We start from the raw sequence: 144179 nt of genomic DNA on the forward strand, positions 1-144179 counted from the left end.
CTAGGTTTTCTCTCAACCTACACAATGAATTTATGCCTGATGTGTTAGAAATCAGACACAAGTCATGAAGTTCTGGGTGGGTGGTGACTGGTGACAACTACACATTCAATTTCCAATCCATTCAAAATTAAGCCCAAAGCCTGCCTATAGCTAGGTTTGGGATATTAAAGTGGGCTACCATAACCAGCATGACCAGCTACTATCAATTTCATGAAACTAAAGCACCATATTCCCAGTGTAAACAAATTAAAGAGCAGACAAAGTATTACCTGTCACGAAATGATCAGAACTAATAGTTCTACTACTTGGAGGCTCCATGCACCGTCCTGTACTTTCAAATGGGGGTGGCTGCCAACTACTGATCTCGTCTGTCAGGATCTATGTGTCGCTTTGGAAGCTTGTAGAAGCTTCTCTTAGTGCCGTCACCACTATAATTGTGCTTCTTGCACCCCGGTCTTGCACACAGAGGCGATACAGCTTTTCACCATTATGTATTATTAGTGCGGAAGAAGCAGAAAATCCGCTGAATTACAATAGTAATTTACAGTTTGAGTTTGCACGGATATGGACTGCCGCGGTCGGTGTTCTGTTTATTTATGTTTTGTTTGTTGTCAACGGCATATAACCCGGATGTTAAAAAGTACCCGAATGACCGTGGTGACCTATAAAACTCGCCTCGTTTCCAAAACTGGAGAGAAGCCGCTTTCTTATGAATATGATAATTTAATATGAAACAAACTATTACGAAATCGCACTGCTTTTAGGGAAACCTAAAATGTGAAGAAAATGGTGTCGTTTACAAAAATAAATATTTAAATTCTGCATGGTATTTTAGAACAATAGTTGCACCTCCAAAAACGGGCACCATATCAGCAGAAACCTGGATTGCTGAAGAATAAAAATTCTAAGAATTCAAATTAGGTAAGCTTAGAATTTAAATTCTAGGCCTATGTACAGCTCCTCCCATTTCATTTACACATATACACCTGAAACATAATTGCATTTTTATCCTTGATGTTATTTTTTTCTTCTTCTATTCTAATCATGGTTTCAATTCCTTTTCTCATTTCTTCTGCATACTACTTTAAGGCGTCACCTCTTTCTTCCACAAATGTGGGCCCAGTAATATTAAATAATTCTACAAACTTTCTATCCTTCTTCTTCATTGTTATTGATTGGTCCACTATATTGTCTAATGAATAAATATCTCTGGAATTGGTGGAATCTTTGAAAGCCTTTGACTGTTGGAGGATAATGGAGGGAGTAGCTGCAGTTCTTCTTGCTTGGACCGAAGGAGGAGTATAATAATAACAACAACAACAACTTTATTTCAAGATGGTAAAAACATGTTCAATACAACATTAATCTTCCCCATATCTGTGTGGATATTAAAATATTACTCAAAATGTTAAAAAATATTTACAATGCAAAAATGTATAGACTTAAATTAACACAATATTTCACTAAAAGACAAAATGTAAAATATGACAAAAAACAAAAGTAACCTTGCATTCATCCTCATACAATCACACTCATACGCTTACATGCAAGCCACTACCGACTCCCCCTCTGACTATGGCACCCCTATCAGGCTGCAGTGTTGTGTGCACACAAGTGCTTGATTCAGTTATGCTATGTCCATTTTCATGTACCCAGATCCTAACAGACTATTTCACTCAAAGCGGAAATCTCTCTATGACTGATATGAGATGGGATGGGAAGCTCTAGCACAGGCCCGCATGTGTGAACTACCGGAGCCCAGGAGAATTGGGGGAAATAATTGGTCAACACTTGGAAAAATTGTTGAACAGGTTGTGTGGTTTCTTGATAATATATCTGAAATATTTCAAATAAATTTACCAAAGTTACAATGAAGCATTATTTTTGTCATTATGCAGAATCTATGAGGTTATGATTTAGTGTGTATTCTTTCCATAAGATGCCAAAGAAATCTTACACTTGCCACTCCACATTGCAACTACAGTATTCAACCTAAGGCTAATTACTGCCCCTATACATCAAGTCAAGGGGGCACACTCTTTTGAAAGTCAAAGTGAATATTTTCCTTGTATCTTCCTGATGCATTCGTTTGTCTGACCGAGTCTTTTTTTTTGTTTCTGTTCATTTTATAAGGCAAAAAAAGCAGTGTGTCCAAAAATTATTAAATGATTAAAAATCGCATACAGTTGGCCAATGTTGTTTATTTCTATGCATAAAAAGCCACATGTCACCTGTGTATTTATAGTTGTCTTTCAGTACATCATGATATGTTTCAACAGTTACTGTATTTTATTAATTTTGAAGAAAATGAATAACCTACTGAACTTCTAGTAAAGTTGATGTAATCAAAATTACTTTTCTTCAAGTTGGCCCAGGAAAAGAGGTTCCAGGTTCAACTGCTGGTCAACAATATTTCTTAACTTGGCCAACTGGAGGGAAAGATTAGGCATAGCTATAGAATAGTCATCTCACCTCCCAACACACAGGGTTAAGGTTAGGGTTAGGCACCCTGAGCGGGGTATTCTATAGTTATTCCAAAGATTAATTTGCTTTCATACCATTGCTATCATACCATTTAACTTTGTATAATATAGTACCAAGATATCTTATTGTTAATGAACTATATGGTCAATGTTGGATGCAAATGTATAAGGATGCAAATATGTTGCTATAAAATACTTCATAATTTGTATTGGCATTATCAAAATATCTGCCTTACACATAGAGTTAAGTATTATTTTTGTTGAAAAATTATTATGGCGTATTAAGTTTGTGATTATGACACAAATAAATAAACTCAGTATCTCACATGCTTAGTGTTGTCTCTTTATTATAAAGTTGTTTGCATATGCTACAATACTAACATACTTGTCAGAAAATAGGAATGCCCTGAAAGTTATGAGCTTAAAAAAGCTACTTGTTAAGAACAGAAATGAAGAGAATGCACAGATAAATTGTTGCTTCATTTTTTTGTTAATGAAAAGTGTCTGGTTTTGTGAAATGTAGGGTGTTCAGTACCCAGACTGGGAATTTCTTTTCTTGTTCATTAATATCTTGTTAAAATCAATATTTTGATTGGATATACAAACTTGAAACAATCCACAAACAAATATGGGTGTACAAAATTGAATTCTGTAAAATTGAAGTCTATTTGGCTTCCTTGAGGATTGATGACAGTACATGCTCCAATGTGCAGAGTATTAATGCATATGGCAGTGCATCTGCACAAGCAAAGTAACTGTGACAGAGTACTGATGTCACTGCTTTGAGGAAGCCAAATGGACTAGAGCCAGCACAATATATAAGGTAGCAGTTCATGAATCATGACTTTCTAGCCAAAGTGAGGGCTGATTTTGAAAATCAAGGTATGCATAATGATCGCAAGTATGTTTTCTTTAATTTGAGATATCAGTGATGGCAAATGATGCAGAAGTAATAAAGTTATGAAACCAATGGACGGTACAAATGCAAAACATGTTCACTTTCCGTCAACGTTTACATACAGTAGCAAGCAAGTAGTAGCAAGTCTGCGGCACTCATCATGATTTAATCAAGTAAATTGTCATGTGCACTAATGACATGCAGTGTACAAATTAAGTGGTAATCCGCTAGTCCTGACACTCCAGATTTCATGACCTGGTCATCCGCCAGATAACGTGATTTTTTTTCTTAATTTGTACACTGATGACATGCATGATGTATATAAACCAATAGGGTTGCAATTTTTGAATATGAAGAGCTTTGTTGCAAAACCCCTTACATCCACTTGAGTAATGATAAAAAAAAGTACTGATATAAGGGGGTTTGCATCAAAAGGAGTTTTTGGCAGGATACATCATCATCATCATCAGTCGGCTGCGGAGCAGGCGACTACAAGCTTTCTCCAACTAATGCGATCTTGGGCAAGCGAAACAATTTTGTTTGGCTGCAGCATCCCTCCAGTATCTCCCAGGAGGTGCTGGACATACTGTAAGTACAGTGTGCGCGGCCGTCCCGGTTTCCTCTTCCCATGTGGTGGAATATAAAGCGCATATTCTTTCACAGGCTCGCCATCTTCAAGACGCAGTATATGGCCGAGAAATTTGAGTTGATGAATCTTGACTCTGGCAACCAGTGGAGTGGTGTTGGTCAGGTTGTAGATGGTTCCGTTTGGAATCAGATCCACACGTTTGATGTTTAACATGACTCTGTAGCAAGATGTTGCAAATGCATTGATCTTGTTTTCCATGTCCTTGGTAATTACCCATGACTCGCACCCGTACAGAAAGACAGTAACACACATTGTCTGAAACAGCTTGATTTTTGTTTCAATTGGCAGGGACGGGCTTCTCCAAAGGCGTTCCAGTTTCCAGAAAGCTGCCCAGGCTAGTGCTTTTCTTCTTTTTAGGTCTCCAACACTAGAGCCCATCTTGGAACCCAAATACCTGAAGTCTGTGACATGGTTGATGGTACTACCATAGACTTCAAGTGCTGGTTGGGCGTTACAGTTTGCAGTCATATATTCTGTCTTAGGTGCGCTGATTACAAGGCCTAGATCTGCTGCTGCAGTTGCAGTCCTAGTAAGCTGTGACTGGGCCCGGTCTATGGAAGATTCCAGCAGGGCAATATCATCAGCAAAATCCAGGCAGGATACTCATCCTACCAAAGAGCTCCAAAGCATCCTGGTTTTGTTGCAAACCCCTTTTTTGATGATTTTTTGATGTTTTCTCAAAATTGCTCAAGTGGATGTTATTAGTTTTGCAACAAAGCTCTTCATATGTAACTTCTATCAGTATCTGTTTCATCGTTATTATTTCTACATCATTTGCCAACACTGATATCTCAAATGAAAACATCCTTGCAGGCCTTATGGTCACATTGATTTTTGAAACTGAGCCTCACTTTGGCTGTAACTTAGGTCATGACCTTGCTACCTTGTGCCGACTGTATATATACTAAAATACAGCAAGTATCACGTTCACTCTATTTTGTTCATTTTGAAAGTTAAATAAGCTACCAAAACATGACTTGCACTTAAAAAAAAAAAAGACATACAGTGGAACCTCGTTAACACAAAATTGTCAGGGCCTTAGATTTTAGTTTGTATTAACAGGATTTTGTTGCGTTATCAGATCTTTATAATGTATATGCTTGGGACTTGAAAAGCATATTGTATTATCAGGAATTTTGTTTTAACAGATTTCTTGTTAACCTGTTTCCACTGTATTATTTAAATAAGTTACTTTCACAACAATAACAATGCATCACTTGAGGGTATGGAGTTTGTGATCGGTAATTCAGTATTCATGCCAAGGAATTTATAAACAAGGAATTGAGTGTTTTTTCAAAACTCAGCCAGTTCACTTTGACCCATTATGAGAAAATAAACTTTTTCATTGAGTAAATTTTGCAATTACCGATGTAACTCGATACCAGAATGTAATCAGTGAGTAAAGTAAGCCGATTCACTTGGCTGTTGATTAGGGTGGGCCGAAAAACACCTTTTTTCTCGGATCGACTTGGAACTCTCGGAGAATTTTACTAGGGTACATACTACTATTGTGCTACAATAAGTAAGATCGGAGCATGTTTCGCCCAGGCAGTAGATTTTCACAAAATCCCCACTTATTCACCATTTCTTACTGTATAACTCTATATATAGAGAAATCAGTAGAAACATCATGGGAAAAGTAGGCATTGAGATGCCATCATAGCCAATATTAAACAATTTTGGTAGTTTGTTTAGACCCTCCAGAACATCACCAAATAGCAAGCAGTCTCCAATTGGTTACCATTATTTTTTGCTAGAGACCTGTATTTAGTTAAATATTGATGATATTTGAGTTGCTAAATTAAGGGGTAGGGGTAGCATTATGGAGCATTTAACCAGTTCTACTGAGTCAAATTTCACAATCTTGGTCTTGTTGGGTAGATATGAACTGCAAAAGTACAAACAATACATGAGATATGAATTTAAAGCAGCTCTGACATGACCAGGGGTTAAAGGGTCATGTGACACCTGATTTGTAGTAATTTTCAAGGCTGTGTGACCTTTTGACCTCTGGTCAAAACATGGACAACCGAAAATCATATAGCATTTATTTTTGGCAATGCTGCAGTTCATATCTATGCAATAATACCACATTTGGTAAATTTGACTGAGTAGAACTGGTTAAATTCTCCATAATGCTACCCCTACCCCTTAATATAGCAACTCAAATATCATTAATATTTGACTTACATGCATGTCTTTAGCAAAAATAATGCTAACCAATTGGAGACGGCTTGCTATTTGGTGATGTTCTAGAGGGTCCAAACAAACTACCCAAAGTGTTTAATATTGGTTAGGATGGCATCTGAATAACTACTTTTCCCAGATTGTTTCTACTGATTTCTATATAGAGTTATACAGTAAGAAATAGCAAAAAAGTAGGGATTTTGTGAAAATCTACTGCCTGGGCTTAAACATGTCTGATATTACTGATATTTCAGCACAATACTAGTATGTACCCCAGTAAAATTCTCCGAGAGTTCCAAGTCGATCCGAGAAAAAAAGTGTTTTTTGGCCCACCCTACTGTTGATAGGGGATTGAGTGAGGTTTGGAAAAGGTTCTGTGTCATATTCACTATAATCACAAGTCAATATGTGCTTCGGTTGATTTTGAATAAGTGAGTTTTGGAAAATTTAACTCGACCCCCCCCCCAAAAAAAAACCCTGCTGCTTTCTAGATCTTATATATTTCATGTTATCCTCTACTAAAAAAAGTAAAAAGTGTACCCCTCAGTTTTAAAATATTGCCCCCCACACACATCTCAATTCCCCCTACCCTGGCACTAATATTGATCATCCTCTCGAGTTTATAGTGAACTTACACAAGTTTCAAGACATACAACAGCATTTATTTGTGATATTTAGTTTTACTTTATTTGTTCTACAACTTGTTTAAGGGGGAACTACACCCCTGGCCAATTGTGTACCTATTTTTGCATTTTTCTCAAAAATTATAGCGCATTGGTGACAAGTAAGATATGTATATTATAGGGGCAAGGACTACAACTACTGCACTGAAAATTCAGCAACTCAAGGCAAGTAGTTCTTGATTTATTGATCAAATATTGGTTTTCCCTCATTTTTTACTGTAACTCCACAACTGTTGTCTGTACTGAAATAAAATTTCCAGTGCAGTAGTTGTAGTCCTTGCCCCTATAATATATATATCTTGCTTAATCACCAATGCGCTATAATTTTTGAGAAAAAAGCAAAAATAGGCACAAAATTAGGCAGGGGTGTAGTACCCGCTTAATCATATTAAATCAATCAATTCATATCAGTCAATAGTGGTGTAAGCAATTGTATTCTGACAAGTTAGTAATTTATAGTATTATTTGATGACTGGGTCATTTCAAAATTTCTGTAATTCTGTAATTTCTATAATTTTTGAGAAAAAAGCAAAAATAGGCACAAAATTGGGCAGGGGTATAGTACTCCCTTAATCATATTAAATCAATCAATTCATATCAGTCAATAGTGGTGTAAGCAATTGTATTCTGGACAAGTTAGTAATCTATAGTATTATTTGATGACTGGGTCATTTCAAAATTTCTGTATAGCATAATGCATGTGGTTTCTGCTTTCATTCTCTGCTGATTGTACGGCTTACAATTGACTGACAGACACTACTAATGAGCCTGAGAAGGTGTGAAACCTTTTGTGAAAGTAAGAAACAGAAATACTTTGGCATTACATGATGCTGACTTAAACATTAAATTTGAAATTACCCAATGCATTCTTATATTTATTTACATTACAGCTTTAATATTAAATTATATGTTTTCTTTTATCAAAATTAAATCACTTTTAGATTATGCTAAAGTTTGTTCGGTTTATATAAGGGGGAAATTATTAGGCTTTTGTTACTGCGTGTCCCAACTCATACTCGCGTAAATTCACATAAGCGTGCGATAGTCACACATTACACAACCCACACCTAGCATAAGCATTGGCCCAACAGCATGCACGCCACTCTATATCAATACACAGTGTGATAAGTCTTATTTTTTCTGCCATATATAAGCCGAACAAACTTTAGGTCTTACATTCTAGTAAAGCCACCCAAGAGCTGTGCTTTACTCTGTGGACAATCACTTTACTTGATTCTTTATATTATGAAAATAATTCAAAATACACAATATATTCTATGCTGCATTGCATGAATTTCATTTACACTTTATGAACAGATAATATACATTATATTTATTAATATATATTTTGTGTAAGAAAATATGCCATATTTATTTACTGTTTTGAGAATGCATAAAGTGGTGTAACGGTGGGATCTATCATAATACATGTAGTAGCATACAAAGAGTAACCATGGTAATATTACGGATACATTGATTGATGGTTCCGGATATACAACCCGTCTTTCATTAGACAAGTAAACTAATTGGGTCACTCCACAGTCCGGGGCAAAGGTTAGCATCCAACACCATCTCTCTCTTGCAGTGGCGGCGCCAGGAATTTTTTTCGAGGGGTTGGGGCAAAGTGAATTTGGGGGGGGCAAAATTGGCAAATTTTGTGCAAAATTGCATAAAAAGTGGAAATTTACGTGATTTTGGGGTTTTGCCTCAAAAGTGGAAATGACAAACTGGGGGGCAAGACAAATATTTGCCCCCCCCCCCCCCCCGTCAGAAGCGCCGCCACTGCTCTCTTGTACATGAAGCAAGTTACATATATAGTATTTAATATCCTATCAAGGTTAATACTTTGGGTCTTGTACTCTGCATGATATATTAGAATTCTTATGACTCGCTTCATCTACGAGAGAGGAAAAAGCGTTGATTACTCATGTTATGTACCTTCATCCCAAAACTGTAGAATGGTCCAAATATAAAAGTGTCAAATTGCTCTAAACATGGTCAGTGAATACCATATTGTTATAGCACGACAGAGTGCAGGGTAACAGTTATGGCGATTCGCAGAGTGCGAGTAGTGATAAAGCAGTGAAAGGTTTATACTTGGGTTCTATTCGGCAATATGATCCTTCAGGGTTAATAGCTTAACACACTGAATTTGAATAAAGTTATGATGGCGAATAGAATGCCGTATTTGTCACAACAGAAAGCGCCCACAAAATGTCAGAGTATAAACTTGATGCCCTATAATCAGTCTTTCTTAACACTGAGCACAGTGCAGTTATATAACTGCAGTAGCAGGTAATTGCCAAAATTTCAACAAATAAGTGAATTCATTGGAAAAAGCAGACAACCCAATTTTGGGCTCTTTTCAGCATTTCACTTCCCAATGTTATTAATTTAGTTGGACAAAATAAAATGCATCACTACCTCCTTGATGGTCGAGATGTAAACAAAACATTAAATACATGTATACATATCTACATTCATTGGAATACACTTAAAAGCAAAATATATCTTTCTTCAAACATACGGAATGTAAAGGTTGGTATGAGAAGCACACAAGCGCAAACATTAGTAAAAATATACAGAAGACTGAAATAATATAACACATAATGTACAATAACAAAATATTTCTACACAGCCGCTTTCGTCAACAGGGGTGTGAAATCTCCGCTTTAACGCGGAAATCCGTGTTTTTAATACTCCCAAACCAGCGAAATCCATGCATTTCGTGTTTTTTCAATTTCTCAAATCCAGCGTGTTTGGCAATTGTACTCATGGGGCTAATATGGAAGGTATGAAACTTAAACAGAATAATGCATAGCAAAAATGACAAAATAGTACAACACAGCACTGCCACTGTACTTCGTTGAATCTGGTGTGACACACTCGAAAAATAACAGAACACAAAATGACATAAATCATAAGTCCCATTGTGTGATGTGCTATTCAAATGATATGTACTGGAAATAATGTCAACCTCTCGAGAGAGGCATTTGCCATTTTTGTTTTCTATTTAACACATCACTAAATACCCTCAAAGGATGTTTGCAAGATACATTTAGATGCTACGGGCCCAATTACACAAGGAATCCAAAATATTAATCTCCAAATTCAATGAAGTAAGTATGTTTAAAACATCTTTGTGAATTCAAGCCCAATCTGCATTAAATTCCAAACTAAATTTTGTTTTTTAAGATATGTAATACATACACACCTTCCTTCCCAAGAACAAATGATGCAGTATCAACAATTTCAACTCCAGTACCGGTATCTAATTTGTTTCACACAGACATGGAATAACCTGTATTTTTTGTACAGGTGTTATCAGCACTGGAGGGGGTCCATAGTGTTATGGTACAACAATACTTGCCAAAATATGTTGCCAAAATCATTAAATCTACTGGTAAGGTTTACAAATTTGATCAGATATCAAAAGCATTAATGTAAAAGGCAGCATTGATTATTGAGGTCATTCCATTTGAACTGACCTTAGAAATAAAAAGGCAACCATAAGCAAATGAATTGAAAATGTATGAAAATTTTGATCCTCTTAATATAAAAGTCACCATCAACTTTGACTGGTATGAGAATATTTCAATATCCCTGTGTATAGTGCATATCACTGCACAAGGATATGATAGCTTATACATGTACATCAGGGGAGTAGCTAGGACTTGTGGTACCCGGGGCAATGATAGGGGATGGCACCCCTTCTCAAAGGGGGAGACAGCTAACCAGAATAAGTTATGGGCGTCTCTTCTAGAATGAATTACAAGCAAAGTGTGCAAAACTTAGCACAAATATTAACTAATTTGGTAATAATCAAGGTAACAATCTGATAATCTCTCATAATGACCATTTTTGTTGAAATGCCCACGAAGTACACACAACTTTTAATCGATTTATGTATGGTCATAAATAAATTGGTCAATTCAGCACCCCTCCAACACAACACCCAGGGCACTTTTCCCTCCTGCTACACCCCTGTCGTAATTCAATAACTCCTAGTGCAGCAGATATGCTATTCTTCAACTTTGGTTGTTTCTTGCCCCACTTCCCCATTTGCTGCCACCTTTGGTGTTTCTGTTTTCTGATCTTCTGATGTTTCTTCTTTCTGATCTTCTGGTGTTACTTCTTTCTGATCTTCTGGTGTTTCTTCTTTCTGATTGTCTGGTGTTTCTTTCTGATCTTCTGGCATTTCTTCTTTCTGATCTTCTGGCAGTTCTTCATTCTGATCTTCTGACGTTTCTTCTTTCTGATCTTCTGGTTTTACCTCTTTCTGATCTTCTGGTGTTTCTTCTTTCTGATCTACATTTTCTCCTGCAACTTCTTCTGATGATCCCTCATTAACTTTTGCTTCCTCCTTCTCCACCAGCATCTCACCTTCATCTGATATTTTCGCATCTTTATCCTCCTTAGTGTCCTCCTTTTCATCATCCTTTTTATCATCACTATCATCACCTATCCTCGCTCCATCAGCCTCATCCTTATTATCATTGTTATTATCATCCTTTTTACCATCATTTGTCTCCTCCTTAGCTTCTTCTTCAATATTGTCCTTACCATCACTGATCTGATCTTCAGAGGAAATGGATGGTTCATCATTGTCCTTACCAGTAGGAGCTTGTTCTGATGAAACAACTTCATCATCTGTTTTGCTCTTTGATTTGGCAGATGACGGTGTTGTGGATGCTTCAAGCTCAGATGATACATCCTGTTTCTTTGTTTCATCATCAACATCTTTATTCTCTAAACTTTCATCTTTGACATTATCATCTTGTTTAGTTCTTTCAAGATTAGCAACTGTTTTAGAAGATTTAGTCCTACTACTTTCAGAGCTTTTTGGCTTTTGTGCATTTGTAACCACAGTTTGCTTCCGTTTTACAGATTGAGTTGAGGACTTTGGAGGAGATTTTGTGGGTGATTTGGATTGTGTCTGTGATGTTGTCGGTAGTTTCTTGGTTGGTATTGGTTTGATTGGTTGCCGTGATGTTGCACCACTTGATTTTGGAGTTGCTACTTTAGTTTTAGTTAATGGTTTCCTGTTGTTCGACTTGCTACTACCTGATGTTCTTGATGATGGCTGTAATACAGAATAGAAAGGAAAAATTTAGATAACAATTCAGGATATTCTCTTTAGTAATTTCAGGTTATCTTGCTTTCTGTTGAAACATTTAATTGAAATATTTATTGACATTATTAAATCTCTAAAAATGTGTACAGAATAGATGTTAAACCTTAGTAGCATTAGGAATAGGATTACAAATTTCCTATCTCTTGAAACCAAAGCTGAGAGTAAAATTCTTCACTTCATTTGTTGGTAGTGGCCTTCTTTCATTTGTCTCTATCATATCTTGCTGATGTCTCTTGAAACAAAGCATGTTATAAATGCTTATAAAGCTTGGTTTTGCAATATGCTTTAGTCTAAGATCCTAAGCCTGTTTCAGCACTGAATAACCAGTTAAACACAAACAAACAAATCAGCATTAGGCATGGACTGATTGATTACCCAATGAACCTATAAAATTGTGTGTACAATTTGAAATAAATGGGTTGAATAATAAAAACATGTTTCCAGGCTCTCATCATGATTATGGTACGTCACTTGATAAAACTGAACTGAACTGATAGAGTGCTTCCATGCCTGGCTATATGCAGCACAACAGGTGAGGAACTATAAGCTATTCCAGTTGAAATCCATACACCCCCTACAGAAGACATGACCTTAATCTCCACACAGGGAGTGTGAATTAAAAAAAAAAAAGAGGTTACCTGAATGGGTGACTCCATTTGAAATGTACACCCCCTGTGTAGGAGATTCAGGTCATGTCTTCTATAGATGTATGGATTTCAACTGAAACCTGAAATAGCCCTATTGAAGGTAGAAAAGTTTTTTCCAGACAGCATTTTGTGCCGCCTAAAAGAGCAAGTTACAAATAAATAAAATAAAAAATTTGGAGGTTTAAACTATTGCCATGATATACTCATACAAGTGACCAATTAAAATACAGCTTCCAGATATTTAAGCTCAATCCTACCACCATTCTTACCATGTTGCTGATTGGCTTAATAATAATAGCCTTCTTGCAACCCATCAGCAGGTAGTACACATGGGATTAAATCTAGAATAGACTACTTACTGCCTTATTCATTCCTCTTGGAGTCACCACCCTTCTGACAGGTGATTTAGGATGCCATTTGGTACTACTGAACTAATGGATTGACTAATTCACTACTTACTGCTTTATTCATTCCTCTTGGAGTAACCACCCTTCTGACAGGTGATTTAGGATGCCATCTGGTACTATGAACTAATGGATTGACTAATTGACTACTTACTGCCTTATTCATTCCTCTTGGAGTAACCACTCTTCTGACAGGTGATTTAGGATGCCATTTGGTACTACGAACTAATGGATTGACTAATTGACTACTTACTGCCTTATTCATTCCTCTTGGAGTAACCACTCTTCTGACAGGTGATTTAGGATGCCATTTGGTACTACGAACTAATGGATTGACTAATTGACTACTTACTGCCTTATTCATTCCTCTTGGAGTAACCACCCTTCTGACAGGTGATTTAGGATGCCATTTGGTACTACGAACTAATGGATTGACTAATTGACTACTTACTGCCTTATTCATTCCTCTTGGAGTAACCACTCTTCTGACAGGTGATTTAGGATGCCATCTGGTACTACGAACTAATGGATTGACTAATTGACTACTTACTGCCTTATTCATTCCTCTTGGAGTAACCACTCTTCTGACAGGTGATGTAGGATGCCATCTGGTACTATGAACTAATGGATTGACTAATTGACTACTTACTGCCTTATTCATTCCTCTTGGAGTAACCACCCTTCTGACAGGTGATTTAGGATGCCATTTGGTACTACGAACTAATGGATTGACTAATTGACTACTTACTGCCTTATTCATTCCTCTTGGAGTAACCACCCTTCTGACAGGTGATTTAGGATGCCATCTGGTACTATGAACTAATGGATTGACTAATTGACTACTTACTGCCTTATTCATTCCTCTTGGAGTAACCACTCTTCTGACAGGTGATTTAGGATGCCATTTGGTACTACTGAACTAATGGATTGACTAATTGACTACTTACTGCCTTATTCATTCCTCTTGGAGTAACCACTCTTCTGACAGGTGATTTAGGATGCCATCTGGTACTACGAACTAATGGATTGACTAATTGACTACTTACTGCCTTATTCATTCCTCTTGGAGTAACCACTCTTCTGACAGGTGATTTAGGATGCCATCTGGTACTATGAACTAATGGATTGACTAATTGACTACTTACTGCCTTATTCATTCCTCTTGGAGTAACCACTCTTCTGACAGGTGATTTAGGATGCCATCTGGTACTACTGAACTAATGGATTGACTAATTGACTACTTACTGCCTTATTCATTCCTCTTGGAGTAACCACTCTTCTGACAGGTGATTTAGGATGCCATCTGGTACTATGAACTAATGGATTGACTAATTGACTACTTACTGCCTTATTCATTCCTCTTGGAGTAACCACTCTTCTGACAGGTGATTTAGGATGCCATCTGGTACTACGAACTAATGGATTGACTAATTGACTACTTACTGCCTTATTCATTCCTCTTGGAGTAACCACTCTTCTGACAGGTGATTTAGGATGCCATCTGGTACTATGAACTAATGGATTGACTAATTGACTACTTACTGCCTTATTCATTCCTCTTGGAGTAACCACTCTTCTGACAGGTGATTTAGGATGCCATTTGGTACTACTGAACTAATGGATTGACTAATTGACTACTTACTGCCTTATTCATTCCTCTTGGAGTAACCACTCTTCTGACAGGTGATTTAGGATGCCATTTGGTACTACGAACTAATGGATTGACTAATTCACTACTTACTGCCTTATTCATTCCTCTTGGAGTAACCACTCTTCTGACAGGTGATTTAGGATGCCATCTGGTACTATGAACTAATGGATTGACTAATTGACTACTTACTGCCTTATTCATTCCTCTTGGAGTAACCACCCTTCTGACAGGTGATTTAGGATGCCATTTGGTACTACGAACTAATGGATTGACTAATTCACTACTTACTGCTTTATTCATTCCTCTTGGAGTAACCACCCTTCTGACAGGTGATTTAGGATGCCATCTGGTACTATGAACTAATGGATTGACTAATTGACTACTTACTGCCTTATTCATTCCTCTTGGAGTAACCACCCTTCTGACAGGTGATTTAGGATGCCATTTGGTACTACGAACTAATGGATTATCTGCTGGTAATGTAGCATCTTTGTTTGGCTGAGGGCCACGTAATGGTTTGCCCTTGGCTTCTGGTGCTGGGGTTACCCTGGGTAGAACAGTCTGCTTATCACTGTCATTCTATCAAAGATTCAAGTTTCAAAAAAGAATACAATCAAATAAGTGTTGATGAAGCACAGCAAAGCTACACCTGAATGGTTTCAGTATACTTAAAATATTAAAACAACCTGGTGAAAATGAGTCCTGGATGGCAATCCCAGTGGGCACAACTGATGTTGAAATCACGTTGAAATTTCGACGTTGAAATCAATTTTGACGTTGAAATCAGGTTGTATTTGCAAATGGACTTGAACCTGATGGAGTTCAACCTGATTTCAACCTGTTGAGAATCAGGTTGAAATTTCAACATTGATACAATGTTGATATTTCAACCTGATTTCAACTAGCCTCTAGGTTGAAATCAGGTTGAAATCATGTTCTGTTGAAACTTCGTTGTATCAATGTTGATTCAATGTCGAAATCCTAACCTGTTCCCACTGGGAATGGAAGTGTCTAAACCGCCTTAGAACTGCTGGGGCTATGTCACAGCTAGGCTATTCCAATTTAATATTGTAAGACCACACCACTAATGCATCTACCTTTAAGGTATATTAATAAAATGAATACAATCAAATCAGATCCAAAATGTTTGATAGTCACTTGTCCAATTTATGTCAAAAATATTTGTTGTTCTCAATTATTTTTGATGTTTATTCTTATTCTCTATGGACTGTTATATTGTGATTATCTGGGTTGCTATTAAGTTAAAAAAATCCTGCCAGCCAAATATAAATGATGAGTATAGTCTTACATAATCTATACTGGTCCATCAAGTTACTTTCTACATCATTTATACAAACCTTTTCAGTCTCATATTCTTCTCTAGGTGCTCCATGAACCAGGACCATCTGTATAAGTGCTTTCTTGATAGGAGACCTGCATTTAGTTTCTAGTGCATCTATGAGTGGCTCATTATACTTCTTTCTGTAAGCTCTCCTTATTTGTAGTAAATCAACCTGTCAAAAACACAATTAAATTGGTTATTATGGGACGTGCTCATATTATTATATACACCGTATTTCGTCAAATAAACGCCCCCTGGGGCGTTACATTTTCCCAAGGGAGGGGGCGTTTATTCAAGGTCAATTTTAGAACGATAATTCCCGTTAAAATCATTAGGTAAACTTAATACTCACGCTAAAATGACGAACTATGAACTAGAAACACTGACTTCTGGTTCACTTCCGGGTTTCCAATCCAGATTTTTGCCAAAAAAGTGACGCTATTATCGACCATGTGGGCAACTTGGTAAGCTTAATACTACACAAGATAGCATGGAAGTATCGGCATTTTTGAAACATCTTGGTTGAAAAAAGTGGGGGGGCGTTTATTTGAGGGGGCGACTATTTGACGAAATATGGTAATACAAAATTGATAGCACATACTTGTATAATTTATTATTATTTGTAGTTCTTTGTTTCCAGTTGTAACTTTAGGTCGAGGGCACTGCACCTCACGCTCTGCGTTTAGCAGTGTCCTCATCCATCATCTTGCCCATGTAAGTTTTTCATTGATATTTACCTTTTTCAATGTACACTGTGTATATATTTATATTTATAATTTTCATAATTGTATAATAAAGTTTAACGATGTGCAACAAGTTAAACTCAATTTGCCCTTGCCGTGAAAGTGGCGATTCCATAAACCGGGTCAGAGGTCATGTTGTCATGCCAGCGTTGTGGTGATTGACCCGGGAACCAATGAGAGTCGTCGCATGTCGCGGGTTTGGGACATGATCCTGGTGATCAAATCATTGTTGGTTTGAAATCATACAAGACAACATCTAAAAAATTTTAAGTGAATAAGCGGTTAAGCTTACAGCACACAAAGGTTGTGCTTTGAATACATCTAAAAATGATGCGCTGGTTAGACAATAATCATCTCAAAACGTGAAATTCCGTGCTGGAATATCAGATTTAATGTGCAGAAATCACATACTACGCTACGAGAAATTTGTGCGGTAGATCGGCTTGAATAGTAGATCGATTTCTCGATCAACGCTTGTCGTGCAACAAAATACACATATTACATCAAACTTGTAACTGATATTAAAACATCGATTAGAAATATCAACAATCTAGGAACGTCTCGTGAGTTTTTATCCGTAGCTGTAATAATCATCGTGATAATTGGATTGACTCGATGAAGCCGGTGAAAGGATGAAAAATTAACCAAAACATCTCGCTTATCTAACCAGTGTCACTGTTGTGTTTGTCGGCCATCGTGGGCCGTGGCTTGGACCTGAGCTACAGAACCGGGTGAGATAAATTTTATGTTATAGTGGGGACCCGATTTTGTAATTAAAAATGTTTAAATAAATATAATAATTATTGGGATGTCTTTCAAAAGTTTGAGTCGAAAGGAACATTCCGTGTCTTTTGGTCATTTAAAATGGTTTGTTTACTGAAGTCAGCAGGTAGGGAGAATTGACTGAGGCAAATATGCAAATAAAGTCAGCAGGTAGGGAGAATTGACTGAGGCAAATATGCAAATAAAGTTATGACAGCTATGGCTGAAGATGGGGGACGGTTCGTTTGCCCGTATTTTAATAAATTAATTCATTTAATAAATCGTGTTTTAATAAGTAATGAAATCAGTAATGATAAGATTCAAGATTTATTTATTTGATATTCATCTTTCAATTTTAAGATATAATCAAATAAAGGATACAAATAAGTGATAGTACAAACGACATTACAAGATGACAAAATAATGATCATGTAGTACGTATCATGTTTATCAAAAGATGAGGAAACTATCGGAAATCGCGGGCGCCAATGTTGAAAAGTCGCCCAAATTCTTTCTTAACTAGTGGTTTTTGTGGGGCAGGAAATTGTAATAAGTCTCTGGAAAAATCTTCAAAAGTCGCCTAATTGGGCTACCAAATCGCGGGTTTGGCAACCCTGATGAGTTAACAAACTGAATAACCCGATGAATGGTATCATTGTCATGTTAGACCAGATCGATAGACTGTCAAGGTCACAGATGCTAAAAATATGGGCATCCAAGCATCACGGTTGCAAATGCGTTGGAAAAAAAAAAAATAATAATAATAATAATAATAAATAATTAAAATTAAAAAGCTTATGAGATGATGTGCAGATACAATATTGAAAGCTACTTTTAGCAAAATAGGTAGCAAAAGCAAGTATTTTTGGCAAAAATTCAAGTTAAGCCATAGAAAATCTGAAAATTCCAAACATCTCTGAGCATTTTCGTTCGTATTATTTCGCTATTGATAGCCCGTCTCCCTCAAGAAATTTGGTCGTATTTGGCGTATTTTGTTCAATTTTGGACATTTTCTTAAAGGGCCTAAAACATTTTGAGGTTATGGCAAGTAAAATTTGATAGTTAATGTAACATAAGCACGTCAGGTTCTGTGATTTAATGAAGTGAAAGGCTATTATGAGTATTTTTTTTACCTTTACATTTTGGAAACTTAGGTGTAAAGCTTACTGACTCTGCATAAAAGCGTATATTTAATATGCATACGATCATGTCAGAAATTAATATTTTGTTCTGGGTCTGATTATTCGGACTAACATGTCACAAGGTTGTTTGGTGTTACAATCTTGCTGGTGGGTTAAATGTTAACTGTTGCATAATGCCTTATTCATGAGGTAACCATGTTCAATTTCATCTTAACTTGGTCATGCAGAGCTTGAAAAAATGTAACTAGGCAATGCTCTTTGGAATCCGTGGATCCTTTGTCTATAATGGTCACGTAAGACTCAAAAGAAGGCAACTTGAACATGCAATGCCCGTTAGCAATCCTGGAGTTACTGATTTGTACAATTAATATTTGGATAAATAAATAAATAAGAATAATAATAAAAATATAAAAAAATACCAAAGCGATCAGGATATGAATATCTGGAAAAATAAGCGAATAAGCTTTTTAGCTATCTTATCTAGTATAACTGGTTCATGCAAAAAAAAAAATAAATAAATAAATAAAAACATCCAATGCTCTTTGGAATTTCTGGAACCTTTTATTAGAATTGTTATGTGAAAGACTCAAGCGAAAGCATGGAGGACTTTTTAGCAATTTGGGTAATATTAAAATATTTGGAAAATAAAATAAAAGCGAAGAAAAAAAACAAAAAAACTTGGAATGGGATATTTATATTTAATATCTGGATAAACAAATAAGTTCCTTACCAATCCTTGGATTCGAATTTTGATAATTATATTTGGACAAATAAAAAAAAAATAAATAAATAAATTAATAAAAAATAAAAAAATAAAATAAAAAAATAAAAAATAAAAAAAAAAAAAAAAAAAATGAATAAATTAAAAATAATAATAATAAAAAAAAAAAAAAAAAAAAAAAATAAAATAAATAAAATAAAGTTGGAAAAAAAAATATGTATATATTAATATATATTAAACTAATAATAAAATTATTAAAAGTAAAAGTTAATGTGCATGCCTTAGCATGCTTGGTTCTTAGTTGGATATCCGCTTTTTATCAGGTGCAATACATGAATAATGTGTAGAAATGATTTAATTCATAAATTTAAATTAAGTAACAAGATCAACGGATGATGGTGAGTTTAATAATTCAAAATTTTGGTAATCTAAGGTCATCAATTGACACCTGTATAGAAAAGAAAAATTGTAATTTCCTGATGGCCACTAAATGGAGATCAAGTCAAAGTCATGATATAAGTAAATCTGTCCCCTATTCTTGACATGCATAGGACCCATGTATAATCAGTGGCAGTGTGTCATTCTGGACTCCCTCATCTGCATATTAGTCATAACTGGCTAGCTCATGAGTTAGGTAGGAAGTTGCTCAAACAGCAGACTACCAATGCAGGGCACAGTATGCCTTGGGGTACACATACAAGTTGATATGAGATTCTAAAGTCTGGCTCAGCAAATCAAGTGTCAACTAGAATTAAAAATGTCAAGGTAACACTGTATGATGGTAAATAGTTCTTTAAAGTATATAATTTGAAATGTTCAAATTTCATGAGGAAAGATGATGGCAAATGTTTATGTCTCATAGCTTCAGAACACGACAACATGAAAAAGCTCCGAGTCGTGGGCAAGAAATTAATAAGAACCAAAAAATTGTTTGACACTACCGACATGTGATCTTTTTGGATCACAAATTAAATTAAGATATTAATAAATTAATTTACATATGGTAATTATTAAGGCTATGCTGTCAGGTGTTTCTCCTCTTTTCTGTTTTTATTATATTTTGCAGGTGAGGTCAATGACTCTTAAAATTTGGCACCAAGAAGGAAGCCTGCTTGCATACATGTACATTTGGATACCCATAATTGCTAGTGTCAACTAGACCGGTGTGAGCCTACATCAACTAGACTGGGTGTGAGCCTACATCAACTAGACTGGGTGCGAGTCATCATTGACTGTAAAGATACATAGCAAAGATATTGGATATTCTCAATTGTTGACACCTCTATAGATTGCAGTGATAGATATTCTACATTACATAATTATGGGATTAAAGAGAACTGAAGAAAGCGGACCTTAGAGATTGGGAAATTCTTTCAACGCCACATTAGCAGTGGACTTTAAAGTGGAGTGAAGGGACAACATGCATAAAAATTTGATAATATTTTACAGAGTTGTTAGAAAAATAGCGGTCAACATTAGAAAGTTGCATTGGACAATTGAATCTGATGCTGTGTTCTCTGTTTATCAAATATTTGAATGGCATAGTGTTTTATGAGGTCATTGCCACTTCGATGCTGGAACGCTGAATTACAGGTGCATCTGGATACCCACAATTGCTAGTGACTACTAGGCGTTGGTGTGAGCCTACTGTAGGCTGAAGAGGCAGCGAAGATATGGAATTCTAATTGTTAACAAGAAAGTACTTATCAAGGTGGTTATCATAGCTTTAAAAAGTACAAGTTTATTTCTACAACAAGTAACGATTAAAACAATCAACTGCAATCACCAGGTTATTTCTAGAGTATTAGATAATCTACAGTAATAGAGGACTAAAAATTACTGAAGATAGAAGGAAAGACTATACAATCAGCCAACATCTAGCGATACATGAAACAAAATGTAAATTAAAGGTGAACAAAATTATGCGCCACTGAATAATTATGTCATTACATTGGTAGTGGACTTTCGCATTGGAGTGAATGGACATCATGTATAGAAATTTGATAATTACAGAGTTGGACAAAAAAGCGGCCGACATTGGAAAGTTTCATTGGCCGATTGAATCTGATGGGTCGGAATATCATCAATATGTCATCTTTTCACCATGAACTGTATCTGTGTTGTAAATAAAAACTTATAGAAAATGAAAACATAGTTTGGTGGCAAGCCCTGGAAGAGAATATATTGATGTTCTTCAGATTAAGCTATAGTATGTCTACCATATAGTGAGATCAGAGTGCATGAGTAGATCACTTCAGAGTCGTGTTTTATTTCAGCAACACGTCATATTGTGTTGCCCATTATGTAAAATCCTATTCTCGGGTGAAGAAGCATGAATGTTTCAAAAGTTTTAATGAAATTAATTTCAATGTGTGCGGTTTGATCGATTAACCTTGTTATAGCTTCCTCAGCAAATGGAGCAGCGTGCATGGGTCATTGGGGACAGCATTGTGTGCGGGCTGGCCAAAGCAACACTCAGCTATATGGTGGTGGTGAAGTCCAATGGTTCGGAAAGCCTGGTGGAAAGTGTAGAGGCCTTGTGAAATGGGTGCTATTTCTCTTGAGAACAAATCCATACCCCACTACATTAATATTGCATGTCGGCACCAATGATATCTTATCAAGTCCTACGTGGGATATCAGACAGAGGGTATTAGAGAACCTGACCGAGTTGAGAGAGGTGTTGCCAAACACCAGAATTATTTGGTCAGATATTATGCTTCGCTTAGGTTATGCAGAAGAGATAAACAGGGGGCAGGAAAAAAATGCATGAGAAATGTCAACAAGTACGCACATGGGGTCATTAAAAAAGAGATGGTGGGCAATGCTCACATTGTAGTTCATTCTGGAAATTTTACTTCCAATAGGCAATGAGAATGGAAGACCCATTTACCTATATGATTGTGTTCACCCATCACCATTTGGCTTGCTAGTGTTCAAACAAACACTGTCAAACGCATTAGTCCACTTTGATAACAGACCTCAGTCCATAGTCTATCCGCCAGATGCTATTATAGACGAGGTGTAGGGATTTTATGCAAAATAATTAGTGAGCAAACAAATTTAAGGGGGAGGGGGTGATTGGTCAAGTTCCATATATAAATAAGTCACTTGTGTGGGATTTGAATTCTCTTTTCTTGAATTATAATAATACTCATGTGGGTGTAATAACATATTTTATCCTTTGTAACTTCAGGTGACCACCTGTTGAGTCTTAGGACACACGCCTGGGAGCATTTGACTTGTATACACCAGTACCCTATCGCTTGTTGAAATTCCAGCCATTATATTTTGCTTTAAGGATCCCAGGGTTCAGGGTCAAAACACTCGAATTCAGTCTTAGGGTGGGGGCACGCCCTAGGGCAAGTGTGGATCACGTGTTGGTTAGCCATGATTTTTTCTAGGTCCAACACCGAGAATTTATGCCAGGGTGGGGGCACACCCTCGCGCAATTATGATCACGTGGGGTTTTATGGAAAAAATTATTGCGGTAGCGGCCACTGCTATAAACAGGAGTCAGTCGCTGGTCACTGACATCTCAATTTTCCTGACCTTCATATACATGGCTTTTACGGCTGAGATCATAGGGACTTGGTGTTGGTCTGAAAACAAAAGTCAATAAATGGTTGTCTTGTTTGATTGCCAGCGAGATTGCAATTTTGCGTCTTTGTGCTTCTTCAGTTTCTCGGTCTTAGGGTAATAAAGTTTAACGATGTGCAACAAGTTAAACTCAATTTGCCCTTGCCGTGAAAGTGGCGATTCCATAAACCGGGTCAGAGGTCATGTTGTCATGCCAGCGTTGTGGTGATTGACCCGGGAACCAATGAGAGTCGTCGCATGTCGCGGGTTTGGGACATGATCCTGGTGATCAAATCATTGTTGGTTTGAAATCATACAAGACAACATCTAAAAAATTTTCCCACCCACCGCTCCCATTGGGGGCAATTGGGCAGAATTGCATGATAAATCGTAAGCATGTATAGTATAAAAATTATGTCAATTAACAATAGCTAAATTTATTTATTTTAGGTACAGTAAGTTCTGCAAGATAGTGCCTGAAAAGGCAAAGCACTCAACTGGCAGCAAGAAGGGTTAAAGGAAAATTATAAATAATAAAAGTATGTTAATTGTATATACGTGAAAATAGAATGTAGGAAAAGGAGAGCTTTTGTTGATCATCAAAATTATTTATTTAAAACTTCCGTTCTAGCAAGAGTATAAGAGAGTGCCTACATCGTCAAAAGATGCATATATATATTGTTTGATTAAGCAATAGTTCCAATTAGTAGATTGATGCTACAATTGTTCCCTTTCTTGTATAGCATGGGAAGAGCAAGATCACATATCAGCAAATATATTCTGCATATTTAAATTATGTATTTATTAATTGCAGTTGTTCATCATCGTCGGAGCTGTTGTACAGGTGTCATTTAACACCAGCGTATTGTGCAGGTTTTCTTTTAGAAAAGGCAAAAAGTCGCACAAGCAAAAAAGAATGGGATTTGAATTCTCTTTTCTTGAATTATAATAATACTCATGTCGTGTAATAACATATTTTATCCTTTGTAACTTCAGGTGACCACCTGTTGAGTCTTAGGACACACGCCTGGGAGCATTTGACTTGTATACACCAGTACCCTATTGATTGTTGAAATTCCAGCCATTATATTTTGCTTTAAGGATCCCAGGGTTCAGGGTCAAAACACTCGAATTCAGTCTTAGGGTGGGGGCACGCCCTAGGGCAAGTGTGGATCACGTGTTGGTTAGCCATTTTTTTCTAGGTCCAACACCGAGAATTTATGCCAGGGTGGGGGCACACCCTCGCGCAATTATGATCACGTGGGGTTTTATGGAAAAAATTATTGCGGTAGCGGCCACTGCTATAAACAGGAGTCAGTCGCTGGTCACTGACATCTCAATTTTCCTGACCTTCATATACATGGCTTTTACGGCTGAGATCATAGGGACTTGGTGTTGGTCTGAAAACAAAAGTCAATAAATGGTTGTCTTGTTTGATTGCCAACGAGATTGCAATTTTTGCGTCTTTGTGCTTCTTCAGTTTCTCGGTCTTAGGGTAATTCATTGTTTATTGTAGCTTGATGAATATTGTTGCTTGTTGCTTGATGAATGGATAAAATAAAATTGATTGATTGATTGATTGATTGAACACTACCTCAAAGTGCTACTGTACATTAAATGTCACATCCTCCCATGCATTCAACCATAGCACACATCAATGTTACTTCAACTGTTAATATCCAAACCCGGCCCCCAACTCAACACAAAAGTTGACAACCATGAGAGTTACCAAATTGCGCGGAAAAGGGGTACTTTTCTTACCAGTAGCAAGGACCGCAAAATTGACAAAATAGGGGGTATTTAATTTGCACTGTCCGTGAAATTTAACAGTGAAATCAACAAAAAATAGGTATTTAATTTGCACTGTTCGTGAAATTTGAATAAAAGGGGTACTTGAGAAAATCCAGAAATTTTATGTCAATATTTATAGTGTTATTGTTAAGGGGTGTTTGAAATTCTAATCATTGAAAATGGGTGTTTGAAATTCTAGTCATTGAAAACCACAAAAAAGGGGTTGTTTTGGCCAAATTTTGAGTTGGGAGTAAATTGGGAGTAAATTTGATGAAAAATCATTGCAAAGGGGGCCTTTGAAAGATTTGGTAACTCTCATGGTTGTCAACTTTTGTGTTGAGTTGGGGGACCAGGTATCCAAACAGCACCAAGATGGATTAGGCCAGTCAGGGGTTAGCACCCTATATGATGGGTGAGATGATGAATGAGGACACTGCTAAATGTGCCCACAGCCTGAAATTGTAATAATGAATTAACCAGATGAAAGCATGCCTGCCTACCTCTGATCTTGTAATCATGATCCTAATAAGCGCTGATTCGTCAGCTTCACCAGTGAGGACCTGATGGATCTGGTCAGCCAGGAATGAGGCACAGTTGTTTAGACATTTAACTAGAAAAAAAAGACACACAAAATCATTTGTTATATTTACCTATGGTAGGGGTTAAAGACTTTGCCATTTGGTGTTACAATTACAATTATTTGGTTCTTTCTTCATATAAGTACAGATCCTAGAAAGAACATTTTCCAGGGTCTGTGATGTACGCATGTACACACAATTAGTCTATTGCCAAGACTTTTTGAGGGATTAGACAGCTTTATTCTGAAAGTTATAAAATAATCCTTGTCTTGATACTAAGCCCATCCGCTTTTGGGAGTGAAATTGCACATCTGGGGGTGGGCTTATACCCAAGAGTTCGAGGTACTACCAAACATTTTTAGTTGGATTTATTTAATACGATTTCCTATTAATAGAATATTGCACAAAATACTTAATATTTACCATGTGCTTTTAATGTCATGTTAGCTATTACAAAATATAAAAGAATGTGTTGTCACTTTTAAAGTATAAACTTTTTGTCATTGTTGGCAATGGTTTTTAAATAAGCGAAGTCGAATTAAAACCAGATTGTCAATGGGGAGAAAATATTTGGCCAGGCGTATAAATGGGTTTTTTACCCTTGTGTATAATATGGGTTAGGCCGTTCACCCACTTGGAGTTATGCACATCAGTGATTTCAGATATGCGTTCACCCATGTTAAAACAGGTGCATGGATAATGCAAGCATAATGGTTTTGTTAAAGGTCTTTGTTGTTGCTATGATACAACCAATCACTTGGCATAATGTAGCTGGTCAAATGCAAATGGGTTTTTGACTCACATCATGTTTTATCATCGAGAGATCAACGTCTACTGAAAAAAGGTTAAAGCATCTATGGTTAAATAGCTGCATGTCAATATAAAACAGTGACATGTTAATGCTTGCATTCGCTCTATGGCAATGTATAGCAATCTACCAACAGGATAAACAAAATGGCAACAGTAAAACAATCAGGGTGTGATTGTAACATAGATCGTGATTGTGTAGATCTGGTGGTCATCATGGTGGAATCTTTGTCTTTCGGCGGTATGGAAGGGACAATGTACTTGAATAGGCAAGTTATGATTAATCTGTTAATTATACGATGAATAATAATGATAATAATAAATAACAGAAATAGCACTAACGAGGATCAATATGAAGGACAGCGATTAATTAATTTAATACATGTAGCGAAAAGATTACGCAACTATACATATCCCTTATCTCTTGGAAATTTTATTAAATGTAAGCCTACATGCATAGGCCTACACATATAACATCTATAAGCCCCGCTATAAGCAGTGCCAAGAAATGAGTGCGTAAGGCATAAGATAAGGTGTGGTTTAAAACATTAAATAGTGCCAGCGTGGGCATTTCAGTGATCGAATAATTATGAACAATGCAGTTAAATAGATTAAGTTCAAACATGCTTAATACACATGAGCACATTCATGGTAAGGTAAGGCGCATGGTACCTTTCAAGTACTGTGGGATCCAAATTATTATACAAATGCACGGTCAGATTCAGTTTCGAGTTAATGCGAGTTGATAGAGTCACGTAAAACCAATATCCCACAAGTTGAATTAATAGCTATTAATGGCGCTTCAGTTTGACATGGTTTCTTCAAAAATCATAGGCCTAAACATGAATATTACAGGATCTAATAGTAGTAGGCTAGTAATTATGGTAGGCAATAAGTACAAGGATAACTAGTGGGGAACAATATTAATTAAGCAACAAATGGTAGGGTCAAGGAGGTTACACTAAATTCATGGTTCTATTACTAATGAAAAACAGAATAAGGAGAAAGAAAAACTATTGTTTATCAAGAGAGATAGACCAGCTCTATATAATGGCAGAGTCTGGATCTTATCAAGTAAATGAAGGGAAAACAATCTGACAAATAGGGACGGTCACTTAAGTCACAAATAAGTAATAGGCCTAATATAAATATAAAAAATAATAAGCAGATACAGTAATAGCAAAATGAAACCCCAATTGTAAGGGTAATGATAGATATAATATAGATATGCAGTAAAATATAAAAACGGGAAGTAAAGAAGGCCAACAAGAAAAAACAAAAAATCTTATTTTCTGGAGGTAAACAAATAGGGATGGTCACTTAGGTCACAAATAAGGAAATGAAGTATAATTATTAGTATACAGTAGTATTACTGTATAAATATAAAATTAATATGCAAACCAGATACAGTAATAGCATCTAGTAGATTAAAATGAAACACATTTTGTAAGGGTAATGATAGATATAATATAGATATGCAGTAAAATATATCAATAGTCCTTCAAAAAACATAAATTAGTAACAAGGTAGAAATGACCGATTAGTGGATCTGCATTATACAATTTAATATAACTATATCAAAGAATACATACAGGTAATATAGTGCAAGAAGAAAAATAAATACAAAATAAATGGAATTGAGTATATTAGGCCTTAGGCCTAATATCAAAAAATTATAAATTACATGCGTTTAAGGGTAGACGAGGTATTGTTGGTCGAAGCAACCTAAAAATCGATTCTCATTATCTAGATCAATATATTATTGAGAATTAACACCTTGATGTTTTGCAAAAGTTCATTCTACAAATCGTATACTTTGCAAACTTGCTTAATTTATTGTTGTTTAATGAGTTATGTACGTTTTACAAAAGTGTAGTTGTTTCAGCCCTCTTTACAACATAACTCAAGAGCCGCAGCACCTATAAAAGTATATCTGTGATATTTTTGTTCTTCTACACGCTCGCTATGATTTGAGCAACGCAATTTTTGCTAAAGCTCACTACCATTCATAAGATGCTGTGAACTACCAAATCACAACAGTTTAAAATAATTAATAACCTTAAAGAGATTCTTTTGGGTGGTTGTCAATTAATACGAGTTATATTATTGAATTCGGGCATTCGCACAACTCCACCGATGGTTTAGGACGTTTGTAGTGCAAGTATCGGGTAAAGCGAGAGGCTTGGTTAAAAGAATGATAAAAACAAATTGTCTGGTACAATTGTAAAATTTGAGAACCCTTAAATGCTCATTACAGTGTGTAGCAAATACCCTGGCTGATAATATGGAACATAAGCATATCAAAATATTGTAGTTGGCATGTATTTAAAGAAATTCTTCGGTGGTTGTCAATTTAATACCAGTTATACGCCATCGATGGTTAGGACGTTTGGAGTGCAAGAACGAGAGGCCTAGTTAAAAAGAATGGAAAAAAACAAACAGACTTGTGCAAATGTAAAATCTTAGAACCCTTATGCTTATTACAGGGTTAGCAAAAGCTAGCAAATACCTTAAGTACTGGCTAATAGTGCGGAACATAGGCAGACCACATGGCATATTCAGTACAGGCAAGAAATATATTTTTGAGTATAGGCCTACACTAAAAAGCCGAACTATTATGTATATAGGCATTCATGTTGATAGGTGGTATTATAAAGTATGCGGACACATCAAATATGGTTAAGAGGTATATGTATGTAGGCAACGGGCAAGGAATACATGATTATACAAAGTAGATGAGAAAGTAGGGGAGCAGTTATATGAGGAAGCCACTAATTGCATAGTGCGTTGTGATGTTAGCCACCACTTTCATTATAGTTAAACAACTAATGTAGTAAGAGAACAAAACAAGCCTAAGTTGAAAGGGCAAAGGTCACGTTTTCGAATTCACATGCATACAATGAGCTACAATGTCAAACAATTTTATAACAAATAGGCGTTTTAAAAATAAAAACAAAGGAGTAGGCCTATAGTTACAATTTACAGACGTCTATAAAAGAAACATGGCAGAACAGACACCAACAGACAAATCATATCTGCATATCATAAAACAGTAGTATAAGACATACAGTGTATAGCATCAGTTGTCTCTTGCTGTGTATTTTGTTTCATTTCAGAAATTCATAGTGTTGAAGTTGTGGAATTAGCATAGGCCACTTGCGAACATTACGAACATGAACAATATCGTGTGGGACATGGCAAAATGTGTAGCGGACATCATGCATGGTATAAAGTTCAGTCTACAACAAGCGACAATTGGCGGTACTTCACAAGGGGAAATTCCTGAGCTCATGGATATTAAAACAAATTCACGCAGAAACGTGTGGACATGTATGAACACCTGGATATATATAGATTCGTTATTTAAATCAATATATCATGGAAAAATAAAAGCGTTGATGTTTTGCAAAGTTACAAATCATATACCGTGAAAGCGTCAGCTTAAAAAGCGTGTTGGATTATTGTATTGTTGTTAAGGACTTGGTACCGGCGTCTACACGTCTTACAAAAGTGTTGTTGTTTCAGCGTTAGTTACAACATAATTCAAGAACCACATGACCTATGTGTATCTGTGATATTTAAATTCTTCTACACACTTGCTATGAAAGGATGAAGGCAATTTCGGCAAAAGCTCACCACCAATTGCAAGCTAGGTGCCGTGAACTACCAAATCGCAAGGACCGGATGTGCGAACGTTTCTCACATGTGCAGGAAGGATTACGTGTTTAGGTGAACGAGGTGGTAAACCAGAGAAAACCGTTAAAATCGATGCACAGTCGATTACAATATTAATAGTCGCATCACCGCATCATCAACATATTTGACAGGGGTGTGACAACATGGAATTGGCATTTGATGTAAGCTCAGATGAAAACAAAAACCAATGCAAGTAGTTTGTAGTCACAAAACAAAGTCAAGCAAACTTTATTTGGAAGCGGCATGATCATCACTAGAGTTAAACAATGACCAAAAAGGACAATGAACTACAAGTATACAGTACAGGATTAAGCAGTCTAAGATACATTTAATTTGGTTTCCTTGGGGACACAAATTGAAATTTAATTCCTGAAATGCATAATAAAGCAAGTAGGTAACATAATTGATATAACACTCTTGCTACGAACCTCACAGTTGGCAAAGGCGAAATGATAAAACAAGTTCATAAAAGAAAAATTGTATATAGATCCTGTATGAAAATCCTTTGTAAATATTGAAGCGATACACGCTGCAATTGGAAGGTTTTCCTGCTTTTATCCCACGAAGGTTTTGATTAGGTTTTTCTACGTTCCAATTGCATCTATTCGGTATCAGTGACAGTATGAAATCCAAATGGTTGATATGGGAATTTGTGTTTGATATGTATGATTCAAAATATGTGTTCATTTTATTCAACATTTATTTGAAAACCGTTAGGATGTAAGAAATAAAATATACGGTAAAGCATTTAGCCACTTCAATGCTTAAAATCAGTTCTCCAGGTGCTAATCGCTTAACCCAAAAGTAATTTGGGCAATTATGTTGGCCGATCGTGTGCCACTCTAAAATCACAATCATCAACTCAAGCTCCACAAGTGAAATAATTCTTTATCCTATAAAGCCGAGTAGCGCCAGCTAACTTCATGCTACATGTTCCATGTTGCATCCAGGAGCATTGAATCATTGAAAGCCGAAAAATAACTGCCAAACAAGTTCCTTTTGAAATGAAGGAACTTGTTTGGCAGTTATTTTTTGGCTTTCAATGATATTATGCATTAATTATATGCATTTATGACAAATCATGGCAAATGACATGGTCATTATTTGAAATCGAATATATTTTCAATAGTAACTACATGTAACCTTTAATACATGTGTGTAAGTATGGAATTGGGTGTTATAAAATACACACGATAAGAATTCCAAATGGGATGGCCTTTCAATTTGTAAATTGAAATTAAAATGCAGCGTGATTGTTTTGTCTGCGTTTTGGGATCTTTTGGGCTCAATTACAGCGCTGATTATGTTTGTCACGGCTTTTAGGCTTTTACTCCATAGGATATTGGTGCCAATTAGTGCAGATTATGTTCATGTTGCGTCAGGTTGGGTACTTTCCATGGAGTGGGAAATATGGTGCCAAGTAGTGCGGATTATGTATGTGATACATTATGTAAGAATCAAATATTCTATATATGAATGATAATAACGTCATAAAGAAATAATGGGCCTTTAAATATGCGCATGAGATTATGGTATTGTCTGGTGTAGAGGCAGTTTTCTTTGGTATGAGATACTTAAGAAATCCCATAGAGGATATTCGTTATAAATAAACCAAATGATCTCTCGGTGGGTATAGAACATGACCACCACAAAATGTTGTTGTCTCCCATGTTTGTTTTTTGAGTTCAATGACAATGGTTTTTAAATAAGCGAAGTCGAATTAAAACCAGATTGTCAATGGGGAGAAAATTTTTTGGCCAGGCGTATAAATGGGTTTTTTACCCTTGTGTATAATATGGGTTAGGCCGTTCACCCACTTGGAGTTATGCACATCAGTGATTTCAGATATGCGTTCACCCATGTTAAAACAGGTGCATGGATAATGCAAGCATAATGGTTTTGTTAAAGGTCTTTGTTGTTGCTATGATACAACCAATCACTTGGCATAATGTAGCTGGTCAAATGCAAATGGGTTTTGACTCACATCATGTTTTATCATCGAGAGATCAACGTCTACTGAAAAACCCACCCTCCACGCCCAATAAATGTATATGTTAAGTGAAAGTAAAGTAACAGTGAGTCATGTATAAGTTTACATGTTTTAGCGGAAAGTTAAGTAAGAATAATCAATTGGTTTTAAGTTTTACGTAACTTTGAAAACATGTTTAATGCTAAATTATGCGGTTTAAATTAACACGAGCATTAAATGTTTTATCAGAGCGTTAAAGCGTTTTCAAGGTAATCATTTGAAACAGGAATATCATAATAAATGTCAAATGTTCACCTCGAATTCATGCATAACATTATAAGAATTGAAGTAAATATAATCAAGCCTTGCAGGCTTAATTGAAGTTCATTTAATGGCTTAACATGATTAATAAAATAGGTTTATCATAACAAGTGGGGACACGGATAAGATAATAACTACTTAAGTCAGCAAGTGATTATAATTGTGAATTCAAGTTTAAGTCTAAAAGCTTTCAATTGTATATACAGAAATATCACAATAAATGTCAAATGTTCACAATATGAGGTAACTCAATTCAGGCATAACATAAGAATTGAAGTAAATATTATCAAGCCTTTGCAGGCTTAATTGAAATCAATTAAATGGCTTATGTTTAATAAAACATGTTTATCATAACAAGTGGGGACACAGATAAGATAATAACTCGCAAGTCAGCAAGTGATTATAATTTTGTATTCAAGTTCAAGTTAAAAGCTTTCAATTGTATATACTTGAGCCTTAAACACTGCATAGAGTGGTCTTGTTAAACTAAGATGTCTCCCAGCGCAAAACACTGGAGAAAAAAGGGAAATGAGAACCAGCTGTATAGAAATAAAGTAATAAGTCAAGTTCAAAATAAGTTTGATATGACTTTGAATTCATAGCAAATTCTAAAGTCTGAAAATATGTAAGCTAAATAATTCCACAAAAAGAATGTTTCTGTCGGCGTCAAGTAGGCACTTTATCATAAAATCAAAAAGTAGCCAAAGTTAAAGAAAAAGCACTTTACCACTGTCTACCATGTTTACGGCATAATCAAAAAACAAAACAAGTCAAAAATGGTTGTTGAAGTTAAAGACATAAGCCTGGTACATGTATGTCAACAGTTTCCTAGTCATTGTGGTAAATAAATACATGAAATGATTGAAGCAAAACTTTTCATGTCTATAAAAGAAGACGCATACGTGCAGTTATTTTTCGGCTTTCAATGATATTATGCATTAATTATATGCATTTATGACAAATCATGGCAAATGACATGGTCATTATTTGAAATCGAATATATTTTCAATAGTAACTACATGTAACCTTTAATACATGTGTGTAAGTATGGAATTGGGTGTTATAAAATACACACGATAAGAATTCCAAATGGGATGGCCTTTCAATTTGTAAATTGAAATTAAAATCGCGTGATTGTTTTGTCTGCGTTTTGGGATCTTTTTGGGCTCAATTACAGCGCTGATTATGTTTGTCACGGCTTTTAGGCTTTTACTCCATAGGATATTGGTGCCAATTAGCGCAGATTATGTTCATGTTGCGTCAGGTTGGGTACTTTCCATGGAGTGGGAAATATGGTGCCAAGTAGTGCGGATTATGTATGTGATACATTATGTAAGAATCAAATATTCTATATATGAATGATAATAACGTCATAAAGAAATAATGGGCCTTTAAATATGCGCAGATTATGGTATTGTCTGGTGTAGAGGCAGTTTTCTTTGGTATGAGATACTTAAGAAATCCCATAGAGGATATTCGTTATAAATAAACCAAATGATCTCTCGGTGGGTATAGAACATGACCACCACAAAATGTTGTTGTCTCCCATGTTTGTTTTTTGAGTTCAATGACAATGATGTTGGTATCTATTTAGTTGATACACACATTACATGCAATACAACTTAGAAGCCGTTTTTTCAACCAAATACATTACTGAAAACTATCCAACATGATGATAATTTGAATTCTTTCAATAGACATATAATGTGAAATACAAATTAGAAGCTATGGTTTTTTTTCAATCAAATACATTACTGAAAATTATCAAACATATGAAATTCTTCATATTTTATAATATCATTTTTTATAGAAAAAAAATTGCAATAAATTTTGCATGTTAATTTAGGACAATGAATTTTGAATTGTATAACGTCAGCCTGCTACGCTAATTGCCCAAGTCATTTTTTGTAATTTTGAGAACAAAATACAATATATGGTTCAAGCATGCATATAAACATATTTATTCACCGATCTTTGCACAAGAACAAATGATAATGATACAAACGAAAGAGAATAATCCAAAATAATTAGGGTGATTACATAAAATATGGTTCAAGCATGCATATAAACATATTTATTCACCGATCTTTGCACAAGATTAATGATAATGATACAAATGAAAGAGAATAATCCAAAATAATTAGGGTGATTACATTAATGATGCATGCTTGAACTACATTTTGTTCTTTGTTCTCAAAATTATAAAACATGACTTAGGCAATCAGCGTAGCAGGCTGACGATAATCTGAGAGCCAATTCAAACTTACCCATTGCTAGCATTGCATCCTTGTAGTCCCCTGACAAGGTTCGTTTTAGCTCTTGTACTAATTCCCAGTCTGTAACCTGTGTAAATCAAGTAAATGTGATTAAAAGAGATTTGTCATTTGCAAGATAGGAGGATAAAGAACTGGAAAACTTATCCAAAATGGAACACATATTTTTAGAATAGGTCTTACATGTTGCATACATATACACAGAATGGTCATTCAGCACCTTGAAGCCACCTCCTCAAGTATAAACCCTTTTTCATCTTCATTGCTTTTGTTTGTTTGTTTTATTTCTTCTTTAACCTGGGACACTCAATCAGTTGAAAACACAATTAATCATCTGTTCTTCATTGAGGCCCAAGGATAGGACAGATAGGAGGTCAAGCTTAAAAAAAAGTGTGCCAAAAATTGCTTCACCCCTTCTCAGCCTGCCAAAAAATTTAAATTTAAATGGTCTAGACATTTGATGTGAGTGAAGGGAGCAGGAAATTTTGTACTGTTTTCCTAAGCCTTTTTAAAGTGTCGTGTTATTTAAAAGGTGTCCCATAAATGTGTGCACCCCACCCCCTTCCAACCTTTCAAAATTGCTTGCTTGTCCACATTTTGGCTTGCCAAAAAATTATTGCCCCCCCCCCCAGGTTCATAATTATTGCACAGCCCTAAGTCATTTTGTTAAGTATAAGCTTCACCATAGTACGATGGTGAAGCTTGGTGCATGTGGCTTGAGTATCGAGGGTAGGTCCAGATTCACAATGATGCTCACATTCAGGTGAATACAAACAAACTATCAGTAGGGTAAAGGGTCAAAGTAATGACATAAAGAATTCAGAGCCATATTATTGAGTATACACCAATCCGAGAAGCGTTTACTGTATTTGGCCCTCTATTGACGGTAACACAGATGTACCAGAGCGGGAGATTTAATTCGTAATTCAATACTCATGATTGTGTATTGAATATCACTGTGGTGTACAATTCCCGGGTACAATTCTGTATAGCACACCATAAATAATGGATGGAACCCCCGACCTCGGGACACCGCAGTTTTACATCGGGGACACCGCAGTAATGGCGAAGTCGGATAGGTGTATAGTTTACCTTGTCGTATTCTTGAAGCACAGCCCTGATATGATCAAAACTTGCTGCTGATAGTAACTCTCCAAGCTTGCCTCCATTCACTGTCCATCTATCAGGATCATCATCCATCAACTCACTGGCATCAGTCTCTACTATATCACTTTTGGCGGCCATCTTTTCATTGCGACTACCCTGCACAATACAATAAGAGGAAGCCCTAATTAAAGACTAAATTGTATTGCTTCAGTGGTATATACCCATTATGATTTCATTCATTTGACTGTGTATTGTTTGATTGTTTATGCTTATTATAATCACAAACATATCATTTCATGTAATTTTGAGTTGATTTGTACCTGGTGGAAAAAGGCATGGGTAAAGGGATATGCAGCAAGGCTGACAATGCTTGCATTTTTAGGCTCTCAGGTATAATGATGAATTGAAAATTGCACAAACTGGGTAGCAGAAAGATGGGTTTGCTGTTTTAGCAAAACTGAATTATACTATATTTTCATTTTGGAACATTTCCTCTTTTTTTTTTTTGTGAAAGAAGCTTTATTTTGGTCAGAAATCATTTTAAAATCAAAGCATTAGTACAGTTTTTGTGTCTCTCTATGTTAAATTTAGGGTCAGTTTTCAAAATAGGGGATAGGAATCTGCATGCATACCTTGCACAACAGGTAAGTGGCACCCTCAAGACACTCTTTTGAAATCTCTTTTTTGTTCTTGCGACCCCAATTGGAATTCCATAAGTTGTCAGACTTTTTGCTCAATTTTTCTCCAAATACATCAAAATTGGCTATAAAATTTGAGCTCCAATCACTTCTTTCTGAGAAATGTTTGCAAATTAGCACCCAAAATGGTACTAAATAAAGCCCCATTTTATGTCCTTCAACACCAGTCCGGAGCCTGCATTTTGTAAATTTGTATTTGAGTAAAATGGGAATCGCCTGAAATGCTGCCCTTTAGAGTTTGGCATAAGTCTAGACAAAACCAAACCAATATGTTATGAATAGAGTACTTTGTATTACTTACTTTAATAAGTGCAAGAAATAGATGTCTGAGTTGACCTTTAACCTCTGACTTGATGTCCTCCTCAAGTTCAATTCCATAAAGTCTATGATAAGTAGCCTTTATGACTCCAAGAGCCTATGAAAACAAGTGATAATTAGACATTCATATAGTTTAGAAGTTGAAGTTGAATAATGCTACAAAATCTCAAATTCTTGGATAGAAATTCACACAAAAAGAAATAAAATACCCAAAGACCTCAATATAAATTTAAAAAATTTGTGTTCGAAAAGTTCGACACACCCACCCTTGTTCGAAAAGTTCGAAACACCCACCCTTGTATCACTGCCTATCCGAGGACACCATGGTTGAAATGTAAATCTCAGTATGTTATCAACAAATTGGTTACAGATCAATAGTCTGAAGGGTCATAAGTGTGAATAAGTTATAAACCCTTACCCTAAACCTCACCCTAACCCATAACCAAAGCCCAAATTCTAGCTCTAAACATCGCTCTAACCCTAACCGTAACTGTAATCCTAACTCTGATCCTAACCCTAACCTATCCCTAATCCTAACCCTTATGCTAACCCTAGCCCTAACCTTATCCCTAATCCTAACCTAAAATACCCTAAAAACTATTCAAAACAAATCTGGTTAAATACAGTGCATGTTCAACACACATAGAAAAAAATGAGTGGGGATGGGGGGGGGGTGTTTGTGTGTGACTGTATGATACTTGTATACATGTACTAGTACACTACCTTTTTATATTTCACTGTAGGTTTCTTCTGAGGGCAACATATAGTCCTCGGATGGCAGCCATGCAGGCATTAAGTAAAATACTCAAAAAATAAACATTTAAAAGTTATACTTACTGTGTTATTTCTTGTACACAAGATTTCAATGAATGTCTCAGCTAGTGAACCACTACCCTGCAATTATGGAAACAAGAAATATCTCAAAATTCTCATTATCATTCATACCTTTTTTACAATTCTTGAGCTTAAATTGGGATCAACTTAGCTCATATTGAGAGCTAAAAAAACTTCAAACTGTTATCCAAAGAGACTTGCATAATGTGCATTTACACAAGTGACTTCAATTTCATTCTGAATTACATCTCACGATGAGCTTGAAGTAGTGAATGCTAATACACATATGAGGGAGTTTGCATTCAGACGCATTGATTATTTTGTTCATGCTATCTTGTGGCATGCAAAAATCTGATTCTGTCCCCAACTTGTGGTCCAGGATCACAATACTATTTAGAATCTTGAGGGCTCTTCTATATTGGAACTCCAAGTCTTTACTATGGAAGTCAGCAGCCATAGCCCTGCTGGGATGGCAATCTTTATGTTTTAGCAACCACAAGTTGCAGACAAAATTAGATATTTACCCATGGGCACTTTTTATCATTGGTAAATACTGAATGACATGTTCATTTACATAGTGAAAAGCTGCAATACACTGATCACTTACAATATAACTAAATTGAATTAAAATCAAAAGAATAATGACCCATATGTCACTTAAATTAAGACTTTGTTAATTATGATTAATTACAATTATACCCATTTACAATTAACAGAATTTATTACACCTATTTTCAGTTATTATGACATTACTAATACAATTTATTATGACTTTTGCCTACTGTGAACAGATAATTTACATGGAATAGACAATATATACATCAGACATGTATATTAGACAAACACACTTGTGGGTTTTCATTGCACAAATCATATCTATGCACAGGACAGAATTTCTAGGTGCATACTAATGCACAATCTTGATGCAATATTCATGATTTCAAACACTATATCACTATATAAAACCATAAAAATATCTATTTTTTGTGTAAAAGAATAAGTATATAAAGTTGTGAGTAAAGTTGCTATTTTTGTGATAAAATACCGTATTTCGTCAAATAGTCGCCCCCCTCAAATAAACGCCCCACCACTTTTTTCAACCAAGATGTTTAAAAAATGCTGATATTTCCATGCTATCTTGTGTAGTATGCTTACCAAGTTGCCCACATGGTTGATAATAGCGTCAATAATTGGCGCAAATCTGGATTGGAAACCCGGAAGTGAACCAGAAGTCAGTGTTTCTAGTTCATAGTTCGTCATTTTAGCGTGAGTTTTAAGTTTACCTAATGATTTTAATGGGAATTATCGTTCTAAAATTGACCTTGAATAAACGCCCCCCCCCCTTTGGGAAAATGTAATGCCCCCGGGGGCGTTTATTTGACAAAATACGGTATATCATACCTTTAGAGCATGATTTAATGCCATCGCATCAACCTCCTCTCTCCTTGCGAGTAATGCGGAAACAAAGTCATGATAATCTCCATCCAACTGACTTGTGAAGTCTTCTTCTAAATCCTGAAAAAAATCAAATAAAAAGTTGTGCGTGTAATTGTGTGAAGTGATTCTGTTCCAATCAGACAAGCAACAAAGTATTAAAACACAATTACAAAAAAGCTCATGATTTTGCAAAAGTGCATGTTTACTGCTTGGAACACAAAAGGTGTTTTTACCTTGGTTTAACCTTAGCATTAACCTGTTATGCTCTAAGCAGTTGATGTATGCTATTTATGTGAACATTTCATATGTGACACGATCTGGTCCATGGGGGCCAAAGGCGGCAAATTTGAAACTGAGATAAAGGTAATAATATGGAGTTAAAAATAATAAAACACATAAGAAAATATACATCAAAAAACTTCATAACCTTAGATCCCAGTATGCTAGACCTTTGGTGTTTTCAGTAAATGATAGCCTATTGTATGTGGAATGTAATAATTACAGTAACTCAATTTTCAAAAATGCCTCCTTTGGCCCCCATGGACCAGATCGATATAGGCCTATGGTTTGTTGGGAACTGGGCAAGTTGATGTTGATGACTCAGTTTTCAAAACCGCCTCTTTTAGCCTGAATGGATCAGATAGTGTTGCTCAGCTTTTTTTGTCATAAGAAAAAGACACAGTTTCCATGCAGCTGAATGTGACAAGATCTGATTCAATCTGACCAAAGTCGGCATGAATAATAAAATTGAGACGTAGGAAAACAGGAGCAAAAAAACCCAAAAAACAACACAACAACAACATACAAAATGGACAAAAAAATGTTCATAACATTGCAATTAAATATGCTAGGGTTTTGGGGATTTCAACATCAGTAAGCTTATAGGTACTGAGCAAGTATAGTGATAAAAACAAATGGAAGTTTAAAAATAACACCAATACTCTGAACTCAGGTAAACTTAATAATGATCTTTTAGATCCATAGTTGTTTGCCTCTGGGTCATTTCAATTTCAAAGGGATCATGAAGTACTCAAGTTACAAAAGGATTTACATAGCAAGTATATGGGTGGATTGCCATATATATGACAGGGTGTGATGCCTTGTATTTGCACATAAATTGGTTTACAGAAAGATTTCTGAACGTGTTGTTCATACTATTATTATGCATATGTGACATGATCAAGGGGAATGAGTCACATGTCGACCCTGGTCGAAAATGAGTTTTACATTTGTTTCTGAAGAGGACATTTAGAGCTTTCAGAAACGGAAAACCCCATGTTGATATGGCTAATTTTCTTTGCGAAGTTACGTCAATTTATCAATCGCTGAAAACAATATAAAACTAAAGTTTAACGATGTGCAACAAGTTAAACTCAATTTAACCTGGCTGAGAAAATATTAATCGATCCCATGTTTTGGTCTCTGGGTCAGAGGTCAATTGTTATGGCAGCGTGTTTGTTTACTTGACCGGACCAATGGGTATCGTCGCCTTTCGCGGGCTTGGGTGTGTTTCGTTGGTATTTTTCACTGTTGATTGGAAATCGGACATGACAACATCTAAATAATTTTCTTGCGATCTGGATCCGCCAGTGATTGAGTGATATTCGGTAAGCTTAACTGCTTCCGTATCCAACCATCAATAGTCAACTCATTTTGAACTGCAATTGTTGTACACGTACACGACAGAACAGTTTTGCGGTATAGATTATTGAACTGAAGGTGAAGCTGATAAATTATCAATCATGGGTGAATTCTAACAAATCGAATAGCGACCAAGCTCTAATTTGCGTCAAGTAAATCGGGCGGCGGATAATAATATGGACAGAAATGCAGATCGCCAAACTAGATCACAGGCGCAAGCCATCAGGCGTCTGATGTCGACTGATAATAATGATAATAACAACGGGGAGAATGGTGGTTCTGTTTCAAGTTCCCAAGTTCAGAACCGTGGTCGGGGACGTGGTAGAGGCGGGAAGGGGCCGTGGTGGTCGTGGAAGTGCATCTAATGCTCCAGCTGCTCTAGGGGCCCCACCGCCAGAAGTCATTGCAGAACTTGAACAACAAGAACAAAATAATGAACAAGTGCATGTACAGCCAGCAGCGGTACAGCAACCAAGACCAATGGGCCATGAACATGTACAACTCCATGAACATGTACAGGGACAGGTAGATGATGTACAACAGGTGCAACAACCAGCAGTGCATCGTGTGGTAGAGGGTCAACCGCCAGTAGTAGTTGGTCAACAACAAGATGCGCAGCAGTGGCAGTACCAAAACCAGGCCCAGGGAATGAATAACAGAATGGTGAGAATGCCTGGACCAAGAGGTGTAGCCGATCGGCTGTTAGAAGGTACATATGAAAATAATAGTAGTGTGATAAATGTAAATAATGCGTTGCCATTGCCAGTGATGATTAATGATGTTAGTATGAATACATGTACAGTACCAATGAGTATGAATAACAGGATGAATTTAAATAGTGCATGTACAGTTTCAATGGGTATGTCGTCAAACAATACCACAAATAGCATGAATAGTAATGCATTGAATATGATTGGGAATGGGAGATTGGATGATCAGGTCATAAATACAATGAGTAGCGGTACTGGGGTTGGTGCAACGAGCAATAATGCATCTAATATGCTTCAGATGAATTCTATTGGGAATCGTAATACAATGAATTCAAATGTCATGGAATTGGGTTCAGGGACCGGTCATATTAGAAATGTAAGTGGAGCAAGCTCAATCAATACGGGTGGAATCGGTAGTGCAGGGGTCATGAATATTCCGAGTACTACATGTATCATGTCAAGTCAAGCTGCCCCAAGTGCAAATATGCACGGGCAAAATAATATCTGAGTGTCTTCACAGGTTCAGTAGACCATATTCCTTGTACTCCTGTATTATCACCATATGTGACTATGAATGATATTAGCCAACATCAATTAGGTTTTTCCCCTCTGGTATCAGTGTGCAGCCCGTTGGGCATATCTGTACCTCAGAATATTAAAACAAAAATTGTCAATGGGGATTATGTAGATTTAGCGATGCTTTTGGAAAAAATAAGTGACCCCAGCAAGCAATCTGAGGATGAACGGGGCATGGCACTGTCAGTCAACCAAAATGGGCAGATTATTTGGAAAAGCAATAAGGTAAAGAAGGTCATAACAAGTATACACTCGTGGACGTCTGTGTTTTTGGTATACAGCGCAGTGTTTTTGGAAGCGCACCCTAGACGGGTTCAGGAAATGCTAAAATACATGGATACGGTTAGAACTGCGGCATCCAGGTTTGGCGGCTTTGGGTGGCGATCGTATGATCAACACTTTCGCATGCGACAGCAAATGCAACCTACACGCTCATGGGCTATTATTGATGGGTAGCTTTGGGCATTATATGTTACATCACCAAGCTTCACGAGCCAGAGTTTAGAGAATAAGGGTTTCGTAGTTCGAGGGAAGCAAAGAGGGGGTTTCGGCAGTCATTTCGATTCAGAGGACCATCTCGAGTCGGTTGGTCAGGAGGATTGTCAGGAAAACAAAAAATGCCCACAGACAAAGTGTGCTTTGACTTCAACAAGTTCGCTTGTGCTCGACCAGAATCGTCTACAGCCACAGGTGCTCTGGCTGCAAAGAGTTCGGTCATGGGCTTTTCAATTGCAAAAAAGCAAAAAAGTAGTCAAAGTATGAAAGGTTGTAGCAAATCGCACAATGATATATGCTTATGTTGCAAATATCCTTCACCAATTAAGCTTGAAGCTTTAATGCCATATTTGAAATTATATCCCGATAGAAAAGCAGCATCAGTGTTGGGTGAGGGTTTTCAATTTGGATTTAAATTAGGCTTTAAAGGGCAGAGGTACTTGAAAGATGCTCCTAACTTAAAGTCGGTAGACTTGGAACCAGAAAAAGCTATGGAAAAGTTAATGAAAGAAGTTAGATTGAAGCGTCTTGCAGGTCCTTTTTCAAGTTTGCCCATTTCTAATTTAATGGTATCTCCAATCGGCTTGGTGCCCAAATCTGAACCGGAAAGTAAGGTTAATTCACCATTTGTGCGTACCGGAAGGTAAATCAATAAATGACGGATTGACCCAGATGTGTGTGTAGTAAAATATGCAAATTTTGATGTGGCTGTTCAGTTGGTGTTAAATGCGGGAAGAAGGCGCCCTCATGGCTAAGGCTGATATTGAATCTGCTTTTCGGCTGTTGCCTGTGCATCCTGAAGATTTTCAGTTGCTAGGGATGAAATTAAATAACCAGTTTTTGTGGACAAGGCTTTGCCTATGGGCGCCTCATGTTCACCGGCCTTTTTCGAAACATTTTCCACATTCATTGACTGGGTGGTCAAAAAGGAATCGGGGTCAGATAAGGTCAGCCATTATGCAGATGACTTCATATTGGCTGGTTCGAATGACGTGGCAAGCAGGCCGTCATGCCAACGCCTCGTAAGTGTTTTCGAAGAGGTATGCGGAAAATTAGGCGTCCCCTTAGCAAAGGAAAAATCAGTAGGTCCGTCCTCAAAATTGACTTATTTGGGCTTAGAGATTGATGCAATAAAGCAAATTGTTTCGATACCTGAAGGTAAATTGTCAGACATTAAGAAAAAAGTACAGAATGCGCTAAAGATGACACAGATTTCTCTTGAGAGTTGCAATCTGTAATAGGTTCGATTGTCATTTGTATGCAAGGCAGTTGCACCCGGTAGAGCCTTTTTACGGCGTCTAATTGACATCACATGTGGCAGTAAAAAACCATGGTGCAAGTTGAGGTTAACTGCTGGTGCAAAGAGGGATTTAGAGATGTGGTTGCTCTTTTGGAACATTTCAATGGAACAACGATTATCCCCGAACAAGCTTGGTTTATAGAAAGTGACTTACAATTATTTACAGACGCAAGCAGGGAGATCGGGTTTGGCGGATATTTTAGAGGCAAATGGTTTCAGGGCAGGTGGCCAAATGCAAAAATCAAAAAACGTTCTATAGCTAGCTGGCTTGAGTTTTTCCCAATATTAGTGTCGGTAGTGTTATGGGGAGAGCAGCTTATTGGGAAGAGGATTATTGTAAGATCAGATAATATGCCAGTAGTCAAGATCATTAACAAACAGTCATCAAAGTGTCCTCAGATTATGAAACTGGTCAGATTTTTCGTACTCCAGTGTCTAAAACTCAATTTAGCCTTTTTGCGCAAGGCATATACCGGGCAAGGTTAATGATATTGCTGACGCTCTCTCTCGGTTTCAGATGTGCCGTTTCAGAACAGTAGCGCCCGCAGGCAGAGTGATGGGCACACCGGTGCCAGACTTCCTTTGGACGCTCTAGTGAGTGAATCTCAGCGTCTCTTACGTGCTTCATTGGCTCCAGGAACATGGATAGTGTATAAAAGGAATATAGAAAAATTTATAGATTTTAGAAATTGTTTTCAGTTAGGGTCAGAGTGGCCAGTAAGTCAGGACCAAATAGTATCTTACATATCGTTTTTATCAATGGAGAAGTGTGCCCCATCATCTATTAATTCATGTATATTGGCCATTGCATTCGTGCACAAGATTAATGGGTGGTCTGATCCAACAGCTTCTTTCCTCATTAAAAAATTGAAGGAGGGGTGTAGAAGGTCCAATCCTAGGATAGATTGCAGACTGCCAATTAGCCCGACTATGTTAAAAAACATTATCGAGAAACTGACATCAACATGTAAATCGGAGTATGAGATAAAATTGTTCAAAGCTGCTTATTTATTAGCATATTTTGGTTTTTTTAAGGGTAGGGGAATTTACATGTGCAAGCACGAATGGGGATACAACACGTATGATAGCAGCTGATGATGTTGCAATCAGAGGGTCAGATATGTTTGTCAAGATAAGAATGTCAAAAACTGATCAGAGGGGGGCTTCAATACAGCTCAAAATTGAAAGTTCATCACACAGAAATTTGTGTCCTGTAAGAGCAATGTTAGAATATTTGGAAGTAAAATCAAATGGCAGCTAGTGGTCCATTGTTCACTCATTTCAGTGGAAAACCTTTGACATCATTCCAGTTCACGCACATGTTGAAAGAGGGCGTGAAGTTATTAGGCCTATCCCCTTCCTCCTTTAGTTCACATAGTTTTAGGATCGGGGCAGCCACGGCAGCATCCATGAGTGGGTTTTCAGAGAGTATGATCAAAACAATGGGGCGATGGAAATCGTCAGCATTTCAACTCTACATAAGGCCGCAGCGCATGATAAATTTTAACTAATATGATTGAGGAATTTGTTACAGGTCCAACGCTTGTGATTTTCCAAGTGCCCACTTGGACATAATTAATGATGAGTGACAAACTTATGTCAATGATATATTGTATTTAATGACATTATGACAATTATTAACAAATAAATTTATGTTAATTTCAGAAAAGTAGGTGTAAAAACGGTCATCATCTGAGATGGCAGGCTAAGAGTATGAGTTTGGTAATACAAAGTACATTGTAAATGTATACATGTTTAACTGGTAAAAATTTATATTTGGAATCTTTAGGTTCAGAGGAGAAAAAGTATTCAACGCCACCTTTGGTCATCACCAGCTAGGCTGTTGGTCATCGCTAGCAGAGGCAGATTGAATAATTCTTTGTTTTCTCTTAGTTTGGTATAGATGTTAATAATCAAGTGGTGTACCCACAGAAAACACGAATAGCTGCTTGCCGTTTTGTTCTGTTTTGTCCTCTGCAGGCTCTATGCGTCACGTGGGTCATAGGCGATAGTATAGTGTTTCGGGCGGTCAAAAGAATACGCAACTGCATGGCGGTGGACAGGTTAATTGGTTCGGCAAACCTGGGTCCAGATGCGAGGACTAGTTGGTAAAGTGTTGTTCCAAATGAAAAGAAGGCCATTCCTACAACTTTGATTGTCCACGCGGCACCAATGATATATTGTCTACCCCAACATGGCAAATACGAGAGCGAGTGCTACAGAACTTACAAGGTTTAAGAGAAGTACTACCAAATACCAGGATAATTTGGTCGGATATTTTGGTTAGGTTGGCTTACATGAAGAAATAGTAAAGGGGCTGGAAAGAAATGTCAGAGAAACATCAACAAGTATGCACATGGGGTTATTAAGAAAGAATTGGGAGGAAACGCTCATATTGTAGTGCATTCCGGGAATTTTACTTCCTCTAGGCGTAATGAGCATGGCAGACCCATCTATATGTATGATTGTGTACACCCATCAGATTTTGGGCTCCTTGTTTTCAAGCAAACACTTTGAATGCCCTAGTTCACTTCAATAATTCACCCCAGTCGATAGTTTATCCTCCAGGTGCGCTAGGGAGGATTATTAAGTACTTACATGTACATGTACATGTAATTTGACAACAAGGTGAACTAACAAGTTTTAGGGGTGGGAGGGGGAGGTTACATAAGTTCCTTATAAATACAAGTAACTTGTGTGGGGTTTTGATTTATCTCTGATTTATTGATAATGATATATATGCACATATTATAAAATGTAACATTAATAATTAACAACTTATCCATTGTAACTTCAGGTCCCACGCCTGTTGAGTCTTGGGCTACGTCGTCTGGGAGCAGTTGACCTGTATTCACCCTTGTATAGTACCTTTATTTATTGTTAATGTTCCAGCCATGATTTTGTGTGTTAATGATCAAACAGGGGTTTTGGGTCCAACGCCTGGAATTTAAGCTCTGGGTGATGGCCACCTGCGGCAAGTTTTTGATCACGTGTTGTCGTATGGAAAAATTTATTGCGGCATGGCGTTGCGATAAAGTGGATAGTCGGTGCCCACTGGCATCTCAAAATTTCGATCTAATTTAAATTCTCTTTGCGACTCTGGCCATTGTGCCGCTAGGGTTTTGGGTTGGGGCAATCACTCAATTTTGAGAATATCTTTTATAACACGGCTGAGTTCATAGAGTACGGGTGAGGTCTGATCAAAGTGAAATAAATTGGTTGTCGTGTTTGATTACCAACATGCAAGCAAAATGTTGCGTCCTGGTGCTTTTTAAGTTCTCTGTCCAAGGGTAATAAAGTTTAACGATGTGCAACAAGTTAAACTCAATTTAACCTGGCTGAGAAAATATTAATCGATCCCATGTTTTGGTCTCTGGGTCAGAGGTCAATTGTTATGGCAGCGTGTTTGTTTACTTGACCGGACCAATGGGTATATCGCCTTTCATGGGCTTGGGTGTGTTTCGTTGGTATTTTCACTGTTGATTGGAAATCGGACATGACAACATCTAAATAATTTTCTTTCCCACCGCCACTCCCTTTGCGGGCATGTAGGGAAGCTATGTAAGAAAGTTAATTACATGTATGTGTAGCAGTAAATTAAGTACATGTGTCAAATTTAGAAGTATAATTGTCCTTGAAAATAATTAGTTATGAAGGGAGAGCTTTAATTGCTCATCATAAATGGAAAATGTGTGCATGTGAATTAAAATTGAATTCACCTTCCAGATTAACGCTACACAAGAAAAATATTTTATATCTTCAAAGATGCACGTGAATATGTTTTCAACATATGTTTTAAATAAGTGCTTATTAATACCAAATTTTCATTAGTATTTTATAGGAAAATCACAGATCTGCAAAGATACACAGTATTTTAGTTCAAATATTCATTGATGGTAGTGGTGCATCAATATCAAAGCCTTACATGCAGGTACAGGTGTCATCAAAGTTATAATAGAGCATGTCTTCATGTATAAACGACAGAATGCTTCGTACAAGCGACAAAAGATGGGGTTTTGATTTATCTCTGATTTATTGATAATGATATATATGCACATATTATAAAATGTAACATTAATAATTAACAACTTATCCATTGTAACTTCAGGTCCCACGCCTGTTGAGTCTTGGGCTACGTCGTCTGGGAGCAGTTGACCTGTATTCACCCTTGTATAGTACCTTTATTTATTGTTAATGTTCCAGCCATGATTTTGTGTGTTAATGATCAAACAGGGGTTTTGGGTCCAACGCCTGGAATTTAAGCACTGGGTGATGGCCACCTGCGGCAAGTTTTTGATCACGTGTTGTCGTATGGAAAAATTTATTATGGCATGGCGTTGCGATAAAGTGGATAGTCGGTGCCCACTGGCATCTCAAAATTTCGATCTAATTTAAATTCTCTTTGCGACTCTGGCCATTGTGCCGCTAGGGTTTTGGGTTGGGGCAATCACTCAATTTTGAGAAGATCTTTTATAACACGGCTGAGTTCATAGGTACGGGTGTGGGTCTGATCAAAGTGAAATAAATTGGTTGTCGTGTTTGATTACCAACATGCAAGCAAAATGTTGCGTCCTGGTGCTTTTTAAGTTCTCTGTCCAAGGGTAAAAAAGAATTTTAACACTTTCTTTGCCAATATCTCAAAATCAATATTAGCGACATCCGACTCATTTCCCTTGATCATGTCACATATATGGATATACATGTACTGTTACTTTGTTATTGTGATGAAACAAATCCATCCATGTACATTTATAATTAAAATGTGTGTGAAGCAACAGCAAAATAAATTGATTTCTAGGTATGTAGAGAGGGTGATAATCAAGACTCAGAATGGATTGAACCCTATATAATTGATTTTAGGATCATTTTGATTCTGATAAATTATTAACCCTTTCAAGTACTTGAAAGGAAACAGTTTGAAATTAAACTTCAGCTTTATTCTGAATGGTTTGTTTATATTCCTGTGTCACTTCCAATGTGGTTTTGGTTCAAGGATTTATTATATAAGTTAGAGACCGTTCACAAACACTTGTTGTTAGGGGGGCCTGATGCAAAAAGGGGGGGCCTGAAAAATTTTGACCCTCCTAAGGGGGGCCCTGAAAAAAATGACCACAAATTTTCCTGGAAACATTAAGTTTATATGCTTTTCTATGGGGTTGACCCATAATTTTCATGTCAAAAAGGGGGGTCCCTGAAATTTTTGAGGTCTGTAAAGAGGGGGGGAGCCCGAAAAATTATTACAAGTGTTTGTGAACGGTCCCTTACCACAGGATGCTAGGCGCGCAAAGAGAGAGAAAGAATCAAAGAGAAGAAAAGGACACGAGAGACCGACTACATGTTAGGGAAGAATGAGACTTTAAGCAGCTTTTTGAAAAAGTAAAATTTTTGAAAATGTACTACCGTAAAAACGCAATAGTTAGCATATGTACTTACTATCGAGCGCTTTTAAAACATGCAAACATGAAGAGCCCCATCCATAAAAGTGTAAAGGGTTTTGAGTAAATCATCGATACACATAGTCATATACGAACAAGTAAACCTGCGAATGTGTGTCTCAACCCCATTAGCATAGTTGGTAAAGCGCCGGACTTTGGTACAATTTCATGTTTTCAAAAGCGCTCGATAGTAAGCACATATGCTAACTATAAAGTTTTTACGGTATTAGCATTCCTCAAGCTATTCCAAAGATGAGAGACAATCACCAGCTTGCTTATGAGAGCTAGGGATGATAAGACAATCACCAGCAGCAATGGAGCAGAGTGCGTATGGATGAACATTGAACACAGAGGTAACTTGGAGTCAAAGCTTTATGTGTGCACCAATGTGCAGATCTGGGTCCTCTGGGCCCGGGGGGGTACTCAAGTTTGGTTTTGGAAGGGACGTGCCGCTGAGATTTTGGAAGTAGACCCATAAATATACCAATTTTTCAAGAAATTTACCCAAAATTGTCTTAGTTTTAAAAATGTTCCCAAAATTTTGAGAAAATGTTGAAAATTTTTGCTAGATTAAGGAAAAATTGGGCTGTTTTCCGAAAAAATTGAGAAAATTTTGAAAAAAAGGACCCATTCATATACCAAAATAGGCTTTGAAAAAGGGGTCATTGATATACCAGAAGGCTGAAAATGCTACCCATGTTTATGCACGTCCCGTATGGTCATTTGTACTGAGTACTCCCCCCGGGCCTCTGGGCAACTATTTTCATTCAATTATTTCATTATTTCATTCAATTTACGATTTTCATATAATCTGATTACTTACCAGTTCATACTGTTGGTTGAATTTTGAGATTGTTTGTTGTCTTTGTGCATAGGTTCTTCTTGCTAATACTTGAATTAGTATTGGTTCTGCTTTCACTGTAGGAATCAAATAATAAATCCAGTAAACAAATTAGTTTAATTTTGCTGTGTGATAATGTAAATGCAAATTTACATACAAATCATCTTGGAAGGAGACAAAGTTTAAATAATACAAGAAGATGAAGCAAATAAAGATGAACATGAACATGAAGATGGAGATAAGATGAAGATGATACTAAGATGAAGCAAAGATGAAGATGAAAATAAGATGATTATGAAGATGGAGCAAAGATGAAGATGAAGATAAAATAATAAAAGACATCTAACAATCCTTTGCAACAAAATCTCAAAGCATTTTTACACACACTTACACTACAGTAAGCCAAAGAATTAAGGTACCAGTTATGTTCACCCCTGTATATCCTAAATAAAGACAAATATGTCAATATTAAAACAAGCAGCCAATACCTGTACTCTTTAGCTCTGATTTAAGACCTTATTTGTTGAAATTGGTTGAGAATTAAGGAAACGTGATCTAAAATTTAATGAAGAAACGCAATCAAAAGTTGCACTTTTGTGTTCTAATCAATAAAAGCACGACCCTAGTTTTAACGTGCTAATCAATGGAAGCGCAACACTAGTTCTCTTGATCACGAACGTTTTGTGTACAAATCAATAGGGCATTTCATGCAGCAAACTGCAACTTTTAAATTGGTATCTTCCTTGGGTTTTGGGATCGTCGTGTCTTTATTTCTAGAAAAATTTCAACGAATGAGGTCTTAAATTCGAGCTAAAAGATGCAGTGGTTCCAATTATGACATATCTGTCTTTGTTTAGGATATACAGGGGGTAAACATAACTGGTACCTTAATTTTTTGGCTTACTGTATACAGCTGACAAAAAGGTGAAAACATAACATAACAATAACAGAGCAAAAACACCGGGAGAAAGGGGCACATTTTGCAAGGTCCCAGCAACTAAATCAGGCTAAAACAACATACAATACGGCTAAAAATCCAACCAATGTTTATTTCCTGTAGGTGCTTCAAAACCATTTTTTAGCCTTTAAAAAATGATTTTGGGTCAAGATGTATGGTAAAATATGCTCCAAATTTCACAACTGCCAAATCAGTTGTAAAGTATGTGAGATGCAACAAATAAAATATATTTTCAATAATGTCATTGATGACAAAAGTATATATTTTTTCTGAAGCATTTTATGCATAAAAATATAATTTTCAACAGGATTTCTCAAATACAAAAATAATAGAATATTATACAGTAAAATTGCACCCAGAACAGAAGACAAACTTCTTACTTTTTGAAGCCGAATGCATGTTATGCCAAAACAAAATTGGAAGCAAGAATATAAACCACAGAATATAGCAAGCAAACCAGTGGTATACCAACTGGGGCAGGGGCTTGAAGAAGGAAGGAGGAGCAAGTTGCCCCCTGACTCAAAATTGACCAACATTTGTGATGTGCTTCTTATTTTTGGCCTGTGTCTGCCCAAAATTAACTGGGTTTTGGCCCCTTTTAGCATGAAAATTGCACATTTTCATGTGCAAAGAACACATCAGTCCTGGTAAAATCATTCCGGGTCAGTGGGAATACTTTCCTCCTTTTGGCTGGTATACCACTTTAGCAACCTGCAAAAGGGTAAGCTTGAACATGACAAGGGTACAGAAATCACAGAGCAAACAAAAACATGAGAATGATTCAATGGATTGGAAAAGAAGGCAAAATAAACGGAAGAAGACAATTACAAATAGTCTGATTTCTGTTAAAGTACCGGTATTAAAGCAATATAAGATCTATGAAAATTTGAATTTTTGGGGTCACACATCAATGTCATTCTACATGTAGCACTAAGATTGTGAATGGGATCGGATCCCAAGATATATTTAACATATTTTGTCACAAATACAGCACCTTAGGTCTGTGTTTTGACAGGGTAGTTTATCTCATCAAAGTAAATTTACAATCATGTACAAATCAGAATTTTGATATAAATTTCAAAAATCTTACAGATTGCTTTAATTGGAACAACCAGCATGGCAGAAGGAAATATTGCATTTAGATATATATATTTCCGGAAAGACAAGAAGGATGATGCAAAAAATATAATAATTTCGCTTTTTGCGATAAATTTAATAAAGCCGTTGAAAACCCAAGCTAAAATAACAACAGCGCACTCATTAAATAGCAAAATTTATTGAATAATAGCAAAAACGCCATGGCAAACTTAAAAAGAATCAGGTGCAACATAATATATACCATAAAGGAGTCGGATAGGATACAAACCCGCTGTCATACATTGATGTGATATGCAGAAAATTAAAATGTAAAAGTATCATTTATTACTAATTATTATTCACTCATTTATTAATTTCATCGATAAAAAAGGACATATATCATCCCTTATTTATTCTCCTTACAAACATCCAAACAAACTAATGATAGTTTTAATAAACTAACTAAACTATTAAAACTAGACTAAAGTAAAGTAAACTAACATATAGATAAAGATAAATAAAAAATCAGCTAAGCTAAACTACACTAAACTAAACATAACATAACAACATAAAATAGAAATAAAATAAACCAAATTGTTTAAAATCCTATTGCATGTACTTGATATTTTGTTTCTATTGTAAAACCAGTATCCAATATTAAAAAATATGACTGAATATCATGGACGATTATGGATATAAGAGCACATATCATTACAGTGAAAATGACTGAATGATGTTATGACAATATGATGGTTGGTGTGAATAAAAACATGTCTTTAAAATGGAAATGACTGAATATGATGTTTTGAATTTGCATACAAAAGCATGTCTTTACAAAATTACGATATGACTACATGATGTTACAACACTAATGATGGTTGGTTTGAATACAAAAGCATGTCTTTACAATGGAAGTGATTGAATATATTACGAGAATATGATGACTGAATTTGAATATAAAAGCATGGCTTTACAATGGATATGACTGCATATTGCATAATGTTACAACAATATGAATAATATGATGGTTCATTTTGAATATAAACGCAAGTCTTTACAATGGAAATGATTGAATGTTTTATGATGGCGGATTTTTAATATAAATGAAAATCTTTAAAGATGCAAATTATGAATATGACTGCATTATGACAAAATGAATTATGATGATTGATTTTGAATATAAACGTAAGTCTTTACAATAATCATTGATTTTGAATATAAAAGAAAATCTTTACGAAGCAAATGATTGTTAAGTTATCAGTTAAGTTAAAGCAGTCAAGTTAGTTCAATCAGTACGGCTTTAGACTCTGGTGCAATGGTGTTTGGCGATGTAAGTTTGAGTCTCAGTGCAGTCTCTATTTGTTATCATGAAACAACTCTGGGAGCTGATCCTGGCTGTGATGGTTCATTGTGGTCTGTATAGGGTGAGTGCTTCTTAGCTGCAAATCCCTGATTATTTCTAAATGGTTTACACAGTGTCTTTGGCTACTGTGGTCAGGAATTTTTTTGTAAAGTGTGCTTTGGCTTGTGGTTTTATGCCTGGGTGTAGCGAACTATAAGTCACTGCGCTTAAAAAAAAGACGTTGATCCACAAGCCTCAGCACACTTTTTCTTTTTTGAATAACATTACAAGAATATGATAGTTGGTTTTGAATATAAAAGCAAGTCTATGGAAATGACTACATAATTTATGGATATCAAACCAAGTTAAGATGTCCAAAAAAATCACAGAGATTTTTATATTTTTTGAAAAGAACTTCTCTGGATTCATCAATAAATTCAATCATTACAGTGATCATAGAATGGAAACAAGACTATATTTTGCATTCGCACAGGATACACAAACTATGTATGTACACTTAATGACTTGTTTAGTTGCTAAAATAATGTGATTTTGAAATAAAACTTCTGTTTTTAGTTATGACATCTATGTATGGGAAAAACCACTACCCCATCCCACACACAAACACCCGTACTGGGAAGGAGAAACATAAATCTATACCCTTCCATGCATATACTTTTTTTGTACATTAAGGATATTTTATTGTCAAATCATAATAAGATTCATAAAGCTGAAACACTACTATTACTTCACACTCATCACATTTCATAGCCTCTTGAATACAATACTTCAAATTTTATGCTCTTGCAGACAACAGCAAAATTTAATCAAAATTGTGAAGTGTTTATCTTAAGGGCTGGGGTATGAACGTTTGGACAGTATTTATTTTGGGACATTAGAGCACATCAGACATATCGAATTGCATTCTGAATGCGAAGAATGTCATTCTGATATCAAATAATTTTGATTTTTTGAAATTCGCAATTTAATACACATTTTATGGCAAATCATTACAAATTGATATTTTTGATATTTAACAGTACTTGAAGTAAACTTTATAAATCTGATGATTTATACTTAAAGTGTATGTAGGTGGGATGAAAAGCCGACGATCAATTGAAAATTTTGACCTTTCGTATTGAAGATATTGATTTTTTTCCCAAAACACCAAAACAAATTAGGTCTTTTTGGGAAAAAAATCCATATCTTCAATATGAAAGGTCAAAATTTTCAATTGACCGTCGGCTTTTCCTCCCTGCTACATACACTTTAAGAATATATCATTCGATTTATATAATTTACTTCGAGGACTGTTATATATCAAAATTTGAAAAATATCAAATTTTTATAATTTGTCATAAAATTTGTATTATATTGTGATTTTTAAAAATGAAAATTATTTGATATCAGAAAGACATGCTTCAGTATTCAGAATGCAATTCGATAGGTCTGAGGTGCTCTCATGACCCACAAAAAATACTGTCGAAACGCAATAAACGCTCATTTTGGATCCCTTAAGTAACATTTGGATTATTTTTTGCAATTCAAAGACGGTTAAAACCTGGCTTGACAATTTAAGTAATATTTGGATTATCTTTGGTTCAAACCTGGCTTGATATTTATAAATGGCAACCAACCACTGTTTGAAAAATCTAGCACACAGTTCCCATTTTCATATTAGTTACCATATTTCATTCAATTTACTTGAGTGAAAAATGAGCCTCAAAACATAACCTTTTATCGTAAAGAATAAGGCCAAAAATAAAATTTTGTGTTGCCCTCAACCGTCCGACCCTAAATGTTGAAAAATCAGGGTCAGGTTTTTTGTTTGTTTTTTTTTGGGGGGGGGGAATGATGATTTTTACAGATTTGTTCAAAAAATCAATGTTTTTCACTTAAAATTAATATTTTATTGAAAGATTAGTCTTTAATTGATGTCTAACAGGTATCCAGAAGGCAAAATTGACAAATGTCCCTAATTGAAGAAAAAGTATTTAATATTTTAGTGGATTTTTAAAAACTGAAGAAAAAAAAAAATCCGACCATCCGACCCAACTTTCCCATTTTCCCACTTGAGGGCAACACAACAATATTTGTTTTGGCCTTAAATATCAAACACCTTCCAGGTGTCTGAAATATGATCTCATCACAAGAACTGTGGATAGCCTCATCTTACATGACACAGTCCCATATGCCTGAGAAATTAAACATTTAATGATGTAGTTTGGCTATCACTATATGCATGATGTTGTTTTAATAAAATGAAACATTACATATGTCATTAATCTTAGCATGAAAGTTTGTATGTATATTGATAATCCATATACATTGTAGAAAGATTTTAAGTTTTTATCTTAATACACAAATATTTACCTGCATAATTTTCAGCTGTGACTACTACAGGAAAAATGACCAGATCAAGAACTCTTGAAGTATTGACATCAGGAGTTAAAATCTGTCTATTATGTCATTAATTGCTTAAGCCATTCTACAGTCTACAGACTGACTTCAGTATGGCTTCACTCCCGTGTTGTAGTCAAAACCAAGCAACCTTCACCCAAAATCATTGCTGATTTTACATGCATACAGTAAAAAATTATAAAGAACCCTAAAAATGCAAAATCTGGGTTGGTCAGATGGTAGACACATAGAACAAGATTTTTTGTTGCCTTAAGGGAACTATTTGAGCCTGTCAAACATGATGTGTCCTTGGTTTTATATTATTTGTTTATTGTTGTTTATTTATTGCTGCTTTTGTTTGTTGGGGTGTGTATGGGGGATGGGTAGGGGTATGTGGGGGTGTGTTTGTGTTGGTTTTTTTTCATTTGTGATTACATATTGGAATTTAGCCTGCAAAGTAACCATTATGTCCTTTTTTTTCATAGCATATGACACAAATCTAATCCAACCATACCGAATTAAACATCAAACATTCAATTAGTATGATCATCTACTTTCATAGTAACCAAGCATGCTATTGCTGCAATTTTCACATTATAACATTATTTGGTTACAAAATGTACAAGCTTTTACAATATACTTGGCCCCTATTTTCTTATTATTTTATAGCATTTTTCCCCCCCCCCCCCCCATTTCTGTCTGAATCTCTATTTCACAATTATCGCTTGTGGTCTGGTTGGTTCACAATTCATTTAAAGTCCACACTCCCCTGTGTGAAGGATTTTGGAAATATCACGCACAGAGGGAGTATGAATTTCAAATGGAATTAGCACATTAACCAACTCTTTTTGAAACTCACACACCCTCTGTGGAAGATTCAGGTTTAATCTTTCTCACAGGGTGTATGAAATTCAAATAGAGCTGCTTAATGTGTTCAATCTCAAAGTCATACTCCCCCTGTGGAAGATATTTCCAAAATCTTCCACACGGGGAGTGTGGAATTTGAATAAAATAGCCCATTGCATCATATGCATATGATAACATAGCACTGAACCATGCCTTGATATTGAGAATGCTCTGCTCCTTATACTCACACATGCCCTTGATGGCTTTAAACAGCTTGGCTGCATCCTCCTTCTCATCGTATCGAGATGGTTTACTTATAGCCTCTTTCTGCAAAGATGAAAAAACACAAATATCTTGATATTTTCAATCATAACACACCCCAAGCTTTTCATTCTACTCATATTTTACATAAATAAATCTTATTTTAATCAAAAATGGCTTGGATATTGAAACCTTTATTAGTTTTCTGTTAGTTTTGTTAAATGTCAAGATGGGGATGTTTATGAAGCCATGATACCTACCACAAGGTTGGAATATTGATTGAGATAAATCAGGCTCTTCTAAATTAAAGACATATACAGTCATTTTGTCAGCAAAATTGTTTCAATTTTGACATCGGTAGACGAAAACCAAACTTTACAGCTTTTCACAACAACAGTTGCACAAGTTGAAGGAGTATTTCATGATAATAACGTCCTCATTTTGAGGTATGTTTCAAACATTATGTAGCCAGAGATTTCTGATGGTTAAAAAAATCTTTATCTTTTTTTTACAAAAGTGGGGGACGAGGCTGTGGATGCCCTTTTAAATGAGAAAGGCGAACAGTATCAAAAAAAGCTAGTGGCATAATGTGAGGGCATCACAGAATTAGAGAAGGAGAACTGGGACTCCCTATACCGCCACATACAACCGCGCCGTTAGCTATGGGGAGAAAATTGGGGGTATTCGGGTCCTTGCCGACGGTGCGCGGAGACGAACAAAAACAATTTTGCGTCTCTTCTGAAGCGTCTTGGTACTTGCGTGCAGGTCGCATCAAGTGCGTCTCTCAAATGCGCCCATCATCCATGTTGCGCTTGCATGACAACGAATGCCTCGAGCGCATTCCGAGGGAAACCAAATACCTCCAATTATAGCTCCATGCCTGTATCAAGATGGCGGTCAAGTCCTGGTTGTCTGGTTTTAATTCTGTGGAGGGCATCCATCTAGTGATCGAAAGATAGTAGGTTCAAATCCTGCGCCAGCACATTTTTTTCACAAATTGTGTTGGTAAACTGTATTTTGGATTTGTGTTCTTTCTTTCTTAATAATCTCACCTTTTTCTTTTCTTCCTCTTTCCTCCTCTCTGCTCCAAGCAAGGGTAATTTGGTTGAATGTCTCTTAAGCAGCCTTCTAGGGGGTGGTGGTCTTGTCTCCTAATGGCCAGGAAAATAATCAAATACAATTATTGCAATTGGGGGAAATTTGTAACAAAATAGATTGTCTCTCTATATTTGCTTTATTAATTTTACTCATTATTTGTTTTAATTTGGCTAATTTATAGCTTTGTAACTTATATCATAGATCATAAAAAAGAAATATTTACTGTTTTATAAAAAAAGAAACATTTCCTGTTTTATTGAAAATAAATCATTAATGCCTTTTTTATGTTAGGCATGAATATGTTACATGAGTGCATTATTATGTTAAGGTATAAATAAATCAGTAATGCCCTACCATAGCAGGTAACTTATCATCTCCTTCTGCAGGTGCAGCGGCTGTTGCCCCCTCCTCGACATGTTCCCCTTCCTATAAAAACATACAAATATCAAATTGCTTAAGTGTCAACATTAGAGTCACAAGATACATGCTTGGAATGCTTGGAACACACATCACCCATTTTGGTCTGACAGATAGGCCAATCAATGTACCTGAATACAGTAGCATTTTCTCTAATCAATATCTGAAAGTAACTTAGGGCTTTAAGTCAATATGGCTGTAAATAGGACACAGTTTGTCACTAAGAGACCTTTTGTCAAATCACTACCTTTTTCATTAAATCAATAACAAATATATTCACACAGACTGATTTTACTGATTGTATATATCTTTTCTTACAAATCTCATTTTGGCAGGAAGGTATATTTTTGTTTGAAATATCAAAAGGTGTACTTTACTTGTATTGTCATTTTGATATTATTCTAAAAATTTAAAAATGTTGACATTTTATCATAATTTGATATTAAACTGTAACGAGCATGCAAGATATTTTGTACAAAATAGTTTGCAGAACTGCTCCAAGAACTGATCAAAAAAGCATACAAGATTGATTTGATCACAATAACTAATGCTTCAATGTGCTGTCTGTTTTAAGATGATGTATATGTAAGCATGGTTCATGAATTTAGATGCCGCTCATGCATAGATATTCTGGAAATGCAAGGCTCCAAGATCTGTTTTTCAACATGTATACAGGCGTATTCACTGCGTTGTTAAGATGCAAATAATCACAGAAGTGTGGACATAATGTGGTCTGTGGTTTTGAGTGTCCCTTTAATATTAAGCAAATGTCAGCTTAAAAATGTTTTGATAATAAGTGCCCTCATTTCACATTAATGGTATTTTGAATACCATTACTTTTCATATATAATTTGAAAGAAATTTCAATACAAAGTACTTTAACATATAAACCCAATTTCATAATATAATTGCTTTTTCTTATCATTTTTTAAAGAAAAGTCAATTCACAAGACCTATACTACAACAAGCATAATCTTTAAATCCACATTTATTTGAAAAAATAAGGATGTAATTTTGAAGGAAAAATCAGCCGAATATCCTTCCTATTATCAAATATTTCATTAATTTTAATTTTTCAATTTTTTGTAACATGAGACCAACTCTTTACCTCTCTGGGGGATTTCTTTAGATGAGGAACCTCATCATCTTCAAACCCTCTTGCTTGCAATTCATATGTCTTAGTTTCTTGTGATTTCATCGATTTGTAATATTCGTGCATCAAATAGTCATCCTCCTGTGAAAAGAAATGATACCATAAAACATTTAAAATGTCAGGTATTGGTGTTGCTATGGCAATTTATTTATCTATCATTACATTAGTGTAAGTATAATACATTATATACTCACAGACTAAGCTATCATCATGATAGATTTTAATATCATACATGTAAATGAGGCCATCAATCAACCATTCAGTAATACTGTACATTTAACATGATGCTAGTATTCCACACTCGGAAAATGGTCTAAATTGTGACTATAGATTTCTAGTCAAAAAAGATCTCACATGGTTTTCTGGTTACATTTGAGCCAATTCTAGTTCAATTTGGAACAATTTTGGATCAAATTTGACTTGAAAATTATGAGAGATCTGATTTCACTATAAATCAATACACTAGTTTTTTTTAAAAACTATTGTATTGATTTCTTTAAAAAGAGTATGGAAAATGAGCATGCAGATGGTGGTTTTATACGCAAGATTAAATTTCAGTAATTTGCTATAAAGGTTATGAATACTTCGGATAATAATAAAAAAATCTAATAGCAACAATCAAAAGGTTACACACCATAAGGCCTAAAAAATAAATTTTTCGCATATTAAATACTATGTGATCCTACCATTTGGGGCTTATTTGAGCAAATTTTGACCCGAAGCAGTGGGCAGATAATGAGGAAAATGCAATGAACAAGAAATTCTGCACTGTTTTTTTTAATGTTTTTTCATACTTCAGGGTGAAGTATATTTCTTACCAATTTCTGAAAATTATATGTCCCTGAGGCATTATTGAGTCTTTTCATAATTCTTTCATTTTCTTTTGCTATCCTTTCTTGTTCCCTCTGCATGTGTGGGGCATGTAACCTACAAGATAAAACAAGAAAATTATTAGTTGTTGTCATGGTTACTGTTTGCTTTACTCAAGTATGTACATATATGATACTTTCAAATATTATTACAACAATAATGAAGACTACTGAAGAGTCAGTTGGTAACCCTTTAGGCATTTAAGTAAACTCACAACACAATTCAACTTTGTGGCTGTGTCCATACGGATGGCTGAAACTCTGAGGTGCTGAGCCCGACTAGGGGGTCAGTCATTGTTTCAGACTATTATGCAGTGCACGAGCGCTTCAACCCAGCGGAATATCCTTAGAAAAATAACTACATGCATGCCCTGAGTGATCTTCCAGGGTTTCTCAGTGCTAAGCCATGTTGGAAATGTTCATATATTATACTTGTGCTAACGCATAGGGCCTAAACTCCGAGGTGCTGAGCCCGACTAGGGGGTCAATCATTGTTTCAGACTATTATGCAGTGCACGAGCGCTTCAACCCAGCGGAATATCCTTAGGAAAAATAACTACATGCATGCCCTGAGCGATCAGGTGAGTGATTTACCAGGGTTTCTCAGTGCTAAGCCATGCTGGAAATGTTCATATTTATACTTGTGCTAACGCATAGGGCCTATAACCAGTATTTAACATTGGAGAGGGCTTGGAGATCTACATGTGGTATGGGGCTGTGGGGTTGGCAAAATTGGAACCTTCTTCATAGATACTAGTCTTGTATAGAGTGCCACCTCATGGGAGGAGGGGGCCAGTGTCATGGGGTGCATTCCTTCTCCACCCAGGAAAAAATTGTTGGTGCTGCCATAGGGGAGGGCCTTGACTGGGGCACATGCCCTCTGCCAAAACCCCTCTGGTTACATATTTCACTAGTCAAATAAAGTAATTGTTGCTTGTGAATTCTATATTTCAAGCAACTAGCAGCCAGCAAGTTTGGTTGATTTGGGGTTTTATATTAGTTTTGCAGGATACATGTGAAGGAAACAGTATGTCAATCATTAGGGATATCTTGTCCATCTGAACACGACTTGATGACAGCATGTATTACATTAAAGCATTTAAATGCCACCAGTGTAATTGTAAATAGAAACAATTCAACACAAATAAAAACATGACTGATGATTTCTGACTCACTTCTCTATCTGATGAATTCACATCAAGCACTTCAACTATTTTTCTGTCTCAATAATTTTCCTTTTGAACACTCTAATGGACATTTAAAAATATGGTACAATTGAAATCATACAGTGAAATATATTATCACAACAATCAGTGTTTGAAAGTTAAAACCCTTCAGGTAATTTTGTTTGATATTTTCGCAACTTAAAAAAAAGTAGTTTACACCTCGCCTGTCAGTATGATAATGAACTTATAATGTTCCTCTTATAAATACTAACAAAAATTCTGTCAATTATAATCAAAACCAATTTGTGATTACAAGCAAAGAATGCAAGCAGATCAATGTACACTCACACATTTTCACAGCCCTGAGCTACATTTTACAAATTGCAGCATAATTTAATGATTTTACCTTGGTTGACATTGAAATATATCCAGTTTTATCTGTTTACTTGGGAAACAAAAAACAACTTGTGCTATCCATGTATCACTTCTACAAAGTGCCTACTAAATTACTTTTAGTTTCAACCCAAAAATGGATTAGAAACCATTTTGAAGTTAAAATCACCCCAAAGCACAATCCAATTGTAAATGAATTTTGTTTTTTATTGTCATTTGATATTTATTGCCATAGTAATAATGGGTCAAATTATAGCTTTTAAGTGTATTGCCAAATGAGGTGTGGCATAATGTACTTAGTTGGCTAAATGAGGTGTACTTAATTAATCCCCTTCCCATTAACAATCCATCAAAGGACAATAAAATGCTATTAAATGCTGGTTTATATGTTGACAATATATAAACACTCATTTGTCTTTAAATGTTAAAACAAAATACTTCAACAAATAATGTTCTTTTTAAGCTTCATTCCCATTTATTTCATCCAAAACGGTCCTCAACACATTTCTCTTGCATTTGATCATCTTCTACTTTTCCCTAGAAAAATCATTATAATACCAAATCTACACACCATGGAATTCACTATGTCCAAGCTCACATTGGGCGCGCCCCATTCCTTTTTTAAAGGAATTTTCATTATATTTTGCAAACTTGGTGATTAATTATTAAGCAACAATTGTATCATAAATCATAAAATTGTGAGGCATCTTATCATATATTTTGACTAGAAGTAAAAGAAAATTTGAACTGCCTATTAACTGGCTCACCCACTCAAGTCAAATATAAAAGCTTGCTACTTTTAGCATTATTTTACACTGAACAATATGTACATTACTAATGCAAAAAATAAGAACATTTTAGCAGACCTAAATATTTGATATCCTCTACCATCAAATGGAGACACAATTCTATTCTGCAAACCTGATCACAAATTTCAAGATGTCAAATGGGCAAACATGCAGCATAATAATATAACTAGAGCGGTTACCGCACCATAGCTGAACCATGGGCTTTGGCAGTATGTGGTACATGTATCACCCTTAATGACTTAATGCATTTTATAATATTGTAAACATGTTTAGAATGTCATAAGGATTGCATTTAAATTTCAGCTTAATTGGACCATTTTGAAAACTTGACCTTTGACCCCTTTATTGACCCCTTAATGGCCTTAACTGAATTTTAAAATATTTTAAACATGTTTAGAATGTCATAAGGATCATTGCATATAAATTTCAGCTCAATTGGAGCATAACGGATAAAATGACCTTTTTTGACCCCTGTGACCCCTTGGATGACCTCTGACAAAAGAAATATTTTTATTATATTCTTTACTCCTTCCTCTTTCATTTGACACCACTTGGGGGTTCATACCTTCGTGGCATTTAAAGATATGGCCATTTCAGACCAAATGGTTGGTAAGTAAGTAAGGAAGTAAGTAAGTAAGCAAGTAAGTAACATACACTAATATAGGCTGATACCATTTCATGGTTCAGCAAAAATAAAGCTGAAGGTGGCACTGTTTTTGTTTTGTTTCATTTGCTGTTTTACTTTGTAAGAATGTAAGACTTCCTGGACTTTTCATGGCTTCACGTTTCCATGGAAACAGCCAACTACAGCAGTATCAAAACATTACATCAATCAAGGTCATGTAAAGGTTCAGCTTTCAGACATTTCTGTTAAAACCAAAGCTTTTAAATCCACACTTGACTGAAATATACATGAACTGCATCATATGGTGCTTCATATACTTTTATTGAGGATATAAAAATACCCCTTTTCTTTTTAAAATAGTTTCCAGGATCTATGGAATCAGCTTTAATAATGCTGTTTTTTCTTAAATAATTATTTACACAGATATTTCTTACACTTTTAAAGCTAAATATTATAGTCTTTTTTAAAACAACAAGATAGCAGCATTCAGATTGAAGTCCAGTTTCTAGATTTTAACCAAAATAACAAGTTGCTAAAACATATAGTGATACACGATTAGAGCTAATCAAATCAGGCCCTTCACAATTAACTCGTAATTTACTGTTTAAGATTTTTTTAAAGGCACAAGGTAACTTTTAATTATTAATTAATTATTATTTTCTTTATTTTGAAACAAGTGATCACAGCCCAATATCAACGGTACGTTTTGGCACTGCAGATTTATTTATATTGCAATTATGGTTGATTTTATACATTGATAACAATGCAAGGGTGTTATTTGTTTGCTCAGCATCATAGATAAGATGATCAAAGTAAGAAAGTAGCAAATTAATGTAATTAAAAGAAAATGTCAAATAAAAATCAAATATTTAAATATTTTGCATCTAGTCCCCCCACCCATCGCCGAATCCCTTTTTTGACCCAAAAAGTCCCATTTGCTAGTATAGCGAGCCAAAAAATAGGTTTTTTTATGCCTTTTTGGTCAAAAGAGGTCCAAATTTTGAAAAAATTTTTTTTCAAAATCCCCCCCAAATCCACTTTTTCAAAATCCTCCCCCAGTCCACTTTTTTCAAAATTAGCCCCTCTCCCCCCCCAAAAAATCCTGGTTACGGCGGGGGTTACGGGCATGCTTGGAACAAAAGGGCATCATATGGTGCAAAGGATGTAGAATTTTGAAAGCAATCTTGACTAATACCTAGCGGTAATTGAAAAACCATATCATTTACATACATGTACAGTTAGTACAATATTATACTAACCTGGATTATCTGTTTGTTTTAAATTACAAAAGCAAACATTATAATTTATTCAAAGCTGGCCTGTATTTCTTAGTCATTCTTGAAAGGTATAGGCTCCTACATGTTATACATGAATGTACCTTGAATTTGATTAAATTGTTCACATTTTTTTCTTCCTTGCAGAATTAGTAAAGAAACATCTTTTGTTTCTAAAAATGTTGAAATTATTTTTTCCTTTTCTTCATATCACTTGAAATATTCGCATATATCAGAACCTGGGCTTTTAGATTTTTGTACTCTTTTAAAAACCAGGCCTGATTGTGGTCATTAAAAAAAATCTGTTTTTGTTTAAGTTGGCGAACGGAGGGAGGAGGTAGTAGGGGTCGAGGGGGCAAAGCTCCTGGGTTTTAGCCATATCAGAGGGTAAAAATTGGGTTTCTGAGGCATATAATTGTATGGGTTTTTTCTAAAATTGTTTTTCATTTTTAATGCATGCAACCCCTAAAAGGTTTATAATTAACACTTTCTTAATTTCCCCACTAACAAAAATTTTCTTGCTCTTTTTATGATGAAATATCATCATCCACTTCCTGAATTTTAAAAAGGAAAAAAAAGAAAAGAAAAAAAATATTTTTTTTTATTTTTTTATTTTTTTATTTTTTAGTAGAAAAAAATTGGAAAAACGATTTAAATCGGGGAATAATCAGGCCTGAAAAAACAAAGAACACAAATATCATGAAGCATTTTTTTGAAAAGATAATGTAAGCCCCTTTTTACCACCTGTGTGAAATGTTGAGTTTGTTATTCGATGCTCCTTTAATACGTGCTAAGTATGTACACTTACGTTCTCGGTCTCGTATCAAATTCGTAATTCCAGTTATCGAGGGAGCCATCAGATCGTAGGACGTTTGTAAGCTTACTAAGTAAGATGCGGTTATCTCGGTCAATGAGTGCCTGTTTTTCCTCCTCCATCTGTAGACAAGAATAGAATCAAATTCCCATACGATAGATAAGTATATCAGTGTGAGTGAGTTGTTAATGATCTGCTATTGAAGCCTCTAGGCATTGATAATGCGGAATCCAATTGGATTATGCGTATTTGCACGGGATGGTTGGACTCAAATGTCTTCTATTACACTAGTATAAAATGCTTGAAGATATGGAACAAGTGTCAGACATGTGATGGCAATTCACATTTTATAATCATCCCATTTACAGCACGAAGAAATGTTGCTTATTCTATAAAAATGAATGTTTTTAATAGATTTTTCTGTGCCAGCAAGCTACGCCTACTCAACAGTAGTAATACTATTGATATTTATATTTTAAAACATCATTTGATGATTTTGATCTTTTTTATGAAAAATGATCCATATCAATGTTGATATTGAACTATAATTCATGTGCCTGTAAAGAAACCCCATTTCAGTATGGACGTCACACAATTTCCTTCATATGCCTTTGTCACCCAATGACCCTTAATTCAATCATTGATTTAGGTCTCCAGATGACCACTTCTTTAATTTGATACAAATTTGAATTTTCCATCTAATACTTGCAAGGAAATGATCACCTAACAGTTGCAAACTTACTGCAAAATTTGGGAAAATGTGCTATTAACTAGACCACAGATATTCTGCACAATGTTATAATAAACTTTCATGTTGCAAATTTCAAGAAAATCGCACACATTTCATTTTGAATTTAAACATATCTTTAATTAATATCCAATTATCCCTACTACGCAACTTTAGGTAGAAAAAATAAAAGTTTTATGGTTCATAACTTTGTCATGATTGTACCTTATCCCAATATTCTGAGTTATTTGAATGTGTTTACGCTTCTCCGATTCATTTCTATCGATATAGAAAATAGTGAATTTGTCAAAAACAGTGATACAGACTGCTAATGCATTTTAAGAATGAACCATTAGTAAATTTGAATGCGAAAGAGTGTTTGCATAAGCAACTAAACCATCTTGAGACAGATCTGTTTGTTCTCATCATGCTCATCCTCCTACTCTTTCAACTCGGATGTTTGTTACATAAGATGTACATGTAGGATGAAGTTATAGCTTTAGTTGTAGCTGCAAGATTCTAGTTTATTTTGCTTGTTAAGTGCCTAGATCTTGTAGGTTATACTATAGGTGCTATGCAAGTCATTATTATTGTTGTGTTTTCTCAATCTTTTGCCGAAGTGATTTTGCCTTTTGAGAGAGATGTCACACAACCTTTAACAATTTATACTAAAGTGAAATAAAATTGGTGTAAAGAGTAAAACAGCTCTTCTTATTCTAAGAGAATAATGGTTCTATCTGAAACTGTCACAATAAACATGATGCATAATAACTATGGCAACTATGTATCAAAAAAGTTGTTTCTGCTAAGATGCTTTTAATAATATAGGATTATGTAATGATACATAGAAACAAACAAACAAAGTATAGGAATAATTCAAACATTTTGCTAGACAAATCCAATGAAAGCGTAACTCACTATACACTCACAATGAAGGGAAGGAAGGAAGGAAGGAATGAAAAAAGAAAGAAGGAAGAAAGGAAGAAAGAAAGAAAGAAAGAAAGAAAGAAAGAAAGAAAGAAAGAAAGAAAGAAAGAAAGAAAGAAAGAAAGAAAGAAAGAAAGAAAGAAAGAAAGAAAGAAAGAAAGAAAGAAAGAAAGAAAGAAAGAAAGAAAGAAAGAAAGAAAGAAAGAAAGAAAGAAAACAAAATAAGAAACAAAATAAGAAACAAAATAAGAAACAAAATAAGAAACAAAGAAAGATTAATAATTTACAAGCATTTTCCCACCTAGTTTACCTGTAACTTACCTCCAATAATAAAATTAAGTCATTCCCTCATCACTTACCTGTATTTTCTTGAGGTTGAGATGCAGATGAGGGCATTCCTTAGGTTTGGTTGTATCCAGTTTGGTCTTGGTGGATTTAACCTGTAACAGTAACAACACTGGTTATTTGTATCATACAATTTGGACATCATTATCATCATTGTCAACATCATCTTCATTGTCTTGTCCTTGTAATCATCATTATCACCATGCATCTTCAACATTTATTCATATTCATCACCATTATCATCATCCCTTCTTACTTGCTTGCTAATAATTTGCCCTGGAAATCAAACTGATTTAATTTTGACTGAATGGATTTATATTACTGGCCTTGAATTTACATGAAATAAATCAATAACAACCAGCATACAAATATTTAAACAAGCATATTTGGCAGTGCAGTTAAAGGAAAGATGAGCAAAATCATAATTTTATTCACATCATCAAGCATTAATGCTTCTGACCAGTGTTCCCGCTAATTATTTTCAAAATTGGTAGAAGTTCTCCCTCAAAATCTAAATTTTACCTTTTTTGATATAAACAAAATGTGGAAAAATGTTTAGAACTAAAAATACATACAATAGTAATGTACATGTGTACTGCACGATAATATAAGAGGGAGTCTTATATTGTATCTAAGTATATTGATCAAACAGTCACTGGCAAGAAGTCAATTTAAACAGGAATGGCAATCTTATCAATAGAACAAACATGCCATATAACAAAAATTGTGCCAATTATTTAAAACTGAGTTTGACAATAATATCCAAACCTTTTTGAAAAGCAAAATTTGCACCGGGATTTGCACCAACAACAATATTTCTAACATTAATTTAGAAAATGGAGTTTCGACTTGTTCAAATCAAAAGGGTTAATTATTGTTTTATAACTGTGATAATCTGAAAATAACAACGCGAGTCACTAGTATTAGTAGTAGAACAATACAGATAAGTTTAAAAAATATGAATTTTAAAAAGGAAAACAATAATGCTTTAAAATTAAATGATGTAGGCCTACATGTACCATCAACCAAATCCCCAAACTTGCACATTGCCCCCTCCCCCATCTGACCAGTTCTCCTAGAAATCACTGACTACCTACCATATTGGGCAAAAAGTGTCAAAATACCCATTTCATATTGCCCCCTCCCCCTCATCGCCCACACCACAATATGTACAATGTATGATGTTCAATTAGTTAACTTAATTAGTGGTCAACTCATTAACCAAGAAGCACTACTACTTCAGTCCACAACATAACATCGCATCAAGAACTTCATTACCTTGTTATAAATGAGAAGCCTTCAATTTGACTAATTATTACATGCATCCTCCAGCCAGCATATTAAATTAACCTACATCATAGATGGCTATTCACAGACGATGGTTTGCATCCAGTTCAGTTTGATCTAAATATGCTAAATAAATCTTAAAGATCCTAATCAAAATATCCACATTATGAAATGTGTGTGCTTGCTAAAAACCCATATACCAAAACATGCTCAAAGGAAACATTTTGTTAGGGGGTAGTTTTGCTGGTAGAGTCCCTGGAAGGGAGGTGAACCACACTCATCTTTCACATGGGCGTTAATCCTGGATGGGGGGCATGCTCCCCCTCCCTCACCTTTTGACAAAATTCCCCATTTTTTGTTCTTTTCAGTCACTTTTGTACTTTTAGGCTGAATGCCCTCCCCCCCCCCCCCCACACACACACACACACACACACATATTTCAAGACCGATTCAGAGCAAAATGGGGGAAGAACTGATTTGGGGCAATACATACTGAAAACTGATTGGAATGAAAAATAGAGAACTGATTCATAAGCACAAAATGTGGTTATTTCTTAGCAAAAAAAAGCAATTGAGCTAAATATTCACATAAAATAGCAGCTTTATAAAGAGAAATATTTCAATTGTTTTTAAGATTTTGTTACAACAAGAGGCCTCATAGAACGAGAGTATGACAAACTGAATCCAGATGATGGTGGCCGACAGTCATTTATATGCGGCAACAGCCAATAGCGTAAACAAAACAGACAATATGACGGCAACACTGCCTGGACGTTAGAAGCCCCGTTACAGAAAAAAAAATGCACAAAATATATTTCCCAGTGCAATGTATACATTTTCACATGAAAATAAATAATTTTGGATTCAAAATGAATATGAAGAATTTTTTTTTTTTTTTTTTATAGGCGGGAGTGGGAATCGATCTTGGGACCCTCTGCGTGGCAGGCGAATGCATTAACCGTTACACCAAGCAGGCATTGATACATGTGTGGCAATTTTTTTAGTATATAGCACAAAATATCGTGCGTTATTCATACAAAACAATTAAAAAACAGTACTTACAATGAGGTTCACTGTCGAACCTCAACGGATTTAGACTGATAAAATAGTGCTTGATAACATGCATACACTTTTGGAATTATTTGAGACATTTTCATGTTTACGTGTAAAACCAATGACGACGTCAAAACTCAGTCAATCTTGGCCGCCCCCCCCCCCAAACTGAATCAATCTGAATTCAGAGTACATGTAGAGGTATACCTTTACTGATGATATTTGCTTCTATTTAAAATGTGACCTTATTGTGTCACCATGGAATCACTACCACAAATTTCTTTGAAAGATGATAAAATACATGTATATCCATATTACTACATTTTCAAGCTGAAAACCATAGATTTTGTAAAAACATATTTGTATAAAAAACCCAATATGATATCATGTAAGATTACATTTTTTTATTCATTATTTTTCCATTGATATGTACTTATCATTTTGATTGACCATTTTATGTGGGGATACGTAAGTCGATTGAGTACGGATTCAGATGACCGTGTTTGCATAACGGCATCCACTTTTGGAGGCATGGATGGAGGTGTGGCAGGATTTATATGGCAAAATATTTTCGTAAAAAGAAATTGCATCCCTGTAAGTGCAAGACATATGTGACCAGATCTGATCCAATCAGGCTAAAGTCTGCAATAATTATGAAACAGAGATAATAAGGTAAAAAACCAATAGAAACATAAGAAAATGGATATATAAAAGGTTCATAACTTTACAACCGAGTATTCAAGAGACCTGGGGATTCAACATCAGTAAGTGTAGGTACATGTACTGAGCATGATATTAGTAATGGTAGTAACTCAATTGTCAACATTTCCGACTTCAGCCTGAGTGGATCAGATCTGGTCACATGTTGATTTTGTAGCCCATACTGTTATATCAATAGCTTGAAAGTATAAATATAGCTGCTGCTAAAATGAATAATTTATGTATCCGGACTATTTTGATTTTACTGTGTGCTTGTAGGTGTATCTATGTATATGTAAATGAAATAAAGCTGTGTGTTTTCTATTATGTCCATCACATACAACCCAAGGTGCATATTTTATTGCCATCAGTCTGACACAGATGCGACCAACACTTCATCAACTAATGGAATTGACCTAAATTTAATTCAATCTGTTCTGCAGTGTAGCATACTGTTGAGCTATTTATTGTATAATTTAAACAAATAGAGGGAGAGCATTTTCTATTTGCTGTACACAAAAAGATTGTTTATAATATCGCCATTGCTTTCTTTCCATGTCACATGATGAAAGCATCTGAGTATACATTGTATGCTTGTAAAATTAACATTCCCATTAAAAAAAAATTTCAAATATTCAAATTCCAAATGTTATGCTATTTCACTGGACCTTCAGATTCTTGAATTCTTGGTTCTTGAATTTAAGGGAACAAATCAAAAGATTGATGACATCCTTAGTATAAACAAAAGTTTGGGGTATATACTTCAGGATTTTGCAATTCTAGATTTATATTTGAAAGATAAAGTCATAGAAAACTTTGATTAAAAAGTGCAGTAGTGATCGGTCACAGTTGATGATCTTTCTTAATTAGAATTTTCAACATAAAATTAAATATACTAATAAATTTGGTATCACTAAAGCAAAAATATTTTCCAGTGCTTACAATGTACATAGGATAATTGAAAATCATGTAATGTCAAAAAAAATGTGACTTGTTCCTGGTTTTGTCAGAGCGTATCACATGCATGTGGCCTCGGGTATAGAATCTGCTCCCCTTTTGGGCAAATATTTGTACATGTACAATTGTACATATAGTCCCACTTCTAGGCTCTCTGACAGAAGCACATCGCTATATCATGGGGAAGTCTCTACCAATGGGGATGGGGTGGGGGAATCAAGTTATTTCAAACACAGACCCTAGGGTCTGTGGAAGCGATACTCAATTCTGACATTGATAATGATATAATACACAAGATTGTAATATTTTCTTTCCCGAGTCTTGAAATACAAATTGTATAACATATTTCCTTGGCCAACTCAGGGAAAGAATAAATTGTGTTAAGGCTAATGAAATGAAATGATTAGTTTCCCGTCACATTTTTTTCAGTGAAATATGAGGTCATTATTTCATTATTCATTATTTTGGACAATTTCATTATTGTCAAAACTTTCATTTATATGGCTATTACCTATTGTTGATGAAAGACCATCTCAAAACGACGACGTATTAATGCTTAGATCATCATTGCAGACATTTTGAAACAGATTGAGAAAAGATTTGAATTTGTTTTTATTAAAATGAAAAGAAATTTGCAATTTTTGTAATCACTAGAAATATGATGAGGTAATACATAAATTTCCATTATTTACCACATCCTCTACCTACAACTAAGAAAAACTGCTGAATATGAGGGAATGTCAAACATTTTGAGAGTTTCAATTTTGATTATTTCCATCTCAATTTTCAGATAATTGACTTTTTTATGAAAATAGTGAAAGTTTCGGTCAAATTGAAAAGGTGATGAGGGCGGGTGACGGGAAACTAATAATTTCATTACATATAGGCCTAAATGCTCAACGACTCTTACCACGAAACCGAAAACCTACAGTAGTAGCGTATTCTCAAAGAATTCCAATATAAATTGACATGAAGTGCATTTTAATCAAATCTCACCTTTTCTCGATGTAGCTTGTATGCCCTGTCATTCCATTTTTTCTGCAGAAAATTATTGGCAGCTGGAAAACTACTTCCTGTTGATGTCCCATTATTGTTAACGGTACGAGGCATCTTCAGCATTGTATGTTCTCTACTCTAGTCTCCTCAATACAACGTGTTATGAACGGTAGTGATGCCTTTGAATGGATTCAACTGCATAGATTAGACAGTGTGTTGCGTGTTGTCATTTCAACATCGTTTCACATTATCATGTAGGACATCGGGTCAAGCGATCAAGACAGCAGTGGTATTTTGACTTCGATGTGAACACGAATTGCGGGTCAAAATATCATCAGTATAGCACGGAGCACATGTGCGTGGAGCTAAACCACATCAACAACAACAGTTCAATGCAGTAAATCGGGTGCATACATCATGACCTTGTAGGCTTGTAGAGAGAGCTTCGTAGTTTACAAATTTATACTTTCACTGATCATCCAGTAAACTTGACATCAGTCTTGGTAAAACGCATTCATCCATACTAACATTACATCCATCCTGTGATTTAATCAATAATAGTAATTAATCAAGCATTCAGTAACTACCACTCGAGGTGATAACATTATCAATTAATTTTGTATACACTATACACAAATCGGCGTCAGGGTTGCCAAAACTTTTTAGCCCAAGTCGCGGGTATACGCCGTGAAATGTCGCCCAAATAGCCAAAAAATCGCCCAAAATTTTAAAGTCGATTTAGGGGGGTTCTACACCCCCATTTTATTTTGAAATTTTTGGAAAATGCTGAAATAAATTCTAAAAAAACAACAAAAACTGAAAAAACTGAAAAAAATAAATAAATAAAAAAAAGTGGAAGAAAAATTTAAAGTCGATTTGAGGGGGTTCTACACCCCCTTTATTTTGGAATTTTAGGGAAAAGCTGAAATAAATTATAAAAAACTAACAAAAAATTAAAAAAATTAAAAAGAAAAGAAAAATTAAAAGATGGCTGGGGGGTCTACGGTTCTACACCACTTTCTTCCTATTTGTTTTAATGCTGAAATAAATTAACCAACAAAAAAACTAACAAAACCTGATTTTTTGTTTCAGCCTAGGCCTACTGTAAAAAAAAAATATTTTGTGAATTTTTGTGGAAATATTGAAATAAATTATAAACTAACAAAACTGCAAGAAAACACACCCTTTTGTGACATTTTGGGGAAATGCTGAAATAATGAAAAACTAACAAACATTTTCAAAAATTAGAGAAAAAAATAAACTGCAAGGAAAATAAAAAGTTGACTTTTGACAGGGTTCTGCACTACCTTTTTAATTTTTGGGAAATGCTGAAACAAGTTATAAACAAACTAACACAAATTATTTTTAAAAAAATGCTATTTTTAATCAAACCCAAAACGGCCGGGTCCGACTGTCCGTGGATAATGACTGGTATACTTATTTTAATTTTTGACATGTTCGGCATGATTTGTAGGCCTACAGTTATATTGACTTCGCTTTTGATCATCATGCCGTTTCAAAAGAAAATGTGCGGTAGGTGTTTGTACATTTTTATTTCAAAAGAAACGCCAACGGAAAAAAACAAAAACTGATGTTGAAGTAGAAACTTGGCACCCCGCGGACTGTAGAAGCTACTAAAGTCATCTTAAGCCACTTGTGAGTATTTAGATGGGAATATTTTAAGGATAATCCTCCATCTCAAGTGCTCTTTAGCAACAACATGAGACGCGATTAACCAGCCCCCTCCCTGTGCGTGCCATTGTCATCGGGGAAGCACACTTATCACAGAGTGTTTTGTAACTTTTGTTTATTGAATTAGTTGTTTGGTGCTTTTGTTGAATGTCATTTTGTTGAATGGCAATCATGATCAAAAAATTAGTTTTGAAGTCGGCTTTGTCACAAATCGCCCAACATTTAATACATTTCGCGGATGAGATTTTCAAAGTAGCCCAAATGTCGCGAAATCGCGGGAGCACTTTCTTTGTCGCGGGACGGAAGTCGAAAATCGCCCAATTGGGCGACCAAATCGCGGGTTTGGCAACCCTGATCGGCGTGCGTGCAGGTTGATCGTGTTACCGGGCGACACAGTTGTATGTAAACAATGCATTGGTAGAATGAGCACCGGAAGTGGCCCTCTCAACACCCCTCAATTATCTCGCTGGTTTACGTGAACAAAAGATGTGTTTGTTGAAGACGAGAGGAGGGACTCTTGGCGGAACCTATGCAACGTGGGGAATTGGTCTGATGAGGCTGGTGGTAGGACCAGCGCCATCATCAATCATCATCAATTCTTTGGTATCGTGATTTTTGCAAGGATGGCGTTTGACTTTTTCAGTGAGCTGATCAGGGGCTGATAAGCTTTGCGTGCAATGACATCTGACATCTAGGCCTATTAGTTTTCAGACATTTTCTCAACATATTATTAGAGCTGAACCAACATTGGGCTTATTTTAATTCCAATGGTCTTGAAAATGTACAATATTCTAAAATACTCGAATTTTAAAATAAAATCTTATCGTCTGCAGTCGACATAGAGGGTTAAAAAATGGACGTGGTCGATTTTTGTCAAACCTGATATTTTGGCACATTTGGAATGTTTACACATGTCCCAACTAACACCTAATTGGATTCAGTCAAATTATTGTGTTTTTTAACCTCAGATTTGTTTAGAACAACAGAGCAAGTTTGAATTAAACATGTGTCATAATAATTATCAATCAGGTAAAGTTCATTTTGGTTTTTTTTAGTAAGTTTGAATTAAAGTCATAATTATGACTTTAACCCCCCCCATACACCCCACACACCCACCCCACACCAGTTACGCGGCTAAGATAGTAAGAGTGGATTTTCTTTCATTTTACTTCATTAGTTAAAGGAGGATTTCGTGATCCTAGCATCCTCTTTTTATGGCATTTATCAGTAGATATCCACGAAAAAAGCTTATTTCCAAAATTTCAGTTGATTCCGATTTTACGTTTGCGAGTTATGCATGTATATTACACTGCTCCATAGGCCACTTGTAATATCGTTCTGGTATACCAGAACGAAATTCGAATTTGACATAAACATTATATAGCCAGAGCTTTCCAGTGGTATAAAAATCTCAACTTTTTTGGAGAAAAGTGGAGGATGAGGCTGTGGATCACAAAATGCCCTTTTAATCTTTAAGTTACCAGACAAAAAATTGACAGTTCTTATTAGTAAATTTGGCAAAGTTCTTGTAAAAGCTAGGAACCAAATTGTTGTTAAATCGGGTAGGCCTATGCTAAATTTTATTTGAACCCCGTGATTCTTAAAAGCCCATTCAGTGATTTTGCTCATCCGGACGATCGTAAAAATCATAAAAATTCAGATTTTTGGTACCTTTTTCATAGATGTGCCTCCTAGTAGTTCAGCCGAAAGCCGTATATTTAAGACAAAATAGGCCTAAAGCATCATGAATCTATAATTTATATACTGACAGTATTATAAATTAGCTGCATGTATTTCAATGGGGGCTTCAACTTCATCAATACTGCTGTTTTCTCCGTTTTTTGCCAAATATTTTTCATTTCAAAAATTCCAAATGACAACTTTTAATCAATTATAAACAATTTTATTTATTTATTTTACTCTTGCGCTGGGATCACTGAATGGGCCTTTAAACCCCTATAAGATCATACAATGTCAGAGCATACAAATTCATCACTAAGAACATATCAAATTAGTCGCCTGGGCCTACGGATAACAAAAAAGAAAGGACATACCGTAGTTACCAAATTATGAGGCTCAACAGGTCCAAGGTCAATTTTCATGTTGTACAGGGGTGAACAGCTCCAATTTTCGTAAAAGTGGAGGCAAATTGTAAGTTCAAGGGATTCAGGAAAATAATATTTTTTTACTATTTACCTACATTTGTATGAATATATCAGTAAGCAAAAGTTTGACTTTTGACCCATGTACATATACCGTACAACAACAAGTAAATCGACTTTATAGTGCTCAGCATTGTGCCATTCGCTCAATTTTTGTGTTTTTAAAAAAGCAAACTTTCACTTGATTTCAGTAGATAGCATTACGCACAAGTCGTAACAATGACTCATTATTGCTATCTTCAGTAGATATCATTACACACAAGTCGAAGCAGTGACACATTATTGCTATCTTCAGTAGAGAGCATTGCACACAAGTCTTAACAGTGACCCTTTATTGCTATCTTCAGTAGATAGCATTACACGCAAGTCGAAGCAGTGACACATTATTGCTATCTTCAGTAGAGAGCATTGCACACAAGTCTTAACAGTGACCCATTATTGCTATCTTCAGTAGATAGCATTATACGCAAGTCGTAGCAGTGACATATTGCTATCTGTAGTAGATAGCATTACACACGCCTTAAAAGTGACCCATTATTGTTATCTTCAGTAGATAGCATTACACACAAATCGTAACAGTGACACAATATTGCTATCTTCAGTAGACGGCATTACACACGTCTTAAAAGTGACAAATTGTTGCTATCTTCCGTAGATAGCATTACACACAAGTCGTAACAGTGACCCATTATTGCTATCTTCAGTAGATAGCATTATACACGTCTTAATAGTGACCCATTATTGCTATCTTCGGTAGATAGCATACACACAAGTAGTATAACAGTGACTCATTATTACTATCTTCATTATAACATTGCACACAAGTCGTATTAATATTACAGTGACCGTATTAGTGTTATCTTTAGTATAACATTAACAGCATGAGATACAAATCGTAAAAAAGAAATGTTATTGCTGCAGCAACAGCGTGTAAGTCTATAAGTGACTCGCATTGCTATTTTCCGTAGATATCATTACACACAAGTAGTAACAATATAATCTGATTTTGATATCTTCAGTAGTGTAACACAAGTCGTAACAGTTACGCATTATTGCTATCTTCAGCAGATATCATTGCACACAAGTGGTAACGTAATTATACAGAACATAGTAATCTTATTATTGCTATCTTCAGTAGATAGCATAGGCATAATAACACTCAAGTCGTATTATAATTATGACATTTTCAAATTAAATTAAAATGTGAAATCGCTAATTGTAATTTATGACATACTAACATCATCATCATCATAAACGCTTCTCGTCAGCAGTTTGACATAGCGCCTTCAATAAAGTTTCTCCAAGTACGTCTTTCTCTCGAAAGATCAGTCGCTTTCTTTATGGTTAAGTCTTCTTTGATTTCTTTCAGCTCTTTTTGAATTGCTGATATCCACGTAGTTTTTAGTGTCCCTCTTGGTCGCTTTACGTGTCGTTCGTATTCTTTAAGAGCTTGCTTTGCTGGAGTACCATCAGGTAGTCTCATGAGGTGCCCTAACCAAAGAAGCCGCCTCTTCTTGATTTTATTACTCCATTTTGTTTCCTTGTTTTTCTCGTAAAGTTTTTGATTTGAGATTTTTGATTTGATTTGATTTTGAGCTACTAACAGAAAGGGGCATAATGTGAACTTAATGATCTGATAATCTGTAGCCAATAGGTTGTTGCATCTGGGAGCTATTATTCAAAAGAAGATTGACGTATTCATAGTTTTACTCATTATACGAGGCCATTCAAAACGTTCTACCTATACTCTTATAAGGCAAAAAAAAAAAAAAAAGTTTGTTTCCTGTAGCGCGCGCATTACGTTTTTAACGGCTGATTTTGCGCATTAGAAATTGTTTTCACTTACAAAGAAAAAACCCGGAAAAAATCGAAAAAATTATATAAAACACTATTGGAGTAAACATTTACACATCACACAACAAACGAGCCCAGTGAAAAACTAAAGAAAACATCACACATTTTTTTTAATACTTTTTTTTTAATCTGCAGGTTGAAAGGGGATCATAAATATTCTTGAATATGATTTGTTTATGTGTCGGAGAGACCCACTGTAAATTCCCATTCCAATTTGCAGCAAAAAAGGCTTTTTTATTATTTGAAGACATGGATTATAAAAAAATAAATACAAATAAAAAACCGCATTCGCATTTGACTTTTTTGACCTGCTACAGGAAACAAACATTTTTTGTTTGCCTAACTTTGGTTCTGTTAAGGGTAGCTTTTTTGACACATTATTGATATCTTCGGTAGATAGCATAATACACGCGTGTCGAAACAGTGACACATCTATCTTCAGTAGTAGATAGCATTACACACAAGTAGTAACAGTGACACATGCTATCTTCTATCTTCAATAGATAGCATTACACACAAGTAGTAACAGTGACACATTATTGCTATCTTCGGTAGATAACATTACACACTATAGTAACATTATTGCTACAGTATACGGTATGCATGTTATGCAAGCCGTAAATGTGGCCTTGTCATTGCTATCTTCAGTAGATAGCATGACACACGAGTTATATCAGCAACTTTATTATTGCTATAGCGTAAAGCCAAGAATTTTCTGCTTTACAAATGCTAAATTCCGCTTTTCTCCGCTTTGTAATTTTAGCACATTTCTGACATAATAAAATTTCACAAGAATCTTGTAACGATCATTGCGATTTGCAAAGTTGGGATGGGTGATTGGGTACCATGGCTGCAATGGGAGGTAGGACAGGCGTTGTACGGTAAATCTATGACGGATTTTACTTTATTTTGATGAATTTTGAAGACCCATTTCATTTAGTATTTTATTTATTTCTTTTCAATTGTATTTTTTTCCTTTTTCTAGGCCATTTTGCTTATTTTCTTTAATTTTTTTCTCAGAAATGCGTTTTCCGCTTTACCTCCGAATTCCGCGATTTTCGCAGAATTTCCGCAACGCGGAAAATTCTTGGCTTTACTATAGTGTTACACGCAAGTCGTAACAGTAACCCATTATTGCGATCTTAAGTAAATAGCATGGCAGACGAGTCATAACAGTGACCTTGATGTTGTTATCTTCAGTATAACACGACATGCAACTTAGTCGTAAAAGTAAAAAAGTAACTACTATTGCTACAGCATGTACAGTTTTGCATTACCTCATTATTGATATATCTTCAGTAGATATATAGCATGGCATACACCCGGGGCATACAAGTCATAGCAGTGACTTATTATTGCTATCTTCAGTAGATAGCATTACACACAAATCGTAACAGCAACTTTATTATTGCTATCTTCAGAAGACAGCATTACACAAGTCGTAACAGTATACCATATTATTGCTATCTTCAGCAGATATCATTACACACAAGTCGTAACAGATGATAACAGTCGTAACAGCAACCTTATTATTGCTATACAGTAGGTAGCATTTATACACACAAGTCGTAATAACAACCTTATTATTGCTATCTTCTAACCGTTACAGCATACAGTATGCACGAAATACAAGTCGTAGAAGAGACCTCGTCTTTGGTATCTTCAGTAGATAGCATTAGGCCTACACAAGTCGTAACAGCAACCTTACTATTGCTAGCTTCAATAGATAACATTACACACAAATAGAAACAGCAACCTTATTATTGCTATCTTCAGGAAATAGCACTACACATAATGTCGTTACAGAAACCTTATTATTGCTGTCTTCAGTAGATATCATTACACACAAGTCGTAACAGCAACTTTATTATTGCTATCTTCAGTAGAGAGCATTACACAAAAGTCGTATAACAGCAACCTTGTTATTGCTATCTTCAGTAGATAATATTACATAACTCGTATAACAGCAACCTTATTATTGTTATCTTCAGTAGATAGCATTACACACAAGTCGTAACAGCAACCTTATTATTGCTATCTTCAGTAGATAGCATGGCATACAAGTCAGCAGATATTATAATATTAGTATCTTGCAGTAAATAACATTATGCCTATACGCAAGTCGCAACAGTAACCTTGTCGAGGGTTCAGAACCAGAAAGCCGTGACCAGCTCTCACAAAAATGAGCATAAAGTATATGCTCCTTGCTTTGGTCTTCAAAAATCAATATTTCTTTCAAGATGTCTTTTGTTTTCTATTGAATTTTGTCTTGATTAATGGACTGTATCTTCTAGTGCCCTAGCGACTTTATGCTCATTTTGTGGGAGCTTGTGCTTGTAAGTTGAGGATTTTGGCTCTCAACCCTCGTTATTATCCTGTCATTATTATCTTCAGTAGATAGCAGTACATCCAATCATAACCATCTTGATCTTGGATTGAAAACCTCCGAAATAGGCCCTACTCCTTATTACTTTAGTTTGATATTATCACTTGCACGGCCCATTTCGTTTTAAATTAAGGCGAGAATTTACGCATGTATTTACGCAGGCACGCATCGCATTTTACGCGTACATTTTGATACGCGATTTTTGATTTTACCGACAGACGCGCGCTCCCACAGCCATAGTAACTGCTGCATCGCATGTACAGGGATTTTACTCCATGTAGAAGATGATAAAAATGTAATTTATTTTACATCTGACGGGATAATCTGGAATCTTGATAACAAAATGACACAACTTCGTCATTATTCTTAGCCGGTTGTAAACTGCAGGACATGATTCGTGAAATTACAAGAACTGCAATGTAGCCTGCGGAAGGACTTCGTCCGACGTGTTGTGGTTTCTTTTAAATAGACCTGATAAAAATGAATAATAACATTATTATAGTTGACGCCATATCACCGTATCGAAAATGTTATTTGCGGGTCGAAGAACAGTAAACACTTTCACTGATTGAATTATATCAATTCTGATTATGTACTCTTTTAGAAGAGACGAACGAACATGGTGGGATAATCAACGAGAAAGTACTGCAGACAATAACGCCCTGGCTCGATTTGAACCATCATTGTCAGGTCGCAACGCCAACGGTTGTGCCGCTACAGTGCAGATCCGTAACTCCACATCGGAACAAAAAGGCAAGCATCTCTCCGCTGGACATACCCCTGATATGCTTCGATACAATTCATCAGAACGAGGACGTATGAAGGAAATTCATGGGTATCAAGCCGCTAAGTTAGTGAGAAATTACAAGCTTCCGCTGATCTTCCGCAAACCTGTGTATGGAGATAAAAATTCTAACCTTCCCCCTATTTCTCCTGGACCTCATGTAATGGAGCGGAAAGCTTGGCGAGATCCTCTGTCCAGGTACTCCAAAGTAGTCAGTATTCCTCCTGTTGAGAGACGACTTGTGGTACCGAACATGAGAGCACAACCTACGTTGGAAGCAAAGGGAACCAAGGCTCGTGCTCATTCAAGGAGTGCAGATACGCTGGACAAGCTAAATAGCAAACCGTTTGTACTTTAACAACACTTTATAATAGTCTGTTTTCACCAGAACGAAGCAGGGCTTTCGTTGATATAAAATAGCAACTGATGCCAAAGCCATTATAATGCTCTTTGAAACAAAATTGCAGTGCAAAAAATTGAATAAAATGCATCTTTAATAACAAGTTATAATTAGTTTCTTAAATGAGACTGTCAATGTTTGCGATTATCCCATTGGATCAACATGTCAATCTTCATGCTCCTCCTTTTCTTTTTAACTCCTCCTCTTCGTCGTCGTCGTCGTCGTCGTCGTCGTCGTCGTCGTCTTCATCATCAGCAGCAGTAGCAGCAGCATATTCATTGTCATATCCGACGAGGAGAATGATACAAGCGTACATATTGTAAATTTTGATCCTACCCATAGGCCTATCCATTTGGCATTTTTGTACTTCTTTACAGCATGCATGCTTTAACAATGGGCTATTCCAGAAAATAAGTGCATACCCCCTATGATAGAGGAGTAAATGTTCAATGAAAGAAATGTCTGGATTTCCAAGTCTGCTTTATGAAAACCGTGCGGCTGGAATTCCAGTTGCCAATGTCACTTGAAAAAGCTTGGAAATCCAATAAAATGAAGGAAAAAATCACGGAAATGTCCCAAATGAGCTCTCAAATTGAGGATTTTGAACTATTTTTCTGCCAGATTGTTTTGCCTTTGGACATTTTAAAAGTCTGGATTTCAACAATCACGATTGGACAAAAAGGTCGGAAATCCGAACTCCTCTAGGGTGTGCATCTATTTTCTGGAATAGCCCAATGTTCAAGGTGGGTCGGAAGAAACATGACCTGGTGGTGTTTATAGGCTACATTAAAATATTGAGACAGATAAAGCTGATACACATGAGCATTGGTACGGTATGATGGGTTCTATAAAGAGATCCCAAGACCTCATATGTGATGCGATCAAGCAAAATCAGTCGGAACTCGGAAATATTGATTTTGAGATATGTGACCGTACAGCACGAATGAGCCGTAAATGTCCTCAATTGTATTCTGAGTTACAGTGTAAAATGGGCATGAAGGTCGTATTCATAGGTACCTCAATTGGGTGCTACGTGTACCTCATTTAATGAGATACACGTAGCACCAAATTGAAATACCTATGAATATGACCTTCATGCCCATTTTACACTGTAACTCAGAATACAATTGAGGACATTTACGGCTCATTCGTGCTGTACGGTCACATATAGCCAAACAAAGCAGATATTTACCTAGCTGGGGGGTTTACACCCCCCAGCTAGGTATTGTAATCGTTCGGGTTCTTCCGCTGGAAACAAACCACTGTAATCTTCCCGTTTTCTTCCGCTGGCAACTAAGTGAAATTGCACATGTTTTTTGTACTTTATGCACCAAACCCTCTATCTTTTTAACCAAATATCCCACAGAGTTGTGCGATATGTCAAACTTTTCCTCTGGTCATAAGGAACAAAAAGTCAGTGGTCACATCTCTGTAGGATCATTGGTTAATGAGATATAGTCACTTTTTTGTACTTTATGCACCAAACCCTCTATCTTTTTAACCAAATATCCCACAGAGTCGTGCGATATGTCAAACTTTTCCTCTGGTCATAAAGAACGAAAAAGTGACTATAGGATCATTGGTTAATGAGATATAGTCACTTTTTTGTACTTTGTGTACTTAACCCTCTATCTTTTTAACCAAATATCCCACAGAGTTGTGCGATATGTCAAACTTTTCCTCTGGTCATAAGGAACAAAAAGTCAGTGGTCACATCTCTGTAGGATCATTGGTTAATGAGATATAGTCACTTTTTTGTACTTTGTGTACTTACCCTCTATCTTTTTAACCAAATATCCCACAGAGTCGTGCGATATGTCAAACTTTTCCTCTGGTCATAAAGAACAAAAAAGTTAGTGGTCACATCTCTGTAGGATCATTGGTAAATTAGATATAGTCACTTTTTGGTACTTTGTGTACTTAACAATCTATCTTTTTAACCAAATATCCCACAGAGTTGTGCGATATGTCAAACTTTTCCTCTGGTCATAAGGAACAAAAAAGTCAGTGGTCACATCTCTGTAGGATCATTGGTTAATGAGATATAGTCACTTTTTGGTACTTTATGCACCAAACCCTCTATCTTTTTAACCAAATATCCCACAGAGTCGTGCGATATGTCAAACTTTTCCTCTGGTCATAAAGAACAAAAAGTTAGTGGTCACATCTCTGTAGGATCATTGGTAAATTAGATATAGTCACTTTTTGGTACTTTGTGTACTTAACAATCTATCTTTTTAACCAAATATCCCACAGAGTCGTGCGATATGTCAAACTTTTCCTCTGGTCATAAAGAACAAAACAGTCAGTGCTCACATCTCTGTAGGATCATTGGTTAATGAGATATAGCACTTTGTGCATTTAACCCTCTATCTTGTTAACCAAATATACCACAGAGTCGTGCGATATCTGATATGTCAAACTTTACCTCTAGTACGTGAAGACGGCCTGATTGGCGCGAGGTTCATATCGGTGTGCGTATGCACCAAATATGTATCTTGTAAACCTTAATAAGTTTTGCCTTGCCTTGCTTCGTAATCCTGTTTGGGCTGGACAAAAAAATTTTTTCCACTTTTCCCCAGTTTCCCCTAGGTATTTCGTCTTTAAGCTTACTGATATACAGGGATTGAATACGAGTGTCACGGCCCTGGTTAGTGTGCATTCAAATCAGAGATCCCTGTTCAAGGCCATCTTACTTAGCCGTCGGAAATGATTGCAAATTACACATTTGTAATCATTTTGACCACAAAATATGCCCGGGGGTGCCACTGTAATGGTGAAGGGGGGTATCAGGCGCGTCCGTGGACTCACAAAAAGCACCCTAAACAAGTATTGCTGAGACTGAAATTTGCACCCCTAAACAAGTATAAGTAGCGTGATTTGCTACCCTAAACAAGTAGTTGTCTTTTCTCTAACCCTAAACAATTGATGCAATTATTACCCCTAAACAACACTCAGAAACAGGTGCTTTTAACCATAAAATAAGTAAGAAGCTGTTGCCTTGGTCAATTTTGGAAATAACTTGGACCAAAAACGTGTTTTTGCTTCCTTTATTAAATAAATGCATGTTATGAAAAGCTTGAACATGTTGAATGTAAAAGTGTCAACTTCAAACTCAAAGGTTCATAACTTGAAAACTGAGCCCCCTACGTACATATGAACTGTATCAAGAGATAGAGCTCTTTAAAATAAAGCTTTTTTGAAAAAATTGGACAGAGCTCCGCCGTCTGACAGAGAAATTTAAGGTTTCCAAGAGCTTGCTTTTTAATCACAAGTCACTTATTCACAGAGCTTACCTATATTAGTAGGCCTACTACATGTATAGTACTATAGTAGCCTCCATGAAAACAATAGTTTAAGGATGCACAACTATGTTTTCTCAAAATTTGAGTTGGCAAAATCCCTAAAAAGTAAGTCCTAAATTGATTAATTTATTCAATTTGGCAACTGGCTAAATTGCGAAAAAAAAACAACAACCAGGTTTTGAATTTGGAGTTAATAGGACATCAGTAAGTGGCCAAACATCGTTTTTTTTTTGTATTTATAAATTATTAATTTAAATGAATAGGGCTGGCAACCCACTAATTTCAGAAAATCATTGATCAATACATCATTAAAACAGTCAAGTGTCAATGTCAATTAGAATACTATGATAGCAGTTGTCTATGCATGGTTAAAGAAAATATATTAATGTGCCCGTGCTGCACCATGAGAAAGTCACGACAAAACAAAGTCGAAAACCATCTTGTAGGCTTATTCTTGTGCACAAATAGATGATAGTTAACTAAATACCTTCAGAAGACAAAGCATGTGTGGCAGTTAGATAGTTAATAAAAAATATTAATGTGCATAAAAAATCGGCAAGTTGGAAGAAAATCATTTCGGAAACCGTCTTGTAGGCCTATATAGTTTTTTTAATGTGCATGCATCATGCGAAAGTCGGGAGAAAAACAAAGTTCGAAACCATCTTGTAGGCTTATTTTTTTGCACCGATAGAGCTAAATAGTTAACTAAATACCTTCAGAAGACATAGCATAGATGATTGAGTAAAATATTAATGTGCATGAAAAATCAGCAAGGCGGAAGAACATTATTTCGGAAACCATCTTGTAGGCCTAGCCATATAATTTTTTAATGTGCATGCATCATGCGAAAGTCGGGAGAATAACGCAGTCGGAAACCATCTTGTAGGCTTATTCTTTTGCACCAATAGAGTAGTTAACTGAATACCTACAGAAGACATAGCATTAGATGGTTAAGTAAAATATTAATGTGCATGAAAAATCAGCAAGTCGGATGAACATTATTTCGGAAACCATCTTGTAGTCCTAGCCATATAATTTTTTTTAAATGTGCATGCATCATGCGAAAGTCGGGAGAATAACGCAGTCGGAAACCATCTTGTAGGCTTATTCTTTTGCACCACTAGAGCTAAATAAACACAGCCAAAAAAGAAAGTCTCCAGTAGTTCCATCACCATTTAATCAGATTCGGATGAGTTTATGGCAAACTAATTTATATAATAATTTTCTATACACTTTCCTGCGAAGATTGATACCAAATTTGATATCAAAAGTTTAATCATCATGAGCAAAGGAGCCGTTGTTTGGAAATTCGTGCAATTTTAAAATGACAAATTACGAATTGACCACGCAAAAATCAATGCATGGTATCAGCTTATTATGTGGCCTGAAGCATGCCCGTACAGGAATCATTGTACCCTTGCCTGCGCACAATTGAAAGAGCGGGGTATTTGATTTGCATTTTGACATGCATGGGCAAACCTTTAACCTGCCGGCCTATTCAGGCGACGTAATTCTTGGCACTCACGCTAGCTCTGCTACGTGATACAATTCCCTATGTCATTTTTAAAATTGCACGAATTTCCAACCAAATGTTTCTATGCTCACGATGATTAAACTTTTGATATCAAATTTGGTATCAATCTTCGAAGGAGAGTGTATAGAAAATTATTATATAAATTATTTTGCCATAAACTCATCAGAATCTGATTAAATGGGGATGGAACTACTGGAGACTTTCTTTTTTGGCTGTGTTTAGTTAACTGAATACCTTCAGAAGACATAGTATTAGATGGTTATTAAAATATTAATGTGCAGGAGAAAATTATTTTGGAAACCATCTTGTTGTAGGCTACAACAAGATGGTTTCCGTAGGCCTATTAAATAAGTTTTTAATGTGCATGCATCAACGAAAGTCGGGAGAAAAATGATGTATATTTTTGCCAGTTTGGTATGGGTTAAGTGCCTAGCGTCGAAAGAATTGAGTCCGTTGGCAAAACCCTGGGGCAAAACTACCCTAAGTACGTAAGAGCTCCATAAACATACCCTTTTACACCAATTTTACATGGATTTGATACCCTATTCGCGTTACGCACGTAACGTGCCCTAGTCTGAAAAAATACCCTTTTTACGTGAATTTACGGACGCGCCTGATACCCCCCTTCACCATTCGAGTGGCCCCCGGGAAAATATGATGTGAAAACACAGGTAAGCAATGAGAACAAGTCCTCAAACATTTGACATATGGATTTCTTGTGTCCATATAAGCATCAAGTTACTCTACAAGGCTGAATGCACAAAATTTGTGTAGTGAGAGATAGGCCGTAATGAGCAATTTTTTCTTCCAACGATCAGCGCTGGAGTTATAAGTAACATATTCAGCTTACAGAAACAGCTTTAGAAAGCTTAGATTTTGCTTTAAATTATCATATATAAATCATATTTTTATTAAATAAATTAAAACCGTAAAATGAGTGATGAACAAAGTATAACAGAGCAGTATGATGACATTTCACACTGCTATTTTGAGAATTTTCATCTAAATTTGCACTACGTAGTTTACCAAGCATCATAACTTCGCAACCACACAAGCTATGCAAATTACAGAAAGTCCACTGATAACCTTGTCTTGTGCTGAACAATTCTATATTAACTTTGTGTTGATTGGCTAAAATTTACTACCGTATTTTCCAACTTCCAATCAGCACCTCTGTTTCATTTTCACCCAGATATTGAGTTGCCGACTTCCAAAAATTTCCATTGAACTGTACACAAAGTAGCTCCAATTTCAGAGACTTCCGGTGCAGTTTAAGCGCTTGTTTTATTGAGATATTTTACCTCTAATGATAAATAAAATACATAATCATAGACAACAGGTATTCAGAAAAATATTCTGTAATTTTCTTGGCAATAGCTCACATAAAACATAAGGAAATAATGGAATTTAAAACTTTTCGGCAGTTTTTCATCTGCACAAAATGTGTGTGCATGCATGGTAGGGGACAACAATAGAAATTACACTAACATATAAGTACTTGTGCAAACAAGATAAAAATCAATAGCTGCATAAGACTGTTAGGTTCTATTTAAGGTTAGCCGAGAGTTTTTCATGCGCTTGATTTCCGAGGGGCGTAAGTTCATAACAGAAACAGCCATGCAGAAAATGAACAAGCGTACTGGGACGTAGGCCTACTTTACAATAGAATATTGATCCACGGTCAAGACATGAAACTTGGCTTAGCTCGTGCACTGAGTAGACAATGTTACTTGGCTCCCAGCATATTATTGATTTTATAAGGAGGTAAAGAAATGCACAGTGTATGTGCATGATGTGCAAGCATACTCCAAATATTTACGGTAAATCTGAATAGTGGTCACATGTTGAAATATCATGTGTTCGGGAAATCACGTGGCAACATTTTAAGATTTCAGGCTTGTTTACTAGTTAATTGCCATTTGTACTCTTTATTATTTATCGTTGTTAATTAACATATATTTTAAATGCTGATAAATCGTGGTTGGCTGGCGTGCCCATGATATCTGTTAAATTCAATGTTTTATGAATATAATTCTACCACGCAGAGGGGGTCACGCAGCAGAATTTCACATCACCTGACTTAGCTAGATTTCGAAGCTCTGCTTTTCAAATTCATGTAAATTTCAAAGTTTATACATTTAATATATTTAATATGATACTAATTTTTTGTTATAACCAACTGGTACACGAAATATACTAGCTTATTACCTATACAGAAAGGTGATTATCAGCCTTCACTCAGCAAATTGACATGCCTGGCATATGCAGCCATTCTCCGTCTGGGTAACATGACTGTCGCCCTCAATACGTCTGGGCACAAATTTAAATAACAATACGCTATTTACATATCAATGTGGCCTCATGCTAATTAAAAGCTGCCCCATCGAGGAGTTCATCTATGTGCATATTTACATAGAAATTTAAAACAACTGGCCGAAGAAGGAAACCAACATAAATATGTTTTCTATACTTCACTTGACCCAAATATATGATTTTTTATGGTGATAAGACAATCGCACAAGGAATTTTAGAGGGATTTTGATAACAGTTCCATTAAAAAAAGCTGCTATCATAATGAGACTAAGATCTAGAAACACCCCGAAATGCCGTTTTGGGGAATTTTGCTAGCTGAATCTTTTTGATGAAAGTCAATCTTTGACAAGATGTAACTTTGCTACGGAAATTGCTATGAAAAAAAGGTTTTCAGTTTTGGCTTTGTTTACTCAAGAAGAGCTTTAATCTGATATATAAAATGATGCAGTTTGATGGCAAATTTGAATTCACCTAGCATACCTAATATACCATGTACATGTCAGATGTACGGTATATTGTATTGGCAAATATCCATAAAAGCGTTCATTATAAAATTATTTGATAAATTGTCACATTTTATGCCATGTATTAATATCCTTAAAAGTAACCGGTGGATTTGCGAACAATTTGTCGACATAAATGACCTTCCCGGAGAAACGGTAGCCCAAAATGGGTTATATTTCATAATATGCAGACGAATGGTCAAATTAATAGAAAAATACCTGTGATAAATTTATATGTACACATTGTCGCACTCCGAGTGACGTATAGTATATTTGCAACCCTGTGGTGGATTTGCGAACAATTTGTCGACATAATGATGTTCGCGGAGAAAAGGTGGCCCAAAATGCGTTATTTTTGGTAATATTGCAGACGAATGGCCAAATTAATAGAAAAATAGCTGTGATAAATTTATCTGTACAAATTGTCACACTACGAGTGACATATGGTATATTTGCAACCCTACTGTGGATTGGCAAACAATTTGTCGACATAAATGACCTTCGCGGAAAAACGGTAGCCCAAAATGGGTTATATTTGGTAATATGCAGACGAATGGTCAAATTAATAGAAAAATACCTGTGATAAATTTATCTGTACACATTGTCGCACTCTGAGTGACGTATGGTATATTTGCAACCCTGTGGTGGATTTGCGAACAATTTGTCGACATAATGATGTTCGCGGAGAAACGGTGGCCCAAAATGTGTTATTTTTGGTAATATGCAGACGAATGGCCAAATTAATAGAAAAATACCTGTGATAAATTTATCTGTACAAATTGTCGCACTACGAGTGACATATGGTATATTTGCAACCCTACTGTGGATTTGTGAACAATTTGTTGACATAAATGACCTTCGCGGAAAAACGGTAGCCCAAAATGGGTTATATTTGGTAATATGCAGACGAATGGTCAAATTAATAAAAAAATACCTGTGATAAATTTATCTGTACAAATTGTCGCACTCCGAGTGACATATGGTATATTTGCAACCCTACTGTGGATTTGCAATTGACCTGGGGAACATATTGGAACATTTTGCACGGGTCAGCTCAAAAGACATCACTAAGTTCTGGGGCCAAATCTTAGAATTGCGTTATCTGGACATCTGTAAGAGGTACAGGGCTCAAACTCGGTGACAACTCATGACCAGGGGTGAATTATGGAACATCTTGCAGGGGTCTGGTCAAAGGTCATCTGGGTCAAATCTTAGAATTGCATCTTCTGGACATCTGTGAGGAGTACAGGACTCAAAACTCGGTGACAACAAACCTCATGACAGGGGAACATTTTTGGAACATTTTGCAGGGGTCAGATACCTCCACAACACCAACATGCCCCAGCTAGGTTTGTGGTCTATGACCACCATTTGCCTCTAGTTCCTTTTGTTTCCTCTTGTTTTGGAAACTCTGTAATTGCTCATATCTTTGGAACTGGTTGTTCAATTTCAATGGTGTTTTCTGCAAAATTCAGCTTTGTAAATGTTTTTTACTATCCTGTAAGAAACTGAAAATTTATTATTGCCGAGTTCCGACTGATTTTGCTTGATCGCATCACATATAAGGGGTATCACTAACAACCCCGTGTGATTGGTTTATCTTGGGCCTTAATATACTATTTCGGTAAAAATTTTATTTGGCTATTCTTTGCCAAACATTATAGAATATTAGTAGTAGTAACCATGCGCGGATTTAGAGGGGGGCACAGCCGGCCCGTGCCCCCCTTTTGGCGGATCCCAAAAAAGAAAAAAAGAAAAAGAAAAGAAAGAGAAGGGAAGGAGGGAAAGAAAGAGGAAAAGAAAAGAAAGGGAAAAAAAGAAAAGAAAAGAAAAAAGAAAACGGAACAACGTAAAAAAAAGAAAGAAAATCTTCGGACCTGTAGCCTAATAAATCTGTAGTGAGTATCATACACCGGGGTGGCACTCCAGGCACGGATTCAGGGGCGGCGCCCCTTCCTCCCCCAAAAAGAGGAAAAGAAGTATCAGAAGTAGGCCCTATAGTACTTGTTGATTTCTTCTGGCCCGTCGATGATGCAGGGCCCGTCACATTTTGTCACCAAAGTCAGTATTAATACGGACTCCATGCTGGCTTCGATCCATGCATGCTTTAAATTGCGAATCTCCGAGTCTATGGCCTATTAAAGTGTCAGTGTAACATTTTACAAATTGAGTTCGGGCCCTGTTTTTTTTTTAAAAGCAATGATATACTCTCGTATAGTGTAAAACAGATGCACCAAAAGGCTTCAATTGGACTTTCATTTTGCAAAATTTCCAAATTTTGGACGGGGAACATCAGACAACCCCCTGCCTATATAAACAACTGCCCGTTTTCGCTTCTGTATTTCACACCCAGCACTCTGAATTTATACAATAACAGTGAAAACAGGTGGCTTCAATTGGCCTGTCATTTTGCAAATTTCATATTTTCGGCTTTTTCAAACTCATATTTTACACCATAATAGTGCCAAAATGGTCCACCAAATGGCTTCAATTAGGTTTTTATTTTGCAAATGTTTCTCAGTTCTGAGGGGGCATCCCCCTCAGACACCCCCCATGTCGCACAACGTTATGGGTACATATAAAGCAATAATAAAAAAGAGGTCAAAACTTGTCCATGAATGGCTTCAATTGGGCCGTCTTTTTGCAAATTTTACGCTTTTTCAAACTAAAATTTTACACAATAATGTTGACAAAATGGTCCACCAAATGGCTTCACTTGGGTCTTCATTTTCCAAAAGTTTCTCACTTCGGAGGGGGGCACATCCCCCCTCAGACACCCCCCTGCGTCGCGCAAGCGCTCCGCGATGACCGCTTCGCGGCCATTTCATACATTTTTTTTTATTTTCAGGAGTGTGCCCCCCTTTCTCGAAATCCTGTATCCGCCCCTGGTAGTAACTCAGGAAAAATCAGTAACAGTTTTTTGATCATTTTATTTAAGTCAAACTTATGACGTAAAATGAAAGGTTTAAAGTCATACTTACTCGGTTCGGTCATAGATCTATATAATTATGTTGTAGTAAATCCATGCATACATGGAGTGCAATAATTATTTTTGGCTTCCTTGACCCATTCCCTATCAAATCAATGTGATTTCAAGACTTTCAAGCGTTATAAATAATGATCTGGGATTCCTCCTATGCCTGGCATTATGGAGGGTTTTTTTCCCACAGGTTGAGATTTATTTATCCATAAATTGATATGAGTGATGAAAGAGTTACAACTGATTTTTTATCCGTCTATAAATCAGTGTCGTGTGCCTGTACTATCGTCAATCCCAATAGTCAACCAATCAGAGTGCAGCCAACTCACTTGACCCATTAGTGTCAACTTTTGACAACCAAGGCAATATGTCCCAGTGCACATGGTAGCAGCAGGCAGCAACTAGTCGGTACTACTGCAGTATAAACGCCTCAGGCACTATCTAATAGACGTCATCAAACTTCATCTGTCTCGTTGATGCCAACACTCCCTAGCACCCTCCTCTTTTCATCAGTATCTTTACCACAGACTTTTGATACCCTCTATGTAAAACGATTTTGGATTTTGATTTAGTCTCCCAGGACAGTCGCAGATTGGTCCCGAGAGAAACGGGATTTAATTTTCTAACATGACTCAAGGCGAGGAGCAACAGCACAGCGGGATCGCATCCGCATCTTCGGCAGTGAAAGACCCTCGTACTCGTCAACCTCAGGCGGTAGCGGATAATGGTGTCGAATCGACCGGAACATCTTCATTTGGCATACCATCATCATCTTCATCTTCATCACTGAGTTATGATAACGAGATGACAATGGAACAAATATCTTCACATTTTTCTCAATCCATGCAGCAAAACTTGCATTCAACTTCCGAGGCAGGTGATGTTAGAACATTATTACATTTTGTAAATGTCGCCTCGGATGATATAAAAGCAGCTTTAGATACCACTTCGACAACACTGAAAAGTGACAACGGACATACTTTAATACCTGACCATGAACGCCGTGTGCCCGAAAATGGACAAATATCGTCATCAACGTCACCGACAACTTTCTCTCCAAATGAAAAGCTAGATTCGGCGTTTGATTTCCGATTTCTTGGTAATTCTGTAGCACAAACTTTAGATAATGACGAAACTACTCGGGGTAAAACATGTGCCGTTGCGCCAGTAAACGTCAATACCGAAAAGTTTGATAATCGAGAAACCAAAGGATATAAACCCGACATGTTGATCATGGATGTGCCTCTGAAAGAACATTTGCAAATGTCATCGTGTATACAGGGTGACTCAAAAGTTAACCTAGATAAATCCCTATTTGATAAGAGATATGGTGATATTGGAAAACCCCATGGTCTTATTACACCATTTTTGGGAGACAAAAAAGACGGCGTCTCCGACAATCCTGTTCCACTACGTAAGCGCCGATTACCGGCATCATTTTGGCAAGAGCCGGGAAAAAGCGAAAATCATAAAACTGCTCCGACATCTTTAAGTCCGCCAAATTACCCGAGTAATCATGGTAACTTAAGCCCAACCTCACAACAAAGTAATTTCAAAATCCCTATGCTGTCGCCGCTATCACCTCTTCATTATGGAAATGAGTCACGATTTGGAAATAATTTGCCAGAAAAGGGATTTTTGTATCCAGGTTCATTGAACAATAACAGCAACGATTCGTGTTGTGCAGCGGCGGGTTCGAATCTCGGATTGTCTTTCCATTACACCTCTACAGCGCTTCCAGTAACCCCATGTATGGATTCACTACAACACAGATCTATGGCCTTATCTTGTGGTTCTCCGTGCTCTTGCCATCTAAACAATATGAATAACAGCAACTATTTCTATGAACACCATCATAATCATGGATTGTATCCCAGATCACACGGAGAGTTTTCAAGTCTGTTGAATTCGGCAGCTGCAGCCGCAGCAGCCGCCGCTGCAGCATCATCGCCATCCTCATCCCTCTCAAGATGGCACCATCATCCCCAGTCTCTACATAGTGATTCTCACGAATTATGTCATCACACAATACCCAGGGTGCTCAAACCTATCCCGACAAAAACGGTTTCAAGTTATCCACCCCGATTCCATCCAATATTCACATGAAAAATATTTTGTCTTTGAAAAGGTTTGTTAAAAAGTGCTTTTTAATTGGACGACAGGTTTATTATATAATGTATTATGTACATGTGTGTAATAAATTATTGGAATGATGGATGGTTCGCGTCCCAAGAGGCTGCAATTAATACATTGTATAGTTATTAATCGCCACTTGGCTTTCAACACACGGCAGTTTGTGAAGAAGAACCGGCTGATAAGACTTGACCGCCGACAGAATGTCAACGTTCATATTTGGCATTCGTGAGATACCATCCTGAAGAGCTTGACATTTTGTCAATTATCTCACCCACAGAGTACGGTGTAAAGATGCTATAGAAGAAGAGTCGGCATGTGACCCCAGTGCCAATCTGGGCAACCGCCGAGAGCGCCTTAGGCGAACCAGCAGAGTACGCACACGGTGCTATAGCTATAGCAAATTAACTTGAAACTTAGCAAACCAGATTACTTAATAATAATACCTCACGAATCATTTTGATGAATTGTAGCATGTGTTTTGTAAGTAACCCGCCGTGCGGGTAGGTATGGCACGAGTAGGCCAAACGAATGAACTGACATTACACGGGTATGCCTCGCGAGGGCTATTAACCCAATTTGACACTGAGATTTGCCGCAGGCTTTACCATAAAGTGTAATTTTGTGTGTGAGAGTACCATTTGATTTTGAGGGTGATACATTTGTCATACATCGCAAAAAATAACTTCCGTGACACATGCCCCCGTTAAAAGAGACATGCCCCAATGGTATTGTATGACAAATTTGCACCATGTTCGTCTATGTCGTCAACAAAATATGATGAAGAGTGGCAGAGACAGCATACACTTTTGATACCACCATAACGATACTATCAATTTACGTGTCATGGGAAGATATCCCTGAGAAGAGGAAACCGTGTGATATGTCTGTGTTTATTCAAGATTGTATTATTATAGTCTCTGTCAAAAATAGAGATTACATTTTGATGTAGTCATCCAAACCCGATCACTCAATCATGCATGACAAAATGATCAGATCAAATCATTTTTATTATCATTTGAGTTGGTTTGATTCCTTTCAATTTGGTAAACTCCAAAAACAACTTCCATTAGAACTTACGTTACTATTTGAACATTTCGAAATATCAATGCTTTCATCATATATTATGGCATTTGTTCTTTAACATTCTGATGATGTCATTTGGAATTTGGGATTTTGACAGAAAAGTGTATTTATCTGTACAAAAAAGGTATTCATTTTGAAAAAAATTGTCTTATTTATTTTATTTTTGTAAATAATAAACACACGTTTATTTTGATTTCCCAAATTGTATATCATTGATAGAAGCCAAACATTAGGCCTCTTGCTAATTGCATACTGCATACCGTAAAACCTCGCCTACAAGCATTATGTTTTTGATGAAAGCTAATTTAATACGAAGCAGCCGTATATATGGCAATACAATATATTGGTCATTCAATAATACTTGTTTGTATACGATTGTATCGGTAATATATTTGCTAAAGCTCCATAATGTTATAATTTTGTTGATGGAGGGCGCCTGGATTAATTTAGTTTTCATCAAAAACACTCAATATGCTTGTAGACGAGGTTTTACGGTATTATATGACAATGTTGCTGTTAACAAAATATCAAAAAAAAAATATAAAAGACGAAAATAATGTACAGCTATATTATTACTTTAAAAACATCATATAATTATACATAATTTGGTTTGAAGTTCAAAATTGAATATAGGCATGTGAGTGTGACACGAGAATCAGTGACACGCACGACTGTGACACGTGTATCATAGCAATTCATGAGAAATCCAAAATCTATACCGTATATTACGGGTTGAGGGTTTACCCTTTCGAATTTGAAATTTGTAAGATATGTTAAATTTTTCACTTGTACAGATTAATAAGTTACAATGTACAGGATATAAACTTTTTGAGAATCAAAGCATTGATTGTTTGTTTTTGACTGGCAAATTTTCTTGAATTGTAAAATATTTTAAAGCGTCAAAAGTTAATATAAGTTTTGAAATTCTTAATTTAAATGATTATAGCGACTTTATCCACTTCCCTTTTTTTCTTCTCTTTTTGTATTATAAGTGCAATTGTACACAATGTTGTAATAAGTGTGTATAGCCAAAATATGGATTGCTTAAATCAGAATACTTAAAAAGGTGACACAGAGCTCAAAGCCAACCATCAAAACCACTATAAGATTTCACCAAATGTATATACAAGACCCTTCTCAATTGGTGCCGGATTTCCTTTTTAACGGGAATTTTTATTTCTCTTTTGTCTGCCGTTGTCCACAAATGCTGTATTAAGCATTAACGAATGTACATGTAGTGTATAGCCAAAATACGGATTGATCGCAAACTGTGTTTTAAAGTGAACAGTATAGCTTAATATTTAATAGTTCAAATTTCGAATGATTTAGGACCAGGACCGGGATTCAACTCATTTGTAACATAAAACAATTTTCATAAGTTAATGCTTACTTCCTTTTTTTTATATATCATACTTGTACGACCGGGTGGGTAAGACAGGGGCCTTTTGAAAATGGTAAATTTCGAATTCTGACTTGGGTCAAGGGGCATAAAGCCCAAGATTGTTTTAACAGTACATACCTCATGTGATGTAAATATCATCAATATACTAAATACACATATACCGTATGCTAACCCAATACGTCAATATCACTTTGTGGTACATGGTGTCAAGCAATGGAACATGAGCCACAAAATTATTTGATGTCACTTCATATGATTTTATGTGTTTGATCCATGTATGAATTCATTGAATTGTAATTTTCTACAGATCAATGACCAGCCTACTAAATGCGATACCAAATAACGCAAAATAATATCAAAAAGCGAAAGCATTCTTGTTGAAATGTGGAATCTGCATCATGAAATGTATAATTCGTACATGATGACATCAAAATATGCCAAACTGTATGGTGGTTGAGTTTATCTAATTTTTTGTATCAATTTGTTTGTAATTTCAATTGACGGGAATGTGTTGCGATGCGGAAGTCATGGCTAAACGTTTACCCTAAATTTGAAACGACTTTTTGCATGAATGGCCTAAATTAATCCGAGATATGAGATATTAACTTCAAACCATAATTATGTAAAGTTGCTTTAAAAGAGTATTTCGTTATCCTAGTATCCTCTTTTTATGACACTTTTCAGTGGATATCCGCGAAAACAGTTGGAATTCAAAAACGAAAGATATAATTATATTTGGATTATTAAAAAACATAATGTGATTATGGCATATACAGATGCCGTGTTTGCAAAGTAGAATGATAACAATAAAGGCAGAATATTTGTCATTTTTTAAAAGGCTAAATTTATACTCTTTGTCGCTTCGCGCTACAGCGACAAGTAATTCATTTATTTTTCATTCCAATGCAACGCGATCCTAATATGGTAGAGGACGTATCTTATATTCACTTATACTAACACGCTACTTCCTTTTGCCTTAGCTCTGGTCGACTTTTTTTTAATGACCTTCATTTAGCGATAAAAAGAAGTAACTTGTAAAGACAATAAGAGGAAACTACTTTCCTTTGCCAAAGTATATGTGTCATACAGCTGCTGTAACTAACCTTTTGCAAAAGACAGTAATAATATGCCTATTGATCTAATCTCTGTGTATGTTGCAATCGTTTTTCCACATTAGGAGTCAAATAGAAAAGTTAACCATAACAATAGCAAAAATAAGTAAATTGTTAATGTAATTAAAAGATACACCCTTTACCTTATTAGGACCGAACGCAATACCTCAGTGCTCAAATCAACTTCCAAATCGTTCAGTGCTTGCGATCGGAGCATAAATTTAGCTTTTAAAAGCGTTGTAAGACTGCAATATTAATTTTTAGCACTTTTATCATGTTTATGAATCAACAATATAAAAGCCATTCGTGTTTTATCGATAATAGGTCCTAGTGTCTTCATTTTAGACATATGCGTCTTCAATGAAGACACGACACAAGGCATCATGTCACGTCTCAAGAAAAGATTGTCCAAAGTTCCATGTGCAAGGCATATCTTCCACTTTTAAGACACTTCAGTTGACGTCATGCCTCAATGAACATTTTGTCTTAAATATTTTCTTCAAACAAGACACGTCTTTCGTTAGTTTGTCTCAATTCCTTTTGTTGGGACACACGTGACGTCTTATTGTAAGACAATAGAGTAGAAGAATTTCGATTATACCAAGACACCACTTGGTGAATGTGATATACAAAATAAGACGATGCACTTCAAACTTTTAGAACGGTGTGACATTATTATGGTCTGGATATTGTGTTGCATCAAAATGTAAACAGAATTTGACTTGACTCACAAATCTGATCTAAAGCAAAGAGGAGGGGTGCTGATCTACTCCCTCCCACATCTTTCAAATACCAAATATGATTTAATATTCAATTCCTGTACTATTCAATCATCAGATCCAAGTTGATTTGGCGGGAATTATGACATTTGGTGACCCGCCTTAATTCATCGTTCCGGTATTGGAATCTGATTTAATCCCATTTCGACTCGCATTGATATTAGTGAAAATCTGGCGAATGAGCTTCACATAACTAGGGCTTGACCTATCGAGTTCATGTACTCTGTTAAAATTAGGCCAAGATCTATTTGGTGTGAATTTCCAAATGCTTCGTAACAATTTAAGCTCCCTGTGTATAAATATCGCGCAATATGCCAGAACAATATGCTATCGTTATCAATTCCCACGATGGACAAGCATTCAAAGTCTGCAATGATACTGACTTTGATGTAATAATAAATAGAGTTTGTGGTCGATGTTTTTGTAATACCCTTTATTGCTTTACTTAAGGGATGGGATAGAGACGTTTACTCAGCATTTGTGTGGGACCTGAATACGAGGAATATCCTTCTGATATCGAGTAATTGTATTTGTTTGTTTGTTTTAATTCGCGATATAATACAAATTTTATGACAAATTGTTTTAAAAAAATGATACTTAAACATTTAACAGTCCTCGAAGTAAATTTTACAAATCTAATGATATGTACTTAAAGTGTATGTAGCTGGATGAAAAGGCGCCCATCACATGAAAATTTAGATCTTTCGAATTGAAGATTATATATTTTTCCAAAATGACCTAAATTGTTTGGTGTTTTTGTTCATGAAAAATATATATCTTCAAAACGAAAGGTCAAAATTTTCATGATAGACGATTTTCCTCCCAGCTACTTCAGTACACATATCGTTAGATGATAAAGTTTACTTCGAGGACTGTTAAATATCAAAAATATAAAAAAATATTAATTTTTAATAATTTGCCATAAAATTTGTATTCGAACATTTAAAAAAAAATCTGAATTATTTGATATCAGAAGGACATTCCTCGTATTCAGAATGCAATTTGGTGTGCATGATGTGCTCTCAGGCCCCACACAAATACTGTGCGAAGGTTGGTGATCGACCCCTTAATGTAAAGTCGTGAAGTTACAATATTGTAACATATTGTAACTTTAGGATATTTCTATTATTATAATACCGATTCTGTATAAATGTAAAATAATTATGATTGACCATGTGATTGACAAATGTTCGAGTGATAAGCTCCACATCATAAAGCTCATAAAGCGCGTTTTTTCACTGTAACATTAATTTGAATGCCAGGACTTTCGAATGCTTTTTGAGTAGGCCTATATAGTACGCAAATAATCAGAATATAGACACATAAGTATAAAATAACTGTCAAATCCTATCAAAAGCGACATATTCTTCACTATTAAAGCCATAATGTATAATTTCCATCAAATGTTCATTTTGCTATTCTTTACTCGAAATGCTGAAATAATATTAGTAATAACTGTCAGGAAACTTTTCTGTCTATTTTAGTCGAAATAAGGTGAAGTGAAAGAAACCACACTTGCTATGTTGGCCGTTTAACTATGTTTAATAACGTGGAGTTTTAGGACTTACTGTGTATGACATTACATGTATGTCAAAATTGTTCTGTTAACCTGACAAACACAACAAATCTGGCTGATTCCATTTAGGTGGTAAGTTGGGAACATGGAGCATTACAAATAAGCCAACAAGACCAGGTGTGAGGAGAAATTATCCAATTTCATATTATATAAGATCGTACAAAATGGCTTTAATTGTGGAAGACATTTTCCTATTATGAAGTGAACATGATGGAAAAACGTCATAGTCCCAATTTTATTTGCTTGTTGTGGAGAGGCAGAATACACTTATAATACCATATTAGAAAAACAATGCGATCAACTGTTCCATTCTAAATTTGTATTGTATTGACAGAGAAACTGTTATTGTCGCTGTAAGAGAGATGAATATTATATATAGTATATATCAAACTAACTTTGTATCATATGCATAAGTCAGCTGGATTTATATAAAATCTGACAATTGATGTGAATCGAGAGTTGATAATAAATCTATATAGCGTGTGTGCTACATTACAACTGGAATGCTTTTAATGAATGCTTGGAATTTCTTGATGTTTGTTTGTTTATTTGAATACTTTCAATCATGTTCATATCACAGCAGCCGAGAACTTGGTCTGAAAATATATGGTGACAGCATGTGCATAGGCTACATTGCAAAGCATCATAAACGTGCGTGACATGAGTATTTTAAATAATTGGCACGTTTTAATTATCGTTATTTATCAGTTTTCAAAGTCAAAAGTCATCACTTGAGTTCAAGTTCTTTTTTTGATTGAAATGGTTTGCTGATATAAATGGTTTAGAGAACGATAATAACACACCATCTATTATAGCCTAAACTCTTAGAAAAAGGGTTCTAGGAGTTGTGCATACAGGACAGTGCAAGAGAAAGGGGTTCTGTGAAATTGAAAGAACAGAACCTCATAATGGTTCTTTATGGCATTTCCAGAACCCTTTTCAGGTCTAAAATGGTTCGTTCTATAGCCTTTCCAGAACCATTTTGGTTCTTTTTAGAACCATTTAAGGTTCCACATACAGGATAGCTCATTTTTTAAAAATATATTTTACTTAGAAGTCATTAAAATATGTTGAAATGATGCAAATTAATGTGAAATGATATTACTGTTCTTTTAGCATTATAAATACATAATTTCAACATTATTTTGCTTGAATAACAAAATATATATCTTGTTATCTTGTATGTCTAAATTTAGTCGAAAATTAGTCGAATTAGACCTTTTTTGACTAACTTAAGTTTAAAAGTGTGAAGCAAATGCTTCATTTAAATTGGGAACATCGCAATGTCGTCCTGGATGGGAAAGAGGGGAGAGATGGGGGGAAGGGGGGGAGGGGCAATCAATGGTATAAAATGTGATATTGGATAATTCGTCTACTGATAGCAGCAAAAGAGATACAAAGAAACGGTATAAAATGTGATGTTTGACCATTCGTCTACTGAAGATAACAGCAAAAGTGAGTATTAATATATTATATGATAAAAAGTGAAATTTGATAATTCGTCTACTGAAGATAGCAACAAGAGAGAGTATAAATAAACGGTATATATAAAATGTGATATTTGATAATTCATCTGAAGATAGCAGCAAGAGAACGTATTAATAAACTATATTAAAAGTGTAATTGATAATTCGTCTACTGAAGATAGCAACAAGAGCGGGTATTAATAAACTATATAAAATGTGATATTTGACGATTCGTCCACTGAAGATAGCAACAAGAGAGAGTATAAATAAACGGTATATATAAAATGTGAAGATAGCAGCAAGAGAACGTATTAATAAATTATATAAAAAGTGATATTTGATAATTCGTCTACTGAAGATAGCAGCAAGAGCGGGTATAAAATGTGATATTTGATAATTCGTCTACTGAAGATAGCAGCAAGAGAGAGTATGAATAAACGATATAAAATATTAGCGATTGGTATTAACCCTATTCCGGAATGCAATGCGATCACACAAATAACTATAATATCACACATGCAAGTGTTCTTGCGCTCATAATTTTGATGCTCGGCAGAGAAAGAGTAAATCTGGGTCATGATCATAACAGTGAATCATTGTCTCATGTGGTATGTCATTATTTTGCAAGTTCTATTTTATTATTTGCTATCGGTTTAGGCCCATTTGCGCGTGAATGGTGTTCAGGCCCACATTTGCCCCTGATGTTCATGCCGATTTTCGCGTTGGGTGTGTATAAATATGTGAAAAGAAAACAACCGTCAAATCCATTCTGAACTAAAATTAATTTCTACAGCCACAATAATCATGATAAAACACTTTTAAGAATAATTCAGCTCTTGCAAAAATGTAGTTTTACAATGCATGTTCACTGAAGTAGTATAATGGACCCCAATTATCTGTACCTGCAGCCTAAAAGATGAAGATGAAAAAAAAATGTCTGCGCATAATACCATGAGTTTTTTTCATGGACAAGTCAATACCTAGCTGTCTATCTCACCACAGATGTTGACGTTATATAGAAAATGGACTTGCGTTGTGATCTTTAGAGGCTACGGCAATCCAAGGAATTCACGTAGAGATCAACTTAACGGTATATTAGAGACACAGCAGCTGCCATTCACACGTTAATTCCAAAGCGAAATTTGGGATGAAGTGTTATTAAACACGAATGTCAGTTAATAATAGTCAATTTGTGGGCCTTGGTTTGATGTGCATACTTGACGCATCATGCGCCTGCCGCGCATAGGTTAATGCTGTGTGAGATGAGCAGCTAACTGATACTTTAATGGTTTCAAATAGGCGGGTGACACTAAAAGTACACGCGTATAGATTGGTCAACTTTAGAGAATTCGTCAGCTGAAAAAGAAAAAGTACAGTGGTAACGAAGTTTCGTTTTACGCAGTACAAGAATTGAAGACGTTTTTTTGTTGTTAAAGTGCTGTGACCTCTACAGCTATTATCTTCCGCATGTATTTTAATAAAGATACTAAGGTGAACATTTCAGGTACATAATTAGCCAGGCATGTATCGTATACGGGCTGTATCAAAATTATTAATAGTTTCCAATGGTTATTAACAAGATTGCCATATCAAAATACAACATAAAATTTGCCTGATTTGTATGTAAATATTATATATAATAAAACTATAAACTGTGGAAATTTCGAGAGGATCCAATGTTACGTTTGGGAGAAACAGGCTTTTCAAAAAACATTAAAAACAATGAGTATCAATATTATTTTGATACAACCTGTACATGTCGATTGTTTTCCAGATAAAATTAGTTGTTTTTTAATTGTTTTATACCTGGGCTATAAAACGCTGATTGAGGAGCGCAAAGCTTACCACGCAGGTTTTTCAGTTGTAAGTTGAAGCGTCTGTTACTATAAATCCTTTTTGTTTGTTTGCGCCTTTTTTTCTATTTGAAATGACCCGGCCCACCTTTCATTTTCAAATTTGAATCACGTCTTCTTAAATTCACCAGACGACGGTATCAAGAACACGTTAGGAACTCCCCTGGGTCATGAGGTCACTTAACATATCCTGTCCTGTCATGCCTTAGAAAACCATGGCAAGCTTTTTACTAAGAGAGAGTACAAAACGAAGTGTTTAAAAGGATAAAGATGGACTCTGGTGAGAACCGGCATCTTCTGTTTTGTTAGTCCGTAGACGTCTTTAGATGGTGTTGACTTAAGATGCCTGAGTGCTCGGCAAGAAGCGGAACAGAAAATGTGGTCGTGGAACGCAGGCTACTCGCAAAATAGTCCCTTAGGTCGCTGGTCGCTACGCCTTTGCTAGGCAAAAACTCTTGAATTACATCAAGTTTAAGGGTTACCTTTTTATACTTAGTAAATGTCACGTGAATGTCTAGCACAAGGCAAAATTACATTTTTTTTTATCATGCAGCTAATATATTTTTATAGGCCTTGGTTAGGTTTATTAATTATTTCACTGAAAATAGTCATTACGTTATAAATCTTGTTACCATGGTTACTCCTCTCAGGAAATGTCAATAAAAAACAAAATCATTGAGATAAAAGTACTAAAAGGTTCATCTTCACATCTCCCTAAAGGCTAGATATGATTTAGCCCGGCTGACCACAAATTTTATTTTTTTAGTTAAGAATTAATCTCAATCTTTAATGGTTCGATTTGGAAAGGTCCGATTAAGCATTCATTGAGTATATTACATCGAGTATTGCGTCACGAATTCCACGAAGTGAAATTTGGTTACACATCCGTATTTACCCAATGCTAAGTGGCCCGTTACGGACTGGACATAGGAGAGATTCCACACTGCGTAAATTGTACTTACTAGATAGTGCAAGCTATCAGTATTCTACGGAATGATAAATATGAATATTATGTGTACGTGAGAGTTGTGAGAAAGTTTGTTATAATAGAGTCAACATAACATGTGTACCTTGTCAAACTATTCCGATATACAGATTGATCAAACTTGTCTAAACACTATTTTGCGTGTTGAAGTTTTCTTCAAGGCGCCGTTTTCTTTACTCGACACGATATATCTAAAACATAAAGACAAAACAGATCATCAATTTAATAAATGTCTTTTCTGTTTCAAATCGCACTATTATTTAATCTAGCGGATCGGCACAGAGTCAACGAATCTCTGGAAAAGACTATGCCGACATCCGATTTTACTTCATTAAAGAACAGATCTTCTGTTTTTTAAAGATCTATGATTGAAGGTGCAACTTCGCACTTTCGTACGCTATATCTCTTATTAACTATATATCTCTTATTCTCTTATTAAGGGGATACTACACCCCTGGCCAAATTTGTGCCTATTTTTGCATTTTTCTCAAAAATTATAGCACATTGGTGACAAGTAAGATATGTATATTATAGGGGCAAGGACTACAACTACTGTACTGATAATTCAGTAACTCAAAGCAAGTAGTTATTGATTTATTGATCAAATATTGGTTTTCCCTCATTTTTGACTGTAACTCCACAAGTGTTGTCTGTGCTGAAATAAAATTTCCAGTGCAGTAGTTGCAGTCCTTGCCCCTATAATATACATATCTTACTTGTCCCCAATGCGCTATAATTTTTGAGAAAAATGCAAAAATAGGCACGAAATTGGGCAGGGTGTAGTACCCCCTTAACGTGTGATTCGAACCAATCTGCATCAACCCATGATGTAGATCACTCCATATCCATTGGTGCACCGCTATTATGTTCCCAAAGGTGTTGTACTTTTCACTTAGCGGCTCTGTTTGCTTAGGTCAAGAGCTTAAGTAATGCTGTTTATTTTGCAAAAACCCGTGACTATCTTCACGGTGAAATGATTTCAGCAGATATGAAATATTTTGCTCTTATTTTCCTAATGTATAGTCAAAAAAAGGCCCTTTATCTACACCACCATTTCACGAATTACGTGTCTGTTATAAATAATATTGGTCACGAAGTATATTATAACTTGACGATTAAGGGGATACTACACCCCTGGCCAATTTGGTGCCTAATTTGGCATTTTTCTCAAAAAATACAGCGCATTTGATACAAGTAAGATATGTATATTATAGGGGCCAAGACTACAACTACTGCACCGAAAATTCAGCAACTCAAGGCAAGTAGTTATTGATTTATTGATCAAATAATGGTTTTCCCTCATTTTTGACTGTAACTGTAGACGCAACTGTTGTCTGTGCTGAAATAAAATTGTGAGTGCAGTAGTTGTAGTCCTTGCCCCTATATACATATCTTACTTGTCACCAATGCGCTATAATCTTTGAGAAAAATGCAAAAATAGGCTCAAAATTGTGTAGTACCCCCTTAACAATGGCACACATCCAAGTTGATGAGTAGATTATTTACCTTTGATGAACTTACATTGCATATATTTTGTTGTTGAACGTATTAATACTATTTTAATGTCAAACAAAAACACATTGTATTAATGACGTTGTATATGTATGTTTATCAAATAACTTTATTTGAACCGGTATACTGCAGAAAGTGCAAGACCCTTTAATTCCTGCAATCAAACACACAAAGTTTTTTCAGTAGACGAATGGTCAATTGTCACATTTTATACCGTTTAGTCATACTCTCTCTTGCTGCTATCTTCAGTAGACGAATTGTCAATTATTACATTTTATATCGTTTAGTCATACTCTCTCTTGCTGCTATCTTCAGTAGACGAATGGTCAATGATCACATTTTATACCGTTTATTTATACTCTCTCTTGCTGCTATCTTCAGTAGACGAATTGTCAATTATCACATTTTATATCGTTTAGTCATACTCTCTCTTGCTGCTATCTTCAGTAGACGAATGGTCAATTATCACATTTTATACCGTTTATTTATATTCTCTCTTGCTGCTATCTTCAGCAGACGAATGGTCAATTATCACATTTTATACCGTTTATTCATACTCTCTCTTGCTGCTATCTTCAGTAGACGAATTGTCAATTATCACATTTTATACCGTTTATTCATACTCTCTCTTGCTGCTATCTTCAGTAGACGAATGGTCAATTATCACATTTTATACCGTTTATTCATACTCTCTCTAGCTGATATCTTCAGTAGACGAATTGTCAATTATCACATTTTATACCGTTTATTCATACTCTCTCTTGCTGCTATCTTCAGTAGACGAATGGTCAATTGTCTCATTTTATACCGTTTATTCATACTCTCTCTTGCTGCTATCTTCAGTAGACGAATGGTCAATTATCACATTTTATACCATTTATTCATACTCTCTCTCTTGCTGCTATCTTCAGTAGACGAATGGTCAATTATCTCATTTTATACCGTTTATTCATACTCTCTCTTGCTGCTATCGTCAGTAGACGAATTGTCAATTATCACATTTTATACCGTTTATTCATACTCTCTCTTGCTGCTATCTTCAGTAGACGAATGGTCAATTATCACATTTTATACCGTTTATTCATACTCTCTCTTGCTGCTATCTTCAGTAGACGAATTGTCAATTATCACATTTTATAATTCATACTCTCTCTTACTGCTATCTTCAGTAGATGAATGGTCGATTATCACATTTTATACTGTTTATTCATACTCTCTCTTGCTGCTATCTTCAGTAGACGAATGGTCGATTATCACATTTTATACCGTTTATTCATACTCTCTCTTGCTGCTATCTTCAGTAGGCGAATTGTCAAATATCACATTTTATACCGTTTATTCATACTCTCTCTTGCTGCTATCTTCAGTAGACGAATGGTCAATTATCACATTTTATACCGTTTATTCATACTCTCTCTAGCTGATATCTTCAGTAGACGAATTGTCACTTATCACATTTTATACCGTTTAGTCATACTCTCTCTTGCTGATATCTTCAGTAGACGAATGGTCAATTATCACATTTTATACCGTTTATTCATACTCTCTCTTGCTGCTAACTTCAGTAGACGAATGGTCAATTATCACATTTTATACCGTTTAGTCATACTCTCTCTTGCTGCTATCTTCAGTAGACGAATGGTCAATTATCACAATTTATACCGTTTATTTATACTCTCTCTTGCTGCTATCTTCAGTGGACGAATTGTCAATTATCACATTTTATACAGTTTAGTCATACTCTCTCTTGCTGCTATCTTCAGTAGACGAATGGTCAATTATCACAATTTATACCGTTTATTTATACTCTCTCTTGCTGCTATCTTCAGTGGACGAATGGTCAATTATCACATTTTATACCGTTTAGTCATACTCTCTCTTGCTGCTATCTTCAGTAGACGAATGGTCAATTATCACATTTTATACCGTATATTTATACTCTCTCTTGCTGCTATCTTCAGTAGACGAATTGTCAATTATCACATTTTATACCGTTTAGTCATACTCTCTCTTGCTGCTATCTTCAGTAGACGAATGGTCAATATCACATTTTATACCGTTTAGTCATACTCTCTCTTGCTGCTATCTTCAGTAGATGAATTGTCAGTTATCACATTTTATACCGTTTATTCATACTCTCTCTTGCTGCTATCTTCAGTAGATGAATTGTCAATTATTTCATTTTATACCGTTTAGTCATACTCTCCCTTGCTGCTATTTTCAGTAGACGAATTGTCAATTGTCACATTTTATACCGTTTATTCATACTCTCCCTTGCTGCTATCTTCAGTAGACGAATGGTCAATTATCACATTTATACCGTTTAGTCATACTCTCCCTTGCTGCTATCTTCAGTAGACGAATGGTCAATTGTCACATTTTATACCGTTTAGTCATACTCTCTCTTGCTGCTATCTTCAGTAGACGAATGGTCAATTATCACATTTATACCGTTTAGTCATACTCTCTCTTGCTGCTATCTTCAGTGGACGAATGGTCAATTATCACATTTTATACCGTTTATTCATACTCTCTCTTGCTGCTATCTTCAGTAGACGAATGGTCAATTATCACATTTTATACCGTTTATTCATACTCTCTCTTGCTGCTATCTTCAGTAGACGAATGGTCAATTATCACATTTTATACCGTTTAGTCATACTCTCTCTTGCTGCTATCTTCAGTAGACGAATGGTCAATTATCACATTTTATACCGTTTAGTCATACTCTCTCTTGCTGCTATCTTCAGTAGATGAATTGTCAGTTATCACATTTTATACCGTTTATTCATACTCTCTCTTGCTGCTATCTTCAGTAGATGAATTGTCAATTATTTCATTTTATACCGTTTAGTCATACTCTCCTTGCTGCTATTTTCAGTAGACGAATTGTCAATTGTCACATTTCATACCGTTTATTCATACTCTCCCTTGCTGCTATCTTCAGTAGACGAATGGTCAATTATCACATTTATACCGTTTAGTCATACTCTCCCTTGCTGCTATCTTCAGTAGACGAATGGTCAATTATCACATTTTATACCGTTTAGTCATACTCTCTCTTGCTGCTATCTTCAGTAGACGAATGGTCAATTATCACATTTATACCGTTTAGTCATACTCTCCCTTGCTGCTATCTTCAGTAGACGAATTGTCAATTATCACATTTTATACCGTTACGTCATACTCTCTCTTGCTGCTATCTTCAGTGGACGAATTGTCAATTATCACATTTTATACCGTTTAGTCATACTCTCTCTTGCTGCTATCTTCAGTAGACGAATTGTCAATTATCACATTTTATACCGTTTAGTCATACTCTCTCTTGCTGCTATCTTCAGTGGACGAATTGTCAATTATCCATTTTATACCGTTTAGTTATACTCTCTCTTGCTGCTATCTTCAGTAGACGAATTGTCAATTATCACATTTTATACCGTTTAGTCATACTCTCTCTTGCTGCTATCTTCAGTAGACGAATTGTCAATTATCACATTTTATAATTCATACTCTCTCTTACTGCTATCTTCAGTGGACGAATTGTCAATTATCACATTTTATACCGTTTAGTCATACTCTCTCTTGCTGCTATCTTCAGTAGACGAATTGTCAATTATCACATTTTATACCGTTAAGTCATACTCTCTCTTGCTGCTATCTTCAGTAGGCGAATGGTCAATTGTCACATTTTATACCGTTTATTTATACCCTCTCTTGCTGCTATCTTCAGTAGACGAATTGTCAATTATCACATTTTATACCGTTTATTCATACTCTCTCTTGCTGCTATCTTCAGTAGACGAATTGTCAATTATCACATTTTATATCGTTTATTCATACTCTCTCTTGCTGCTATCTTCAGTAGACGAATGGTCAATTATCACATTTTATACCGTTTAGTCATACTCTCTCTTGCTGCTATCTTCAGTAGACGAATCGTCAATTGTCACATTTTATACCGTTTATTTATACCCTCTCTTGCTGCTATCTTCAGTAGACGAATTGTCAATTATCACAATTTATAATTCATACTTTCTCTTGCTGCTATCTTCAGTAGACGAATGGTCAATTATCACATTTTATAATTCATACTTTCTCTTGCTGCTATCTTCAGTGGACGAATTGTCAATTATCACATTTTATACCGTTTAGTCATACTCTCTCTTGCTGCTATCTTCAGTAGACGAATTGTCAATTATCACATTTTATAATTCATACTCTCTCTTACTGCTATCTTCAGTGGACGAATTGTCAATTATCACATTTTATACCGTTTAGTCATACTCTCTCTTGCTGCTATCTTCAGTAGACGAATTGTCAATTATCACATTTTATACCGTTAAGTCATACTCTCTCTTGCTGCTATCTTCAGTAGACGAATTGTCAAATATCACATTTTATACCGTTTAGTCATACTCTCTCTTGCTGCTATCTTCAGTAGACGAATTGTCAATTATCACATTTTATACCGTTTATTCATACTCTCTCTTGCTGCTATCTTCAGTAGACGAATTGTCAATTATCACATTTTATATCGTTTATTCATACTCTCTCTTGCTGCTATCTTCAGTAGACGAATGGTCAATTATCACATTTTATACCGTTTAGTCATACTCTCTCTTGCTGCTATCTTCAGTAGACGAATCGTCAATTGTCACATTTTATACCGTTTATTTATACCCTCTCTTGCTGCTATCTTCAGTAGACGAATTGTCAATTATCACAATTTATAATTCATACTTTCTCTTGCTGCTATCTTCAGTAGACGAATGGTCAATTATCACATTTTATAATTCATACTTTCTCTTGCTGCTATCTTCAGTAGACGAATGGTCAATTATCACATTTTATAATTCATACTTTCTCTTGCTGCTATCTTCAGTAGACGAATGGTCAATTATCACATTTTATAATTCATACTCTCTCTTGCTGCTATCTTCAGTAGACGAATTGTCAAATATCACATTTTATACCGTTTATTCATACTCTCTCTTGCTGCTATTTTCAGTAGACGAATGGTCAATTATCACATTTTATACCGTTTAGTCATACTCTCTCTTGCTGCTATCTTCAGTAGACGAATTGTCAAATATCACATTTTATACCGTTTATTCATACTCTCTCTTGCTGCTATTTTCAGTAGACGAATTGTCAATTATCACATTTTATACCGTTTAGTCATACTCTCTCTTGCTGCTATCTTCAGTGGACGAATTGTCAATTATCACATTTTATACCGTTTAGTCATACTCTCTCTTGCTGCTATCTTCAGTAGACGAATGGTCAATTTATCACATTTTATACCGTTTAGTTATACTCTCTCTTGCTGCTATCTTCAGTAGACGAATTGTCAATTATCACATTTTATACCGTATATTCATACCCTCCCTTGCTGCTATCTTCAGTGGACGAATTGTCAATTATCACATTTTATACCGTTTATCCATACTCTCTCTTGCTGCTATCTTCAGTAGACGAATTGTCAATTATCACATTTTATACCGTTTAGTCATACTCGCCCTTGCTGCTATCTTCAGTAGACGAATTGTCACTTATCACATTTTATACCGTTTAGTCATACTCTCTCTTGCTGCTATCTTCAGTGGACGAATTGTCAATTATCACATTTTATACCGTTTAGTCATACTCTCTCTTGCTGCTATCTTCAGTAGACGAATGGTCAATTATCACATTTTATACCGTTTAGTCATACTCTCTCTTGCTGCTATCTTCAGTAGACGAATTGTCAATTATCACATTTTATACCGTTTATTCATACTCTCTATTGCTGCTATCTTCAGTAGACGAATTGTCACTTATCACATTTTATACCGTTTATTCATACTCTCCCTTACTGCTATCTTCAGTAGACGAATTGTCAATTATCACATTTTATACCGTTTAGTTATACTCTCTCTTGCTGCTATCTTCAGTAGACGAATTGTCAATTATCACATTTTATACCGTTTAGTTATACTCTCTCTTGCTGCTATCTTCAGTGGACGAATGGTCAATTATCACATTTTATACCGTTTATTCATATAATTGCTGCTATCTTCAGTGGACGAATTGTCAATTATCACATTTTATACCGTTTATCCATACTCTCTCTTGCTGCTATCTTCAGTAGACGAATTGTCAATTATCACATTTTATACCGTTTAGTCATACTCGCCCTTGCTGCTATCTTCAGTAGACGAATTGTCAATTATCACATTTTATACCGTTTATTCATACCCTCTCTTGCTGCTATCTTCAGTAGACGAATTGTCAATTATCACAATTTATACCGTTTATTTATACTCTCTCTTGCTGCTATCTTCAGTAGACGAATTGTCAATTATCACATTTTATACCGTTTAGTCATACTCTCTCTTGCTGCTATCTTCAGTAGACGAATGGTCAATTATCACATTTTATAATTCATACTCTCTCTTACTGCTATCTTCAGTAGACGAATTGTCAAATATCACATTTTATACCGTTTATTCATACTCTCTCTTGCTGCTATCTTCAGTAGACGAATTGTCAAATATCACATTTTATACCGTTTAGTCATACTCTCTCTTGCTGCTAACTTCAGTAGACGAATGGTCAATTATCACATTTTATACCGTTTAGTCATACTCTCTCTTGCTGCTATCTTCAGTAGACGAATGGTCAATTATCACAATTTATACCGTTTATTTATACTCTCTCTTGCTGCTATCTTCAGTGGACGAATTGTCAATTATCACATTTTATACAGTTTAGTCATACTTTCTCTCTTGCTGCTATCTTCAGTAGACGAATGGTCAATTATCACAATTTATACCGTTTATTTATACTCTCTCTTGCTGCTATCTTCAGTGGACGAATGGTCAATTATCACATTTTATACCGTTTAGTCATACTCTCTCTTGCTGCTATCTTCAGTAGACGAATGGTCAATTATCACATTTTATACCGTATATTCATACTCTCTCTCTCTTGCTGCTATCTTCAGTAGACGAATGGTCAATATCACATTTTATACCGTTTAGTCATACTCTCTCTTGCTGCTATCTTCAGTAGATGAATTGTCAGTTATCACATTTTATACCGTTTATTCATACTCTCTCTTGCTGCTATCTTCAGTAGATGAATTGTCAATTATTTCATTTTATACCGTTTAGTCATACTCTCCCTTGCTGCTATTTTCAGTAGACGAATTGTCAATTGTCACATTTTATACCGTTTATTCATACTCTCCTTGCTGCTATCTTCAGTAGACGAATGGTCAATTATCACATTTATACCGTTTAGTCATACTCTCCCTTGCTGCTATCTTCAGTAGACGAATGGTCAATTGTCACATTTTATACCGTTTAGTCATACTCTCTCTTGCTGCTATCTTCAGTAGACGAATGGTCAATTATCACATTTATACCGTTTAGTCATACTCTCCCTTGCTGCTATCTTCAGTAGACGAATGGTCAATATCACATTTTATACCGTTTATTTATACCCTCTCTTGCTGCTATCTTCAGTAGACGAATGGTCAATATCACATTTTATACCGTTTATTTATACTCTCTCTTGCTGCTATCTTCAGTGGACGAATGGTCAATTATCACATTTTATACCGTTTATTCATACTCTCTCTTGCTGCTATCTTCAGTAGACGAATGGTCAATTATCACATTTTATACCGTTTATTCATACTCTCTCTTGCTGCTATCTTCAGTAGACGAATGGTCAATTATCACATTTTATACCGTTTAGTCATACTCTCTCTTGCTGCTATCTTCAGTAGATGAATTGTCAGTTATCTCATTTTATACCGTTTAGTCATACTCTCTCTTGCTGCTATCTTCAGTAGACGAATGGTCAATTATCACATTTTATACCGTTTATTTATATAATTGCTGCTATCTTCAGTAGGCGAATTGTAAATTATACCGTTTATTTATACCCTCTCTAGCTGCTATCTTCAGTAGACGAATGGTCAATTGTCACATTTTATACCGTTTAGTCATATTCTCCCTTGCTGCTATATTCAGTAGACGAATGGTCAATTATCACATTTTATACAGCTTATTTATACTCTCTCTTGCTGCTATCTTCAGTAGACGAATTGTCGATTATCACATTTTATACCGTTTAGTCATACTCTCTCTTGCTGCTATCTTCAGTAGACGAATGGTCAATTGTCACATTTTATACCGTTTAGTCATATTCTCTCTTGCTGCTATCTTCAGTAGACGAATTGTCAATTATCACATTTTATACCGTTTAGTCATACTCTCTCTTGCTGCTATCTTCAGTAGACGAATTGTCAATTATCATATTTTATACCGTTTATTCATACTCTCTCTTGCTGCTATCTTCAGTAGACGAATTGTCAAATATCACATTTTATACCATTTATTCATACTCTCTCTTGCTGCTATCTTCAGTAGACGAATTGTCAATTATTACATTTTATACCGTTTATTCATACTCTCTCTTTCTGCTATCTTCAGTAGACGAATGGTCAATTATCACATTTTATACCGTTTATTCATACTCTCCCTTGCTGCTATCTTCAGTAGACGAATGGTCAATTATCACATTTGATACCGTTTAGTCATACTATCTCTTGCTGCTATCTTCAGTAGACGAATGGTCAATTATCACATTTTATACCGTTTAGTCATACTCTCTCTTGCTGCTATCTTCAGTAGACGAATGGTCAATTATCACATTTTATACCGTTTAGTCATACTCTCTCTTGCTGCTATCCTGAGTAGACGAATGGTTAATTATCACATTTTATACCGTTTATTTATATAATTGCTGCTATCTTCAGTAGACGAATGGTCAATTATCACATTTTATACCGTTTAGTCATACTCTCTCTTGCTGCTATCTTCAGTAGACGAATTGTCAATTATCACATTTTATACCGTTTAGTCATATTCTCTCTTTCTGCTATCTTCAGTAGACGAATGGTCAATTATCACATTTTATACCGTTTAGTCATACTCTCTCTTGCTGCTATCTTCAGTAGACGAATTGTCAATTATCACATTTTATACCGTTTAGTCATATTCTCTCTTTCTGCTATCTTCAGTAGACGAATGGTCAATTATCACATTTTATACCGTTTAGTCATACTCTCTCTTGCTGCTATCCTGAGTAGACGAATGGTTAATTATCACATTTTATACCGTTTATTTATATAATTGCTGCTATCTTCAGTAGACGAATGGTCAATTATCACATTTTATACCGTTTAGTCATACTCTCTCTTGCTGCTATCTTCAGTAGACGAATGGTCAATTGTCACATTTTATACCGTTTAGTCATATTCTCTCTTGCTGCTATCTTCAGTAGACGAATGATCAATTATCGCATTTTATACAGCTTATTTATACTCTCTCTTGCTGCTATCTTCAGTAGACGAATTGTCAATTATCACATTTTATACCGTTTAGTCATACTCTCTCTTGCTGCTATCTTCAGTAGACGAATGGTCAATTATCACATTTTATACCGTTTAGTCATACTCTCTCTTGCTGCTATCTTCAGTAGACGAATTGTCAATTATCATATTTTATACCGTTTATTCATACTCTCTCTTGCTGCTATCTTCAGTAGACGAATTGTCAAATATCACATTTTATACCATTTATTCATACTCTCTCTTGCTGCTATCTTCAGTAGACGAATTGTCAATTATTACATTTTATACCGTTTATTCATACTCTCTCTTTCTGCTATCTTCAGTAGACGAATGGTCAATTATCACATTTTATACCGTTTATTCATACTCTCCCTTGCTGCTATCTTCAGTAGACGAATGGTCAATTATCACATTTGATACCGTTTAGTCATACTCTCTCTTGCTGCTATCTTCAGTAGACGAATGGTCAATTATCACATTTTATACCGTTTAGTCATACTCTCTCTTGCTGCTATCTTCAGTAGACGAATGGTCAATTATCACATTTTATACCGTTTAGTCATACTCTCTCTTGCTGCTATCTTCAGTAGACGAATGGTCAATTATCACATTTTATACCGTTTAGTCATACTCTCTCTTGCTGCTATCCTGAGTAGACGAATGGTCAATGCTTTTAATCTAATTCAGATAAGTTACATTTTAATCGATTGGATTAAGAACTTTTAAACTTAGAAATATTCAGAGAGTAACACAAGTTCGCAAACAAAATACATGTACATTCTTAGTGCAAACATCCTCACACATAATGTATGAAGAGTATTTGTGACGTGTCATGTCAAAAGGAGACACTTTAGGGCAGGATCGTAAATGGAGAAATAGCCAAAAATCTGCATGGGGGTGATTTTTTCACAATTTGGGTTTGTTGCGAATTTGTGATGTTATTAATGTTTAAAATATTGTTTCAGACCGGAATATAACTGGCATCTTGTATTTTTTAGACATTTTTCAAGGTAATCAACATAATACCATAACTTACGAACTCAATATCTTCGCTTAGGAATATCCGATTTCATTGGGGAAAACGGCATTGTGGAGCAAAATATCTCTATATTTAAGATATGTAAAAACCTCAAAATTGATAACCTGCCCAAAAGTGTCTCCTTTTAACATGACACGTCACATTTGTCCCTGAATTATCGGACAAAAATAACAACAATGTAGTTTTACCATTTCCCGCAGTACTACAGAAAATTAACGCAATATTTTACCATTACGCAATAGTTAGATATAGTGGCAGACATACTCTCATTTAAATGTAAAAAGTCAGTCTTTTAAGAATACTTCTTATGTCTACATTGATCAGCTGTTATTAACTAACGATTACTTAAGAATCTGCAACATGGGCGCCAATGTAGTTTTACCATTTCTGGGGACACCATTCCTACTCTTCACATATTCAATTCGATACGAACAGAGTCACAGACAAGGTCAAATTATATGAGTGTATCCTCCTTTCTTTTTATTGCTCAAAAATGTATTGCAAAGATTGTCTACATTAGAAGAGGTAATTGAATGCTGAGGAATGTTAATAGTGGATATGTATAGTGAAAATCGTTGAAAGAAACACAAGTATATAGATAAACAAAACTGACAGACAAACCGACAGACAGACAAATATAAATAAAAGACACACATGTATTATAATAGCCTCCGAACATCGTTGAGAATTAATGAATAACAACTCTTGTGCATCAAAAGCTTGACATTACATTATCACCATTAATGGGCTGTTTCTGTACAACATCTTGAAATGTAACACCATAGTATTTAGATGATCTGTGGTAACCAGTGGCGTAGATTTCTTTTTGACATTGGGGGGGGGATGGGGTTGGAAAAAAGCAGCACTTTTTGGCGACAGATTAAGTTTATTGAACAAATGCGCGCGAAGCGCGCGAAAAATTTTGCCATTTTGAAGCTAAATTGATGAAATATGGTGCAAAAGTGGGATAAATTCGCGCGTAGCGCGGAAAGTTTTGCAATTTTAGGGCTAAAATGGCCAAATATGAGGTTACTTTGGTCAGAAACCCATATACAGGTCTCAACATTTGGGGGGGGATGATTGCATGGACCATCCCCCCTGGCAAAATATTGGGGGGGGTTATCCCCCCCCCCCATCCCCCCGGGATCTACGCCTATGGTGGTAACACCTATAATGTACAAATTCAATTTCCAAAATGTATAATTATAATAAGAGTTACATTTAAATGAATAATATATCCTAGTACATAAAGTATAAGACGTGGGCGATGCATGGGTCGGTGAAACGAAAATGTGACGGCAAACACGCTTGCTCAAAATAACGAGGAGGGCACCGTTGATTGACAGGCTTTAGATGAATCCGCAGTTGATGTTTTTTACAAGGCTATATATCAAAGAAATCCTTGCTAAAGGATAAGGTAATGCGACTAATTTATCAGTGAGTCTGTAAACCAGATGGGGAACAACTCGGTAGAATGTGCCGGTACCGATGAGGGTAATTAAATCTAGTGTTGAAAACATTGGTAGAACAGGGAATCAAAAGAGGCACGAGACTGAGAAAACTTGGATGCTCATTTTAAAGGTCAAAACATGGCAACAAACTTCAGCACTGAACCAAGTAAACGCAAACCGTCCGCGTAGTAGTGTAATTTGACTTGAGGGTGAACCACTGTGACAGTATGTCAAGTTATTATAGACAGACCTACAAGAGACAGGGAGTATATAGAGAAGAAAAAAAAAGAAATGTGGCATTTGAATTTGGCCTCATCTCTAGCACGCCTGGCATGCCAGCGATAGCCTGTAATCATTGGGAAATAATGCTGCAAATGACAGTTATGTGGTGTTACCATGGTGAGGATAGCTTGGTTGGTTAGGTGTCTGCGGGGAGTGATGCTGCCGAGATGCCAGCTAGCCAGGGGCTTATACCAGTATCACAAGCTCTTGTTTGGAAGAATGCCGATGATGCGGACAAGACATCTTAGTATTTTGGTGGTGAGATAACAGCTGTTCAGTGGCCTTTTGCTCTCTGTATAAACAGCAAGCCAGAGCTGTAACGTTCTCATTTTAGCAGTACCTCGTTCAATCTAAGACCCTGGAGGAAAAGTTGAATGGTAGTCATCCAGGGTATATACAGAAAGTGAAAGTGCGTTGTGTGGACAGTCTCTAGTGCAAAAGCAATCCGTTTATGTAATGCCGGTTATGGGGTTTTGCAATAACTATGCCCCAGGATGGGTATAATGTCTAAATTGCCGACGTGCCATAATTGCTCCTCTTGTTCAAGTTGCACCCTGATGTCCAGTAGATGCATGCAGCTCTATATTAACAACAAGCAAGTGCTGTAACGTCTGTAACGTCCGAAATTGCTTCTTAAAGTATTGTGACATTGACAAGTATCGTAATCAATGTATGGCGAATTCTGTATGATGCTTCTTATCAGCTAGTCTCCGTACCAGCCGGTTTGTGCTCCTCCGTCACTAAACATTGTTTAGTGACGGAGGAGCACATACCGGCTGGTACCGAGACTACTTATCAGCCGGTTGATTACATAATTGAGTTGCTTGCATTATCAGACATGCACATTAATGCCTGCACTAATTTGATGATCGAAAATAACCCGGTTCCGAGCAGACTTCACCATCCAGAAGAAGACTTCTCTTTTCTAGTTTCTTCTGATGATGCAGAAAAAAGAGTGACGAAGACCTCCGTTTTGTATTGGTCCATCCTGAGTTTGTTCTCGATCGATCATCCAATTATAGCGCTTTAGTATCAGCTACACACTTGGAGAGTTTAAAAAAAAGAGCATACTGGACATCACCAGGAATGCTGGCATCAGGTGTTTAAAGATATCTGAATATCGTCAGTATTATGTAATATGATATTTTACAACATGATAGTATACACAAATCCCCAAAGGTCTTGTAACTGAGCCTTGTGGAAGGCCACATTCCATGTAAAGGTCTTCGGAGTATACCCAAAAATAAACACTTGACATCTACTTTCAAGATAAGAACTATATGGGTAGAACCAGTAATCATTCCCAGGCCTTTGCAGCATAATCACATGGTCAATCGTATTAAACGCTGCTGATAGATATAGCATCAGCAGCAGAACGACCTTTTCACCAATGAGGGTGAGCAAGAAGTCATTATGGACGCAGGCTCAAGCAGGACCGTACAGGACCTTTTTGTTCACGCGAGTGAACGTTAATACCACTTGCACCCACATCTCATATGCACAGTTTATCCCTAATATACCCTGCGTCTCGAATAGCTATTGTAACCCACCACCCTGTGGTTAAGATAGAGGCTAGGAAATAATTCTTGATATCTCATACCCTCGTTTGTGTGCCTTTATCTAATCCTGCTACACATGTCAATTACTATTTAGCACATTTAATCCTGAGTGAGACTGCTCAGTGTAGGAATTTGTTAGCCTTTTTATTAAACATGTTTGCAATTGGCTTACAGTCATCACATGCTGATAATACACATAACTGATTGGTCAGTATAATTAGCTATAATTTATTTACTTGGTGATTAGGCATATCTGTATAGAAACCTATTCATAGGCGATTTACTTCAGAAATAACTACACTGCGCAAAATTAAGCCCATTCTCTATAGTTAATTGAATGTTTATTGACTCTTGTATTAACCAAGCAGTGTGTGTATAAACATATCCAATGTACGATATTATCTTTTACAAACTAATTAAATTGGTGTTCATAAAGCTGGGATATGAGACAAATATCGGTGACAAAATCTAGCAAGACCACAATGTATTGTAATTTGTTTACTTTAGTGATAAGGCATCTAGCATCTGTATAGAAAACTATTCAACACAATAATTTGACATGCAGTGTTCCTGAAATACATTTGCTTCCAAATAAAACTTCTTTTAAAAGGGAAATAGCATCTGATGCATGATGGGCTGATACAGGAGACATTTTCATGTAATTTTCTTCGTATAATAGCCAAATTTGTTTCCTGCAGGTAGCTTAAAAACCTATAAATGCAAAATGAGGTTTTCTGAAAATTATTTTCCAGAGTCAAGAGTCAAGATGCAAGTATCATTTATACCTCAAATCACTTTTTATTGTCAAATCAGTGCAGAGTAGGTTAGTATATGAATATTGAAAGTTAGACCAAAGTAGCTCAAAGTACTATACAGCGTTCCGTGAACTTTGTCTTTTTAAAGACAAATTCTTGTTTAGGTTGACTGCAAACCAGAAAAACTGGCTAGTGGCCTTGGTGTGCATAACCATGATAACTAAGAGGACGCACACTTTTTCCAACACCTTCGAAGTTGTAAATTTGCCGCTGGGAGATTATTTAGCATGTTTAGCTCCTTATTGAGAATGGATTTTTGTTAGAACAGGAGTGACAATGATGTATTTGCAATTTTACACCAAGTATATAATAGGAAGCACGGTATAAGCTGACATACCGGTATAATTATGTGCTACTGAAACAGCCAAATACAAGTATTAGGCATAATAATATTGTGGTCTAAACACTGCAGGACTTATTTGAACACTTCTTTAATGATCTCCAGAAACTCTTCATTTAGTACAATGCAGGGAACAAACATGTAATTGGGCTTGACTTCATACCATACCATCGACCTCGTTACGTGTGTTTATTACTTTCCCAGTAAAATAAAATGCCGAATGGATATGCATTAGTAAGATCTTTAGGACAGTTAGTATCAGGTGAGCTTTATTGGCGTTATTCATCATCGTTGGCATCCGTCAGTCTTCGCAGACTATGGAGTAGCGCCGTCTGAGGTGGTTGAAAAGCATCGTCTTGTGTGGCTGAATAGACCGATGCGAGACTTGTAGATTTCGTTGCAGACCTGGCATCTGAAGACTGATGCATCTGGTACGGTTGGTTTGAATGTTTCACACTGACTGGCTTTGCGCCTTGCTCGTTTATAATCAGCAGCCTCCTGGATGAGGTCTTCTCCCCTTTTCAGGCCATCAGAGAGATGTTGCTTCCAAGTTTTTCTGTCACTAGCAGTAGATTCCCAGGTGACCCAGTTCATGTCAAGTGCTTTCAAGTCACGCTTACAGACATTCTTGAAGCGGAGTAGCGGTCGACCCTTTCTTCTGTGTCCTGAAGACATCTCTCCACGGCCACAGAGGAGATCCTTGGGAATGCGACCATCTTCCATTCGACTCACATGTCCTAGCCATCGAAGGCGACGTTGACGGATCTAGAAGTGTATACATTGATGGGATACCCGCCTTAGCTTAAACATGACTTCATTGTTTGTGACCTTGTCTTTCCAGGAGATGAACTACAAAACTCATTGATTATCTTTGTGGTAATACATGTCCTTGACACTGCAGTTATTTAAGTTATCTGAATAATGAACAGTCTTTTGAAGCAAGATATTCTCCGCTGTTGGCATCACACTCTTTCGCAATTTCCTCTCACCATGCTCACCTGCTTTCTGAGACGACGCACTCTTCTGTCGGTATCTACAGATTCGTCATACAAGGGAGGACGATATCGTGTCATCTGCGTTTTTATGGAGGAAAGAGCATGGTAGTTAAGGACAGAGTATTGTTGTAATCAGCAATTAAGCAGAGTATCAACATTGTCAATCTACTGATTCATGTGATTGGGCTTGTATCAAGATCTGCTGAAAAAGTATCTTAATTGACATTCGTTAATAACAATTATTAGATCAAGGATATCCAATGTTACTGCTTTACCACGTGTCTCCCTTATTCAGCGTTCATATAAACGCTTTGGCTGCACACTACGGGTAAACAGCAAGCAGGTCGTATTAAAGACATATTACACTTGAATAACGTTTCTCAGTATTGAACAGACAAACTTAGCAAACACAATCACAACTATTCTGTAAGTTACGAGGAATTCATGTTGCCAACAAAATCTGCAACATTTTCTGAAGTCCCTTAAAAATGGTTGATAAATCGTAAGCCTGGTCTACCGAAGAGCTCCGAAGGTGCATGGGGTTGTTGCAACCTTGTCAGATTTTGTCTGGCACGATACGCGCTAAAAGTGTACTGCCAAACGACTTGTGCTAATTATGGGACCCATCCTTTGCACGCATTTTAACGCGACAACAATTGACTCACCTCCCACCTTATACCCGGGCAAAGCATGGTAGGATAGGAAGAGGGGTCTCGGCCCAAGGGGGTATGGAAGTAATGGTCTTTAGGTCGAAAAGACATTATGGCATCACGGATTTTGTCAGGCAGTGTACCGCCAAACGACTTGTGCAAATTGTGGGACCATCCTTTGGACTCCTTTTAACTCATTGACCTCCCACCTTATACCCGGGGTAAGCATGATAGGATGACGGGCCTCTGCCCAAGGGGGTATGGAAGGAGGAAAAGACCTTATGACATCACAAGTCGTGTGAGGGTATATGTATGTCAGTCAGTGTGTCCGTTAACAATGTCATGTTTTTGGTTGAGTTGGTCTCATATGATCAGTTCAAATCCTATCGCAACCACAATGGGGTCATATCTACATTATGTGATCCTTCGTGTATTGGTTGTGATCAAGGTCATACAGATGTCAATGGTCATTTGAGGTCAATTTGTAAAATAGCATTATGTAAGACTTTTGCTTAAATTTTGGTCTCGTATGAAGAATTCAAATCTTATTGCAACCAAACTTGTGTCATAGCTGCATTATGGGTGCCTTCATGTATTGGTGGTGTCAAAGGTCATTTGAGGTCAACTTGTAAATAGGCTGAAAATGAAAAATCTGAACTCACATGAACAGTTCAAATCCAATTGCAACCAAACTTAGGCCATAGCTACACTATGCATGGGATCTATCATGTAATAGTCAAGCGTTCAAGGTCATACAAAGGTCATTCATGATATTTCTTGAGGGCGTACTTACATTATGAAGCGTATCGGTAAAATCTGTGTGCGTCCTAGTTAATTAAATTAAGTAAAGAAAGTCGGTAAAACGTAAACGCGGGACTAAATATTGCAATAAAGAAATAAAAGGAGAGAAAACGACATATAAACAATTACGAAAACGCAGATCGAGTTCACGACGACGGACATAAACAAATTTACTCTGGTCACGTCGGGCATATCCATGACCCCCTCCCCTTTTCAAAGAAAATAACAGCCCGTCAGATCGTCGCTTCATTCTATCGAGCTAATTATATTGTAGTTTAGAATTGTTGGATTCCTGAATGTCCCTTTAACGTTCAAAGCACCCTGTATCGTTACTTAACACATACTACGTCAACCATGCATGTTAAAAGGTCCCATTTGGTTTCAAGTTCACATTGAACATGATATGATGACAAGACAGATGAACTTTCTAATCAGATTAACTATCAATTGATATAGCTTATACGGCCGGATGACTGAGAGTACTAAGGATTTTTCTTTTGTGCAATCGTTAGTTTGCATAACTGTCAAGACTTTCAAGATGAAATAAGTACGAATCTCCAGTGATTTTTTCTTATGTTTTAAATAATGTCAGAAAACCTCCATCTGTTTGCGACAAAAAAATCCTGTTCTATCCGGTGAATATAAATCTTTTATCTAGTTTTAGTATAATAAGAAAATGTAAACATGATTTAGGTGGAGAGATTATTACAGTGTTGCTGTGGGTTAGTTAATGTGCTTACAAATTCCTGCAAAGAAAGGAAATTGCGAACCAGACATATCTTAGGTATAACGGAGAAGATCTAGAATACGTCAAAGTGAGTACCTCTTCCATGAAAGGAATATTCTTCTGTCGACTTGCTGAAGTCTGGTTTATGAAACAACACACCTGTCAATGTAAGTGGAAATAGGGGGACTGCATGCGTGGCAGACCTATTTTCTATTAGAAATTGTGTGAAAGGTGAAAAGCCTGAGCACCATTTTGGAGATTGTCATCTGTGCGAGGATTTTTTATGCAAAGGATATAAAGGTCTCCAGTGGACTTCGCTGCATCTCCGCAGGACAAGTGAATCAAGATATACATCAGAACATACTGCAATTACTGTTCATTTTCCTATACACAATACACAGTGCTCTCACCATTGACGCGTGACCTCTACAAATAGTGTATGTTAGAGGTATAGGGCATTAATTCCTAGTTAACGTCACTGTGTGAAAAATAACTGGCCAATATTTTTTGTACTCTCTGAAATTCTAGAAAATATAGTTTTGTAACATGTCCTAAATTTTTAGTTAATTTAGATATTTGGAAATATTCGCACTTTGGTGTTTTAGTAAGGAAGGGCACGGCATGGCCTGCAAAATGAATGCAACTTTTAGTGACTATCACTCACTTGTATACCGCTCTCTTCCAAAGGGCATTAAAGCTAAATCACTTGACGGATAGTTTTGTACTTGCTGTCAACCAAGAATAATGTATACATTACATGTAGGCTAAAAACTGAGTAGGTGGGGCATCTGCAAATGTTCGTACCTCCCTGATATGTAAATGACAGATAACAGCAAAAACAGCTCCCATATCTGCCCATAACTTTGGTCAGTGCAGCGAGTCTGGGATTTCAAGTGGGTGATTATTGATTGGCAAGTGCCATATTTGGGCACAAGTGCAGTCCACCATTCAATGTGGAGGATAGACCTGACTTTATCGATTGATTTTGCTGGATTAGTTTCCTGTTAACCAGGTTTAAGTACAGTGGCGTAGCCAGGATTTTGGAACCGGAGGGGCACAACTTGTAAATGTACCGACGGAAATATTTTTGCCGACGGAAGTTGTGACTTGTTGACCCAAATTTTTGTTGCATGGTTTGAAAAAGTAAAGAAAAAAAAAAAAAAAAAAAAAAAAAAGGATAATAGGCGGTACAAACTAAAAAACACAATATTTTTTTGTATAATTCAATTTAATTCACAATTTTTCAGCATTTTTTTTACAATTCTCCGCCTTTTTCCTGTCACCCTGGGTAGAAAATAGTCTATTGTTAACCCATTTTTTTTTCACCAACGCCTTCCGTCTACCGACGGCCTTACATGAACCGACGGCCATGACGAGCCCCCTGCCCCCTGGCTACGCCACTGTTTAATTAAGTATATACCACAAAGGTCGAATCATGTTTGCTGTGCAGCATAACTGCACTATGACTTTGTAATCAACGCTAAGAAGAAGGCTGCTGGTTAACTTGAGTCACATTACTTAATTGATTGGCAAGTGCCATATTTGGGCATAAGTGCATTCCACCATTCAATGTGGAGGATAGACATTGAGTCTTGAGTTTGTTCACTACTGAAGTAAGCTAGGCTTGTCCTAGGAGGATTTGTTTTGCTAGGTAGTAGTAGGTAAGATATCCCGCCTCTTATTTCAGGCGCACCCCTTCGCTGACAGAAGATCCGGGGTCCATATGTTCATGAGTTCAGCCTGAATAAACAGTTTGCAGGATGCGAAGATGCAAAGCAAACATGTATTTAGTCCATATCGTACATAGAACATGCTAGGGAAGGGATGGACACAGGGGCGGCGGACGGAACGATTTTGAAAGTGGGGTGGGGGGGGGGCAGTCAGGGTGATGTAAAAAATCGGCCATCGCGTCGCGCTTGGGGGTGTCTCAGAAGTGAGATACTTTTGCAAAATGAAGGCCCAATTGAAACCATTTTATATGGACTATTTTGGTAGGCCTACCTATTATTGTGTACAATTTGAGTTTGAAAAAGCCGAAAATTGGTGAAATGAAGCTATTAAAGTTCTCACTATTATTAACTGTATAAATTATTACTGTAAATATTAAGTGTCGGGTGTCCAAAGCAGAAAAAAGGGCGAAAGCAAGGGGGTGCTGAGGGGGGATGCGCCCCCCCTGAGAAGTGAGAAACTTTTGCAAACTGAAGGCCCAATTGAAGCCATTTGGTGGATTATTCTGGGACTATTATTGTGAACAATTTTTGTTTCAAAATCCGAAAATGGAGCTAAATGGGTCGATCAAATGAAGGCCCAAATTATTTAAAGCTGAAATAAATCAGCCACAAAGCCATTTAGGATCAGGACACACGGACAAAAATGACAAGCCGGGATAACCCATTAGGCCCCTAAGCCCGCAGAAAAGGCAAGCTTATTTCCGATGGGGTCCCATCAACAATCAATATATGTGCGGCAGTCACAAGCATGGAAATAAGAGAATATTCTCTCATTAGGGCTTGATAGAATCTCGGAGAAATTATAATTCATACTGCAGTTACTGTCAGTGGCGTAACTTTGGGTCAGGGTGCCCGGGGGCGAAAGTAGTTCGGGTGCCCCTGACCAACATGGTGCAGAGCTAATCAATTTTAGTATTGAAAGCCATAGACCTACCGAATAACTTACGAAGTGTTTCAGATTAAATTTATATCATGTTTCAATGCAGTTCATGTTAATAAAACAAAATGTTTTCATATTCATTAATGTCTTTACTTTGGAGACTCGTCACTAGCTGCAGTGACGTAGCATATGGCGCCCAGGGGCAAGAATACAAAATACCCCCTCTTCCTAAAACAATTGCGTGCGGGCGCGCGAAAATGTGCATAAATACCACTAATTTGGTATTTAATCAAGTTGAATTTAGGTTTTAAAATGACAATTTATATGTTGCAATGCGCGCGAAGCGCGCGAAAAATTTTGTGTTGAAGGGGCACCCAAATGAAGAGTAATTCAATGCATGGTGGGTAAAGGTTTCCACTTCTTTCCTATAACAAAGTACTATCGTGTCAAAGGCTATCCAGGCTTGGGTGCCCCTTAGCCCGGGTGCCCGGGGGCACGCCCCCCCAGAGCCCATAGGAGTTACGCCACTGGTTACTGTCCGTTTTCCTATACACAATACACAGTGCTCTCACCATTGACGCGTGACCTCTACAAACAGTGTATGTTATAGGTATATGGGCATTGCCTAGTTAACATCACTGTGTGAAAAATAACCGGCCAATATTTTAACTATTCTCCAAACTTCTAGCAAATATATTTCTCTAACATGACCTAAAATTACAGCTAGGTTAGATGTTCAGAAGGGGTCGCACTTTCGTAGAATATGAGTGAGGGCAAAGCATAGCTAGCTCATAGCTAGCCAACTCCCCGTGTTAATTGAATGGAGATTTGACCGAAAATATTGAGCTATATTGGTAACGGACCGCTCCGTTCTGAAGGATGCCACAAAAAAACGGTACAAGCTACATTTAAACTATTCTAAATAGGTTCTAGAAAATATAGTTTTGTAACATGTCCTAAATTTTTAGCTAATTTAGATGTTTGGAGAGGGTCGCACTTTTGTGTTTTAGGAAGGATATGTAAACGACAGATAACACCAAAAATATGAAGAAATTATTTCCAAACCAAGTCAACAATCATTATGTTGCTCATTTTGAAGAATGCTGGTTTACAAAAAGCAGGCCATTGTCTCATTTCGTGAACAAAGGTACACATACCATTGTTTCCTTTCGTTTCCTTTATAATCGGTTACCCAACTGAAGCTATAATACCATTATTACTAGAGTTCTCATAACAAATCCAGGTACTCACAATTAGTAGTGACGTTTCGCAACCTTACTGGCTGGTTGCTTCTTCTTGACTGAGCTGTATCCAATGCTAGCACTTGCTGTCTTAGCTGTAGTGTTGCCAGTTGATTTTTCTTGGATAAGCTGATTGTAAGCATGACTGAGAAAATAAGCTGCGCCCCCTCATTGTTCATAGCTTGCTCGTTGCGCCTCCTGATCCAGATTGACTCTCTTATCCATCTTGGGAACTTATCACTTTCTCGATGAAGAATTTTGGGCCCCTCCCAGTCTATGATGTGGTTGTGCTCTGCGACGTGATCTGAAATGGCAGACTTGTGTTGTTCTGAAACCGATGATAACCGAGCGGCTCTGGTACACGTCATTTGGCTGATTTTATCTGATTCTTTCTGATGTTCTTTCATTCTTGTTCCAAACTGTCTTCCTGTTTCCCCAACATAAGTGTGGGTGCAGTTGCGACAAGGAATTTCATACACGCACCCTGATGTTTCACTTATGTCCCTTTTATCTTTAGGGTGAACTAACATGTTCCTCAGTGTGGTGTGTGGCTTCACTGCTGCAGAGACACTGTGACACTCTTCAGAATCCGCTGAACTTTCTCTGAGACACCCTGCACATATGGTATTACTACCATACCCCGAGATTTTGTATCGTCCGAGTTCTTCTTAGGTTTGGACTTAACGGTTTTGTTGGTGCGCTGCTGTTTGACTCTCTCAAACGACCAGTCTGGATAACCACATTTGCTGAGTGCCTGTTTGATGTGTTCCTCCTCTTTATCTCTGTCTTCTTGCTCGGTAACAATGCGATCTGCTCTGTCCAAAAGGGTTCTGATGACCCCTAGCTTATGATGAAGTGGGTGATGGGATTGAAAATTGAGGTATTGATCGGTGTGTGTTTTCTTTCTGTACACCAACAGTTTGACCGATCCATCTGCTTTTCTTATGATAAGAGTATCCAAAATGGAATCTTCCCTCTTCCTCTGTTTCATAAGTGAACTTTATATTTCCTGTGCTATCAACCTGATTTAGATGGTCTGTGAGCTTGTCTGCACTTCCTTTATGGATGATCTCCAAAATGTCATCAACGTAAGGTTGCGAAACGTCACTACTAATTGTGAGTACCTGGATTTGTTATGAGAACTCTAGTAATAATTTATATAGACAATCCTGATCAATCTCTTCAATGAGCTATAATACCAGCTTTATTGCGATGTCGCACATGTAAAACAGACACTTGTGCACAACCAGAGAAGATCTGATTTAATCAGTTGAGCTGCTTCAATGAGTGTTATCTTGGTTTAATAGCTTTTAATGGGGTTTAAGTCCTGCAAAGGTCGAGATGAATTCTACTGTAGACATGACTGCATCATGTTATGTTAATTATTGATTAATTTTAGTAAAGCCATAAAACGAACATTTACTCAATCTCCGAAACGCTAGCGTACTCGCCAGTCACCGTCTGAATCTACCTGTGACCCAAGTTGACCTTTACTTTTACTTTTCTGATCAAATACATATACAATAAATAATTTGGAGGAAACAAATCGTAATTGTATCTAAAAGTCATTTTTATAAATTACTACCTAATGGAAAGTATTTTCATAGATTATAAATACCAAATATATACTTTTAAGGTTATATCAAAATTTTAAAATATATATAATTTACTGAATATACAGACTCCAATTTAATATATGTAAACATGGCTGGTGTTTTGGAAGGCGAAGAAAGTTTCGATTCGGAAAAAAGTTGCTCAGTTTGTGGGATTATAGAGAATCTGAAGCGTTGTGGGAAATGTTTAAGTACTTGGTATTGTGGAAGAGAGCATCAGGTACAGGACTGGAAAAGTCATAAGAGAAAATGTAAAGAATTACAACAGAAAGGTGTCATTTATGATGGCACTAAATCAGCGAGAAACCCCAATAATAACACGGCGGGCAATGGGGAATTGACAAGCAGTGCTGGTGCTAGTGGCACTGCTGGCAATGACAATACTACTACTTGCACGAACGACGAACGTAACACATCTTCGCATTTGAATGGAGGGCGTACGACAATTAGTGAAACCACACCCAGCGCTAAACAGAAATCAGTATCAAAGAAAAATCGTAAAAAGGAATCTCAATCTCAATCAAAACAAAAAAAAATGAAAAACTGAATAATGAAGTTCACGTTGAAACTATTGAAAGCAGTGACCCTGGTAATAATCAGGATAACTTAATACATGACAACAGAAATAGTCAAGTGAAAAGAAAACAATCTGAAGCCAACTATGATCCTCGTCCATTCCGTAGATGTCATTTTCCAGTCCCAGAAGATAGGAGTTTAAACTCCCTCGCAAAACACATTGCTGAGCAATTGCAACATTCGAACAGATGTATTGTTGACGATTTGTTACCTGTAAATGCAGCCCGTGCAATTCGGGTGGAAGTAGGCAAACTGCATGAGAGTGGTAGTTTTGTCGATGGTCCATTGAGTGGAGGGAAAGCTAGTAGTGATAACAGCAAGAAATATTTGAAAAAAACAATTCGCAGTGATAAGATAACATGGATTCAAGGCACGGAGGGGAATTATCCCAATATATGCAAGTATATGAAACACTTGGACTGCATTGTGCAAATGTTGAATGGCTACATGCAAGAGCAGTATGTTATCAGTGGAAGAACAAAGGTTGGTAGCAAATGGATGGTCCATCAAAAGAAAACAAATTTATAATTGTAAATCTCCTTATGGAGTGTGCAAAGTGAACAAATTATTTGGATTTTGGGGGGCCAAATTTGTGGACACAACATTTCGGGTTAAAGTAATGTAGACTGTGGAACTCAGTTTTCAGTGATATTCATTAATCTATAATGCCATTTGATGATTATCAGTATCATTTGAAGACTGAGTTTCTGCTTCTGCTTGAGGAGAAAGTACTTGTAGTGTGTGATGCAAGGATTTCAGGATCTCTTGGTTGAACTTGGAAGGATTTGGTTTCTTCTATATATCCAGGTATATGGATGAGGTTTTGTGGGATTAGTCAATCATTTATTTCAATCATTAGTTTCAATCATAGGTGTTCTCCATGTACAATTGTACATGTATATCAGTTACAGACAAAAGAGCTAGAGCGTAGAGGTGAGTCTTTTGACTCTTTTCGTGACCACTCAAGCATGCCATAAATAATACAAGGACATTGTAAACTAATAATTTGTTTTGTTTCATTTCATTTACAGGCAATGGTAGCATGTTACCCAGGCAATGGCACAGGTTATGCATATCACGTAGACAATCCCAATAAAGATGGCCGTGTTCTAACCTTCCTGTATTATCTCAATGAAGGATGGGATTCTGAAGTAAGTATACAATTTATAAGCTAGTCATCTTTTTTGCAAAATGGCCCAATCAATGCATACTTGAGCTATCATTTGAAGATTTTTAAAATATAGTTTTCTAAAATGAAAGAGATAATTGTGTGCATTGTTTTTTCGCAAATTCAGGGTCAGAAATTCGGCGAGAATCCAAGAATCCATTCTCGCAAAGATTCTCGTCAACAATATTGCAAGAATCTATGGATTCTTGTAAATATTTCAGTTTATCAAAGTTATATGGGGAGAATCCATGGATTCTCGCAAAATTCCACTGGGAGAATCCAAAAGGATTCTTGCACTTGGTTGCAAATTTCTGACCCTCTTACAGGCCTTCAAAATTGCCAAGGCAACCAGCTTGATTTTTAAGGTTTTGAATTACAAATTTAAGTACCGGTAACAGTTATTACACTTGATAAAAAATTAAAAACAGGAAGAGCTGGAATGTTGTTGGCAAAAATTGTCATTGATTGGTAAATCAAGTTGCTGAGAATTTTTTTGTTCCGAGTCATTTTGGGTGGGTAAAATAATGCATGACCATATATAAAATATCTAATGCTTGATGTATTTCTCTATTACATTAGACACATGGAGGAAACTTACGGATGCTTCCGCCCGATGGTGACTATATAGACATAGAACCAATCTTGAATCGTTTGTTAATTTTCTGGTCAGACCGACGTAATCCACATGAGGTTCAACCAGCATGGGATTCAAGGTATGCAAAAATTGGGTTTGAAACATTTGAGTGGAAAATAAATTTGTTGTGATTTAGGGTACATTGAATGCATTAATATTAAATTTGATGTACTACTGTTCCTATATTTATTATTGGCCACAACATAAAAGCAACATTAAAAGCTGGCTATGTTGCTGAGCAGTGAGCACACACAGGGAAATGTATATTGGAGCTATGAAGTAAGTTACGGAAAATTTATCATGCTTAGTTTCCAAGAAACTAATTAAAAGGACTAACCCCGGGACTAACATGATATTATCAAGCAAAATGAGTTGTTTGTTGAGTAAAATCACTGGTATAGTTTTTGTAATGTAATATATCATGTCATTGTGTTTTATTTACGTAGGTATGCCATAACAATGTGGTACTTCGACAAGAAAGAGAGAGAGGCAGCTAAAGCAGCACAACTCAATGAAGGTAGGAATGAAATATTCCATGTCATGATGTGCTCAAGAGTACATCAGCATTATGAGATTCATGCATCATACAGCTTACCTTACATTGTATAGTCCATTGTATAGTCCATTTGGCCTCATGCTCCAGTAGGTGCAGTTGAGGAAGCAAAATTTTGTTTTCAAAATGGCCCAGTTATTTGCATTCATTCCAAAATTGTGCCATACTGCCTGATACAGAAATATTTTTCTATCTGCAATTGAGTGAGAACTAATAATTGGAAAATCCTTAAAGATTGCTGTTGGCTTGTGAAGTGCAAAATAACTTGCTTCATATAAATGTTTTTCATGATACCAAGCTTTTATGCCAAATACATAGCTATTGTGTTTTGTAGACTGTAGGTGTGATGACTTTCTGTTATGAATGCCAGTTTGGTATAGAATGTGTCAAATTAGATTTGTGCATAAATGATAATTGTCTCAATAAGTATCATCTGCTCTTTAAGGGGGTACTACACCCCTGTGGTAAATTTGTGACTATTTTTGTATTTTTCTCAAAAACTAATAACACACTGATAACAAAAGTTATGTATATTATTGGGGCAAGAAATCCAATTACTACACTGAAATTTCAGTGACTCAAGACAAGTGGTTCAGTAAATATGATAGGAAATGAGGGACATCCTAGCGGTACCTCATTTCTGATCATAAATAAGGAACTGCTTGTCTTGGGTCACTGAAATTTCAGTGTAGTAATTGGATTCCTTGCCCCTATAATATACATAACTTTTGTTACCAGTGTGTTATTAGTTTTTGAGAAAAGTAAAAAATAGTCACAAATTATCGAAGGGTGTAGTACCCCTTAAAAAATTGGTGATTACAGTGGAAATTTCAATTGAATGACCCCAGCCTGGCGTAGCGTGACAATTTTTTGCGTACCCTGCACAATGTATGCCAGCATGTGCGACTGTGCATGCATAACGTGAAGGTGAATTCAAGCATCCCAAAGCACTCATGATTGGTTAGTATTGTATCCAAGGTTGTGTGTTCACGTTGTAGTTTGAAATATGCGATATGCAATCGCAGTTGGATCAAGTTCAGCTGTTAAAAGCTGTGTTCCTTTAATTGAAATTCCTACTGTAGTATACAAAATTTTGTTCCGAAAGCATTACAAAATAAAATATGTGATAATTGTGAGTGTACATGTATCCTTGTAAATGAAAATGAATATAGTTTCTACATGCTTCAATATCTCATGTCTGTTTCCCCTTGGCAGAGATGTCCAACTTGAACAATGACATGACTCGCATCGGTATGAAGATGAAGACCAATGCCCCTGAGAAGGAATCAATAAAGGAGGAAATCAAGAAGCAGTCTCAACATGCTATTGGAACTCTTTCAGAAGAAGAATTGGAGGTAATCTTGCTCAATTCAAAATGCATTATCTTACTATAAATAGGCGGACTGTTGTGACGGACTGACTATGTGACTGACTATGTGGGTGAGTTAATGAAAAGGCTCCATCAGTTTCGATCCAAATGTCGCCAAATTCATACGGGTGATTGGGGAATATACGGGAATGTCCTGTTACTGATTTGGTTGAAAACGGTCAAGAATTGGCCTCAAAATCAGTGAAAATGTGGTCCGTTGCTATCCCAGGTAAACAAAAAAAGTAGTCAGTTGCTAAGCCAGCCATGCGCGTCGCACGGGCGTATCTAATGCCAAGCCGCTCGAAGCGCAGCGATACGATACATGTGGTAACTCAGCACTACGCCATGGGCGTGTAGACAACGCAGAGTCACGTAATGAATGATATTACGGGTGAACGACCGTAGGCGTAATAAATACGGGAAAAAGATGTGTGTTAAAAAGTACAAACAACATGAAGAGGTAGGCCAACTAATTCTCCTTGGACTTAATCACGTTTATCTTGGTAAGGAGTCGAGGGTCAGGTTCACATAAATAAAGTTTATCTTTCCAATGATTCTACCTGTTCAGTAATTTCTACTGTTTTAGTGAACGCCCCCTTCTAGTCTACTCATCTAGCGGTATCCCTCTAGTCTCTAAATAAATTACCAAACAGATGATACCTTTTTTTACTTGGGAGACATGTTTTGAATCAGTGTGCTCACAAAGTCAAAGTGCAGTATCTATGTATGTACACAAACAAGGGAAGAGGTTTACGCATCATACACTGGAACATGGAAACATTGCGAACCAGCGCACAAGATCAAATTAATGATGTTTAGTCGTTATTCTTAATATATCATTATACGGAGGAAAGAAGAATTACGCATAGCACACTAGCACAGTTAAACATGAATTTACAAATGGAAACGTGACATGCATAGGCAGATATACCAGAGGAAAAACTCAGATATAGGCAGATATACCAAAGTAAAAACTCCCGCACAGGCAGGTATGTCCGGAGTTTTTATTCTGGTATATCTGCCTATGCATGTAATGTTTAATTGTGCTAGTGTGCAATGCGTAATTCTTCTGTCCCCTGTACATGTACACAGTTAAAGCGCCATAGCCGATATTGCTGTTTTGATTTTGGAGTAAGATACAATCAGTGTGCTGTGAATTCTTGCATATACATGAGGGCTGCTTTCCACTGACTACTGCAGACTATTAGGAAACAGTCAAAGTCCCAGTGCTTTGTATGCTGTGAATTCTCGCATATATACGATCATTTAATTGTGCATGTCTAACAATCACGACAGCATTGTGTGCCTTTGCATATACGCGATAGAGCAAATGCAATTTAACAGAAGCGCGTATACGTGTTACGAGTGATCTAAGACGAAATAAGGGCATTTTCTTACAAATTTGTCATGCTGGAACTTGTGTGCGTATATACTTACATCTTGAATTCATTATTTTGGAGGAAGCTGCTAGACATTTCTATTGTATTCTCTAGTTTTATTGCTGATATCAACATCACTGATCTCCTTGTAATGTTGAGTGGCAACATTCCTCATGAAATAATTGTGTGAATTAGACAAGATTAGCTTGTTTTTGTTGTAAAGGGATTCAGTCATGTTTCACCATTGTTCATTACCGCTATTAACTACTCGCATCTGGCGCGTCTTGCTCAGGCAACTAACGCAGCCTTCGCGAAGTAAACCACACAGACGAAACTTGATTGAATCCCTAAATGTATGTATGTATTGCATTTGGACCCGATTTCAGTTTGGCCAAATATGATGCCATCGAGTAAGGTAAGTCATTTGTTGCTGCCAAAATTTATTTTTAACAACTTTTCCTCTATCTTGGTACAGGAGCCAACTGTTGTTAATCAGGGAAGAATCCATATTTACTAATGCTAGTTAACAGAATCGTGAATACCTGTAACTTGTGTACGTATACACACTTGCATGTTGAATTCATTATTTTGGAGGAACCGGCTAAACGTTGCTGTTTTATTCACAAGTGTTATTGCTGATATAAAGAGAGAAATCATCAATCATTATACAGCTTAATATGGAATACTGCTGTCTAATCCCTCAATGAAGTCTTGACAATAGACTAATTTTGGGTATGCTTAAATGAAGGATAGACCTCAGTTGGTCCCAGCACATGTCAGTTACTCGGAGTTAACCTACATGTAGTATCAAGACAGGATTATACAGCTTATGGAATACAGCTGTCTAATCCCTCAATGAAGTCTTGACAATAGACTAATTTGTGTATGCTTATATGAAGGATAGACCTCAGTTGGTCCCAGCACATGTCAGTTACTCAGAGTTAACCTACATGTAGTATCAAGACAGGGGCTATACAGCTTCAGAATACAGCTGTCTAATCCCTCAATGAAGTCTTGACAATAGACTAATTTGTGTATGCTTATATGAAGGATAGACCTCAGTTGGTCCCAGCACATGTCAGTTACTCAGAGTTAACCTACATGTAGTATCAAGACAGGGGCTATACAGCTTCAGAATACAGCTGTCTAATCCCTCAATGAAGTCTTGACAATAGACTAATTTTGTGTAGGCTAATACATAAAGGAGAGACAATTAATGATAGAATCTTACAATTCGTCTATGATTTATAAATGATTTTCTCCTTTCATTTCCCACAGGCATTGGCCATTTTGGTTGAGAGCAGCCCAGATCCACGTCACACACTAACAAGCATGAATGTAGCACCACAAATACAGGACACCCTCTTGAGTCAACTGCAGGAGAGGAAGAAGAACAAGATGGCAGCAGCATCTTCCTCTGAAGGATCCTGAAGGTCAATTATTTTGGAAGTTCTTTAACCTGGTCTGAAATCTAGCTCACATTGTGCAACAAGTGTCTTCAGCTGATCGATATCTAGAACCAAACGTTTCTGTTATAGACAGGGGCCAACATTGAATTCTCTAGAATGAGCAAATGTTGGTGTTTTAAAGGGGTACTACACCCCTGCCCAATTTTGTGCCTATTTTTGCATTTTTCTCAACAATTATAGAGCATTGGTGACAAGTAAGATATGTATATTATAGGGGCAAGGACTACAACTGCTACACTGGAAATTTTATTTCAGCACAGACAACAGTTGTGGAGTTACAGTCAAAATGAGGGAAAACCAATATTTGATCAATAAATCAATAACTACTTGCCTTGAGTTGCTGAATTTTCAGTGCAGTAGTTGTAGTCCTTGCCCCTATAATATACATATCTTACTTGTCACCAATGCGCTATAATTTTTGAGAAAAATGCAAAAATAAGCAAAAAATTGGCTAGGGGTGTAGTACCCCCTTAAGGAAATTCGCAATCAGTTATTGAGACAGAAATTGATGTTCTGAAAATGTAAAATATAAAGTTTTCATATTTTGACTGCTCAGTGCCAGAAGTGGGTAAGTGCAATAGCTACCCTGTGAACATTTGGCAATTTACACACAGTATATTGTACTCACCTACACATGGCAGCTATTGCACTTACCCACTTCTGGCACTGAGCAGTCGATTTGTTCTACAAAAATATTTTTTAATGTGATTCTTTTTTCATAATAAATGTACTTGCGCATGCAGCTGTTTAATTATACAGTGCTGTAGATTTGCCGCTCTCGTTATATCCTGGTTATTGGCAACAGTATAAGATTGAAGACCGAATTAAAAAGACTAGTTTGCATCTGAAGTCAGGGCAAAGGCGTGACGTGATTGGTTGCTGACCTGCGCAGTACCAACTGAGCTAAAGAGGCACGTTGGAGAAGAGTAGAAGATATAAATCTATAGGTATTAGGTTCGAATGATGTTTGTCACATTCCTAGCGGAAGGCATCACAAATTCTGCCTGTTGTTGGCAATGCTAATACCTTTTTCTGTGTGGCTATATTCAAGTTTGAGGTCAAATTACCTCAAATCTGGGAACTGAATTATGCTAGAAAATGTCAATAGTTTACAAACCAAACCCTTCTACCCTTTTCTGTGCGGCAGTATTCAAGTTGTTTTTGTCAAATTGCCTCAAATCTGAACAAATTTTTAAAATGTTAAATAATTGTCAATCATAAGGTCAAGTAAATAAATTCTCAGGTGTTTTGATTTTTTTTTTTTCTGTAGGGCGATATTCAAGTTTGATGTCAAACTACCTCAATTCTCTGAACAGATTTATGCTAGATAATGTCAATAGTTTCCGAACAAAAACCACTCTTCCTTTTTCTGTGTGGCGATGTTCAAGTTTTATGTCAAATTGCCTCAAATCTGTGAACAAATTTTTAAAATGCTTTATAAAGTAAAGTAAATAAATTCTCAGGTGTTTTAAAAAAAAGTTTCTGTAGGGCTAGGGTGATATTCAAGTCAATATGTCAGTAGTTTCTGAACCAAAACCCATTCTCCCCTTTTCTGTATGGCGATATTCAAGTTTTATGTCAAATTGCCTCAAATCTGTGAACAAATTTTTTAAATCGTCACTGGGCGGGAAAAACCTCATATGTACTTTTTGCCCTTGAACATGGATGAAGCAAACCATTCAATATAAGGTCTACACCTACAAGGCTTTATCCATTTTCAAGGGCCAAAAGTAAATACGAGATGTTTCCTTTTTTTGTGGCCCTTGAACATGGATGGAGCAACCTCTCCAATATAAAGTCTACACCTACAAGGCTTTATCCATGTTCAAGGGCCAAAAGTACATATGAGGTTTTCCCCGCCCAGTGACGAAATGCTAAATAATTGTCAATCTAAGGTCACAGTAAATAAATTCTCAGGTGTTTTGAAAAAAAGTGTGCATGTAATTATATTCATTTGGCAGGTATATAATTATCGTTTTTGTGATATATCTGAAATCATCATTCTCTCATGGCATTTCTAATATTTATCCAAATCTGGTAAGGCTATAAATTATTCAAAGATACTCTTTTGTGTGAGCATATTTAAACACCTTAACATTTTAAAATTTAAGATAATAAAGAGAAAAGCTGATATTCTTAGGAATAACACTGGTTTATATCTCAACAAAAATATTATGAATTTTAATGATGGATTTTAGTACTTTTAGAGAACTGAAATATTTCCATTGCCTTTTCAAAATAAGAAAAACAATAAGTGTACTCTTATATTTACAATACATGTAGTAATGTCATTGTTTTATACATGTGATTCTATGAAGTTGAATGTGTTAAGGGACCGTTCACAAACACTTGTAAGGGGGGCCTGATGCAAAAAGGGGGGCCCTGAAATTTTTTGACCCTCCTAAGGGGGGGCCTGAAAAAAATGACCACAAATTTTCCTGGAAAAATTAAGTTTATATGCTTTTTTATGGGGTTGACCCATAATTTTCATGTCAAAAAGGGGGGGCTCTGAAATTTTTGAGGTCTGTAAAGGGGGGATGAAATTTTTTTGCTTCAGGCCCCCCCTTACAAGTGAAAAATGGTGTATGTGGAACTTAGACAGTAAATGCCTTGGTACTTTAGTATGTGTCTTGCTGATCTTTGTTTTCAGCACAAGAAAATGCCTTTCACAGAGAAGGTAAATACATAAAAGTGGATTGGATTTTTTAATAATTTGAGTAATTGTACCACATTTTCATCTCTTTATCCAAAAAAGAGGAATACATTAAAGGAAGTGTTCGGCAATTACAACATTTTGTCTTATATGTTAGAAAAATAATTATCATGCACGAATCACATGGTTTTATTTAAAACAAACTCATATTAATCATAAAAACGAATAAAAACTGCAATCTCTCAACACGCGATATTCAAAATTCCCGCGCCAAAATTTTCTAGAGCAATGATGTCATGGTTATTTGTGCTCATTTGTCGTCAGGCTTCATTGAATTATGAAGACGTCATTGCTCTAGACAATTTTGGCGCGGGGATTTTGAATATCGCGTGTTGAGAGATGGCTGTTTTTATTCGTTTTTTGTTTGTTAATATGACTTTGTTTTAAATAAAACCATGTGATTCGTGCTTGATAATTATTTTTCTAACATATAAGACATAATGTTGTGATTGCTGGACACTTCCTTTAACACATTCCCTGTACTAAAACTTAATATTTTCTGAACTTTGCATGGCATTTATTTTGTCCAGGGTTTTGTAACCAAAATGGTTCATAAGCTCAGAATTTGGGGTCACAAGCACTTAATTTATACCATATATCAGGAAACAAAAGTTACGGTATATTTAAATAAATGATATGATTTGAAAAAAAAACATATATCAAGGGTTGAGAGCCAGAAAGCCTCAACTCATAATCACCTGCTCCCACAAAACGAGGATAATTAGTCGCTAGGGTACTATAGAAGATACAGTCCATTAATCACGACAAAATACAATAGAAATCAAAAGACATTGTGAAGGAAATATTGATTTTTGAAGACCAAAGCAAGGGGCCAACTTTATGCTCATTTTGAGAGAGCTGGTCATAGTGAGTTACGGCTTTCTGGTTCCAAACCCTCGATATATTAGTGTTTGGGATTTGGGGGGGGGGGGTGGTACCCTCCAAATTTTAACTATTTTTGATGTAGACAGATTGATATGATAGTTGTTATTGTTTGTTAGGTCTTAAAATATGTGCAGATCATAATGAACGAATATGATTTTGTTTTGATAAAGGTTTGAATGGTCATTTTAAAAACTTGATAAAGTGCTCTTTCTTGTGATTGCAGCTTGCCAGTATGTTATACATTGTATATTTGCTACACATTGTACATATCTTAAACATAAATATATATTTCTTTGAAGATTCTGTGATTATGTTAGGTATCCCATGTTTGTTCATGCCATACAAAAAATACCACTGGTTTGAGGTCTTATTACATGAGGCCGCAGGTGTAGATTATACCCGGGGGGGGGGGGGTACTCAAGTTTGGTTTTGGTAGGGACGTGCCACTGAGAATTTGAAAGTGGACCCATAAATATACCAATTTTTCAAGGAATTTGGACCCATTGATATACCAAAAGTCAAAATTTTCGGCCAATTTTGGCTAGATTAAGGAAAAATTGGGCTATTTTCCAAAAAAATTGAGAAAATTTTGAAAAAGGACCCATTCATATACCAAAATAGGCTTTGAAAAAGGGGTCATTGATATACCAAAAGGCTGACAATGCTACCCATATTTGCGGCACGTCCCCGTATGGTCATTTGTACTGAGTACCCCCCCCCCCCTCCCGGGAGATTATAAAGTACAACAATGATTTTGTTTTGATAAATTCTTGACAACTTGACAAAGTGCTCTTTCTTGTCATTGCAGCTTGCCAGTATGTTATACATTGTATATTTGCTACATATTGTACATATTTTAAACATTCATATATATTTTTCTTTGAAGATGGTGTCATTATATTACTTATCCCCTGTTTGTTCATGCAATAAGAAAAGTATCATTGGTTTGAGGTCACATTCAGCTGAGTGTGGTACGACCAGTGATAGTTTTTGTATTGCATGAACAAACAGAGGGTAATGAATTTATCATTCAGCAGACATGAATTATAAACAAGTAAATAAATAAACAAACTAACAAACAAATAGATACAGGCAGTGCAATCGGTGCTTTTATGCATGACTCTTCCACATACACGCAGTGGCGACGCTACGGGGGGCATTTGCCCCCAAATATTTTTCTGCCCCCCAGTTTGCCCCCCCACTTTTGAGGGAAAAAAAACAAAATCACGTAAATTTCCACTTTTTGCAGCAATTTTGTGGAAAATTTGCCAATTTTGCCCCCCTGAAATTAACTTTGCCCCCCAATACCCCCCAAAAAAATTCCTGGCGCCGCCACTGCATACACGATCAGCAGTTTACAATACAACACGAGTATGGGGACCCGCTGATTGCCACCTGATTAATACAACTCTCTCTATGTGGCTATTAACCAATGAAATGTTGTTATTCATGCCTACTGAATGATTATACTTGTTACTTACATGTACTTATTCAGATGTTTTTAAGTAAGCATGTAGAAGGGCATTATTTTGTAATTGTGGGTATTGAATGTGATCAATATGCATCCCCCAAAAAAAAATATTCTATTAAGTATTGAGATTTCTGTACCAGTATGTATGTAAATTGATTTGTGCGGGAAAAAAGTTCCGCGCAATCGCCGGGCAATTGGCTATTTTTTTCTGTGCAAATCACTTGTCCCTGCCTATAAGCCATGAAAGTGTGAAGGCATTTTTTGTGTGCATTTTTCTTTTGCAACAATATTGGAAGATTTTAAAGACTAATGTGGTTAATGATAACAAATATCAATCGTAAACTAAAGAGATAGGGACTATTCTCAAATAAGTAAAGCCCCAGCATCACTCGTTAATATACCCCATATTTTTACAGTCTTTCGCAAAAACAGGCAATACTCTATCGCTTATACTTAAGGCGCGCAATGCTGGGGTGATTGCCAGACACTCACAATTGAATGATCGGTCCTCATGAATATATACTTGCAAAGTATCAAAAAAACGTAGGTACAACCATGGTTAAACAATGGTGTACAAGTTGTATCAAAGTGATTGATACTCATCAGTTTATGCTTCTGCAATATGAAATATTGGATCCTCTTGAAATGCCCAGGATTTATAGTTTTGTGACCTTTTCTAACATTCATCTTATAAATAAGGTAGCTCCTGTGTTACATTTTGATGTGGTACAATGTAGTCTTGTCCATAATCACTGGAAATTGATTGGTACCAATCATTATGATACTTTTGATACAACCTGTATGATTAAAATGTAGGACTTTTTTTTCTAAGTTACCAGACTATAACGCCCTTTTGGGAAGGGCAGTGAGTGGATTTTTGTGGTTAATCTTTCTTGAGCTATCAGGTCTACTCACACATCCCTGGTCAGAGTATAGTTGGTATACTAAGAAAAAAACAGGTCCTACTTGTCGGACTATGTTAACATGTCAACTCTGTGGGAGATAATACCTCATTGTTTGAGTGCCTGATGAATATGATGATTTAAACAATTTGTCAAGTGTTCCTTCATTATATCATTGTTTTTGTTGTCAGTTGTATCCTTGATTATAAATGAATTTTACAAGTGTCTCTTACATGTATTTGCATATAAATGTGTCTTATAGTAAAATGATTTACACATGTTGACTGTTTCTGGAAATTGTGTTAATGAATCACTTGTAACAAGTAGTTTGCATAGAGAATTGCCTTGCCAGATCAGAGTATACCCATGGCGTTGCATCAAAATATGTGTGCGTACTGCGCAGGAGATCTGTCCTTGGTGCTTAGTAACAACATTGCATATTTTACAATGTCATATGTTTCTGGAAAGCACTAGTTGCTCTCAAATGTACATGTCATGTCGGAGAATTAAATGATGTCATATAACTATGTTATTATCTGTATATAACTATGTTATTATCTGTAGTATTTAAATGCATGTTGCAAATTGTACACCAAATACATGTGAATGCTTAAGACAGGGTTTCTCAACAGGTGTCTGGTGGCTCAGATGCAGCCTGCGAGTGTATTTCAAACGGCAGAGAAAAAAGAAATAAACTCCTATATTTCTGTAATGGATTACATCTCCATATTCACCCATGCTGTGTATTCTGGTCATTGATATTTTAAACTTTTTTTTCTTCGCATTTTTGAAGCCTTTTTGTCAATTGTTTGATTTTTCAATATAAATTTCTTTTAAAGCCCAGAGCTTCTGGGGGCTCACCTCTGTACCCCACTAGGGGTCCTAAGATGGGCCCTGGACCCCACCTGTTGAGGCTTATGCTCGCAATAGTTGTGGCCCACAAAATCATTTCATTATTTGGCCTGCACTATCAAACTGTTGAGAAACCCTGGCTTTAGAAATGTGTAGCTTAAAGCTGTACATAATATATGTATTAAGTCTAACATAATAAACAAATATCCTATGATATGTTACAGCTTTGTCACACAGGACCACTGTGCATGCTCGATAGGTTTGCAATATCCTATGATATGTTAAAGCTATGTCACACAGGACCACTGTGCATGCTCAACAGGTTTGCAATATCGTATCATATGTTAAAGCTTCGTCACACAGGACCACTGTGCATGCTCAACAGGTTTGCAATATCCTATGACAAAGCTATGTCACACAGGACCACTGTGCATGCTCAACAGGTTTGCAATATCCTATGATAAAGCTATGTCACACAGGACTACTGTGCATGCTCGATAGGTTTGCAATATCCTAT

General features: G+C 36.1%; 5 protein-coding genes across 5 annotated transcripts; 2 read left to right on the forward strand and 3 right to left on the reverse strand.

Annotated features, from left to right (window-relative positions):
- Window positions 1-10245: 10245 nt before the first annotated feature.
- Window positions 10246-13944, reverse strand: LOC140151694 (uncharacterized). The gene is made up of 2 exons (XM_072174030.1): window positions 13240-13944; window positions 10246-11983 (listed from the first exon to the last, which is right to left on the reverse strand). The coding sequence occupies exons 1-2, from the start codon at window positions 13942-13944 to the stop codon at window positions 10922-10924; spliced, it is 1767 nt and encodes a 588-aa protein (XP_072030131.1). The 3' UTR covers window positions 10246-10921.
- Window positions 13945-14691: 747 nt separating this feature from the next.
- LOC140151695 (uncharacterized) lies at window positions 14692-72491 on the reverse strand. Its single transcript, XM_072174031.1, has 17 exons — window positions 72346-72491; window positions 67368-67448; window positions 65349-65476; window positions 60223-60331; window positions 59360-59485; window positions 58189-58260; window positions 57789-57887; window positions 56724-56802; window positions 49835-49929; window positions 38819-38932; window positions 37421-37477; window positions 36567-36680; window positions 35553-35723; window positions 34455-34530; window positions 25317-25426; window positions 16095-16250; window positions 14692-15315 (listed from the first exon to the last, which is right to left on the reverse strand). Exons 1-17 carry the CDS (start codon window positions 72466-72468, stop codon window positions 14692-14694), a joined length of 2334 nt encoding a protein of 777 aa, XP_072030132.1. The 5' UTR covers window positions 72469-72491.
- A 20138-nt stretch (window positions 72492-92629) lies between these two features.
- LOC140153434 (uncharacterized) lies at window positions 92630-95724 on the forward strand. Its single transcript, XM_072176187.1, has one exon. It carries the CDS (start codon window positions 92886-92888, stop codon window positions 94362-94364), a length of 1479 nt encoding a protein of 492 aa, XP_072032288.1. The 5' UTR covers window positions 92630-92885; the 3' UTR covers window positions 94365-95724.
- Window positions 95725-128631: 32907 nt separating this feature from the next.
- On the reverse strand, window positions 128632-129069 carry LOC140152300 (uncharacterized). Its single transcript, XM_072174604.1, has one exon. The coding sequence runs from the start codon at window positions 129067-129069 to the stop codon at window positions 128632-128634; it is 438 nt and encodes a 145-aa protein (XP_072030705.1).
- A 713-nt stretch (window positions 129070-129782) lies between these two features.
- Window positions 129783-138574, forward strand: LOC140152301 (egl nine homolog 1-like). The gene is given in 7 exon segments (XM_072174605.1): window positions 129783-130220; window positions 130223-130750; window positions 131299-131418; window positions 132015-132148; window positions 132516-132586; window positions 133838-133977; window positions 136649-138574. Coding segments are annotated over 7 exon segments (1584 nt in total). The 3' UTR covers window positions 136802-138574.
- The last annotated feature ends 5605 nt before the right edge of the window (window positions 138575-144179 follow it).

Source organism: Amphiura filiformis, chromosome 5, assembly GCF_039555335.1.
Source record: "Amphiura filiformis chromosome 5, Afil_fr2py, whole genome shotgun sequence".
NCBI lineage: Eukaryota > Metazoa > Echinodermata > Ophiuroidea > Amphilepidida > Amphiuridae > Amphiura > Amphiura filiformis.

What these genes read in the sequence shown, in the direction of transcription:
- LOC140153434 (XM_072176187.1), top strand. Translation starts at nt 92,886, where the DNA reads ATGACTCAAGGCGAGGAGCAACAGCACAGCGGGATCGCATCCGCATCT.
- LOC140151694 (XM_072174030.1), bottom strand. Translation starts at nt 13,944, where the DNA reads ATGAATAAGGCAGTAAGTAGTCAATTAGTCAATCCATTAGTTCATAGT. An exon ending in CAAGAGGAATGAATAAGGCA is followed by an intron (nt 11,984 to 13,239) that starts GTAAGTAGTCAA and finishes TCTGTATTACAG; the next exon opens with CCATCATCAAGAACATCAGG.
- LOC140151695 (XM_072174031.1), bottom strand. Translation starts at nt 72,468, where the DNA reads ATGCTGAAGATGCCTCGTACCGTTAACAATAATGGGACATCAACAGGA. An exon ending in ACAAGCTACATCGAGAAAAG is followed by an intron (nt 67,449 to 72,345) that starts GTGAGATTTGAT and finishes TTACTGTTACAG; the next exon opens with GTTAAATCCACCAAGACCAA. An exon ending in AAGAGGAAGAAAAGAAAAAG is followed by an intron (nt 56,803 to 57,788) that starts GTGAGATTATTA and finishes TCATCTTTGCAG; the next exon opens with AAAGAGGCTATAAGTAAACC.
- LOC140152300 (XM_072174604.1), bottom strand. Translation starts at nt 129,069, where the DNA reads ATGAAACAGAGGAAGAGGGAAGATTCCATTTTGGATACTCTTATCATA.